Raw genomic sequence first — 142,771 nt, 5'->3', positions numbered from 1 at the left:
CTAAACAACTGCCATGTTTGGCAGACCCGCGAAACGAGATCCCAAGTCTTGTTGGAGCAGAAGGGCAAGTCTGAGGAGGACAAGGAGCCTATTGATTGAAAACAGAGGCAACAGGCAGCGTGCAACTCCCGTAGCGTTTAAAATTTAAAAAATTAAAAAATTAGTTTGCATTTTGCAGACTCCAGTTGGGACAGGTGAATGAATAAAGAGTCACCCACAGCACACAACAAGTCCTAAGTGATGGTGCCACTGTTGTTCTTTTTCACATCCAGATTTTGCAGCCACAGTGGATGCAATAGTGTCTTTAGCTCACAGTATTGTTTTTCGACCCCATCTGTACATTTAAAGCAGTATTTTGTCGCTATTCCCCACCTCAGCTATAAATTTCCTGACATTCTATTGATTCATCTCACAGCCAGCCTGATGTAAGCAGAATGGAGGAAAGCCAGAGAACCCAACAGGCTTCTTTCCAAGATTGTATACTGCAGAAACACCAGGAGAGGCTGAAAAAGAATATGGTGAGTGTGGGACAGGTGATATAATGGACATCTGTGACTCACAAATATTTCCCAAGGAGAAAGTCCCCCAAAGTGGGAAGCTATCCTGCACTTCCCTCTCCCTCCTCCTGCCAACCTCCGGCATCTATACTATTCTGGATTGCATTAGGAAGGAGTGGAAAGGTTAAATGTCATTCATTCTACACACAGCTGACTAGAGCTCAAGCATTTATTTATAGGAACTTGGATCCCAGGGGGGCAAAGGAAATGGAGAGAAGCACCTCATGCAAACACTGTATATCATGTTTACTGGGCAACAGCAGGAACAGCACTAAAAAGGCCTTCATGTGAATCTGATAAGTGAGAAGCATCTCGTTCTGAGCATTTGGTAGATTGAGTATGAAATTGAGACGGGACACCTCTTTCCTGCTAGCTGGTTTGAGGCATTATTATTTTTTCTATGTACAGTAACCAATGCTAACAGCAAAAAACTTTATCGGCCAATCCAAGCCATGTGGCCAGGAGAGATTTTTGGAGACTTGGAGGTGGTGCTACAGAGTTTGCCCACTGCGTGTGTGCTGATTTTTGTATCTGTGCTCCTGTCGAATCAATCTTGCAGATTCTTATTTTTGAAAACCACACAGATACTCTGGAAGCTCTAAGAAACCCTCACTGTTGCTCTACATTTTGGTAGGACTGTTATGCACACCTATTGGTCAGTGCTCATGATGAAGTAGGTCCGTCTCCAACTTTCCACAAAGTTCCTAGGGAATTTTTAGAACAAATTTTAAACATTTCTCTTGCATTAGTTTTTGCTTTAAAGGTCAAAGGATGAGCGCATATCCACATTATGTCATATGAGTTGCCTCATATCCATTTAATTTCCATGTGAACTAAGACTTCAGGTTTAATGTCACCAGCAATTTGCGGGACTGCTCCTATATTGAGATCAGGCAGACACCTACAGTTCTGGCATTTCGTCACCCGCTGAAAATGTTTTCATTAAGCCAAGCGTTTAGAAAATCAGGCATTGTATACATTGCTGGGTTAAAAAGCAGAAAAAGCAGTTATTTTTCTCAAGACACATCAAAGCTGTTGTGGGGGGAGGCATAAAAACACAGTATTTCATAACAAATGACAGAATAGATACATGCTAGGTATGAGTTGTGGCTAATGTTGTGGGAACACATTGAGTGCATATTAAACAGGAGTGTGGACGCGGCCGTAATTTGATTCCGCACTGGCCAGTTGTTCTGTATTTTATTATTGTATAATTTTATGACGCTTTACTGATTTTATTGTACACTGCCATGGTTTTTTAAAGAAAAGGTTTATATTATAAATAAATAAAATATATGAACCCCTTGTTTCAAAAGGGGTGGGGGAAAGAGTTCACTTTTGAACAGGGATGGGAAACTTGTGGCCATCTAAACGCTGGGTTACAATTCCTATCATCGCTGACTGTTGGTCTCCAACAACAGCTGGAGGACCACAAACTACTTGGATGGGGGATCATATGGCCCTTCGTCCACAGACAGACCACAAGAACCTTGCAGTCTGGTTTCCCTCAGTATCACTACTACATTTCCTTGTATGGGAATAGTAGGAACTCCTGGACTTAGGAAAACACAAACAGGTTTTTGCAGTTGAATTTTCTCTATGTATATTTGTATAGCTACAAAGCCACTGATTCTGGAACAGGGCTTGTGCAATGGGGATAAGGAAGGGTAGTCTGAGAACGTGGATAATATGTATGTTTGTTCAGTCCCACTAAATTCAACAGAGCTTTTCCCCAGGCAGCTACAAAGCTTTTAAATGGCGCCTGTAATCTGAGCAATGGCCAGCAACAGAATCTCTTCTCTTCAACTCATCCATATCTTTATATGCTTTTTTGCTGAATAAGTACTCCACTTTTCAACCCAAATGCAAAAGTGTCCATCAACGGAGCACCAAAATGCCTGTAGGACCTTCTCAATGATTGACTACCTGCTTAAACTCTACATGCCATCTTTCCACATGCAGTTTTTTTGCACAACAAACACTGGCCTCCTTGTGCTTGGGCACAGCAGCTTTAAGCTTTCCAGAAATTAATGGCATCTACAGGGAAAGCAAACATAACATAAATATCTTCAGTGTCCCATTCCCCTCTCTAGGCTATCAATAACAACACAGCAGCCTGCACTACCTGCAATGCAAGGTTGCCCAGGCAACAGGTGAATCCTGACTGCACAGAGCAAGGGGCATTGCTTTTCTGTCTCTCTCTCCACCACCACCACCCCCCGAGCCTCTATTTCATATTTGTTAAGTTGTGTGGCATGTCTTTACAGTGTTGTTTGTTGAAGAGGCTCCCTTTTACATCCCCAAAGCACCAAAGAATCTGCTGACCCCACAAAGGTGCCAGAACCTAATGATGAACTAGCTAGAGTCTAGCCTCTGAATACGGTTATTTTGGTACAATCCAGTTTAAATTTAGCACAGAACTTTTTTTCACCCCAGGGGCCACATTCCATTCCAGGCAACCTTCTGGGGGCCACATGCCAGGGGTTGGCAGGGCCAGGGCCCAAAGTGGGCAGGGCGGCTGTTATGTACTGAGTTGAATAGGATCCAAAATGCAGCCGTCTGATTGGTCCTAGAACAATAGGATTCAGAATGCAGCAGTCTGGTTGGTCCTAGAACAATAGGATTCAGAATGCAGCAGTCTGGTTGGTCCTAGAACAATAGGATCCAGAATGCAGCAGTCTGATTGGTCCGCAGGAGCCACCCAATCCAACTCCAGGTGGAAGTGAATCCTCAACCTGATTGGCCTACAAGAGAATCCCAGAATTAGCCAATCACATGGGGCCCATTGTGTAAATAATGTATATAAAGCAGACATTTCAGGGGAACTTCCATTCCTCACTACTCTGAGCTGAATAAAGAGTATGAAATCCACACTTGACTCCGAGTATATTCCAGCGGCGAATGTAAATGTTTCTGTACCATAGGGACACCCCTTTCTATGCTTTATCCAGAGAAGCAAGAGGCAACCTCAACATGCAAGGATATGTTCCAACCAGGCAAAATCAGGAAGGAAGGGGGCAATACAAGGCCAGTTAGGGTGTGGCAAGGCAGCTGGTATTATCTGGATGAAGTCTTGAGGGCCAGATAGAGAGACTTGGGGGGCCACATTCAGCCTGCCCACCCCTCTCGGCCCCAGGTTCCCCATCCCTGGGATGGGTCTTTGTTCTGATCCAGGAGGGCTCCCTTCTGTTCTTGCGCTCTAGGGCTGAAAGGCATGTTATCAATCTATAATAAATGCAATCAACTACTTTTAACTACCATTTAATTCAGGGAGACTTAAATGAGCTTAATTGTATTTATTTCATCAGATTAGTAACTGAAAGGGGCTTTTAATTCAACACTTGCACGCATCAATTAATCAGGCAACACACTGTACATTTTTGTGTGTGAAAATACTTACGAAAAACTGGCTTTGGAGAGGCCCTCCAACCTCAAACAAGAGGTGATGCCTCTTCTTGGAAGATGTCTGCCACAATACATACATGCAACATCTCAAAACAACAGAAGTTTTTTCCCTCTTCCAAGTATTGTCATATGCAAATATATGTAGGTTTGTTCCATTAACTAATCAGCCACAGCTCAACTCAAGATGACCATAACGCAAAGGAACGGAAAGGGACCGTGTCATGTGCATGCGTACATGCACACATAAGTGCCAAGACAGAAGTAGAATAAATGTTTAAAACATAAATAACATTGAATCCAGCTTCACATCCCATTAAAGAAATACGGTGGTACCTTGGCTTATGAAATCAATCCCTTCCAGAAGTCTGTTCTTAAACCAAAGCGTTCTTAAACCAAGGCCTGCTTTCCCATAGCAGGGGGGGGGCTCAGTTTCCAAATGGAACACACTCAACATGTTCTTTTTCCAAGGCAAAGTTCACAAACCAAAACACCTACTTCCGGGTTTGCAGCGTTCTTAATCCAAGTTGTTCATAAACTAAGCTGTTCTTAAACCAAGGTTACCACTGTACCGGTAGGGGCAGTTTTTAGTCCTTACAGGAAGTTGAACTGCGTCAAACAGATTAATGGACATTCTCACATATTGAATGTGTTCGTGGTGGGTTTGTTTTTTTAATGCAGGGACACAATCCACCGAGGGCTTCTCCTACTTCAGACACTGGGGCTGCTTCAGGAGATCTGCACAATAATATTCCCATCTGTTATGTGGGCCTGTGGGGGGATAAACCCAGCTCCCCAAAAGTTTGTCCTCAGAGGCAGGATTCAGGTGGAAACAATGTCTTTACCGAGCAGAGACCTGGATTCCAGCCTATAACACAGCTCAGAACCATAGCTGTCAGCATTTCCCCTTTTTAAGGGAAATTCCCTTATTCTGAATAGGATTCCTCACAAGAAAAGTTGACAGCTATGCTCAGAACTGACATTCCCTCCCATATATCTCTGATACAATAGGAACATGCTTTGATGAACTTTCTGAAGGCAGCAGTGGGACAGACTCCTTCGGAAAGTGGTGGACTCTTCTACAAAGGTAGAATCACCAGCTGTCAGGGATTCTTCATCTGAGATTCCTGCATTGAAGTGGTTGGATGAGACGACCTTTCCAACTATACATTTCTATGGTTCTGTAATCTCTTTTTCCATTCCAAAGATCAGGGCTTGAGTTTTCCCTGCACTGCACATTGCTGAAGACGCCTTCTCTGGCTGTTGAATGCTTCTGGTACTCTGGAATATAGCCTGTCCTCTTGCTGAGGCAGTGTTTGCTCTTTTAGTTAAAGATCTACTAGAAAAACAATATGTGAATATGCTATCATACTTCAAAATGTGTCTCATCCACAGCAGGGTAAAGCTGTGTGCAGCATGATGCCTTAGTGCTCATGCACAATCACACATGGGTTTATTGCATGTGCTAGGGGTGATACACAATGACTGTGCTGACCGGGAGGCTGATGGGAGTTGTAGGCAGAAACCTAAGGTAACATTTGGGGAAGCTTCCATGAACTTCTTCTTGCAAACCATCTTCCAAATATGTGCAGCAGTCTCGTGCGCATAGCATCTCTGTGTAATAACCAAGAAGGGAACAGAAGAAGCAGAGGGCAGAAAAATCTGAAGATCTCCAGGGCAAACTCTCATTAAATCTCAAGGACTGCCTCTCCCCATATAAACCCAGCTGGACCCTGCGATGATCATATGAGGCCCTTCTTTGTGTGTCTCCTCAAGAGGCCCAGAAGGTGGCAACATGAGAACTGGCCTTTTCTGCAGTGGTTCCCCACTTGTGGAGAGTTCTCCCCAGAGAAGTTCATCTGCCACCTTCTTTATATATCTCTAGGTGCCAGGCAAAAATGTTCCTCTTCAACCAGGCCTTGGGCTGATTAATATTCTATAGCCTTTTAATTGAGTTTGTGGGAGGAGGAGGTTATTGTTTTGTTGTTTTTGTTTTACCGTATCTTTCGCTCTATAGGACTCACCCAACAATAGGACGCACCTTGTTTTAGAGGGGAAGAACAAGAAAAAAAATTCTCCCCCTCTCTGCTCAGCACCCCTTCAGCGAAGCGGCAGGAGAAACGGAGCCCCTTCCATTTCTCCTCCCGCTTCGCTGAAGGGGCGCTGCACAGCTCTCCCTCTCTGCTGAAGCCGGAAAAGTCTTGCTCTCCCGGCTTCAGCGAAAGGAACCCAAAGCCTTCGGAGCGCAGCGCGAGTTCCTGCTGCACTCCAAAGGCTTCAGGCGGCTATCCCTGAAGCCTGGAGAATGAGAGGGGTCGGTGCGCACCAACCCCTCTTGCTCTCCAGGCTTCAGCGAAAGCAACGCAAAGCCTCCGGAGTGCGGAGGGAGCGCTCCCTCTGCACTTTGGAGGCTTGGCCTTGCTATCGCTGAAGCCAAGGAGCCTGCATTCGCTCCATAGGACGCACACACATTTCCCCTTCATTTTTGGAGGGGGAAAAGTGCGTCCTATAGAGTGTATTTATTTCTGCTTTTATCTCATGTTTGTATCTTGTGAACCGCCCTGAGATCTTCTGATGAAGGGTGGTATATAAATCTTAATTATTATCACCATCCTCTTCTGCATCCCTTTCCTGCAGGGGTAGTCAATGTGTTGCCCTCCCGCATGTTACTGGAATATAACTCCCATCAGCCTCAGCCAGCATGACCAATGGTCAGGGGTTCAGTGATGCTTCCCCAATTGCTACCACGTTATTGCTCCCTGGATGGGCTTTAATGCAACATAGTGCGGAGAATCATTTGTGATGTGAAAAGTTGTGAGATTTCAGCAGGGTGTTGAAGGATATGCACTGACTAGAAATGAAGCACTGTGACCTGCTCAAAACCTTTGCATACGCCAACGGTGTATAACTGCCCCAGTAGCACCATAAGTGCAAATAATAATGGAAGTGCAATAAAAAGGATATCTGAGGGGCCCTTAGGTGCTACATAGAATCATAGTGTTGGAAGGAACCCTGAGGATCACGTACTCCAGGGGTCCCCAAACTAAGGCCCGTGGGCCAGATAAGGCCCAAGGGACTCGTTTATCTGGCCTGCGGCGACCCCCACCACCTGCTGCCAACACCCGCTCTTACCAGCGCTGTGCTGCGCGGCTGCCCACTTCCGGGTCATAGAAGCACCAGAAATAATTTGTGTGCATGCGCAAGCGTTGTGTACGTGCGCATCCACGTGCGCACCTTGTGTAAGGTGCACATCCGGGTTGGAGGAGGCCCGTGCACACGCGCACAAGCTATTTCCAGTGCTCCTCCAACCCAGAAGTGTGCCGGAAATCGCATGTGCACATGCATATGGGCACGCGCTCCCCCGCCCTCCACGCGATCGGCGCTGGAAACACCGGCCCAAGGTGCAGTAAGTTTGCTGACCCCTGATCTACTCCAATGCCTGCAATACAGAATATGCAGCTGTCCCATACAGGGATTGAACCTGCAACCTTGGTATTAGCACACCATACTCTAACCAGCTGAGCTACATTGGGTTTCGCTGGCATCAGACTCAAATTGACTATCATTCTGGAAGTTGGAACCTCATATATGCTTAAGGGGTTGTTTGCCTCTGGCTTTTTCCACCCTTCCTAAACAAGGCTTCTATAACATAGCAAGCTGGTTTTGAAATTCCTCCGACTCCGGGTGGGGGAGGAGGAAAGCAGGGAGGCCTGCTACATGCAATTTAAGAGCTGCTTGCATTTCTCTGTGTCTGAGGCTTTATCTCTAACAAGGGTTGAAACTCCAGTACATTTAACACAAGGACACAGAGAAATCACTTGGCTTCGAGTATATAAGCTTGCAACACAAGTGTACATTACAATGTAAAGACAGGGTTATGTTAGAAGTTCAAACAGTCTTGAGGGCCCTGTTGGGTAAAACAGAACTTGTATCTCAGGCTCCATCGACCTCCAGTTATCAAAAGTTGTGCAAATCTGATTATGTAATCTTGCAGAAGGCTGATTCTAGCAAATACTGGCTATGTAATAGCTGGTGTCGGGCTAACTAAGGGCTACGTGCAGAAAACCTGGTGTTTGCTGTGACTACTGATCAGCAGAGAAATCCCACCAAAGCTCCTCAGGATTGAAAAAGTGGCAAAACTGTGAAATGAGAGGGTTCAGATAATGTCCACAATCCTTGTCTGCAGCCAATTTTAGGTGCTGTTGAACTCTTTTCAAAGAATCTCCCTGGGAAATAATGGCCTAAATGGCCATTATTCCTCCTGAATGTTAAAAATGTGGGAGACAGATGCGCCTCATCAAGAAGGGCATTCCACAAATGGGGAGCCACCACTGAGAAGGCCTGCCATCCATGGGTCGAAGACAGCCACGCAACAGCCACTCTGCAGCGGCCTTCCCCCAACTTGCTGTCCACCAGGTATTGGGGGGGGGGGTCCAACTCTCATCAGCCCCAGCCAATATGACCACTTTTCAGGGATTTGGAGTCCAGCAACATTGGGCAGCGTCAGGGTGGGCTTTTCTAGAGCATAACAGCAGGAGTCCATATTTCAGCGCCCAGAGCTGAGCCTTAAACACAGAGTAAAGGTAAAGGGACCCCTGACCATTAGATCCAGTCATGACCGACTCTGGGGTTGCAGCGCTCATCTCGCTTTATTGGCTGAGGGAGCCGGCGTACAGCTTCCGGGTCATGTGGCCAGCATGACAAAGCCGCTTCTGGCGAACCAGAGCAGCGCACAGAAACGCCATTTACCTTCCCGCAGGAGCAGTACCTATTTATCTACTTGCACTTTGACACAGAGTACAGAATAGCAAAGTCTGTGGCTGCGGACACACCATACATTTAAAGCACATGGCTTCCCCCAAAGAACCCTGAGAGTTGTAGTTTGTTCAGGATGCTAAGAATTGTAATAAACTACGGTTCCCAGGATTCCTCTGGGGGAAGGCAAATGTCTTAAATATATGGTTTGTATGCAGCCTCTGATGGTGAAGTTCCTTTACGAAATCTCAACCCTATCCCTCTCATTCAAATAATAATATAAATGCAAATAGTTCCCAGTGGAAGTATCTGTTAAAAACGTGCTGTTCAGATGCAGATGATACAAGCTAAACCTTAAAAGTCTGCATAGGTGTAAGTTGCACAGATACAAATAAGATACAGCAAGCAGGCTCCGGAGATCACCCTCTTGAGTGCTCCAAAGTTCAGGCATCCTTAAATTTCAGATATAAAGTTACCAAGTGCTTCTTGCCCAAAATCCTGACTCACATGCCCTTTGAAATATTTCTCACATGTGACACCTGATCCTGAAAGAAAACTGGAGAGTTTAGCGAGTTACCGCAAGCTTTTAGACACACAACTGTAGGAAATTTCAGGAGAAGAACCCGAGGGCTGTGCACATATTATTTATTTGTTTGTTTCAAAATAATGTCAGTATGTATGTATTTATTTTATGAATCGCTTCCCATGAAACATCCCAAAATGGTTTTTTAAAAATCAACAAACATAAACCCCGTAGAACACCAGACTCTTAATCCCAGGGTTGTGGGTCTGAGCTCTGCTTTGGGCAAAAGATGCCCACATTGCAGGAGTTTGAGCTAGGTGACCCTCATCGTCCCTTCCAACTCTACAATTCCATGATACTATTAAAAACAACTTCAAGCTGCACAGATCAGTAAAGGCACCAGTCAGCCAGAGCTGCCCATCCATTCTGCTACAGTTTGGCTTATGTGGGCATATACCTTAGGTGGATTTCTGACCACAGTCAAGTCTTCCGTGGACTCAACTTCATTTATTGTGATGAGAATGTGGACCAATTCCTACAGCGCACCTAGCGGTGGATCCAGACAGTTGCTATTTTGGGGTGGGATTCAGTCAGATACTGACACACTCAGGCTGTGCCATTAAACTTGAGGCTCCAAACCCACCTTAGATTTAAAGCACACACAACGCCACCTTCCAGTAATCCTGAGAATGGTAGTTTCAGTCTCGGAGAGCTACAATTCACAGCACCCAGTCCCCAGGATTATTTTGGGGGTTAGAAATGTGGTTTGTATGTGCTGGATGGAAGGGTCTGTGTTCAAAAAAACAACAAACTATCAATCACTTTGCAACAGATGCTGCCCATTGACATCTCCTTTTCACCAGCTGGTTCTACTTGGGAGGGCAGGTTTGGTCAGGGAGCCGCCAACTGCCAACCCCTTGTGCTAGGACTGCTCCACAGCACTGGCAACTCTCCCCTTGGCTCTTCCACAACAAACCACACAGATTTTGCTTTTAATGGGCTTTTTGCAATAAGGAACGTTATGGGGAAATACGCTGGAAAGTATGGAATAACATCAGCTTAATGCAGGGATTAAAGGGGCAGAAATTCCAAAAAACAAGTCACATTTTTTAATGTATGTAAGAACAGCAACTAGGATTCTTTATGTGCAGAAATGGAAGGAAGAAGAAGTTCCCACTAAAGAAGAATGAATAAGCAAGATAATGGACTTTGCAGAATTGGCAAAATTAACAGCAAAATAAAGAGACTCCAATGATGAGTCTTTTGTGGAAGAATGGACACCTTTCTTGGAATACATAAAGAAGTACTAGAGTAAGATGAATTTGCAAGCGGCATTTGAACAGTGAGCAACAGAAGGAACTAGATTATAGCATTGTGGTTATGGTTTAATAGATAGCTTTTTTACAACAACTCAATGGAAAACTGGGTGGGAAGTCAACAAAAATAAGAGAAACAATGTAATTGTGTATAGGATTGTATATGTTAAAAATGTTTAAAATAAAATACAATGGGGAAAACATCTGCTTAATTCAACGTCATATAACCTCCCTGCAGAATGAATGCTCAGTAAACAGATGTCTTGAAATGGTCAACCCAAACGGGTTGTTAAGGGTGGCAGAAGGGAGAGAGGGAGGGAGAGGCCTTTCCCTCCTATTTTCTTTAAAGCTTAGTTTTGTTTTCCCTCTGCAAACTGACTTCATACTTGAGAAAACAAAAAACAAAACTAAAAATCAATGATGTATTCCTGCCTATGCTGAAAGGCTGACACCATTTGTACTGAATGTTATTAAAGTTCAGCATTCCACTGAGACTCAACCTGTTCACTGCTTCAGAAATAAAACAGCAATATATTTTTTCTGCCTGGGCTGGATTAGAAGGAGCATTCCTCTCCCCCATCCTCAGACTCAGAACCTTACTCTTCTGAATCCAATAGGGTTTGAATTAAAGTGTTTGCCCCACACAGTTTCATATTCTTAGGTATTTGACTGTTACACTGAAATACAATTGCAGAAGAGATATGCCATAGAAGCACTGTTGTATTGTGAGTGCCTGGTGTTCAACATCAACTTTTCCATAGTTTAGGTTTTCTTTAAAAAGAAAAAGGTTATGCTAATTTGGGAAACATAATCTAACACCGCAATCCTACGCATATCTACTCAAGGGAATAAGTTTCACTGAGCTCAACCTACAGAATAGGACTGCAATGTAAATCCGCTGTGTATAGATGCAACAACTATTTTTATTTTTAAAAAATCAGTCAGATTTTCTCACCATCAAAAGACAGTTTCACTATAAAGAGTCCAACTGATAACAAAGTTAAAAATAAGTTAGGAAGGTAATCAAGCATACACCCAGCCAAATTTAACCTACATAATTATGGATGTGGAGGACTTAAAACACAAGAAGTCTATCCATATGCCATATTTTTTAACATATAGCACCATATTTTAAGTACAGGCATATGCATTTGTGGACTGTAAATGATTTGAAGCCACAATCCCCAAGTTTCTTATTCTGGAATCGATATCAAGGCACTTCTAGTAACAAGACAGAAATTTGCATCTACATGATGGGAAAGCTTGCGTATTATGCATCTGTTAGAGAGTGACTCAAAGCTTTTGTCAGGGGAATAAAGATCAAGGGTGTAGTTCTAATAATACCCAAGTCCCACGTTGTGTACATTTGTGCACACATACATACAAATTTGTGTATAGGCTATGAATCAGCTCATCTAGATCTGCCCAGAAGAATCTTGGTGCATCTCTTATGCAGGTACCAATGCAGCGATGGCAAATGACATGGTTCTAGATTGGCACCGGGTAAACCACTAGGTTATAACTCATCTGTTCCAAAAGGTTAAGCTTTCCATCACAACAGCCATTTTCTCTTCTGTGCTTACTTCCTCTGACCGTGCATATCCACAAAACCCCAAAGTTTGGAATTCCTTTATATGACAGATAGATGGATGGATGGATTTAGGTTTACATCAGCCTAGAATGAAACTGCCTCATGAGCCCAGAGTGAGACCACCATCTCAGATGGGGGATGATTCGGGACAAGAAGTGGTGGTGAGAGACTTGTTCACACATTATGGCAAACACAGGTACAAAGTACACATGTATAGTCTTAGTGTGAAAGAGTTTACACTTGCTGATTTGTACAGCTCAGCTACTCTGTACACAGGTACGCAGGTTGTACATTCCTTACATGTGAAGAACTGTATGGGTGTGCAGCTCCACTCTTTCTGTACACAAGCACACAGCTTGTACATTCATTCAGTGTAGCATGTGAGCACTCCAGTCCTCAAGTATTGAAGAACAACAGAGCTGTGTGTGCCACATGTCAGGTATGCTGGCTGGCAAGGGAGTTTCCCCCTCCCTCCAGTAGCTTCCGATAAGAAGTAACAAGCCTTTGGCAGGTTTATAGTCTGCTTTATTTACAACAACATACTGACAGCAACATCAGGCCGCCCTCCTCACGGATGGCAGTTCCTCATTCTGAGTCCCCTATCCTTCTGCAGCAAGAAGTGTGCCACCAGACACCTGTCCCTCCCCTGAGTTTCTGTTGTTTTTGGACACTTTCAGTCCTCCGAGATCAATGGGAGGGAGGGGCTTCCCCACCACTCTTAACTGAAGAATCTTCTAAAGGCTCCCTCCCTCCTGGTTGCCTAGCTACTATCTCAAAACTGTCCAGCTCTTCCCCCAAATGAGCAGCTTCTGAATCTGCTGGTATCTCTGCTTCTGGGAACATGTAAGGCAGGGGGGTGAATCCTCTCCCTCCTCCTCTGTCAGAAGCTGCTCTGTCTGTGCCTCCATTCCTTCATCTTCAGAGTAAGACAGTCCCTGGCATCTGTTTCAGATCAGCCCCTAACACCACACATACTCCTTCTCCCCGCTAGGCTATCCGGCTGCCCTCCAGTGTGGTAAAGGATGATGCCTCACAGCCAATGTTGAAATAGGATTCACTGTGATATTTGGATAGGGAGGCGCCATTTTATTCTTCACTTCAGGTAATAAAATGCCTTTGGCTATTCCTGGTTGTCCCCCACCCACCCACAATTGACTGTGGGGCAGCCTCACAACCTGGCTAAAAACAAATGGATGGAGTCCTCACCCAGTTCTTTCCTGCAACTGTGATTTATGTATGAACCAGCATTAAACAGGCAGAATCTTGTGCTGTGGGAGAAAAATGCACATACTCTATAAATTACTTTCAGTAAGAGCAGACATTGTTATAGCATGATGCTGAGTTCAGAGAATGTGTTCCGCAGAATAGGATCACTATGGCAACAATTTCTCAGCTTAGAACTGAAAAGCAGCTGGGATTGTGATCAAAGGGGCATGTTTTCTAGCGAGATTGGCTACAGACTGTAATTGACCTAGTGCTTCACATCTTGACATAGCAATGATATCGAAAAGAAGAAAATCTTGAACATGCTGTCAGGGATGATGGTGGCAAATGCAGCATCTGAGGAATATATGAGAAAAAGCTGGGGGTGGTTTCTTTTCTGTAAAATAGCAATAATAAGGAGCAGACTTTTAAGCACTTTTACATACACTGAAGTTATTGAGCATGTGCTTAAAATCTGAAGCAAAAGGGTTAGGGTCAGTTTATATGCCAGACAAATCAAGTGGCAAAGCTTCTCCAGCACTGTATCACTACAGCATTCAGGTGTAGGGCTGTATGTGACTCCTAACCTATAAGGGCAGGGGACACCTTCTCTGCCCATAGAAAAATATTGTGTTCTGAAAGAAGCTGAGCTCTTTAAACGACATGCAATATTGCTTTATGCAGAGATCCTGCCACCCCCAAAACGAGGGAGTATTCACACATGACATAGCTCCCCAAAAGGCCTGGCCACTTGGTTATGACAATTTAACAATGTGCATCACTTGGCTCATAATAAGGAACCCTAATGTAGTGACAGCTAAGGTGCCCTACAGACTTTTGATTGTTTCTACACAAGGGACGTGGGTGGCACTGTGATCTAAACCACTGAACCTCTTGGGCTTGCCGATCAGAAGGTCGGTGGTTCGAATCTCCACAACAGGTGAGCTCCTGTTGCTCGGTCCCAGCTCCTGCCAACCTAGCAGTTCGAAAGCGCGTCAAATGCAAGTAAATAAAATAGGTACCGCTCTGGCAGGAAGGTAAACGGCGTTTCCATGCACTGCTCTGGTTCACCAGAAGCGGCTTAGTCATGCTGACCGCATGACCTGGAAGCTGTGTGCAGACAAATGCCAGGTCCCTCGGCCAATAAAGCGAGATGAGTGTGCAACCCTTACACCATGTTACTGAAGTATTTGTAGTGGATTTGTACTGGAGTGTCCACACATAGCATTTTGCTTCCTTAGTTGTAACTGCATTATTGTAATCTGGAGGTTCGCTCTTGCACCCCCCCAAAAAAAAAAAATTAACACCCCTGGAACACTAGTGGTAGAAAAAGTATCAGGATTTCAGCAGGATATGACAGGGCATGCACTGATTGGAAACAAAGTGGTATATCTGCACTGAAACTTTTGCAGTTTTGAAAGTGGATCGCATAACTGTGCCAATTATGAGCGTAAATCGTCAGGAATACACAGTAAAACATATATCTGGAAGGGCTTTAAATGTCATTCCCCCAAAAGAGAAGAGCCCAGATATTGTTTTTACTTCCTATAGGATTAATTCCAGGGGAGCTGGTACAGTTGCATTTGTCTTCCATCCCATGCCACGCACTCCCCACGTGAAGCTTTGTGATCTCCCCCCAAGCCAAGCTGTTCCACAGTATATTTGGAGTGAGTGGCAGAGTCCTGTGCCAAACCCACTGAACTTAATGCAGCCAGCAGCTTGCCTTGGGGGGACGACTGCTTTTTTTCTTCCTATGGCAGAATGTTGGGCAAAGGTGGTTGCCAGACAAACATTAATCCATCAGGCTAATGAGCCACAAACAAATCACTTAGGCTCTCTTGGAGCTGTTCCAGGCAGCAATCAAACTGGCAGAGAAGTTTTAATTAATGAACCGCTGAACTGACCACTTAACAGAGCTTTACTTTTAAAGGCAGAAAATCACATAAGATGCCAAGCCCTGTTCTTTTACATTTCCCCCTCAACTTTTTAAACAAAATTAAAAACAATAGCCACCTCTTCCTTTCGGCTACATGGTGGGTTTGATGGGCAGTCTCCCGGAGAGGCAGATGCTTGAGATCTCCCCAACGCAGAGTTTAATTGGAGCTATCTGGACACTTGCCTGATAATAATTGCACTCTAGCATATACCTCCTTCCTCCCCCAATTATTTTCTCGGCTCTGAGCAAGCTCACCTGCTCCCAGACCCTCCTGCTCCTGCTTTCACTATTTTGAGGAGGAACAATTTGTCATGCTCTGTTCACCGGATCACATAGCCCTCTTTCACACCTGCTGAAAAAGGTATTGTTATAGGTTTGTGTGGGTCAGTGTGGATGGCATTCGTGGGTCCCTTAAGGCCTGTGGTTCTGTATTAAGAAAGCTTAGAAGAGGCCACTGAACCAGTCAGACCATTTCCTTTGTCAAGGTAATTGTCAGGAGTACACTCAAGTAGGACCCTGGCAGCGATACATGCCCGACTGGCATGTTCTTTCCCTCATGGTCGATCGTTCGGGAGCTTCATAAGCTTTCTTCTGCCCGAACATCATAGTGACTGATGCCAACCGATACCGGCACACTTAGGGATCCGCAGAGTTTGCACAGTTGTGTAACAGAACCCCAGCAACTCAGCATTTTGGCTAATCTACTTTATTTACGTATAAACACACACGGACCACTGCAGCATGGCTCCCCCTCTCTCTAGCATCAGACAGCAAAGAGAAAAAGAACAAAGGACAGTAGTCCCACTTCACGGAACACAGTAACAGAAACATCCTGTCTCCGTCACTTCCCACTCTGTGGAGTCAAAACATATACCATCATGTGACAGACAAAAATCCCATGACTGCAATCATGGATCAGGAATTCCAACAGTAATAGCCTTAGCTGGCCAGATAAGTACTGCCAGTTACATGTCCAAAGAGGTTGCTCTGTTGCCATAACAACAAATGATGACTATGTACTACCTCCGCTGTGGGAAGCAATATGCCCCTGAAGGTCAGTTGCTGGGTGTCACAAGTAAAAAAGAACATCCCTGTACTCAGGTCCTGCTTGCAGGCTTCCTACTGCCATCTGGTTGGCCACTGTGAGAACAGAACACAGGACTAGATGGGTTTGTGGCTTGATCCAGCAGGATGCTTCTTGCACTCTTATTTAGGAATTGCAGCTTTCGGCATCAGTGCGTTGCCATCCCAGTAAATGTGCTGATTATGGGTGGAAGCTTCACCTGTTAAAATTCTACCTGACCTGCAAACTGTTAAAACTATAGGAGCCTGGCCAGGAACATGGTAAACCGAAGGATATATGGAATGGAAGGAAAAGACATCCTCATTATCCTTCCTTAATTCAAGTTCAGCAGTACTTTCCCAGGAGTATTCGGGGTAGTCTATTACAGCAAACACACACAAAAATAATATTGTGGCATCCCAAGACTGTGGGTCACACTACACCTTATGCAAAGTGCATCACTTGGAAACACATGAGGCTTTTAAAAAATAAAATCATTAGGCACAGAGGGCCCTGATTTTCACCAGGACCCCAGAGCACAGGAAGAGGAGATTTAACCCTTCCTTTTCTAGCCCCGTTCCCAATAATTTCCCCTCCTCTCCTCTCCTCTGCTTTTAACCCTGGAGGAAAGACCCACATTAAGTACCCATTGATCTTCAAAGACCCAGTCTTGGCTCTCCTTGTAGAAGGAGTAGGGAAACTATGGTGTTTCAGAAGATGCTAGTCCACCACTCCCATTGTCCCTGATCATTGATCATGCTGGATGGGGTTGATAGAAGTTGGGGGTCCGACAACATCCAGAGGACTACAAATTCCCTGCCTTATAGGGACACTGCCCAAGATGCAAAGTCCTAAAACACTCATGCAAGATCCTGTTAATTTGGCTAAGATGCTGGTTTTCTTAGCCATCTCAATGAGCAGGATAACAGCCTGATGTTCAGGGGGGAAGAGATTCCCCTGGCACCAAACTAAATCCCTCCTTGCAACTCATCTGCTTCTCCTGGTGAGCTTGCTTACTCCCTGATCGCAGAAATAGGTCCAGACACATGTTGGGCACACATGTCCTCTGTCCCTGAGCAAGAGTGGTAACAGATTGTGCGTTAGGAGCAGTGCCTTTGTAGCACTGGCAACCTCCTCTATTCATTAAGTCCCAGTCACTTTTTTAGTAAAGCCTGTAGCATTTAAATACTGCATTTTTCCTTATTATTTCACTCCTGTGCATAATTCTGTCTCCTCAGGGCAGGCGGGTTCCGGATACCATTATGCACACATATTTTGCAGATTGCAATCAGAATAGAGTTGCAAGATGGAAAATGTCATGTTAGAATCAGAGTTGAAAGGAACCCTGTTTCAAGTACAAATACCTGCTGGAAATATAAAGAAAAAGAAGGCACTTTTATCATATGTAGTAGACATGTAAGGTAATAAAAGCATTTTGGGAAATTATATATAATGAATTGAAAAAAAAATGTTTAGAATAACTTATTTTTAAAAACCAGAAGCTTTTCTATTCGGAATTGGAAGTACCAATATTCCAAAGGAGCAGAAAAGACTTTTTATGTACGCAATGACAGCCGCACGGATGTTATTAGCCCAGAGGTGGAAAGAATGAAGACAAAGTCCCTACCAGAGAAGAATGGCAAACCAAGCTGTTGGAACATGCCGAAATGGCAAAACTGACTGGAAAGCTCAGGAACTAAGAAGACCAAAACTTTAATAAAGAATGGGGGGAAATTGTAACCTATTTGGGAGACCACTGTAAGCAGATAAAAACATTAGGAGGATTGCAATAATACTTGTAATGTAGCAAATACTGTGGACAAAATGGAAAGATATAAAATATGGATTACAGAATAATATGCAGTTGAAAAGGTTGACAATAGGACCCATGGAGGGGAAGGTGGGAAGTTGAGAGATTTGGAGGAATCTCTAAATAAGGATACAGCTCAACATCAAAAAAACGAAGATCATGGCCACTGGTCCCATCACCTCCTGGCAAATAGAAGGGGAAGAAATGGAGGCAGTGAGAGATTTTACTTTCTTGGACTCCATGATCACCGCACATGGTGACAGCAGCCACGAAATTAAAAGACGCCTGCTCCTTGGGAGGAAGGCGATGGCAAACCTAGACAGCGTCTTAAAAAGCAGAGACATCACCTTGCCAACAAAGGTCTGTATAGTAAAAGCTATGGTTTTCCCAGTAGTGATGTATGGAAGTGAAAGCTGGACCATGAAGAAGGCTGATCGCCGAAGAATTGATGCTTTTGAATTATTGTGCTGGAGGAGACTCTTGAGAGTCCCATGGACTGCAAGAAGATCAAACCTCTCCATTCTTAAGGAAATCAGCCCTGAGTGCTTACTGGAAGGACAGATCGTGAAGCTGAGGCTCCAGTACTTTGGCCACCTCATGAGAAGAGAAGACTCCCTGGAAAAGACCCTGATGCTGGGAAAGATGGAGGGCACAAGGAGAAGGGGATGACAGAGGACGAGATGGTTGGACAGTGTTCTCGAAGCTGCCAACATGAGTTTGACCAAACTGCGGAGGCAGTGGAAGACAGGAGTGCCTGGCGTGCTCTGGTCCATGGGGTCACGAAGAGTCGGACACAACTAAACGACTAAACAACAACAACAACATGTATTTTCTATTGTTATAATTTTATACTTGTAAAACCAAATAAGGAAGGAAGGAAGGAGCCCTATTTGCCCAACATGGGGCTTTTACCTATGACCCTGAGATTAAGAGTCTCATGCGCTTCTGACTGAGCTATCCCGTTGGCCAGAAGGAAATGTGTCTTTACCCCTGAGTTAGTGTGCCAGGCTAGGACCTGGGTTCAAATTCCCATTTGGCCACAAAGCTCACTGGGGGGGGGGGCAGTCACCATCTCTCAGCCTGAACTACCTCACTGGGTTGTGATGAGGATTAGGAGGGGATTGTGGGGGCTGGTTGTGAAAACCACGTGTGCCCCTTTGAGCGATTTGGTGGGCTTTAAAATGTAGCCATCAATAAACTAATAAACAAGTGGGCCTTCGGGAGCGGGGAGGGGGGAGGAGAGGAGAGGAAACGACCACTTGCTCCCATCACGTCACCCATTCACACGCACACGTGCGCAACCAGGTGAGCAGAAAAAAGCAAGGAGAGAAGCGGATCAAAACACTGCTGTGAGTCAAACATTGACAGAGAAGGATGGATGTGTGTGAGAGAGACAGAGAGAGAGAGGTCAGGTGACCGATGTTTTCCTCTCTCCCAAGTCTTCCTGACATTCAATCTGACCAATCCAGTGATCAGCTCGCCTCCCCCCCCCCGCCCCGCATCTCTTCTTTCACGTGGGTGAACTGAGTTAAGAGGCTGTTTGCTCCTCTTCCCCCGACGCGCAACTCACCTTCACGCAGCCGCCAATGGCGAGAGAGATTCGCCTGCAAAGTTTGCCGCTGCCCCCAAAGACCTGCGGAGGAGGTGGAGCATTGGGCGGGGGTAGCAGAGAGATATATATTTAGATATCTGTATATATAAGTCGCTCTCGTAGTACGAGAGAGAGAGAGGAAGGGTGGGTGGTGTGGAACAACGGGTGGAAGTTTGCACTTATTTATTACTTTTTGTATACCTAGGTGGGTTGTTGTCGTGTTGTTTTTTTTACACTTTTTATTTAAAAACTGTGGTTTCCAATGAAAGCTGAAGTTGCTTTTCTAGAAAATTAAAATTTCCGTGCACTTTACTTGACATTTCCAGCAGGTAAGAGGAGCTGTTTGTCTTGGGGGCTGAATTAATGGATTGTGTTTACTGTTCTGTTTATCTGCCTGTGAACTGCTCTCCCCTTTTTTAAAAAAACCACACAAATAAATTTTCTAGTTTTCTTTAAAAAAATAAGTGTTTGATTTCACTCTCTCCCCCCCCCCCCATCCCCCAGACTTTAAACTGCTAAACTGCTAATGGATTGTAAATAACACATAGATTGTTTTCTTCAAAACCTTGTGGTCTGATGCATATCAAATTTCTCCTGCTGCAGCTTTTCCAGTTTTGAGAATTGTGTGCTGCTATCTTTTTATTGTCTAACGGCCTGTCAATAAACTATATTTGCTTTTTTGCCCCTTCAGTTAACCCAGAGAGGTAAGCCCGCCTCTTGGTGGCAAGGACAACTGTTCTTCAGAATGGTGGCATCCAGCAGCTTAAACATTAAAAATTCTGCATGTATCTCTGAACTGATACAGCAACGCTTTCAGCCAGCACCCGTGACTGGTGAGTGAGTTCAGATGTTGGTGGTTAATGCCACACTTACTAACTGAATGCAATCCAGGTTCCATTAGGCTGTGATGCAAAATCTGCAATTGTGCTTTTGGGCTTGCATGTATACACACAGAGAGGTGCTTAGGCTACAAGTCTTCTGCAATAATAATAATAATAATTCATGCAGTTTGTTGGTTTATGAACGGCCCTAAAATCGAACTTGGTGTCAGCTAGTGTGAACAGCTGGAGGATATAACACTCCCCCCCCCACCCAATTTCAACTTCCAGAAAGATCAAAATCATGATGAGATTCACACCGAATTAAAATTGTTTGTGGATGCGTCATGGAAAATTATGCAAAATGTGTGTAGCATGTGTGGAATGGATCTCAGACTCTTCCTAAACCCCTGAAGCTCTTCCTAAAGCCCTGAGGTTTGGTCATTCAACTGCATGTTAAGCAGCAAATCCCCCCCCCCCCATTTAGCCTGCAAGAACTGAACAGTGTACTATTGTTAGGCCTTTGCAAAACATTGCGCAACACTCTTAGCAACTTTTCGCTATGCTATGTGTGCTGTGCCCAAATTATCACGCCACACAAAGTAGTTGGAGACAATACTGTTTTCCTGATAGGAACATGGGGAGCTTCCTTATACTGAGGTCATTGGTCCAGCTAGTTCAGTATTATCTACACTGACTGGAGATTCCCTATCTGGAGTTGCTGGGGCTCAAACCTGTGGCCTTCTGTATGCAAAACAGATGCTCTACCACTGAGCTATAGCCTTGTGACAACTTTGAAGAAAAATAGTATCCACAAAGGACTGATGGACTTGTTAATTTTGTTTCAATAGGTTGCTTTCAATGCCTTTAGTGATTTTTCTCTCTTAATGCTAGAACTTCTGGTCATCTCATGAATCTGAAACAGACAAGAAGTACTTCTCTCCCCCCCCCCCCCCAGGGCATGGTTACACAATGGAATTTGCTAGCACAAGATGGCTGTGAAATGGAATTTGATAAATTCATGGAGAATAAGGCTATCTGTGATTACTACAATGATGGTTATATCCCCTAAATAATAGTCACTGGCTGAGGAGCAATACTAGTGACTCATTGTGCTCATGTACTGCTTAGAATCCTAAAATTGTAGAGTTGAAAGGGACCCTGAGGATCATTTAGTCCAATCCTCTGCAATGCAGACAGATGGTCGTCCAACCTCTGCTTAAAAACCTCCAAGGAAGGAGAGTCCACCACCTTTCTAAGGAGTCTGTTCCACTGTCAAAGAGCTCTTACCATCAGAAGCTTCTGCCTGATGTTTAGTCGGAATCTCTTTTCTTGAAATTTGAATTCATTGGTTCAGGTCCTACCCTCCGGAGCAGGAGAAAACAAGCTTGCTCCATCTTCCATGTGACAATCTTTGAGATGTTTGAAGATGACTATCCTATCTCCTTTCAGTCTCTTCTTTTACAGGCTAAACATACCCAGCTCCTTCAACCATTCTTGGTGTCCAGACCTTGATGCCCTCCTCTATGCACGTTCCAGCTTGTCAATATCCTTCTTAAACTAGAACTAGACACAGTACTCCAGGTGTGGTCTGACCAAGACAGTATAAAGTGGTACTATTACTTTCCTTGATTGGGACACCATGCTTCTGTTGATGCAGCCTAGAACAGCATTGCCCTTTTTGCTGCTGCATCACAATGTTGACTCATGTTAAGCTTGTGGTCTACTAAGATCCCTCAATCCTTCTCACATGTACTACTGGTAAGCCTGGTGTCCTACATCTTATATTTGTACATCTGGTTCTTCCTGCATAAGTACAGAACCTTATATTTCTCCCTGTTGAAAGTTGGGGCCCAAGTCTTCAATCTGTTAAGGTCATCTTTAATGCCAGTTCTGTCTTCTGTGGCACTTTGGCACCTGCACATTTGATGAACAACCCCTCATTTCCTTCATCCAAGTCATTTATAAAGACTTTGAACAACAACAGGCCCAGGACAGAACCATAAGGTACCCCACTTGCCTCTTTTTCCAGAATGATGAGGAACCATTAGTGAGCACTTTGGTCAGCCTACCAGCTTCAAATCCACCTTACTCATCCCACATTTTACCAGCTTCTTTGCAAGAATTTGCAAAAGACTTTGTCAAAAGCCTTACTGAATTCAAGATACACTATGACCACAGCATTCCCCTGATCCACCCAGCTTGTTTGTAGACTTCCCAAAGCATCTGGTTGTCCACTGTAGGAGACATGATGCTGTACTACATTGGACTGATCCAGGAGAGTTCACCATATAAACTGTTCTGAACACTAACCACAACCAATAGGCGACATTTGCAAACCAGCAACATGGCTGTGTTCACCAACTATGGTGAAAAATCATACCTTTTTTTTTTTTTTTTACACCAGCTGGGTATCAACTTTGATTTTTTTAGGGCTGATCCTTGGAATGTGTTCTACCAAAAGAAAACTACACAAAATTTTGCAGAGAACCTTTAACCCAAGGACTGGAGAAGTTATTGCTTACCAAAATAATAATGCCATGAAATTCATTTTCTAAGCACTATCTTTATCAGTATGCATCCTAATATGAAAGTCAAAATGAATAAGGACTAAATAAATGGTTGTGATTTTAGCAGAGCTATCAAACTAATTCAATAGTTTCCAGATGATTAGTATCTGTGTTATATTTGACATCTGCAGGCTAAGCGCTTATTGGAAGTAAAAGAGCTACCACTCAGCCCTTTCTTGCAACACTACCTGAAATATTTCTAAAAGTTCCATCCCCTTTTAAAACTATCCTGCCACAATCAAAATAGCCCCAAGAAAAACAAGCATGTTTACTGATGAAAACTAAACCTCCTCCTCACCAGCTTAGTGACCGGATAGAGCAACTGAAGCTTGCATCCCTAAATTTGCACATAAATATTAGCAATGTATTGACATATACCTTTTAGCAAAACTGAAGCATTCCTATAGGTGAGAAATAACTTTTCATCCAACTGGACTCAGCAAAATATTAATTCAAATTGATTGCAGCCTTACAGTTTTGCTTGCTATTCTCTTTGCCACATAAAAAGATGTGGTGAAAACTGTGCCTAACTTTCATCCAATGTTTAATTTAGACAGGTAAACAAGTTGCTTTGTGTGTGTGTGTGTGTGTGTGTGTGTGTGTGTGTGTGTGTGAAGCAATTTGGCTCAGCTTCTGACAGCCTGCCCAAATGTAATCTATTAAGAAAAGCATGATTGGGTCACTTGCTTAGGAGTCTTGTATGTCATCTCTGTGTGTTTTTCTACTAACATCTTCTTCTGTTCCTTTTTAGTAAATAATCAAATGTTTGTTAGTGGCGAAAGGGCCATATCCTGATTGCAGTGCACTTCATGACTCTTCTGTTGTAACCACTTTGTCAAGGGAAAGGCAATTTGATAAACTGTTTATTTCTGCATGAAGTCAAAGTGGGGTTGCTTGTTGGCAGCAGATACAGTAGACCTAGCTGCTATTTTACATTAGCTTGGGGGGACAACAAACACACTATATATAATATGTGAAATCTTGGCTTGCTGTAATTATTTGATACTGCAGGTGGTGGCTGGCTGGCTTCTTGCCTGGTAACTGAGAATCTCTTTCCTCTTCTCCTATCCTTTACAGATTTTGACTACTGGGATTATGTAGTGCCCGAACCCAACTTTAATGAGATGGTGTTTGAGGAACAGAAATGTCAGAGTCTAGTTAGAATGCTGGAGAGCTGCCTGTGCAAATCAAAACAGACTAAACTGCGTTGCTCTAAGGTTCTAGTCCCTGAGAAGCTCACCAGGAGGATAGCCCAAGACGTCTTGCGTCTCTCTTCCACTGAGCCTTGTGGCTTAAGGGGGTGTGTCATTCACGTCAACTTAGAAACAGGGAATGTGTGTAAAAAGCTGGATAAGATTGTCTATGACCCCACTGTCGTTCCTACTTTTGAACTGACGCTGGTGTTCAAACAGGACTGCTGTTCGTGGCCGAGTTTCAGGGATTTCTTCCCCAGAGCTTGCTTCACTTCCGGCATCAAACGTACTCTTATCCTGAGCCCTGGGTTTCGTCTGATTAAGAAAAAATTGTATTCCTTGATTGAAACAGTTGTTGAAGAATGCTAAAAGCACACACACACAAACACCTGTTTTTAACAGTTTAAATAACTGAGCCTGAAACCCTTAGAAATATGATTTTTATTTTTTTTAAGAAGATTGCGACTTTTGCACAGATGCCCTCTATTTAGGCTAGCTAAACCTCAGTAAAGCTACTGGGTAGAATGAGAAGGAACACAGCTATTGATACTTGAAACATTCCTTGATCAGCACCAGAAAGTCCCAATAGCCAACATGATTGCTGCTTATTGCTAGCTGCTATACTAAATGTTCCCTGTTAACAATTTGGCATTCTTGACTCCCACCTTCCTTTTTTTTTTAAAGAAAAAAACTAAGTTCTCGAAATTCAGCTTCTTTAAGAAGAACTAGGGGAAGTTATCCTTTATAGCCTTCAAAGAACAAAAACAGCCGGCAGTGTCCTTTTGACATAAATACAGGAGTTGGGAACCTTTGGGTCTCCAGGTGTTACTGAACTACAAAGGTCACCATCCCTGCACATTGGCCATGCTGGCTGGGGCTGATGGGAGTTGTAGTTCAGCAACTACTGTGTTAATAGGAACCATGCTTCCAAATGTTGTTTGTAGCACCAAACACAGAGGTAGAAAGTATTGGAAGGAGGTGGAACTAAAGTCTTTGTGGGGAACCTGTTCTTCAGCTGTTCCTGGGCTACAACGCCCATCATCCCTGGTCGTTGGCCATGCTGGTTGAGGCTGATGGAAGCTGGAATCCAACGACAACTGATGTGCTACAGATTCCCCATCCTGGAATGAAAAGTTAAAGCTTGGGTGGCAAAGTAGCTTCAGTTTCATCCTGCTAGTATTTTGTGGGGGACTAACAAAATTAGCATAGTTCTGTTCTTATGGGATCCTCCAAATGGAAGTGTTTGTGTTAAAATAGTTTCCCTAAAGTGCCAGTAACAACTGCACTATATTTCAGTTGAAATGTGTATTTTGAATTCTGGCTTTTGGCACTAAATGCTGCATTTATTTTTTCTCAGTCTCGTAGAAGTGCTGGTGGTGTCCATCAATACTCCTGACCTACCTCACATCTATTTCTGAAAAAAGAGGGTGGTTATTGCTCTAGTACACAGTTGCCTTCCATTTTTGGTGTGAAAGAACACCTCGTACAACCACTTCTTGGGCTTCCCTTCAGTGGTGGTGATGCCTAAAACGATTGCTGGTTTTCAGGTGACTGCTTGATCATCTGAAAACCACAGCCGGTTGACTTTATTATGGTCCCGCAAACGATTCATAGTTGACGGGTTCAGAAGGCTGCTTTACCACAGACTGGGAGGAACACTTTGGTTCTCCTTCAGCAGGATATTTTTAAAAAGGAGTACCCAATCTGATGTTCACTGTTGTTTCCCTCTTAGAGTTTCTTGGCTTAGCTAAGGGGAAATCTACATGGCCATGGGGGCAAGAGAGGCCAGCTGAAGATTTATTTTTTATTTTTGCTGACTTGCCACCCATGCGTACTCCAGACATGAGCCATCTATGATCCAAAGAGCAACATATATGTGTGTTTCCTAGTCTCCATAATCCTTTTGTCAAGGATGTTCCCCTACTTCAGCAGCATTAGGAAAATGTTCCTTATTAATTTTAAGGCTATGAAAGGCTTCTTTCCCTTGAAAGTGTTAGGATGGAGGTCTTCCATCTTGGTCATGCCAAACCTTCAGCTTTTGTCTCTTGCCGGGGCTCCAGCTATTAAGTTGCCCATTACTGTCCTTTCAGAAATCACATTGAGGGTGGAGGGGGTGAGGTTTGCCACTCTTTTAGCCCCCATTGAATGAAATTGGCTGCTTGTGTCAAGCAAAGGTATTGCACTGAATGTCTTTCTTTAATGCCTCTTGGCTTTAAACTCCTATAGCTCACAGCGCTGAGATTTAAGCACTGTTCATGCAGATGGGCCATGTTAACATACCAGGATTCGTGGCTTTCTTTGGAAAAAGCATTTCATGAGGGACCAGATCCTACCATACATAAATATTGAGAAACAGGGATATTGAGAAAAGACAGTTGTAGTGGGAATAGTAGGCAGCATTGTCTAATGCCCCAGGAATTTTTGTTTCTGCGTCTGTACTACTTTAACATTTTGCTAATACGCAATGGAAAAGGGGTGATCTTGGAAGCTTCTACAGGTGACACTCCTGATTTCCTTCAAATGCTATTATTGGGGGGGAGGGCAAACTTCTATGTACATGGCATATATTTCAGAAAGACTAATAGACTTGGGCGGGGAGTATTGCAGAGAAAGGGGTGTCTCTGTTGCCTGATAAGTTAGGTAAAGGTAAAGGTACCCCTGCCCGTATGGGCCAGTCTTGCCAGACTCTAGGGTTGTGCGCTCATCTCACTCTAGAGGCCGGGAGCCAGCGCTGTCCGCAGACACTTCCGGGTCAGCGTGACATCGCTGCTCTGGCGAGCCAGTGCAGCACACGGAACGCCGTTTACCTTCCTGCTGGTAAGCGGTCCCTATTTATCTACTTGCACCCGGGGGTGCTTTCGAACTGCTAGGTTGGCAGGCGCTGGGACTGAACGACGGGAGCGCACCCCACCGCGGGGATTCAAACTGCCGACCATGCGATCGGCAAGTCCTAGGCGCTGAGGTTTTACCCACAGCGCCACCCGCGTCCCAATTGCCTGATAAGTTGCAGAACACTAAATTTTAAATAGCTGACATTGGAATAAAAATTGGCCCATTTCTCTATACCAGCTACTGAACTTCTGTCTTGTTGCTATTAGGACAATTGTAAACTCACGATGCACTTAAAACCGCTGTTAACCTTCTGGTGTTAAATGACCGCCATTTGTATGGGTGGATATTGCACTGATGCAGATGCCAGAATTGTTTTGAAGTTGCAAAATGTTTTTGGTTCTTGCATTGCCTTGTTGTTATGGTCTTAGCATTGATCTTAAAGTGTTGGTTCCTATGGAAGGAGATGTAAGTCTGTCTTATAAATAAAGGTATATTTTTAATTCTCAGATCTCGGGTTTTCATTTTTCTTTAGTCTCGAGAATAATTAAGGTGTCTGGCCTGTCACTTCAGGAAAAGGCCACCAAAATGTAGAAGGGGATGTAGCGTTGCAGAAAAGTTTTTTTCATAACACTAGAAATTGTGGACATTCAATGAAGCTGAACTTAGGACAGATGAATTATGGAATTTGCTCCTGCAGAGACAGTGATGGCCACCAACATGGGTGGCTTTAAAAGAGGATTAGACAAATTTATGGAGAAGAGGACTATCAGTGGCTACTGTCATGAAATTCTACTCAATATTGATCTTGAGTAGATTCCAATGTATAGTTAGCAGAGTAAAAACTTTAAGATGTTCCAGGATTCCCCCAAAATAGATCAGAGGCAATTGTATTTCTTCCAGCAGAGTTTTACTGCTACTGAAGGCAAATGAGCATAATGGTCACAAATCATATACATTCAGGATTGGCACTGTCCATAAGAAATCCAGTTGCAGCGTACTTAACTTAAACTTACAATAACTTGTAGTAAGTCTAAACCTTAACATTATAGCATACTATGTACAGAACACCACACCAGAAGGAAAAGAGATAAAGTGAAACCCAGGCTCCTTCTGGCCGTACTTTTATAGTCAGCATGGTTTTGACAGAAGAGATAAGAGAACCAGTTTAAACCAGCTGTACAGTGGTACCTCTGGTTGCGAACGGGATCCATTCCAGAGTCCTGCTCACAACATGAGCAGAATGCAAGCGGCATCTGTGCGTGCGCTGCGTCTGCGCGTGCGCGTGATGTCATTTTGCGTGTCTGCGCATCAGCGAGCGGTGAAACCCAGAAGTAACTCTTTCCGGTAGTTCCGGGTTGCGGCTGAACGCAACCTGACAAAATGTATCATGAAGCAAACACAACACGAGGTATGACTGTACTCAGCTTCTCTAGAAGTATAACCCAAACATCATTAACCACCTGCTTTCAGAACCCTCTAGAATTAAGTAGAATAGGAAAGATCTCTACACATCAGGTCAATACTTTCTGCACCAAGAAATGCAAACTGACAGCTACAAGGCATGGTGGCTATTCTCTGTCTCCACATATGGAGGCAGCAATGCTTCCGAATTCCAGTTCCTGGGAAATCATGGGAGGAGAGACTTCTCTTGTGCTCATGTTCTGCTCCTTGGTTTCCCATAGACATCTGGTTGGTCACTGTGAGAACAGGATGCTGGACTAGATGGGCCATTGGCTGGCTGTTCTTACATATGCTTCACCTTTTTGAAAAGCAGCATGGAGGTAGAAAGAGGAGAGTAGAAATTCCGCATCTCAGAAAGGCCCCATTCAATTCTTCAACTAGAGGGAGATCTGAATTCTTTAGATTGGCGGAAATATACCTAACTAGCCTGTGTTTGACGAGGTGTATTTCTAGGTACAGAGTGAGCTTCCATTCATTAAAACATACAATGCAAATTTTGTGAGTGGCCATATGTTCTTTTGCACATAATGGAAACTTCAAAACCACAGGTTATGCCAAAGTTAAGCTTCTTAATCATACATTGATACTTAATTCCCCTCCCCAAAATATTGTTAGACTCTGGAAAAATCATGCAACTGTTTCTACATCCACCGTGGTCTTGGGGCTTGAGGATGGGAGCCTTATATGACAAACTGCTTTGGAAACTGAGGGGATTTCTCGGAAACTCTGTGATGTGGCTTTGGAATCTGCAGAATAGCTGCTAATATAGTTCCTGTCTGAGTAGCAGCAGAGAAAGTTTGGTAAAATTGTATATACATATGCCAACCACAGTTTTCTCAGAAGCTAATGTGCTTTCCAACCTGTACTCTGCAAACAATACTTACACTTGAAACCGACTTGGGTCCCATTGGGACTGGTGGTGTGGAAAGCAATGAGCTTAATGGCTGGTGAAGACAGGTACAGCCAACTAATTTTAGATTTGTTCCTATTAACAAGAGCAGCGCTGAACCTAAAGAGAAGGAAGCACATAGCCAGACAGAGCAACCCTCTGGACTGGTTGTAAGTAAGGACTAACAGAGAGTAAGAGCTGTTTGACAGTGTAATTGTCTCCTTTGGGAGGTTGTGGACTCTGCTTCATTAGAGGTTTTTAAGCTGAGGATAGATGGCCATCTGTGCTGGATGCTTTAGCTGAGATTCCTGAATTGCAGGGGGTTGGACTCTACAGTTCTCTGATGCTATGATTCTATGAAGAAAGCACAGGTGGTTTTGGAGGAATCAAGACCGAGGTTGGTGGAGCAGTGCTCCATTTGCTGTAATGGCCCAGTCTTCACTTCTCAAGATCCTCCACCTTTTAATGGAATTACACTGTTCTGAAAGCAACTCTGGGAAGAACTGCATACTTGTAGGAGTGATATTGCAAGGTGAGGGTCATCAGTACACTGGAAACATTAACATGGAGCGAGGGTGGTTGGGGCCTGAGTAACAAGTATCTTGTGAGCTTTTACGTTGCATGGAAGTTCCTTGACAGGCAAGGCTTGTTCTTAAGTTTGCTCTTAAGCACTTTGGGCTAAACAAGCTTCCTAGGCCTGGAATAAGGAGTACACATCTCAGGGTACACAGAGATCTGAACGAAGAGCTTCCTGTTTGCTGAGACATGCTTGAACATTCTGTCTGTGTAGAACACCCTCGCATCTAGTCCTTTCCAAAATAAGCACTTGGATTCTTAAGACTCTTAATACATCCCCCTCATGCTTATTTTGGTTTTCAAAAGATGTTTACTTGCAGAAGCGACTTTCCCACCAACGAGGCAGCCCTTCTCCAACTGAAATCAACCGACCCAACTCCCCATTGATGGTGTCATTTATTTTGTTTTCCTAGAGCACCATCTTCCCCAGAAGAAGAATTCAGTGAAACTTAAAAGGCTGCACACTTGCAAGAAGATGCGGATGTGAAAAGCACAACTCGAGGATTAATTGGGGAACAGAAGGGTTGTTGCTTCAACCATTTCTGACAGGCTCTTGTGCAGTCAAAGTTTCAGAGGTTGCATTCATCTTTATAGTTAGGCAGCAATGAATCAAATTCTATCCCACACTTTTCTGTGCATGGAAGAAGCTTGAACCTTATTTATGTTGATTTACTTTATTCCCTTTTCCTATACAGTTGTCTTTTCCCCATCCTTAAAGTTATTCTGTGGTTTGTCACACTGGATTCCAGCAACATGAGACAGAAAGCCATTCCCTCTGGACTATGAGCACTGTAGTTTACTCCTCACAGAGAGAACAATTCCCAGCAACTCTTAAACCACAGTGCCTGGAATTCTCTGCTCTGAAGGAAATGATATGCTCCAAAGGTATAGTGTGTACACAGCTTTAGTAATGAAAGTCAAAAGCAGATATAAGTGCCTGTAAAAGGGCTGAAACAAAACCTTTTAACAGGGCTGAATAAAATTAGATCTGTATGTAGTTTTTCTCCCTTGCAAAGCATCCTTCAGAGGGCAATTTTGAGGGAGTAGGGTGTTAGAATTCCTGCTCCGTGACTGCAGTCATAGGATTGTTGTCTATCCCCAGGAGGGAGGGAACATGCCAGTCGGGCATGTGTCTCTGCCAGGGTCCTACTCAAGTGTAGGACAAGCTCCTGACAAAGGGTGCTTCATCTTTTCCTTACCAACCTGCTTTTTTGTTTTTACCCCTGAAATCCCCCCCCCCACAAGCTCATTTTCTCCACATAGTATTCTGAAGTATGCTGGTGGAAAGAAGTTCAGGGGAGGTCAGGATACCAAGGGAAAGGGTTCAGCACTCCCTCCACTTCAAGTAACCCATGCTCAGGTTGCTTCTCAAAGGAAAAGCAGTTGCAGAGTTGACATGACATCTGGCTCCATCAGTGCAATTTTAGCTTGTTCCTGAACGCTTTTAGCTTGTTTGCTTTGGGTATTCAGAATGCTGTGCTCTTGTTGTTGTTCTTGTTGTTCACAAGACGTTAAGCACTTTTGAGGCATCTTCCCTTGATGGTGGGTGACATCAAGGTTGGACATCAAAGTAATGGCTGATGATGACACAGACTAGACCACATACTGTGGAGTGCAAGAGACTCCAGGGGTGTCGGCACTTACCCATGATTTGGCTTCCTTACAGTGAAGGTCAATGGAGACTGTGGTGTCTTTAGGATATAAGGTTTTATTTACACATACATACAACCAGTGCTTTTTAAAAAAAATGTTTAGGGGTACTCTCATTTTCCTACTCATATTGAAATACTGCCCCTCAATGAGGCCAAACTTAGATTCACAAAATGTTTAGGGGTATGCGTCCCCCTGCATCCCCCCAGAAAAAAAGCACTGCATACAACCTGAGTGTAAAATGGAGGGACTCACAGGATTAGCACACCAACAGCTCTTACCCTCCTCATTCGGTTTCCTGGAAGCCCCAAGCTACACCTCTTGGTTTCAGCACAGAGCAAGACATGCCTCTGTGTCCCCAGCTTCTTGCATCAGTCAAAACACACAAATTCTCTCTCCCTCTCTCTTGGCCTATTGTTTCCCATCTTAGGATGTCTTGGCACCCAGGAGATGATGTGGAGAAAGGCCCACTTATTTGTCTCCATGACACTCTCTTTGGGCATCTACATGGCACTACTTAACGGGCCAGCCAAGGCCAGTACCTTAACAAGGGAACTGGCTGGGCTGGTTTCTTCTCATAGTTTCTAACCTCACATGCACAGAATCATAGATTTGGAAGGGACCTATGGGTATCATCCAGACTGACACACACACACACACACACACACACACACACACACCCCACATACACACACACACACCCTGTAATAGTAGATACTACATATGCCTCATTCAAGGAAGAAGGTAAACAAAACAAAACAAAAGCAAAACCTCCAAGCTGTGAAGCAATGAGTTAAAAAGGAATGTTGGAAAGTAGAAGTGCCAAACCAGTACCACTGTTATATTTGCTTTTCCTAATCTTATTATTTGATAGGAATTGCAGCAGTGTAGGATAATCACAGCGTTTTTTTGCCTTTATGTATCAAACCATTACGAGCTCCACATGACATCTATTAGGTTCTTTTTCACCCTAAGCAAACAGAATATTTGATGTCGGCTAACTACAGATTCTTCCCCCCCCCCCCCCCCGCTAATCTGAATCAATGTGATGAGATTAACATCATTTTTTTTAAAAAAAAGAGTGCAAAAGTAATAAAGTTGCATAATCAAGTATCTGCAGGGGGGGATAACATTTCAGTTTGTTGGAACCATTTATAACTTTAAATGTCCTATTTGCATAGCTTGTAGCAACAAAAATGATGCTTAGTCCTGATTCAACATTAGTTTTGTTTTCACTTAACAAAACAAATATATCTCTTTGAATGATTAAATCCAAAAATATCTTGAACACTGGGCTTAGCTGTTTTTCTCTCTGCCTTTGCATACTGGAATTAAGCAGCACCTTCCCAGTTTGGAAAGAATCCTTTATAGCTCTTACAGGAATGATTTGGTGTTTGCTTGCTTGTTTGTTTGCTTTTCTAAACCACTTAATATTGAACCAATGTCCTATTAAATGTCCCATTTTAAAACTTTTACCCCATTGTTCAGTTCAGATGAAAAGTCACAGTAGCTGACAAAAGAAGCAGAAATACAACATGCAATATTAAAATTGCAAATTGTTGCTGCAACAACACGGGGCATTCATTAGCAGCGGCAAAGGAAGTGTTGCATTTACCTGCAAAATTCAGCCACTTCACTATTCACACCTAACTTCAGATAATTTATGAACACACTGCTGAATCTTAAATACTAGATGCAAGGACAAGAATGTGGAATGATATCATCCAGAAAGCAAGCAAAATGTCTGCATTGTAAATTAACAAGAATTGACAGCGACAGGCTTTAAACCTACCCTTTAATCTTCTCATAACCTCTTCTTGTAAACTAAAGAAAATGCTGCCTTAAAAAAAAACACAACTTCCAGAAATGCTGGCAGGATCCCACCCCACGTCTCCCTTGAAACCAAGGCAGAAAGTAGTAAACAACCCATTCATCATTGGGTGCTATGAAGTGCTGAGAGGTGTGAGATTCACAACAGGGACATGATAAATTGCCCCGAGCCCCTCATGCTTCTCCACTGCAAAAATATATTTTAAAAATTTGCAAGCTGATAGTCACATTTAGTCCCTCAGCATGGCAGATTAGCAGCAAAGGGCAGGATTACAAAGATACATGGGTGGTGCTGCGGTCCAAACCACTGAGCCTCTTGGACTTGCCGATCAGAAGGTTGGTGGTTTGAATCCCTGCGGCGGCATGAGCTCCCAGGGATCCCAGCTCCTGCCAACCTAGCAGTTTGAAAGCATGCCAGTGCAAGTAGATAAATAGGTACAGCTGTGGTTGAAAGGTAAACAGTGTTTCTGTGCGCTCTGGTTTCCATCACGGTGTTCCATTGCGCCAGAAGCAGTTTAGTCATAGTCATGGCATAGGATTTGGTTCCCCAGAAGTACTCATGCCCCACATGCCCAGGAAAAGAGTATTTGCCTTTGGACATGCTGAACCAGAAGTTTGTTAAGTGCTCAGTGTTGTGCTTAAGAATAATTCTGTTGTATTATTCGTGTGGCATTTCTCGGTAGATCATTAAAAAAATTCCCAGAGTCATCAGAGTGCAGGGCACTGACAGGTTTTGGACACTTAGTCAATGTTTTTGTTCATTAGCTCCACTGGCAACTTCAGAATACCTCTGACACAGGCAGTCATTGTTCTGCATTAACTCTGCAGAGAAGGTGAGGGGAGTATTTATTTCGTTTGCTTGCAGGGTTGGTATGCCAATCTTGCTCTCACTGTAGTCAGCAAAAAAGAAAAGAAAAAAATCATGCTGGTATATTATTTATTTTGGGCATAATCCAGCCAAGGGTAAGCAGTTTTGAAACCCATGTATATTTATTTATTCATGGCAACTGTTTTAAACTAATGTTCTCTGGGAGACTTACACCAAAACCATTTAAATGCAAATTTATTGATCTCAATAAAAGAGGAATCAGCATGTGGTTCATCTCGTGAGGGCCATGGAAGGTGTGCACCCACCAACAATTCTTTTTGCTTAACTGTTGTCATGGACTGGCTGGCTGCAGAGAAGTGGTGGAAGGCACTAGTCAGGGAACCCCCTAGGGAACCCCCAGGGGAGGAAGGCTCAGAGCCAGGGGATTGGTGCTGGGACGGTGATGAGTGCTCAGAGAGAGAAGGAGCAGAGGAGGTGTCAGCAGCAAGAGAGGCAACAGGGTTTAGTGAGCAGGAAGAGTCCGTGGCAGAGTGCAGTTCAGATTTGGAGGCTGAAGCAGAGGGTGGAGAGAAGTGAGGTGAAGAATCCCCCTGCTGCTGTGACCAGCTCCCTTCGCTCCTCCCCCCCCCCCCCCGGTCTTCAGGAACACACAGAGAAATGAAAAGAACAAAACAGAAATTAGTTGTGCACAGGCACAGTTTGAGACTGCATGGAAAAAACCCTGGAGGGAAGGAGCCTTAGAGAGGGGTGGGAAGGACCTTCAGTCCTCGCAACTGCTTTATTGGGGCAAGACCTCCTTGGAAGACTTGCTGAGACCACTAGGCCGGAGTTCTATGGTTTGTTTCATTGAATAGGGATTTAACTTCACTGGCCTCAGGTGATTTGTTGTTTTTGTTGCTGACCTTTGCCTGACTCAAGCCCTGGCAGCTGTGCTGGCCAGCCAGTAGCCTCACTACAACTGCACAGCTGTCATGCAGCTTAGAAGTATCAGCAGCTTTGGAGCGGCATCTCAAGGCTCCACCAAAGCCTTTTTATGTGTGTGACATGGATTTGTGTGTGTGCGCGCGCGCTTGTGGCAGTCATTCCAGGCAACATCCTATGAATACCAAGTGTTCCACTTGAGCTGGCCCTCACTGAACAAGATCACCTGTTTTCATCTGACAAATGTTTTAATGCATCTCGGCAGCTTTGTTTGCAACCTTAAGGCCAAACTCAATTCCCTTTCAATGATTCGGAGGGCACTGTTTCCGATTGCTTTAATTTGTCTTCCCATTTCTTTACTTATTCTTTAGCCTGAGGAGCAGCCAAAGGCATCCAGGAAATACAAAATCAGCTCACGGTTCTTTGGCGTATCCGACACCTATCATTGCTGAATGCAACTGCCTCAGCAATCCTTTACGCCAGGCTTTGCCAAGCTGGTGCCCTACAGGGGTTTTGAACTACAGCTAGGAGCTGGTGGGAATTGTAGTCCAAAACAGCGGGTGTGCACCAGGTTGATGAAGGCTGTCCCATAGAATTGCTGAGCTGGTTGCATTCAGCAGGGGTCAGCAGTGTACAACTGGCAAAGTGGGTGACATATTCTCTGTCAGCACAGAACAGCAAGGGAGGAGAAAACATGATAATTCAGAAAACTGTTCAAACTGCCCACCACGGAATAACAACACCCACATTGCAGCCCGTGTAGCCAATAAACTCACAGCAATGAGGATACGTTTCCAGAGCCCAACTCTGCATTGCTACACACAACCAGCATGCAACACCCAGCACCCTGCATCACCCCAGTCTATCAGTCCCTGTGGCATAGGCAGCAATGGCCCTGCTTCTGCCAGTCTTTGGGCATCACTCCAGGTAAAGGTTTGATTCCCCTGTTGCTGCTCATGAGCACAATTTTGGAGGGAAAGTAGGAAAGCCTGTGCAACACAACACAGCACCTAAAGAGTCCCTCCCTGGGCAGGAGGTATGCCCAGTCCTTCAGAGACAAAGGGTCCAGAAGACCCACTTAGAGAGGAAAGGGCCCTTTTGCAATGCAGCCCAGGTCACGCAACTAGAGAAGTCGCAGAAAGTACTGGTAGCAGCCGCATCTAGTGGTTCACTGCACGGAGTGGAAAAGCAGGAGGTGTGTGTTTGGTTCCAGCAGGGGCTCAAAACTCATACCTTCTGCTCTGACACACAACTTTTTGCACACCTGGCCCCAAAATCGTCATGTCAGGTACAAAAGAAAGGGAGTTCCCAGGAATCCCTGTCAGGAACTGGCAGGGCTCTGAAGAATGTGCGGCAGGGGACCAGGGAGGGACCCAGAAGAGATCCAAACGGACCTTGGTCCTTAGGAGTTGGATCCCATGCTCAGTATTATTGACACTGACTGGCTGCAGCTCTCCAGAGTTTCAAGCACATTTCTCTTCCAGCTCTACCTGGAGACACTGGGGATCAAACCCGTGACCTTCTGTATTCAAGGCAGGTGCTCTACCACTGAGCTATGGCCCTACCCCCAAAGGTCTGCTTAAGTGCAACCCTCCATTGAAGACCTGTCTAATCCAATTTCGCTTTAACAAAATAAAGAACCATAAGGAGGGAGAGCAGGGACCTTGAAGTTGCCCAGCAACAATAAGCCAACAATCTGGGTAGCAGATGGAGCAGACACGTAGATAACCTGGTCGCAGTCCTCTGCACCAGGATGAGATTTCTATTTACAGGATGAGATTTCTATTTAAATTATATCCCCTTATTTTGAATTTTGCATTGCTACAAATAAATTAGCACCTGCAAGCGTGCCCCCTGACCTTGGCCCTTCTTTTTTGGTGGCCGCTGTGGGTTAAACCACAGAGCCTAGCTCCCGTTGCTCGGTCCCTGTTCCTGCCAACCTAGCAGTTCAAAAGCACGTCAAAAGTGCAAGTAGATAAATAGGTACCGCTCTGGCAGGAAGGTAAACGGCGTTTCCGTGCGCTGCTCTGGTTCGCCAGAAGCGGCTTAGTCATGCTGGCCACATGACCCGGAAGCTGTACGCCGGCTCCCTCGGCCAATAAAGCGAGATGAGCGCCGCAACCCCAGAGTCAGCCACGACTGGACCTAATGGTCAAGGGTCCCTTTACCTTTAAGCAGCCACCTTACCAACAAACCAGCATCCCAGCCAACAGGCATCACTGTCCCACTGCTCCTCCCTCACCATCGTCCAACATTTATCCCTCACTCTCCTTCCACTTCTGCCGATTTGCCACCCCACTAGTGCATCCTGGGAGGTTGGTCTTCTCACAGTCCAGGAAACCTGAGTGAGCGGGTTAAGGAGCCCCCTGGCCCTGAGCCCATCACACTGCCTGCCACCTTCTGAATGTCACCCTGAGCTCGTATTAGGGGGTTGGAAATGGATCTCTGACCTGCCGCCCCCTAGCGACCAAGAAGCAACACATGGGACAATGCCAAAGTCTTCGCAGAACAGCATCTGGGCTGGAGGAGGTCCCGAAAGGGAAAACCATATTGTGTGATGCTTCCAACTACTCACCCAAGCACCAGCTAGTGACTTGACCCATGCAGTAGGGTAGCCGTAGGTGCCGTGTCCCTTGTGGCACTGGCTCCATGCTAGGAACATCTTCACCTGTTGCATAAACTGTATGCCACATATGTTTTGAGGCTACAGGAGCTTGTCTGCAGCAAATGCATTGTCATTCACATACAGGCTTTCAGGCTGCTATCTCTCCCGACCCCCACCAGGAGATGTGAGACTCTTAATCTCAGGGTCGCGGGTTTGAGCCCCATGTTGGGCTAAAGTTTCCTGCATTGCATTGGACTAGATGATCCCTGTGGTACCTTCCAGCTCTATGATTCTATGACTTTCTGCATGAAAAATAGATGCTTTACCACTCAGCTAAGGCCCTGTGTTAACTAGCCCAGTGCATAAATAGATCACCAAAATGTCTTGGGCCGGCCCTGGTTTTAAAGCTCTATTATACCACTTTAACAGTCATAGAGAATCCTGAGGACTGTAGCTCCGTGAGGTGAGACTTCAACTACAAGCTTAACAAACGAAGAAGAGGAGTTTGGATTTGATATCCCGCTTTATCACTACCCTAGGGAGTCTCAAAGCGGCTAACATTCTCCTTTCCCTTCCTCCCCCACAACAAACACTCTGTGAGGTGAGTGGGGCTGAGAGACTTCAAAGAAGTGTTACTAGCCCAAGGTGACCCAGCATTGCATGTGGAGGAGCGGAGACGCGAACCCGGTTCCCCAGATTACGAGTCTACCGCTCTTAACCACTACACTACACTGGCTTTCCAATGCTCAGGATTCTCTGCAACTGTTAAAGTGGTATAATAGTGCTATAACTGCATAGTGTAGATGTGACCACAGTTCGGAAGGGTGATAAAGCTGGTTGTTGTGTTTTGGAGGGAATGTGCCATGCAGCAGTGTTCTTGCAGTGCTCACTTGCAGAGAAATAACTTCAGGACCGAATTTGGCTGGGACTGCAATGGGGGGTGAGGATAGTTTTTTAAAAAACAAAAACACATCCCCACACACCATTATATCTGTCCTGAGTAAACTCCACCCCTCCCACCTCCAAGGAGGTGTTTTAAATAATGAGGTGTGTGAAATGCATATACGTACATATGACCTCAACCCTTCAAGGATAGTTCCTGATGTTGAATGCGCCATTAAAACATTCTCTCCTCCTCAGCTATTTTAGAATTCCAAGCAGTTTCATAAGAGACATGAACCAGTAATTCCCTTTTGGCAATTATAGGGGCGGAACTACCCAAACCGTATAGAAATTTATTCATGTATGCAACTACAGCGGCAAGAATGTTATTGGCCCCAAAATGGAAAGAAGATGAAGTCCCGATGAAAGAAGAATGGATACAAAAACTTGTGGAATATGCAGAAATGGCGAAACTTACCAGAAAAATAAAAAATCAAGATAACAAACATTTTATAAAAGAATGGAAATGGTTTATTGAATATTAACAAACTGTAAACAGATAAGAACACTAGCAGGATTATTGTAATAACCTGCAGTTTTATAAGAGTATATATTTAAAGTAGATGAGTAAATGAATAAGTTAAGTTAATTTGGAATATGAAGGATATATAAAAGAATAAATTTAAGGAACTGCAGAATGAGGGGGAAGGAAGTCAAGTTTCAAAATGTTGAAATGACTGTAAAACTATTGAAATGTATATAACTGAAAAATATAAATAAATTGATAAAAAGAGATATGAACCAGTAGGCTGAATTATATCTTAGCTCAACTTTCTTCAGGGTTTGTGCATTGGTTAGAACAGACCTGCCGTGCAAGATCTGTGGCCCACCTTGCTAAATTCAGCCCACTTGACTTGTACATGTAGCCCAACAAAGCCTTGCCCTCATATCGAGGCTGTAATATAGGAGGCTTTTCAAGTGTTTTTGGTAGGCTTCAACTCATGGTTGGTGAGTTGTTTGGCAAAGCAGGTCATGCATTAGTTTGGGCAGAGGAAAAGGACACAGGTCTGAATGTGAAGCGGCTTGGTGTGGTTAATGTTCATTGGATTGGTTAAGTTGTCTCCAGCCTAATCTAGTTGGGCTAGATACAGTGGTACCTCGGGTTACAGATGCTTCAGGTTGCAGTCACTTCAGGTTACAGGCTCTGCTAACCCAGAAATAATGCCTCAGGTTAAGAACTTTGCTTCAGGATGAGAACAGAAATCGTGCGGTGGCAGCAGGAGGCCCCATTAGCTAAAGTGGTGCCTCAGGTTAAGAACAGTTTCAGGTTAAGAACGGACCTCCGGAACAAATTAAGTTCTTAACCCGAGGTACGACTGTACCAAGGGGCTGAAACACCTCTCTGGGCTGCAGATGGTGACAAATGGAAAAGGCAATTACAGGGTACATCCCTTAATGAATTTCATCCTCATGATCATGTTCACTTAATTGCAGCACCTCCAGCCTGAAAGCTATTTTGCAAAAACGAAATAGAAGCTAATTAAAACATATTACCTGCTTTCCTCAGGAAAATGACTGCCTCAGCCTAACCAAGCTTTGGGGCACCGCTCTGCAGAAGTCCTCTTTGCCACCAGCAAGTGAGTAGCAGTTACAACTTCGTTACTCCTGTGAAAAGTGTGTGTGTGTGTGTGTGTGTGTGTGTGTGTGTGTGTGTGTGTGTGTATCTGCACACCACTTTGACGGAATGGGGGTGGGATATAAATGTAATATATAAATGGCAATAAATAAAGAGTATTGTGCTATCTGGGAGGCTTACTGTATTTCACCAGGCACAAGGTATTGTCCTTTTGAGTCTGGAGGAAATGTGAGAACTACAGTAGAAAGACTACTTTAATTTCTGCATTGCAAGGTGTTGGACTAGATGACCCAGGGACTCCTTCCAACTTACAATTCTATGAATCTATTATTTTTTTCCCCAAAAATTTTATTGGTTTTCACAATATTATAAACAGACAAACAAGCACACAAGACAAACAAACATAAACCATAGCCTTATTGAAAATCACACTTATTAACTTTGTTAAGTGACTTCCTCGCTTTCTCTTGGTTGAATTTCATTGCATGTCCTTTTAACGGTTTTCCAAATCCCAATTCTTATGAAATTTAACTTAAACATTAACATCCTTAAATCTTCACCTTATGGAATTAAACATATTAATTCATCACTTAACATAAATAAAATCCTAAGCCAATTACGGTAAGTATCTGCAAGCTATTTTCAATTAATTTAACTTAACAAATTGAACTAGATAATCATTAAATTTATTCCACTCTTCTTGATACTCCTCCTCCTTCTGGTCGCGGACTCTTCCGGTTACGTTGGCTATCCCCGAAAAATCCATCATCTTCATCTGCCATTCATCTGCCATATGAATCTATGATTTAAGGCTTCTGGAGCCTCTGGAATGCCGTAAAGAAGAGGGTGGAAAGAGGATGGGGTGGGAGCCATGATGAGGAAAGGTCCTTATTGAGGGACATCTATTTCTGGAGGGACAGTGGGGAGGGATTTGGAGGTTAGAGAAAATTCGTGAGTTGCAAGATGTGCAGGAAGGCAATGGGGTGGGGTGGCGGCGGTTAACTTCAAATCTTCACATTCTAACCTCGTCTACCAACCTCAAGCCTATTTGATATTCACATTTGGCCGTGGTTTTCACTTAAATTAATGGCATCGGTTGCTGATTGGTATTAGGAATTCAGCCAAAGAATTGGCCTCTGTACTGCTTCATTCTCCCGGGCCAATCCAGTACAATACACTTTTAATTGTTCCACTCAGTAACCCTGAGAGGACAGGAAAAGCAATCACAGAGGGCTGGAAGAGTCAACAGTCTGCTCCTTCCAGAGTTATCGAGCTCATTTTATCTGCCCTAGGCAGAAAATACCCAGGAGACTAATCTCATTAAAGCAGGATTTCTCCAACCTTGGACTTGATATAGTTGTATTTTTCCAAGCCAAGATACTGTCATGATGAGGAGACATGGGGCCACAATCCTACACATACCTCAGAGTAAGCCCCATTGAACTCAATGGGAATTGCTTCTGAGTTGGCTGTAAGTGGAGACGGTGCCACTTTGGTCTCCCCAAAGGGCTCACATACAATGTTTGAACTTCTTTTCTTCTTTTCTTTCACATAAGACTATTAAGTTAAGAACTACTACCGTTAGCTGGAAGACCGGGTCTCCAAAACCACCCCTCGCTTTCACAAGAAACAAATGACACTGGTAGAAAGAGGGTTAATTTTCTGTCCACATTTAGTTCAGACTAGTGCAGGGGTTCTCAGACTTACTTACCTGCAGGGCCCACTTGAGACGACTGAAAAGTTCTGAGGTCCATCAGTCACAACATGGTTGTGCAGGGACAGAGCTAGTCCCAAAATGGTGGCAGATGGAAGCAGAGTGTGGCATAGTAAGATGGCAATCACTAGCAACATTTTCTACTGGTATCTAAACCATCTAAGGAAATGACTAAATTCTTTCCCAAAACATTTTCCCTGTAGCAAGGAGTTTCATAGTTCTTCCTTTCCATCACCTAAGTGCAGGCAAAGGCTCTGGAATTATAGTGACTCAGTGCTCTCATTTTAGGCAGAATGAGTTGACCCAGAGCCTCTAGAACTCTCTTATATTTTCCCCTTCCCATTCCTACATGCCTCTCAAAGTTTTTTTTATCCCATCTCCTATAATTTCTTCCTCCAGTCTCCCTTCACACTCAGCCCTTAACCCTCCAGCACTCCAGTTTCTTTCACACCTCCTCTTTGGTCCTTTTACATTTACTTCTTCCTCCTGCAACGCTTTTCTGCTCTTATGCCCTTCCTTTCTATTCCCAGTTTGCTTGTTTGTTGTAAAAAAAAAAATATTGCCCAATACCTATTAGCTTTTATCTCACTTTCTGATTTCCTTCACCACCTCCTCCAGCCCTTCTGCTCAGAGAAGGGAGTTCTTCCTCTCCTCAACCCAACCCATGCTGTATTTCTCTGTCTCCCAACCACCTTTACTCAGCAAGGAGTCCCTTGATTCCAGGGTATTAATCATCTTGAAATGTATTGATCATTTTGATGAACAATTTTTGATATTTTGAATGACTATGTTCTTATTAAACTGATTAATTCATTGTTGTTTGCTTTATTTGCATGTTCTTGTGCTTGATAGTATAGCGGTTGTAATGTTTGTTGTCTTTTGATGCTTTTATGATTATTGTGAGCCGATTTGAGCTCAGTGTTGGTTATTGGAAAAGCAGAATAAAAATGTCATATCAAATATTAAATGAAAATAAGGGTGGGGCAGGCAACTGAGGAGGCCCTGGGCAGGTTGGGGCGCCAGCGACCACCTAAAACGGGGCCCAAGGCCCACATTTGAGAAGCACTGCGTTATATATATTGTCTGTACTGCTGTGACCTACACGAAGAACTGTGTCCCTGTGAAAAGTTCAGGCAGTGCTTTGGGGACTCCTAGTGTTCACTACATGGAATGTCACATCCTTAAACCAAAACTCACCACCTTAAAATCAAAAGCAGCAAAAGAGGAATCCTATTATTAGGAGGACGAAGCAAAGGGTTGAAAAATAGTGGTCAAACTTTTGAGTAAGCTCACTGTTGCTGGGGGGGGCAGTTCCCCCCTGAATGGACTAAGATGGCTGGATGATTTATATTGTGGTTTTATGTTGTGAACCACCCTGAGACCTGCGAGTATAGGGCGGTATACAAATTCAATGGGCGATGATAAGATCAACAACAACAGCTCTATAAACCTTAAGGGGAAGGGCCACAGTTCAGTAGCAGAGTGTCTATTTTTCCAAGTATCGCTTTATCATATCAATGGATCCAAACTACAAGAAAGAAGATTCCACTTAAACATTAGGAAGAACTTCCTGACAGTAAGAGCTGTTCGACAGGGGAATTTGCTGCCAAGGAGTGTGGTGGAGTCTCCTTCTTTGGAGGTCTTTAAGCAGAGGCTTGACAACCATATGTCAGGAGTGCTCTGATGGTGTTTCCTGCTTGGCAGGGGGTTGGACTCGATGGCCCTGGTGGTCTATTCCAACTCTATGATTCTATGATTCTATATCCTCCAATACCTCGCAGCCCCAAACAGGATGTCCATGGCACATACCCATCAACTGTCCAAGACATCCTCTTTTGGGGGTCCATGCTGCTGCACAAGACCACAGCTCCCCAAAATGTGTGATATGGCGGACAGACACACATCTCACATGAGAGCATGGTGCCCAAAAATGCACTGGAGCGCAGCCTGGAACATAACAAAAACTACCACCAAGATATCAACATTTTCAAAAGTAGGGGGTCTTGGCTTTTGAAAAAACATGGGGTGCACAGTACTTAGCTAATAGGGAACCACTGTTCTAGAAGAACACTAGAAAGGACGTGAAAGGATATGACAAGTGAAAGGAAACAACAAAAAGCTCCCAGAGCCAGACTTTCATCACTTAAACTCTTATAGTTTTGATTAAAAACCGCTGTAAAATGGCAACTCTTCAAAACTGGACTCTGTCATGTGCCTTGTGATCCTGTTCCTATTCCTAGGTGCTCTTGTAAACCCCAGATTTGACTGTAGCAACAACCTTCCAGATCATGCTTGTAAAATTCCCCATGTTGCGTCATAAATATTTTTTTACCGAGCAGTCGTGACAAATATATGAGAGAGCACAGACTGAAATTTCTCATGAAACAAGACTTTATTACCCACAAAAATCATATATATCTAGGCCTAGGAACTGTGCCTTCTGCTCAATGTAATTATTCCCCTGGTAGCTTGAAAATGAGGGTATCATGAATGTGGAGGCAGCTTCTGTTCAATGTAATTAGTTCCCCCAGCTACTTGCATTGTGAAAAGTGCAGCTGTTAAGCCATAGTGAATGCTAAATGAAGGTAATTTCCATTATAGATTGCATGGTAAAGATGCGCCATGTTCGCTTCTGTCACAGCCGACTATTACAATGCATAAATAAATTCTACTGCTCCAGTGATGGCCTTAAATCCTAAACCACGCTGTCTGGTACACCGTGTTGTCATGAATGGGGTATTTCTTCCTGCACCGTACAGTAAATCATGCCAATTAACTCCACATATAAGGAAGCAGCAGAAACACAAGCAGAACCAAAACACACAAATATACTTGGGAACCATGTTGTTCAATAGCCCTGGTCTCTCAGGGTAGATGTCTGTTTCGGATGTTATCCAGGAGATTTTGGGCCTCTTGGAGTCCATGACCAGCAGCTACATTCAGAAGCTTTTCTACATCCCTGGAAGATATGCAATTATCAGATAAACAGGCAGACAGAGAGGAGAAATGAGAACAGTGTGGGAATGGGCAGTTTTGTGCTTGTGTTGCTTCTTCATTATCTATACATTTGTAGTGATGCCCATTGGTGTGTCCGATGCATTGCCAAAAAAATAAAGACTGGTGCAGATTTGCATAACATTTGCACATGCTATTGCATACAATGCAAATTAAGAAATAACTAACAGAATATAAGCAAAAATAATAATACACCTCACCAGTGAGGAGCAAGACTGTGACCAAGTAACAGCAGGTGCATGCCTGCTTAGTCTGCTGTGGGGAGCTACTTGTTGATGGGCAACTTGAAGCCCCCTCCTGGGACTCAGCTTGACTGGCAAAGAAAAAGCATTGTATATGCAATATAACACTGAGACACCAGATGGCGCTGTGGAGTCCTGTCTTTCCCTACCGGGTTTCCCTGTTAGGGTTGCCATATTTTGAAGAGCGAAAAATAGGACACCTTTGCCGACTTCTGCTTTTAATTATGGATCTCTGTGACGACTCTCATCATGAAAAAGAGGACGTGTCCTGGAAAAAGAGGACATGGGGCAACCCTACCTTAAATTTACAACGTGTTTAATTGAAACACTTCTTTGATGTGTCTAGATCCAGCCCTGCTCTCCCTTCTTGGGGTTCTTTATCTTTAATTCACACTTGGACTGAACAGCACTTCAAAGAGAGACGAGGAACCTTGTTGAGCTCAAGGGCTGCATTCCCATCTGGCTAGTTTTCTGGGGGACATATGCTGACAGTGGACAGGGCTTGAGGCAAAAATGGTTGAATTTGTGCTATAGGCTATGCATACTCACACCCTCATTTTGTCTTGTATCCAGACAGAGAAGAAGCACAATCAAAATTTAAGGAAAGTTTCTAGTCAGAGAAAGACAAGGAGGGTTGGTCATGAACATGTTCATGGAGAAGGGAGAACTTTGCTTGACTATAGCCCTAGGAGCAGAAAGAAATGAAACATACCCTTCTTCAAGGATAGTTGTCATGTTCTTCAGTTTCCCCACAGCCAGGTTGAAAGAGGAGTGTGGGTGGCCTTGCTCTGCTGCTTGTCTGAAAGAGAGAAGACAAAGGAAGGAGGCTCCAAATTAGGGTCAACATGGTGACCAGGTCAGACAGACTTGCAGAATGTGGCACCTTCCAACATTTCGCTGAGGAAACGGGGGCATGCTTGAAACACCTTTACTGCCACACCAGAGACACCAACTTGTGAGGGAGATTGGGGGAGAATTCTGGGAACTGTAGTTTACCCCTCTCAGAACTACAATCCCCACACTCTTAACCAATTATAGGTCCCAGAATTCTTGGGGGTGGGGTGGGGGCTTTAAACATATGTGTGTTATGCATCCATACCTAGCTAGGCCCAAAGATCCCACACCAGAGGTGAATTAAGTGCAGGCAGTATAAGTCCAAAGAAATCTTACGGTGACCATGTGTCCTATTTTACAGAGACTAGACCTCCATTTTGAAGGCCTCATAGAGAACAGCCCTTTATTTAACGTCATCCTCAATTTGAGGACTGTTGAGAAGTCTGGTTTACAGTTAAGGAACCATAAAAGAGGACAGTAAAAGCCTTGAAGTTGCCCATCCACAGTCAGGAGTGCCTGGTCAACAGACTGAGCAGGCACACAGGTCACCTAGTGTATTCTGTACTGTAATGAGATGTATTGTGTTTTTATTTAAATCATGGCAATTATTTCTTAATTTGCGTCTATACTTATAAATTACCATGTACAAACTGACATCCTCCTTTGTCCTCTTCTTTTTGGCTATCCAAATCTGTTTCGGCAATGCATAACTGGCCACCCTAAAAAAAAACCCTGTCCCATCTGGACTTCCTGCTGGCGTGGGACCTTCAAACCGCTCTCCAGATGGCTATAAGCTCAATTACTACAGCTAGAATAAATTATTCTCATCGATTACTTCTTCATATCAAGGTGCTTAATGGAGAAACATTTAGGAAGCATGTTGAAGAGATAGGTCGAGCATGCCCGGCTGCAGGATTTAGCAGAGGAAGGGCGATCAAGGGCAAAGGCATTTAGCTACTATCCGTGGCTACTAGACACGTTGGCTATGTTCTACCTCCCATATGCCTTTGAATCCCAGATTCTGGGAGCCGCAGGTGAGGAAAGTGCTGTTGAACTCAGGTTCAGCTTGCAGGCTTTCCAAGGCCATCTGGTTGGCCACTGTTAGAACAGAGTGTGAGGCAAAAGGGGCCTTTGGTCTGATCCAGCTGAGCTCTTCTTTTGTTCTTAAATTCAGCAGGTGTTAGTGATACCATCAAGGCAGGGTTTGGGGGCAGATGTCCAGGGCCCCATGTAGCGGATTGAGCAGGAGGACCCCCAAATGCAGCAGGACTGGCTTGACACATCAAAATGTATGTGAGGGAAACACTCTTAAGACTATTTCATGGAATCATGGGACCAAAAGGGTGATCTAGTTCAACCCACTGCAATGCAGGAAACCTTTGCTCAAGGTGGGGCTGAGATGACCCTGAGATTAAGGATCTCATGCTCTACCAACTGAGCCATCCTATGGATAGCTATCCCAAACCCAGAGGCTAAAATTACGGTACCTAATTGCAATACTGGCAGGTGCAGTCATTTAATTCTTACTTCTTATTCACAAGATGCACTTGTTGTTGGAATTAAGCCCTCAGATCCCTCACTATGCCTTTTCATAAACAGGGGAGTTTTAGAAACCAAAATACCAGGAAATGGTTACTTTGCTGTTCCTCCCATTGGCCCTGGAACTCTGGACAGCTATGGATTTATTTACAGTGGTACCTCAGGTTACATACGCGTCAGGTTACATACGCTTCAAGTTACAGACTCCATTAACCCAGAAATTGTGCTCCAGTGGTATGGCGGCAGCAGGAGGCCCCATTAGCTAAAGTGGTGCTACAGGATAAGAACAGTTTCAGGTTAAGAACGGACCTCCGGAACGAATTAAGCACTTAACCCGAGGTACCACTGGATTTTTAATAAATAGCCACAGCAGGCACTGCAAACTTCCAACAGTTTGACTTCACCCCCAAAGGTTCACTCCTCCATTGTCTCCTGAGACAGACGGATGCCAACAACAACAAGAGAACGAATCATTACCCGCTTCTCACCTGAACCACTGCATGGCTTTCTCTTCATTCTTTTCCACACCAGCGCCTAGCAATGAGGCAAAGTCACAATCAATATGGTTGCTAACTTTTTTTTTTACTGGTCCTTGCTCCTGCATTGTTAAGGGCAGCTTGGTTTACAGACCTTAGCAGGCAGTGGTGATACTGAACATCTCCATGCTTTGAAAAACTTGGCTTGGCTCATTTCCGCAAGTTGCTGTTAAAGCAACACGCCAGACCATCTTTTGATGATCAGTTGACAACCTCACAATACAGGCCTGTTAGGTGAAAAGCCTACCCCTATTATCCAAAATATTAGGGACAGCTATCACAGTAGCTGAAAATACAGAGGGGGAACCAGGATGCACTTGTGATCCTGCTGTGCAACAGCTGCTGCAAGCCCACACATTCAGCCTAATATCTGAAAGGGTCCATGTACACACAGAGATCTTCCATCTAATCAAGAAGCCCAGATTATTTATCTAATGTTTTGCAATGTTCTTGTTCTCTATTTGGTGCAAAAAAGAAGTTCAAGTTCAATCACGGGTAGCCTAGATCTACACTGATGTCCTTTTCACAAATTCAAAGGTTGATAATTGGGCACAGAAGTCATCTGATGGCGACCAAAGTTAAATATTACCTTTTAGGTATCTCTGTCCCACAATGTGCTGGGCACTGGGGTACCCTAGATGAGCGTACATGTGAGCCACATGGAAATGGAAGTTCTCATAACACAGCATGATGTAAAGCAGAAGAAAGATGGAACCAATGATAGCCACCAGCTGTAAAGAAAGAAGAAAGGACTGAGAGGTTTGCTAGTAGTATTTTTAGACCAAAGACCACTAATCCCCAGGCTGGTTACCGTAGAAATGTTTCTCCTCCTCCCTCTGTCTCACAGTCATTCTCCTTTCACTCTTTCTTCTATCCTGGGTACACACACCGTATATTTTAACCCCCCAGCCCCCGCCCCCAAAAAATCCTGAAAACCGTAGCTTGTAATAGGTGCTAGAAATTATAGGTTTGTGAGGTTAGGGTTAGGGTCCTATGATGGACGGGCTCCCAGCATTACACTCTAAGAGGGTTCTGCGTCTTCTGTTGCTGCAAGCCTCAGAAACAAACAGAAATCGAACATGCTCCAAAATGTGGCTCTGGCCCTCTCACCAGCTTTCCGACTTTAACAAACTGAAACGATTTTCCTCCAGCTCACATCAAGCAAAAGCTGCTAACCTGAAGCTCCACTGCTGGCCTTTATTTTTCTAGCTAACCCTGAGCTCAACCCCTACCCCTCCACATCCAGCAGAGAGTGTTTGCCTTCTTGATGGCTTTCCTGATGGGTCACCACCCTGTCTTTGTTTGCTTAATGACTTGGCCATTATCAGGCTGGACATGGGAAGCTAAGTGTGGCTATTAAGTGTGTGCTTTCCAGTTTAAACCTCCAGGCATTGATTACATTCTAACACTTACTAAATCTAGAAATTATGAGTGCCTGACACTCACAAACTCTGACACCCGAAACTACTAACAAAACAGTCCACAAACGGGATAACAGGCGCTCTCAATGAGCAGTTATTACCCACCTAATTCCACCTGGAAGGGCACTCAGAAAAGGACCTTTGAAACAGATGGTTAAATTTTGGACAGCTCCACGCAGGAGAAGGCAGTCCTTTAATAACTCCCTTAGTCCCCAGCCATTTAGGGCTTTGAAGGTTAAGACCAGCATTTTGAATTGAGCCTGGAAACAAAATGGTATGATTCACTGTACTGTACATGAATTTGGATCTCCATGGTATTCTAAAGACCTTCTGCGGGAGAGCTCAGTTGGGAGAGCATGAGACTCTTAATCTCAGGGTTGTGCAAAACGATTCTTGTATTGCAGTGGGTTGGACTAGATGACCCTTCATGGTCCCTTCCAACCATACAATTCTATGATTCTGCAATGGCTGGCTGCTTCTTTGGATGCCAATGGGATTGTGATCTTCATCCAGAGCCACTACTTGTTGCATCCAATAAGAGATCATTTAGAACAATGGAATTCATTTTAAGAAAGCAATTTAGGAGATACTGCCACGGCTAGAACACTAGTTATTGTGGACTTTTGAGTTCTTAATAAATGGTTTTAGTTCTTAATAAATGGTTTTCTAATATGCCTGGATGGATGGACGTCTCTTTAGTTGGGTTATTGCAATTCCCCACTTCTATGTGATAAATGAGGAGCACAGACTTCTTTTGTCTAGGTCACTGATTGGCCAGCTTATCAGCATATTTGCAGGCCGTGGCTGACAATTTATGCAAAGCAAACAGTATCAAACCTAAGAAATCTCTGCCTTTCACAATGGACTCAAATTGCTGTTAGACAGCTCCTTCTTAGATAAAGCCCATCTAAGTCCTTTAAGCATGACAAATGTGCTTTTATCATAGGGCACACAGATGTTTTCAATGACAAGCTGTTACAAAGGGTAATGGATCACCCTGTCCGAAGCAAAAGGTGGGTACCACTTTGAATGAGGCTTTAGAAAATAGGACCCTTGCAGCCTTGATATGCAATGATTGTTTCTCCTCTACCTGTTGATTTCCTGACTAAAAGTGCTTGATGCCTTTAAATGTGTTCATTCTGGATGTAGCTCAATGAGAGCTATTTTTCTTTTTGTTATCTTTGTTGTCAGGAGGCAGGTTCTATTTGTAGCATTTGAAAATTAAATAGGAAGCAGGAAACAGGAAAACAGAGATATGTATCAGCAGTGAGAAAGTTGAGGGGGGATATGGGAATCTGCCTTAAACCAACTCAAGACCATTGGCCCATCTAATCCAGCATTAGGGACGCGGGTGGCCTGTGGGTTAAACCACAGAGCCTAGGACTTGCCGATCAGAAGGTTGGCGGTTTGAATCCCCGCGACGGGGTGAGCTCCCGTTGCTCAGACCCTGCTCCTGCCAACCTAGCAGTTCGAAAGCACATCAGAGTGCAAGTAGATAAATAGGTACCGCTCTGGCAGGAAGGTAAACGGTGTTTCCGTGCGCTGCTCTGGTTCGCCAGAAGCGGCTTAGTCATGCTGGCCACATGACCCGGAAGCTGTACACTGGCTCCCTCAGCCAATAAAGCGAGATGAGCGCCGCAACCCCAGAGTCGGCCACGACTGGACCTAATTATCAGGGGTCCCTTTACCTTTACTAATCCAGCATTTGTCTACTGATATGGGTTATTGGTGAAATATTATGTGGAATTAGCCTTGCACTGGTCTCATGGGCGTAGCATTTCCTGAAGCCTGGAGCAAGAGGGCAGAAAACCATTCCGTTGGAGAAGGAGGACCATAGCTCAGTTGTGGAGCACAGGCTTTGCGGGGTTCAATTCCCGGCATGTGCAGGTAAGGGCTGGGAAAACCTCCTGTCCGAGATTCTGGAAAGCCTCTGCCATTTAGTGTAGCCAACATGGTGCCCCTCCAAATATGGACTACAACTCCCATCATCCCTGACCATTGGCCCTACTGGTTGGGGTTGACAGCAGTTGTAGACCAAAACATCTGGGTGGCATCAAATTGTCTAGGCAGTTTAGATGGACAGTCAATATAAGGCAGCTTCCTATGTTTCTATGAACAAGAAAGGCTTGGACTCTGGAGTTTCTCAGCTGCACAGTGGGTGGCGTCAACACCATCATCTTTAGCACTGTTGTTGGTTGCATTATTACTACTGCTACATAATAATGGCTCCCAGTACGTTTCCGAGCACAATTTAAAGTGTTGGTGCTGACCTTTAAAGCCCTAAACGGCTTCGGTCATGTATACCTGAAGGAGCATCTCCACCCCCACCGTTCAGCCCGGACACTGAGATCCAGAGCCGAGGGCCTTCTGGCGGTTCCCTCATTGTGGGAAGTGAGGTTACAGGGGACCAGACAGAGGGCCTTCTCGGTAGTGGCGCCCGCCCTGTGGAACGCCCTCCCTTAAGATGTGAAGGAAATAAGCAGCTATATTATCTTTAAAAGACAACTGAAGGCAGCCCTGTTTAGGGAAGTTTTTAATATTTAATGCTGTATTGTTTTTAACACTCGATTGGGAGCCGCCCAGAGTGGCTGGGGAAACTCAGCCCATTGGGAGGGATATAAATAAAATTATTATTATTATTATTATTATTACTACTACTACGTTCATTGTGCTGGGCACTTACAGCGGAACAAGAAGAACACAGATCCCTGCCCTTTGTTGCTTTACTGTCTAAAATTCATAGTGTAATAGCAGCGAACTGGCAGGGATACAGCGTGTCTGTTACTCTCATCCAAAGTACTAACACTAAACTAATTCACCGTGTGAATCCTTATGCAGCAAAAAAATGGCAACATTCCTACATAAGGGAGAGGAGGAATCAGGATTAGGGGAACCCTGAGATTTGCAGAAGTTCAAAAAAAATTTACAAATATAAACCCTTTAAAAGGAGAGGGAAGAAAAACCAAAAGCAGTCCAACGAAGACTGAGTGTGGCCATTTGGCATGGAATATTGACTGCTGGGGTGGGCAGGGGGAGAGAAAAGGGTTGGGGGAGGTGAAATGGAAAGGAGTGCTCTGGAACAGGGCACAGCTTGCTGGCGGGGGGGGTTCCTGAACAGGAGCAGTCCATGCTGCAACAATTTGTTGCAGCTCCCACTTATGCATACTTTGGTACTGCCCCTGCCACCCACGACAAATACTGTAATAATCATGGCTATCCTTTCTGCCTTTGAGCAGAGATGACCCAGAAAGTGAACCATAGCCCCAAGTCCCTATCCTTGGTCACTCACCTCCCATCTGCTCCACTCGGAAAGAGAGGTTTTCTTAATCCTCTGGGGAAGAAGAGCCTCCCTGATCTCCTCAGGACCTGCCTGGCTCCTTCTTGTCGCTTTCCTCTGCATTGTAGCCACTTTCATGCCCCTGCTTCCTCTCGCATGCTTCTTGCTAGCCAGTTTTTTACTCCAGCGAAGAACAGACTGCTTCATTCCCCTCCTCCGGATCCCATTCACAGTTTGCGCTCAAGCCCAGATCTTCCCGTCAGCAGGCAGGTGCTCAGTGTGGCTTCTACCTCTGATTTATGGGCAGCAAGAAAAAGAAAAATATGCACTGCTCGTGGAAGCAAAAAAGAGGGGGGGGGGGACAGTTTTCCTTTTGTATGGGTCCATTGCTTTTTCTTCCCCAGCAAGGCTTCCGTGCTTTGGCTGCACGGTAGACAGAAATTCAACAGATGCAGCTTTCAACAACATATAGTGATGTGGGGGATAAGCCAGCAATCCCACCTAAACAGAAAGAGGGGAATGGTGACTTTTCCTTCAGGGAGCTTCTCAACAGCTCATATTTTAAGAACAAAAAAGTTCATGTTAAGCTTCTCGGCTTCTCTCTGATTTGAGTGGCCATTATGCAACCCATCAGCTATGAACATTTTTTAAAAAAGCATTTTTGACCCCTATGTTTTCAGCTCATTTCTCAACATATAAAGGTAGAGGGACCCCTGACCATTAGGTCCAGTCACAGACGACTCTGGGAATGCAGCACTCATCTCGCTTTATTGGCCGAGGGAGCCGGCGTACAGCTTCCGGGTCATGTGGCCAGCATGACTAAGCCACTTCTGGCAAACCAGAGCAGCGCACGGAAATGCCGTTTACCTTCCCGCCAGTGCAGTACCTATTTATCTACTTGCACTTTGACATACTTTCGAACTGCTAGGTTGGCAGGAGCAGGGACCGAGCAACGGGAGCTCACCCCGTCGCGGGGATTTGAACTGCCGACCTTCTGAGCTCTGTGGTTTAACCCACAGCGCCACCCGCATCCTCTCAACATATAGGTTTCATATATAATTCTGAGTTTCTTGTTAGCAATGGAGATCTCGCTGCTAAGAAAACTGGAGCAAAAAATTATGTTCCTAATAATTTTATTACATGTGAAAAGAAACTGTTTTTGCTGGGATAGCTCAGTCGGTAGAGCATGAGACTCTTAATGTTAGGGTTGTGGGCTTGAGCTCCACATTGGGCAAAAGATCCCTGCATTGCAGGGGGTTGGACTAGATGATCCTCGTGCTCCCTTCCAAATCTACAATTCTATGGTTCTATGATCCTTCAGAGGAAAAGAGAGGAACATAGAAAGCTGCTTTAAGTAGAGTTGGACCAATTGCCCATTGAATGTCAATAAACCAAACAGAATCAGTTGGCTCCATCTGCCATCAGCTCTGGTGTGTTTTTTAATCTTGTGTTTTTGTGTTGTGAACCTCCCTGACATCTATAGATGAAGAGTAGTATACAAATTTAATTAATAATAGTAATAATATACAAATGTACTTGTTTGCAGTTCTTATCTACCAATTTGTGCACTCATTCTACTGTTTATCAGCATCAGCATCATTCAATATGCTGCAGCTCAATTGCTGACAGAAGTAATAACAGTCAGCAAATTACGCCTACTCTAACGCATCACTCTGCACTGGGCTGGCCCACTGGAAATTGATGGGTGGGTTGTAGCCTATATTTTGTCCTCTGATGATAGAGTGGCCATGTTAGAAGCAGTGATAAAGAGCCATCCTTATACCATGCTGCCATCGTGTGGCGATATTAGCTTTTTAATGCTACAATTTCCAGAGGGTTTTTAAAGAAAATGGAATCCATTTTAGCTAGCATTTCCAGAGACAATCAGCTAACAGCACACTTGGGAAATTCTACACCCTGGTCCAGATAAGGAGCTCCATGTGTGGCAGAGTGGACATGCATCTCAAGTACTAAATGACAGTTATCTGTTTTGAAGGGCTGTCAGAGGACAGTCCTCTATTTCAAGGCATCCTGTCTGGTCCAAAGATAAAGAGCCATAAGAAATAAGAACAGAGTTTTTTCAATTGCCCATTATATAACCTCCAAGTGTCCCTTTTTTCCTGGGACAGTCCCAGAATTACAAAAGCCACCCGTTTCAGATTTGATCCTGGAATGTCACCAGTGCCACCAGCACTTGTCCTGAGTAACTGTGGTGGTGACAGTGGCGAATGCAAGAGAGCATCTTGTTGCTTCTCCATGGCTACTGCTGCCAGTCTCCTCCCTTGGGCAGCTCATAGCAACAGCTGTGGCCCAGCCCTATGTGACACGCCAGCTCTGAGGTGCAGGCAGAGGGCAGGGCCACCCTGGGCAGAAAGAAAGGGGAAGCGGAGCAGAGTGCAATGTGTCTTGATTTTTTTTAAAAAAATGCTTTGTGCCTCTACATCTAATCTTGCCCTTTCTAAATGTAGTTATTGGTGTGTGCTATTCCTTTGGTAAAGCCACCAAATCTGTTGGTTGCTGCAGCTCAGACTGTATGGCTCTTACAAGCCACTGTTGAGTTCCTAGACCAACAACTCAGGAACTTTCACTGCTGTAACCAAGTCAAATTTTACTGTCTGTGCAACTTTTTCTAAATGCTAAATGGGTAAACACATGAACCTGATCTTTGGAGTTTGTAAGGAAACCATTTTTAACTTACCAAATGTGTAGGCTTTTTCTATGCTAGAGGAAGAGGGGGATTCTGGAAGAAACTTTAAAGGGCACATTTTAAAGGTCTAACAGTCTATATTTCCACACTTCACATTGCTGCATATTTTGTCATTTTAAGCCTCTGCTGAGATTCTCTCACTAAAGAGTACTTGCCTCAAACTTTGATCTTGGTGTCCAGGAATTTATTTTTCCTTGAACCAACAGTAATGAGATCAGGCAACCCTGCCTATCAGTCAAAGTGGCCTACTGGTGGGCGTGGTGGTTGAGGAGCCAGCCTGCTAGGCTGTAAATGTTCCCCGTGCTGTTATACAACTCTATATGGATTGCCAGCATTATTTAAGTTATGTTCACAATTCCAGTTGAATGGAAAGCTTGGTGTGCTGCAAGCCTGAGGGGAAAAAGGATTTCTGTGCAGACTTCTATTTTATTCCAAATGCCTCTCTGTGACTTCCCATATGCCCACCATGACTCAAACAGAAATATGAAACCAACCTCCTTTGTCTCTTAACAGCTGTTGCCAGTAGGGTGGGCCCACACCTTATACCTACTACTTCCATTGTTCTCATGTTAATTGATAAAATTCCCTGTTCATCAGGGAATTTTCCTTGGGGGAAATCACATGCCTAGTAGAGGAAAATGGTGGGTGACTATGAGCAGCTAATTACCGGTAGGTTGGACCCAATTTAGTGCAGACCCAATTTAAAGAGCTGTTTCTGGCTGGATGTAAGAAAAGCCAATTTAATTTATCTAGATTTAAGATTAATTTGGTCACCCTCTTTTGACTCCAGCTTTCTCTAAACAACTTGGCTCTCCTTTCAGAAATATGCAGTTTGGCACTGTAAGGTAACTAGATGTAAAGGAAGACAGGGGTCCCAAAGCTTGTTCAGGAAAAGGCAGGACATTGCTGGAATTCATTCTAACCTCAGTGTTCATAAATTACCTTTGTGTTCTAGTAAAAAACCAAAAAAAAGTACATACAGTAGCTGAGACAAGATGAAGGTTGTGTGTGTTAAAGTGGACTATGTGAAAAAATTGTAGGGCTAGTGTGCAGTTACTAGAAAGCTGCAATACTAAGACCCATTCAGTATGGTAGAATTTGGCTTTGGAGTAAGTGAATGGCCTTGGATTAAGTGAAATGTGTAAACTCAAGATATAGAAAGCTACCCATGTGCAGTGTCCTACTTAAGAAGCTAGGAAAAGCAAAGCTAGACTAGACAAAACATCTAAGTCTGGCATCCTGTTCACAGAGTAGTGAACCAAACATTATGTGACTGTTTTGATTATATGTAAGCCACTCTGGGAACTGTTTTGGTTGAAGAGCAGGATACAAATGCTCTAAATAAATAAATAAATAAAAATAAGCCCGCAAGCAGAGCTGAGCATTACAGTCCTCTCTCCCTACTTGTGTTTCTCAGCAATAGGTATTTAGAGACATACTGCCACCAACACTGAAGGTAATATATATATGGCTAGCATCCACTCATTTTTCCTCCTTCTCCAGAGAAACTGGTGTGTGATTCACAAAGGGTATAGAAAATATGTTTGTTGTCCAACTCTGTGTTTACTCAAAAGTAGGTGCCACTGTATTCAAGGGGCTTGCACATAAATGAACATAGGAAATCATCAGAGCTGGAAGCATGTCACAATCTTCATTTGTAACTGTGACCTTGAAAGTTGGGTATTAAGAAAGCTTATAGCTCTGAGCTAACAACTTTGTAGGAGGAAGAGAGAAGACAAGGCAGATTCATGAGAAGCTGTCCTTTTCTGTATAAACTGAAAGTTGCTCTAAGTACCGTACTCTTGGGGTGGATATTTGGCATGGGCTGTTCATGCAGATGCCAACAGAAATATGCCCACAGTTTCTAATTACTGGACTGTGTCACAGAATTGGATTGCACAAGGGCCACCACCCCCATTTTGTGACTCCTTATGTTTTAAGTGCTGCAGGTTTGACCCACAATATTGGAAAGACACTGGAAGAAAACCATGAATGGCTCACTGATTACTGTGCTCACTTCACAAATGCACTCAAGTTTTTCTATCCACTTCATCCGTGCAATTCATAATTTTATAAACTGAAATACTTTACACGAGCACCTCCCACTCAGTACTCTTAGTCTTAATTCCCCTCGTTTACTGACGCACACCCACCAAACCCGAAAGTCAGTTCCCCCGTTGTTATCTTTTCATTCAGCAGCCTAACAGCCCACTGATAGAAGCTGTTCTTTACCCTGTTGGTGCGACTAATCAAGCTTCTGTATCTTCTGCCTGAGGGCAGGAGATCAAGAAAGTGCTGGCCAGGGTATGAATCATCCCTGAGAATTTTCCTCTCTCCTGAGGCAATATTCTTCTGCTATTTCATCCAGTGGATTCACGGGACAGCTCCTATCTTGTGCTGTATTCATGCACTTCCTATCAGTTGATGTCAAACCAGCGTACCACATCGTGATGCAGTATGAAAAGAAATCCCACCTGATTTGACCTAAACGTCATGACAAATTAGATGCAAATTCATTTTAGTACACTGGAAAAAAAATCAGTTCAGCCTTTATTGGAGAACCCACACGATGGTGTACGCAGGTGAGGAACTCAAGGCCCTCCATGTCTTCCTGGCTTACTGTCCATGGCTAAGGTGATAGAGCATCTGATTTGCATGCTGAAGATCCCATATTCAATTTCTGGCATCCACAGGTGGGCCAGGAATACCACCGCTAGCCAATGACTACTGGGGATAGCTAACACGGTATCCTCCAGATATTGTGGATCATCATTCTTGACCATTAGCCATGCTGGCTGGAGCTGATGGGAGCTGCAATCCAGCATCATCGGGAAGGCTCCAGCATGGTTATCTTAGGTGTGGACAGCACTGAGGAACAGGGAAGCTTCCAACGTTTCATCATGATCCTTGAAAGAAAGGTCAGGTTTGCAGTTCTGGTGGCAACCTAAAATGCAGATTTCAACAAACTGTTTGAGCATACAAGTTGCAAAAGGGGCTGATCCCACTATGGAACATCTACTCCCTTAATTTTCTCCATCTAAAAACTGTGGCATTGTATTGCACAGAAAATTTCCCAGGGAAAGAGAATCTCAGTGTGTGCATGTGTTTCTGCTGGGCATACTTTGTTGTTGTTGGGGGTTCTGTTGGGCCTACTTTGTGGTTATTGTTGTTGTTGTTGTTAATTATTATAAAAAGTATGTACCAACCTTCATTAAAAGCTCTAACTTTTTAAAAAAATGCTAATTATGGTTTCTAACCAACCTGTCCATGAAATCCAGCTTTTGTGCCACTTGCCTGAAAAACTCAAATTGCATTTTCCCCATTTGTTTATTAAATTTCTATACCGTCCTTCGGCTGAGGATCCCTGGGCGCTTTTAAAAACACAAAGGGTGTCATTAGGCTGAAGGGTGGCTTTAAAATCACCAAAAGGAAACCTCCTTCGACTGGTTCCCACCCTGTTCCCGTGGGGTGGAGCTAAAAGAAAGAACCCAAGCCCTGGGCAAAGGCGAGACCACTCGCCCCGCGGGGCCTCGGCCACCTCCTCCCGCCTCAGACGACCAACAGCGTTTCAACAGGCGAGCCGCTCTCAATGCGGGCGGAGTTCGAATGGGCGGCTCGACACGAGGTGCTCCGAACAAGCGGCCTGGTTCCCGCCCCGCTTTCCCATTGGCCCTCCCGGAGCGCAGAGGCGCCCGCCCCTTCGCCGCGATTGGCCGGCGTCGCGATCCGGATTCCCGGATGCGAGGACGTTGGAGTCGGGTATAAAGGGATCGTGGAAGGCGGGAGTGGACGCAGTTTTGAATTGGAAGCCGCCGCTGAAGAATCGGGAGGGGGAAAGGCGTCCATTGAGCTCCCTTCAACGTCTGTGAAGCGCTTTCCAGGAGGAGAATTAGTACCCGTTCGAGATGGTGAGTAGAGCCGCAGACGAAGGAGAAAGGGTGGCTGAGGAGAGGGAGGCGGGCTTGTTCGCAGCAGGCACGAGCGCGCGCCTGGGGGGGGGGGGAGCTGTTGCCGCCGCAAGGCGAACGTTGGGGACTCGAAACCCGCTTAGGTGAACGTACGTCTCTCGCGCTACCAACGGTTCTCTTTAGCATACCCGCCTGTTGAGGGAGAGCTGTGAGGGGAAATATAGATAAGGAGGAAAAGGGGCGCGGTCACAGACATAGCGGACGGGTATGAGGTCCCTGCTGAGGCGCATGCGCCGCGCAGCCGGCTCGTGGCGGCGACTGGCGCATGCGCGTCGAATCTGCGACTGAAGTAGGCACGACTGTGGGGGGAACGGGCTGCGAGTGAAATGCGACCATATGTGCGCATGCGCGGACTGCTACTAGTTGGCTGTGAGATTTCTCCGCCTCCCCATTTTTCCTTCAACAGCCGGGAAAGTAAAGCACGTGGTTCTAGGGGTGGTAGATACGACCGGTATTGATTCTTCCACACTTAATTTTGTGCACTAGGCTGGCGGCAAAGCTGGGAAAGACTCTGGCAAGACTAAGACCAAAACAGTGTCACGTTCGCAAAGGGCTGGCTTACAGGTATGTATGTGTAGGTTTAAAGTGGATGACCCCCTGTATGGGGGTTATGTCTTGACACATTCTGCAATGGAGGGAGCGTCCGTGCTTCACTTCCCTACTGCACACTTAATGGATAGGCTGGCTTCTAGATATTCCCATGAAAATATGGAGATCTGTGTGTTAGCGTCATCTGTTAAAGACTAATTTTGAGGCTTTTAAGATTGGGTCTCCTGCCAACCTAGCAGTTCAAAAGTACGTCAAAGTGCAAGTAGATAAATAGGTACCGCTCCGGCGGGAAGATAAACAGCGTTTCCGTGCGCTGCTCTGGTTCGCCAGAAGCGGCTTAGTCATGCTGGCCACATGACCCCGAAGCTGTACGGCGGCTCCCTCGGCCAATAAAGCGAGATGAGTGCCACAACCCCAAAATCGGCCACGACTGGACCTAACGGTCAGGGGTCCCTTTACCTTTTTAAGATTGGGTATGAAACTACTGGTATTTATTTGGGCCTTGACTACTTTTCTGTGTGTGCAGTTTCCGGTGGGTCGTATTCATCGGCATCTAAAATCAAGGACTACCAGTCATGGACGTGTGGGAGCTACAGCTGCTGTGTATAGTGCTGCTATCTTGGAGTACCTCACAGCTGAGGTAAGAATCTGGAAAGGAGAGAAACCACTCTGCATTGCACATGCACAATAAAATATAGCTTGACTCTTTGTCTTGTTATCCCAATAAAATGCCCCATATTGAAAAGTGCAAGGTAGTAAAATCCTGTAAGTTACTAATCCTGACCACTAAGAACCCACTGAGGCTGTATGCTTTTGGAAAACATGCTGGTATTATTTAATGTATTTTAAATCTGCTTTTTCAACAAAGATTGGAGCAGTCCACAATGTATGAAAAATCCCAAACTATTAAGCTTAAGGAAACATGATTTGTTTGTCTGAAATTTGCTCATCAGGAATTGTTGTGTAAGGGCTCTAGTCCATGCATTGCATGTAGAAGGGTTCAGTTGCCAGCCAGGATTAGGAAGGCTTCTTAAACACAGAGCCATTGGTGTTGAGTCTACACCAGCCTAGTGTTCTCCACATACTTTGGACTACAAATATCAACCCCATCCAGCATAGGTGACTGATAGGAGTTGCACTCCAAAACATCTGGAGTACACCAGGTTGGCAAAGAGTGGTGTAGGCAACACTAACCTAGGTGGACAAGTAGTTTCCTTTGTATAAGGAAGCTTCCTGTTTTTCTTTATAATTTCCTCTGTTAAGGAACATGACTGGTTGTGTTCCTTATAGTTTGAAAGTGACAAGAAGTCAACAAAAATCGCTTCCACATAACAGGTTGGTGGGATGCCCTAGGTATGCAGGTGTTTAAGCTTCTAAATTTGAAAGAACATGACTTTTTTTACTAAAACCAAAAACCACTTGTTTAGACCAGGGGAAGACACCACGGTGCCCTCCAAAGGTAACTGAAGCCCAACAGTTACCATAAGGGCACTTTGACACTCCCCAATACTCTTAACCCTGTGTGATTAGTACTATACTGGACATGTCTGAAACAAGAGGCTTGTTCTCTAGGAGCCGTTAAATGTTATTTGGAAAGTGGGAGGGGTGTTTGTAAAGAGATGGGCTAAATTGGAGGAAGCCATTGCTGACCTGCACCCAGAACTGCTGTTAGACTGAGAATATAATGTGCTGTTTTCTCAGGTCCCACTTTTAAGGTATACTTAACAGTAACAACTGTTTCAGGTTCTTGAATTAGCAGGAAATGCATCCAAAGACTTGAAGGTGAAACGAATCACTCCCCGTCACTTACAGCTTGCAATAAGAGGTGATGAAGAACTGGATTCCCTAATCAAAGCAACAATTGCTGGTGGGGGTAAGTGACAATTTAAGTGACTTAGTCTGCCATTGTCACAGTTAGTAATGTGGCTTCGTTTTAGCACTTAATAATCTAATCATGTTGGTGGTCTCATAATTTGAATCAGTCTTTTTATTTCCTTCCCACAGGTGTAATTCCACATATCCATAAATCTCTGATTGGAAAGAAAGGACAGCAGAAAACAGTGTAAAGAAGGAACATGGGATTCCTTATTAACTTGGGACTCAAATGCTCAGTTGTCCAGTGTTGGTGGATTTCCAGTGGACTGCATCTGTGAAACACTTTTTGCCTTTCTGTAACCTTGAAGCTGGAGCCCATCAAGCTTTCTAACAAACCAAAATTCTATATTTGAAGTCTTAACCTTATTTAAGTGTTACATGGCTTCAGAGAAGCTGTTGTCGTGGTTCTTGACTGTTTTAGATATGTTGGATTTTAATGAAATTCTTGACATTGTTGCTCATTTTTTATGCTTGAAGTTGCTTTACTCAGTTAAAATTTAACTACAAAGGATTGGCACAAGCATTATATGAAATAATTAAAAACAACTAGAGGTATTAAAACGCTGTTGCTGCTGTCAATCTCTTGTAGTTAAATAAGAATAACCATTCTGACAAGCAGAAACAACAGACCTTTATTCCATTCTGGTCAATGAGTTCAATAAATGTTACATTATTACATTTTTATCATTTTACTTGTGTCTTTAAGAAGTGGAATTGCAATTAATTTGAACTGACTAGTTCCTAACACAGACCAGTGTCTGCGTGTAACCAGAGGAAAGCTAAGGTAAACGTAGGTGCAAAAATTGGACAGCATTGGTTCAGCAATAGTAATTGCTAATCATGTAGGTACTTGGTAATTTGCATTTATTGGCAGTTGGCCAATTAACACAGGGAAGTGTTCGTGTACAGCATATGCTGTAAGGGGGAAACAATGGATGATTCCATTTTGTCTCAAAGTAGGAATGGATAATTGGTCTCTCTAAAAGGGGTGATGATGTAGGCAGAACAGCCTGCCACACTTCAAGCAGATTCTTGTTTCATATACTATCTCCAAAGAACAAACTACTGTACTAGAAGTATTTTACATTTACATTTTTTTATTCCAGAGATGGGGCTCTTTAAAGTGATAAAAAACTGACCTTTTCTAAATACACGCCTAATTAGAAACCAGCAGTTTCTGTGCAGTGCTTCCTCCTTACTCTTCTGTGTTTCCCAAAGTTGGGTCTCCAGTAGTTTTTGGACTAGTTCCCATCATCCCTGACCACTGGTCCTGCTAGCTATGGATTATGGAAGTTGTCCAAAAACAGCTGGATACACAACTTTGGGAAACCCTAAATTGTTACCTCCTCCTGGTGTGCAGTAAATGTTGGAAGGGAGCTTCCTATCCAAGCATCATTGCATTCAGTCCCCCAACACCCCCACTGGACCGTTTTGGATTTATTGGCCTTCTTAGGGTCTTTCTAAGAGGCTTGTTTTGTACTTCTGTGAAGCTTGGCCTCCTGGAGTGGATTGTGCAAGTTTAGCTACATGAGTTTTGGGGCCTACTAAAGCACAGAAAATAAAACATTTCAGAGTGCACTTGAGTGAAAGTTGGCTTAAGCAGCCTGTATGAAGTTGAAAAGCAGGTGCAGGATGGGTTGATGAATATTACCGATTTCTTAACACTCCACCATGAGGCAGCAGTGTGGGTTATGACAATTTAAAAACAGCAATAAATCCATGTAGCCAGCATGGTGTGAGTTGGGAGTCCAACATCTGGAGGGCCACAGTTTCCCAATCCCTGTTGCACATTCCTAAAAAACTAGATGTGGTCCTCTTAACATCTTGCATTTCCGGGAAAGTGAGATCTAATTCACCTTGTCCTAAAACCACAGCTTGGGTCTAATACCGTAAGGTACTAAAGAAAATACTCTTCACCCAGAAAAAGCTTCTTGAAGTGTATTGAAAGGTGAGGAGCAGGCAGATAAGTTGCCCCCTGAGCCCATCTGCCCGTCAGGGTTGGGCTGCGCCCCCGACTGGTCGCTCGGAGAAGCTGCGTTCGCGTCGTGGCATTTGGGAGGCGAGCGCTCTTTTCGGCCGCGCCTGCGCAAAGCGACCCTCGCGGCCGGTCACGGAGCCTGTCCCCGGAAGCGAGAGCGGCGGCGGCGGCGGTGCTGGGCCCGGCCGGCTCCGGTGCGTCGAGCAAGCGGCCTTAAGCCGACGTCGCTGACGGGAGAAGCGGAAGGCGATGCAGCGGAGGGCGCCCGCCGCCGCCGGCAGCGGCCCCCGAGGCGCGGAGTGAGGCGGCCCGCGGAAAGGCCCCGGCGAGCGCCCCTCTCGCCAACCCCGCCACCCCCGGCCGCCTCAGCGCCCCGGCGGCGCTCGCCCGCCCGCCCGGCTGGCCCCGTCAGGCGCCTTTTCCCTGCGCTGCGGCGGGCGGAGGCGGAGGAAGGACAGGCCCATGGAAGGGAACCGCGACGAGGCGGAGAAATGCATCGAGATCGCCCGCGAGGCCCTGGAGGCCGGCAACCGGGAGCGGGCGCTGCGCTTCCTCAACAAGGCCCAGAAGCTCTACCCGACCGAGACCGCCAAAGGTGAGCGCGGGGCGCCCGAACGAGAGGACCCCCCCCCCCGGCGGGGCTCTTGGCCGAGGCTGCGCGCCTCCCTCTGAAAGGTGGCCCTTGTATCTCGAGAGCGCCCTTGGGATCCTAGCATGGCCTCCCTTCACGGTCAGGTGTCCGGAGTCTAGAAGGAGGAAAAATAAGGAGGTGTCGGGTAAACTCCGTCGCCTCATCTCTGGGGTCTGGTCTCGGGAAGCCGGCAAGAGAGAGGGCGGCGTTTGCTGCTCTTGCTCTTGCTCTTTATAGCAGGCAGGGGAACCAGCCTTTCTCATCTTTGGGCCCCCAAATGATCCTGTTCCTGAAGCTGCTGCTGAAAACAGAACGGGCCAGGAGTCTCATCAGATCGTAATGAAAGACGCTTTTTTTGCACTTTCCATCTAGAATATATAAACATTTTTGGGAAACATCAGTGATGGGTGAAGCTCTTTGGTTAGATTTGAAGTCAACTTGGTAATTTTGAGGTTTATTGGTTAACTTTTTTGGGGGGTGGGGGACCTCCTGAGAGTCCCATGCTGGATTGAAGTATCAATATTATAGAATCATAGAATTGTAGAGTTGGGAGGGACTACAAGGGTAATCCAGTCCAGCCCCCGGCCATGTAGGAATTTTTTGCCCATCGTCAGGCTGAAACTCCTGACCCTGAGATTAAGAGTCTCACGCCCATCACCCTGACCCACTGGTCCTGCTAGCTAGAGATCATAGGAACATAGAATCTTAGAGTTGGAAGGGACCCCAAGGGTCATCGAGTCCAATCTCCTGCAATGCAAAACCTCAGCTAAAGCATCCATGACAGATTGCCATCCAACCTCTGTTTAAAGACCTCCAAGGAAGGAGAGTTTACCACCTCTTGTGGGAGTCTGTTCCACTGCTGAACAGCTCTTACTGTCAGAAATACTTTTTGAATGTTTAGTCAGATGTTTAGTGGTGCCCAGAATTGGACACAGTATTCCAAGTGTGGTCTGACTAAGGCAGAATAGAGTGGTACTATTACTTCCTTTGATCTGGACACTATACCTCTGTTGATGCAGCCTAGAATAGCATTAGATTTTTTTGCTGCTGCATCACACTGTTGACTCAGGTTAAGCTTGTGGTCCACCAAGACCCCTAGATCCTTTTCACATATACTGCTAGTAAGCCAGGTGTCCCCCATCTTATATTTGTGCCTATAGTTCTCCCTGCCTAAGTGCAGAACCTTACATTTGTCCCTATTGAAATTCATTTTGTTAGCTTGTGCCCAGTTCTTCAGTCAGTCATTTTGAATTCTGATTCTGTCTTCTGTGGCATTAGCTACCCCTCCCAGTTAATTGTCATCTGCAAATTTGATGAGCATCCCCTCAGTTCCTTCATCCAATTCATTTATAAAGACATTGAACAACAACTGGCCCAGAACAGAACCCTGCAGCACCCCACATGTCACTTTTTTCTAGGATGACAAGGAACCATTAATGAGTACTCTTTGGGTTTGGTCAGTCAATCAGCTACAAATCCACCTAACAATTACCTCATTCAACTCACATTTTATCAGCTTCCTCGTGAGACTATCATGGGGGACTTTGTCAAAAGCCTTACTGAAATAAGATACAGTATGTCCGTAGCATTTCCCTGATTCACCAAGTTTGTAGTTCCATAAAAAAAAGAAATCAGATTGGTCTGGCATGACTTATTTTTGAGAAACCCATGCTGGGTCTTAGTAATCACAGCATCCTTTTCTAAATGTTTACAGTCTGACTGTTGAATTATCTGTTCTAGGACCTTTCCTGGTATCAATGTCAAGCTCACCAGTTGGTAGTTACCTGGGTCTTCCTTTCCCCCCTTTTTGAAGATGGGGACAACATTTGCCCACCTCCAATCTGTAGGAACCTCACCTGTTCTCCAAGAATTCTCAAAGAAAATAGACAAAGGCTTTGAAATTACATCCACAAGCTCCTTTAGTAGCCTTGTATGCAGCTCATCAGGCCCTGGAGATTTGAATTCATTTGAAGTAGCTAGGTGTTCCCTTACTACCTCTTTTCCTATCTTGGGCTGCAGCTCCCTCCTTACATCATTTATTCTGTTATCACCAGGTTGGGCTCACTTTCCTTTTGGGTGAAGACAGAGGCAAAGTAGATGTTGAGTAGTTCCGCCTTTTCTCTGTCACCCAATTGCATTTCTCTGTATTCCCCATGCTGAGGATCATCCATCTTGGACGTAGTCCCCATGCTGTATTCCCCATGAGCTTTAGCCAGCCTGACTTTCCCCCTGCAACTGTTGGCTACTCATGTATACTCCTCCTTTGTGATTTCCCCTTTCTTCCATTTCTTATACATGCCCTTCTTAACTCTCCTCTCATCTGTAAGCTCCTTATGCAGCCACACCAGTTTCCTTAGATGCCTCCCACTTTTCTTTCTTGTTGGTATTGTCTGCATTTGGGCCTTCAATATTTCTCCTTTTAGAAACTCCCATCCTTCTTGGACTCCCTTCTCATTGAGTATTTCTGACCATGGGATCACACCCAGTAGCTGCTTCAGCTTTTTGAAATCGGCCTTCTTAAAGTCCAGAGTACGTGTCCAGCTACACTTAGTTTTCCCATACCTCTGTATCCTGAAACCCAGGAGAACTTGATCACTTCCTCCCAAGTTTCCGAGCACTTCCACTTCATCAATCAGTTCCTCCCTATTGGTGAGGACCAGGTCCAAGATAGATGATTCTCTTGTTGGTTCTTCCACCTTCTGAGAAATGAAATTGTAAGAGATGCAATGGAGGAATTTGTCAGACCGTACACTCATGGCAGAGTTTGACTCCCAACCATTATTGGGGAAGTTGATGGGAGTAAAGGTAAAGGATTAGCAACAACACCTGGGGACCCAAGGTTGAGTAAGGCTGCTTCAGACTATACTTCCCCAACCTGATGGTCTCCGGATGTTGTGGACCCCAACTCCCATTAGCTGCAGGTAGCATATCCAGTGGTTGGGTATGGTGGCAGCTGGAGAACTTCTGGATAGCTGTGGGGCTTGGTCATCCCCGCAGTGCCACCCAAAGCAAGTGTGTATTGTATGAGCTGCTGCCTCTATACATTTATGCACCCTCCCTTCATGGTACACAGTGGAATTGGGAGCGGGTGGCACTGTGGTCTAAACTACTGAGCCTTTTTGGCTTGCTAATCAGAAGGTTGGCAGTTTGAATCCTCATGACAGGCTGAGCTTCTGTTGCTCTGTCCCAGGTTCTCCCAACCTAGCAGTTCGAAAGCACACCAGTACAAGTAGATAAATAGATACCGCTGCAGTGGGAAGGTAAACAGCATTCTCATGCGCTCTGGCTTCCGTCACTGTGTCCTGTTGTGCCAGAAACGTTGTGCTGGCTACATGACCCAGAAAGCTGTTTGTGGACAAACACCGGCTCCCTTGGCCTGAAAAGCAAGATGAGTGGTGACTGGTCCATTAGGGCAAATAGGACACCAGCTCCTCCAACCTCAGTCAGCCATGGCCAGCCCCAACTTACCTGTCTTCCTACTTAGTCATTCTAGGGGGTGGCCCTGGCTGTCAGCTTCTACTTGCTTAGTCTCAGTGCTGCCATTGTAGAACTCAGCAGGAAGGAGGATGGGAATAAAACTCGATTTAGTTGGCTCTGCCTCTTACTGGCTTTGGCTCCACCTGCTGTTTGGCTCTCCACTTTCCACCTCACCCAGTGGTTAGCAGTTGCCACCTGTGTCCCCATATCCTGAAACCAATCCTGATGACGATATTATGCAGTATTTATAAATAAGTTTCAACATGTTTCATGCCCATTATTTCATTGATGGATTACAACAGCAACTCTGCAAGGTAGCCCAGAGAGTCAGTTGCCTAGTTACCTAGTGAGTTCACCTAAAGTTACCTAGTGAGGCAACCTTTGAACTGGGTACTCCCTTGCTATAGAAATCCTGTTGTCATGTTTCGTAACTTCTATAGGATAATTAGCAGAGATGATTCTAGCCACAATTAGTAGGGAGTAGCTGTAATTAAATTTCACAGGTCTTACTTCAGTATCGACTTAGTTAGCGCTGCACTGTATTAAAAGTGCCTTAGTATATTTGCAACTCTCCCCCCCCCCCCCACACCTTTCTTGTTATACAACTGGAGCCAGTACCGTTGCCTCAGTTCGTTCGTTCTTTTTGCTATTGTAAAAAGCAAAAAAGTATGTAGTCTTGTTGGAAAAACACTTGGTAATACGTGAGTTGTACCTGTTGAAATTTTAGAAACTTGATCTTTGGGGTATATCTACACAACAAACAAACCAGTTGTGTAGTGCAATCCTATGCAGGACTATTCAAGTGCCACTGAGTTCATTGGCATTTAGCCTTAGGTAAGTGTGCATAGCATTGTAGCTGGGTGGTCTGGTTTAGCTGGTTTTGACTTCTGTAAGGGGATCCCAGGGAATCTGTTTCTATGAGGGCACTGAGAAATGTTAATAAATTTCTAGTTTCTTAACTCTAGCTTGCTGGCAGGGGTTCAGTTTTAAGTGTGGCAGTAAGCAAGTTCAGGTTTCCATGAACTTACATGTATATCCTGGGCTTTTGTAGAAACTTTAAAAAGGGTGACCTAGATTTTTCCCAAGATATATTTGCTTATTTTACATGATTTTAGTTTCATCAACCATGCATATCACTGAAACACAGGTCGCTCAAAATTCTACCCAGCCTCCATCTTTCTTGCCCACATGCTTTAAGCATATCTTTGCAGGTTTAGAAGCAGTGGTGTGAGTTTTTTTTCTAGGCAAGCGTAACTTGTAATGGAAAAAGTTTCTGATACCCTAGAGAGTGATCAAATTTAGCATGTCTATTGTACTTTTATTTAGTGAATACAGCAAAAATGTGAAGCTTCCAGACTTGCCTAATACTGTATTTGCAATTGGTATCCATTCATTGTTACTAGTAAATGTATAAAATGATATTTTTTCCATAGAAAAATGAAGTACTGGATTTTTTTCTTATGGAAGATTTCCCACGTGAACATCACTGGCTTGCTTCTTTTAAAGTAAAACCGTAGATTCTCAGGCAGCTGAATTTATTGGATGTCAGATTCCTACATATGATTGTGGAAATGTGCTCAGCCCTTAAACTTTTATGCTAAGCCTGCCTCCAATTTTCCATTTCCTTGTTTCACTACTTAGCTATTCCCCATGTCCAAATTATTTCCTGTACGCTGTAGACTGCACAATTGTCCCAAGTTCCCTTTTATTCAAGCCAGTTTCCAACTGCTAAAAGCATAGGAGGACTTGAAATCTGGTTAAACTGTGGAATCAAGGCTGGATATTTGAAATACAAAAGTGAAGAGATGGTAATGTTTTGAAATTATCATTCCCTCCACAGTTTAGAGCTTTTTCTGGGATCATACAAATATATGTTGTTCCTGAGATACCTGCTAAACATTACTCACTTAGCCTAATCTAGGCTGATCTGTGACGAAACCCAGTCTATGAAAGTACAAACAGCTTTGCTAATATATGTTGGCTCTGATAAACCTCATTTCAAATACCTGGTTATATTTCAGGTCACAATATGTGTACCCTGGTAATCTGGTGTGAAGGTAACATGTTCAAAAATATATGTGGCTTTCAGAGCAATATGTATCGTCATTGCCCTGGACCAGTACATATATTACTTGAAGATTCTTCTGCAAATAAGAAAAGTAATATTATTATTATTATTTACATTTGTTAGTTACATTTTGCAAAAAAAGAAAAGAAAAAAGTTTCAAAACAACTTAACAAGAGAAATATAACAGTTAAAAACAATTTAACTTAGAAAATTTAAAGCAGTATATAATACAAAGTACCTAAAGTGCTCATCCAATAACACACTAAAGTCATGGCAAATCCTATGCACCCCATTAAAAGATAAGCACCACTGTAGCGACCGGCTTTGTTGCCAAAAGCCTGAGTGAATGAAAAGATTTTGGGCTGGCACTTAAAAACTGACAATGATGGTGCCAGACACGTATGGGGGACCACTTCTGAAAACTTATTGTTTTCACGTGGCTCCCTCTGTATCTCACTCAAGTAAGGTGCATGGAGAAGGAGCTCTGATGAAGACCACAGGGTCTGCGCTATTGCATACAGGGAGAGGTGGTCCTGAGCTGCATAGGGTTTTATAGATCAAATGTTGTCCTTAAGGCTTTCCAAACGATACTTCCTGTGGATGTCATGTTTTGAATAGCAGTATATCCAAGTTTGTAACTGGCATGGGCCTAATATTAAAGATGAAGGTAATGAACTGTATATTTTAAAAGCACAAATAAGACTTAGCAGATAATTTCTTCAGTAAACGCCATCATAGAATGTACAGCTGAGCTCTGTTTTATTTAGAGATTCTCCAACAACTATGATCCAGCTGAAACATATTGCCAGACATTTTGTAAAACCCTTGCAGCATTCTGTGTCTCCGGTATCTCAGATAAGCCAGATCAGCTCACCTGGGTGTGCAGTGTTAGCATGTCACATACCTAGCAGCAGAGGTCTGCAGGGTTGTGAAATGTTGCGTGTCTAAGTTCTTGCACTCTTAGTGTCATGTTTAAATTGAACCCTATAATTAAAAACCTGAGGAGTGGGCAGTTCAGTTTAAATTTCTCAAAAGAGCAGATTTACCTGAATAATTTAAGTGAATGGTGTGTGTTTACGTTCCCTTCTGAAAGCATCTACAGTATTCTAGGCCAGGCACGTACAGTGGTACCGTGGGTTACAAACTCTACTAACCCAGAAGTAGTACCTTGGGTTGAGAGCTTTGCCTCAGGATGAAAATTTCACGATGGCGGCATCGGGAGACCCCACTAGCGAAAGCACGCTTCAGGTTAAGAATGGTTTCGGGTTAAGAACGGACCGAACGAAGCTCGTAACCCAAGGCATCACTGTATATGTGGCACTATATGTCCTGGGGTAAAATCCTTTAAAAAAGCTCAACAACTGGGGTAAATTTGTAAAAAAAAGCTCAACAACTTTGGGGTAAACTTGAATCCCCTGTTCTAGGCCAACCCAAAGGCCTGATGCTAGTCCCTGGGAGTTGCTCTTGTTTATACTGCTGTTTACTTCAGTAGATATAAAAGCAGTAGTGCAAATTGCAGTAAGCAGTGGAACTGGATCTTTGCAGCACATGTAACATTATCATAGCCCTGCTTCAAATCCAAATTTGTAGTCTTCACCAGCCATAAGAGCTGCAACCTTGGCAAATAATCAAATCAAGCCTAGGCACACCTAGTTTTTGCAAATTCAGTTTAAAGTAAGTACTAAAGAATTACTCCTAAGTAAGTTTCACAGGAATTCACTTTAATTAAGGAATTTGTCTTAATTAAGGAAATCTGCTTGAATATCTGGATGAGGGATGTCATATGGCAGAGATGGTGAGCCAGTGTCGCAAAGGCACGTGCAGCAGCCCACCAGCTCTCTTTCAGATGGAGGTATCTTTTCTGCCTCTGGCGTAATGCAGTTTTTAGTAGGCCTTAGTGTTTGGGAAACAGGGGAGTGCTTAGAGTAGACCTTCTAGGAGTGGCTCCATGCCAGAGGGAGAAGAGGCATCATTGTAAGTAAGTCGGGGCTTCCTTGCAATCACAACACTAGCCTGTGGAGGAGAGGTTCCTCTTGTAGCCCAGCACTATGATGCTCTTCAGAGACTGATATCTCTGAAGAACAGAGACAGTGCTTTTATTCCCCGTTGGAGTGCTAGGCTGATCAGCAGAAAGGAGGGGTGTGCTGCTTGAATGTTTCTGCCTGCCTCTCTGAGTGTACCTATGTGTGTGGTGAGTGTGCGCATGTGAGTGTACAGTGGCATGCAGTCCTTGAGGGGGACAGTGATGATACTACAGTATAAAAATTTATCACACACCCTTCACTCGAAGTTCCCAGAGCAGGTTACTGCAATTAAAACACAATATTAAAAATAGTTCTAACCAACCTTCAATGTGGTTTTTGGGCTGCAAAATGTTAGCCACCCTCTTCTTACAGGACGTTGGCCCTCAAAATGTCAGGTAAACTTGTATCACTTTATTTATATTTATTTTAATTCATTTAAGTCTGTTCTTGGAAGGAAGAATGACTTTCGATGTCACTTTAAGCCAGTGGTGTTTTAGTTAGTTTGACTTCTTTGTTACAGAGGTAGTTTGCATGCTTAAGACTGATGGGACTTCAGCAAATATTTTGCTTGCAATCTTTGATTCCCTGGAGGGACCTGTTAAGGGACTGTATAGCACCTGTAGGCCTATTTGTTCCTGATTTATTTGTGCCTTCTTTGGGAGCAGAAGAATCTGTTCTTCCATCTAAACAGCTGGTATTTTTGTTTTGTGCTTTGAGAAGCCCAGGCTGTTTTTTTGTGTTTCCTTTAGGCATGATATGTCCATATGTACTGAAGAGTTTTTGGAGACGGAGACTTCTGAGGGATAAATTCAGTCTATTTACCCCAGTTGTTTCAAAGTCCTGTTAGTTTCAAAAATGTGCATTTTGTTAATAACTTTGATTAATTAGAAGTTTCCCTTCTGCATTTTTACAATGCTGTAATAGTAATGATCAACAACAACATGGTAGAAAATAGTTTTCTTCTAAGGCTGTTGAAAGCATTTTTTTTCCTTGCAGTTCTGATTTAACCCGTTTCAAGACCATGGCTGTATTTTACAGATCCCAAGCGTATTTGCTTAGAAGTGACCTGCACTGAATTCAGTGGGAAATGCTCCCTGATAAGTGTGCTCAGGATTTTCCAATCTTAAAACTTATTTTTAGTAATTCAAGGAAGTCTTTTTAATCTAATATTAATATCATATACGTTTAAAATTACATTACTTGGGAAGTTTAGGACGTGAGTCAGTTGATTGCTCAAATATAGTACTGTCAAAGATTTCATCAAGCCGGAATGGAGGCCCTTGTGAAGGTGGCAGCTTATATTTCTTATTTTTGTAATTTAGTTGCATCATAGTATTGCCTGATGGTATCATCTAACCGATTCTATTTTGCTTCTTACAGCAAAAAGATCTTGATTAAACTGAAACTATAGGTTTCAGTTTTCAGGAAGAAATAACTCAAGTTTAGCCCCTTCTTGACAAGAGAACTTGGTTTTCCTTTCTGTGGATTTAATAATTTAGATGTCAGAACATAGTCTGAAATGGGCCAGAATCAACCTTTTTGGGTGCTACATTTTGCAGTATGATTCTCCACTGAAGACTTTGCAGGCAGGACTGAATCAACCAGACAGTGCTGCCTCAGCAATTACTGTGAAATGATTGCTTTTTCGCTTTGCCTTAAAAGCTGTGTGTGGAGATGCAGGATTATTTTCCTAGCAAAAGGAACTATTGAACTTACTTTCTGTGGTAATAGTAGCAGCATAGAATCTCAGACTCATAGAGTTGGAAGGGACCTTGGGGGTCATCTAGTCCAACCCCTGAAATATAGGAATGATTGAGCAGGTACTTATAGTAGCGCATAGGCACCTTTTGTATGGCACTCATGACATCAGTCCAGATGTCTTGTGTCACTTTTAACTACTCTATTTTATGTGCTTTAAAAATATATATATTCTGAGGATGTGTGATTGAACTGTCTATAGCAGTGTGTCAGCACAAAGATAATAAATGAATAATAAACCACAGTAATAAACCAATTAACTGATCAATCTCCTGTGCAATTCATCAGCTAGTTTGGCATAACCTCTTTCTGTTATATGGGGGACAAGGATATTTCTTGCTGTGGGATCTAAGGTAGGGCCTGTGTGTATGAAGCAGTGGGAAGATGGTTCTTCCTTCATTTCCATTGTGTGACCTCCAGATTGGCATAAAGGAAGCTCAGGGATTGCTAGTGCCACAGCCCTTCAATGCCTTGTTTGGGGGCACTTGCTACTGCTGGCAGGAGAACGTCTGACAATAGCTTTCGATTAGGACTCGTCTTAACTCCTTGGGACGTTGGTGGGATGGTTCAAATTGTGCTCTGAAATGCTATCCTATACACACTTACTTGAAAGTAAGTTCTGCTGAACTCAGTGGTGCTTATTCTCAGTAGACCTGCTGCATAGGAATGCATTGCAAATATTAGCCTAGGAACATTTATCTGATTCTTTCCCCCATTTCTCCTCAAAATGTAAGCCTATCGGCAGTATCTTCTATGTTTATGTAGCTTACACTCCTTTTCTTCTGTAGTGTTACTGGAAGCAATTTCAAAGAACGGGAGTGCTGCCGGGAGTGGTGCTTACTGTCGAAAACCAGCAAGTGGAAGTGATAAGAACAAACCCAATAGCATGAAGGACAGTAGTACATCTGCTGCAGGGGAAAGTGGGAAGACCTACACCAAAGATCAAGTGGAAGGAGTGCAAAGGTATTTTTATAAATAAACAGATTTCCTGTTGATAGTAATAAATTACAAGTGTATCTGACAGCATAGCGTTCCCCAACCTGGTGCCCTCCATCTATTGTTGGACAGCAATTCTAATAATACCTGACCAATTGCCATGCTGCAATTTCAGGAGAAGAAAAGGCTGAAGAGTAAACCCTATGAAAATCCGAAACAGAGTCTCTAAGGCATCTTGTAAGCCTCCTACAGGCAACTCCTGGTGCCAAGCTGGTGCAAAACATATTGCTGTGCTTTCGTTTGGATCACATCAGTGAGGCCAAAGGGGGAGTCTTGTCATCTGGGCAGCCCAGGACTTTCATACACACTGCCCAGGCTAACACAGTCATTTGACTTCACCCCCAGAGGCACACTCCAGATGGATGCCAACAACAACATTTGCCATGCTGACTGAAACTGATCAAAGTTGTAGTCCAAACAACCTGGATGGCACCATGTCGTGGAAGGCTGGTCTAGGTAAAAAAAGTACTCTTCAGATGTTGGCAGTGTGATTTCAGTTTAAGAATATTAACTTAGCTGAGAACATCACACTGCTCTTTACAAAGGTTTTAAGTCAACCTTTTAGAGCAGTACAGCTGTCACTTAAATGTTCTGATGCGAGAGCTAAACTCATGGATTCCATTTTTGAAAGGTCTCATAGTTTGAGCGCACGGCCGCTATGTTGACTGAATGCTTTGTCAATATCAGCTGGAGCCTGATGTAGCTTGTTATCATTTCAGACAGTAAATGAGATGGCTAAGAAAGTTTTGCCTGTATAAACAGCAGCTGTGTCAATATGTTGAATTGTTCCATATACTGAAGTGTTTTAATTTAATTCTACTATTAACATGGTAGGTGAATAGGTCCTTTCCTACTTCTTTTCCTTTAGTGCATGTATTAGTGACTCTTTCACTTCTAACCTGAATCCAATCAGCAATTAGATTATGAGGAACATGTGGTCCTTGACCCAATTTGCAAGTGATAAGGAGAAAGAAAAGCAGGGGCATGGAGAGCAAGCCCAAAAGCAAGAGGGTGCACCACCCACTTTGGACTTCGGTTCCCCCACCACAGGCTTCAGTCCTAGTCACTTTTAGCATGCACGCCTAATAGATTGCCCCAAGGGGATGTGGCCCTCAACCGGGGGGAAAAAGGTTCCCAACTCCTGATTGAATCTCTCATTGAAGTAAGTGAGATAACTTTTCAAGTGCAGGAGGAAAGGGTAAAAGGCCCCTTAGCCCATGCCAGGGTCCTGATGTGGAATGGCCCCCGTGCTTGCAATCTGTTGTACTTCTGGACTAGCTGGGGTCCCATATGCTATTGGCATGAATGTCAAGGAGGAGGGGCAAATCTGAAGAGTTCCTAGTGGCTGGTGGGAATCTTCTGGGAGCCAGATATAGCTGGCAGGCCAGAGATTCCCCAAACACGTTCTAAAATATGGTGCAAATGGTCTAGTCACACATTTGCTGCATCCTGAGGTTTTTATTCTTCTTCTTATTTATTGAATTTCTATTTCGCCCTTCCTCCAAGAAGCTGACAGAGATGGACAAGATTTTTCTTATCCCCAACCTCCATCTAACTTAACAACTCCTCTGCGGAGTAGGTTCAGCTAAGAGATAGTGACTGGCACATAGCCAGTGAGCTTCATGGCTGACATAGATTTTCCTGCTACTTTTCCAACATGCTACTTAACCTCTGCACCTCACTGAATATGACAGAAGCTATACCAACATTTGGATTGCATGTACATCACCTGAATGTTTTGACAATAGTGTTAAGAAGCACAGGAGCACCATTTATAGAGCAGAACAATCTCCAAGTGATTAGTTTAAGCATATTTTTGCCGGGTTAGAATCTAATAATGTGTGTTGATAGGCTGAAATATAAACAAGCATTTTAGTTTCTTCCCCATCCTATACACAAGAGAGAGTGCTTGTAGTTCTTCAATAGAGTGTTGCTCGGTGACAGTATGGTTCAACTGGGAGCAGTGCAAGATGCAATAACTCTTTACTGATTGCATAAGGGTTAAGCATGAACAGAAGGCTGCTCACTTTATTGCACCAAAGAGGTCTGGTGAAAATGTCTTCTCGTGTGGGCAAAATTTCATTTCCAAGTTTCTGAAACACAAAATATGGGCTTAGCTTTCTAGTAAAGAGCTATCATCTTCAAAACCTGCACAACTACCAATGGCAGCATAAAAGTGAAATGGAGATATTTCTTATTGTAATGCTGGTGTCTCTGGAATATTATCGCAGCATTTAATCTCATTAAGTTGGGGGGGGACCTGATGGGTTGATCATTTTCGTAACTATTATTAGTAGGAACTACTACGTTATCTTATTGGATTAGTGTTGCTCTGAATCAAAGTGGAATTTTAAAAACCATTTAGCCGATATATCAGTGTTCCTCCAAAATATTTACCAGTTGTCCTTGGTGCACTTTTAATTCCTCTTCAAAGAGGAGCTGGAACCAAGATGAGACTCCAAGGAGTGCACTTTCCTTGTTGAAGAACTACAGCCACTGTAAATCTTATTACCCTTTCAGGTTCCATGCAGATTCCTTGCTTTTTTTGTTAAAGAAATATTCAGATCTGCTTTGAGATGTTACAAATTATTTTACCTAATGGAAATTTACCAATTCTTTCTTCAGTATAATGAACTGTATCTGTCATGCATGATTGATATTCATACAAGCAAGGGTTCATGAAAATGATTTGCCTCTTGTTAATACGTAGATGTATCAAAGTACTCATCTGTTTTAACAGAAGAATTTTGTGATTTAATTTCTTTAGAAATCGCTAACCTACCTACTGCTAGGTGTTTCCATAATATTCCCTCCTATGCTTCTTAACACTTTTGTCCAAATTTTCAGTTTAAAATGTACATGCAATTCAAATATTGTGGGTATAGCTTTGACCCACATTTAATAATTGTACCTTGATAATAGTAATAATTTCACAAGTCAGCTGCTGGATTCTGTGGCAATAGGATAAAAGTGTCCTTTGGTTTGAAGAGAAGACACAAGAGCTTTGCTTGCAAACTGCCATCATTTTTTTCTAATCCATCCCCGTAAGAATAGTTGTACTGTTTGTCCCTGGAGTTTATCCTTTATAGTCTCTGGTGTTTGAAGCCACCTCTTTCTTGATGGTTACATCATTGACCTCATAATGCTTTTGCCATCATGAACTGTAAAGTTATAACAGGGCAAAGAATAAAAACTGCTGCCCACTTAAATGGGTTTCAGGTAACTAATATGGGATGCGTGTGTATTATATCTGGGATTCCTTTGTTAACATTGCTTTACAATAAAATACATTACCAACATTAGGCATAGTTCTACACATGGATTTTTCAATGTATGTGTAATATTACTGCTAAAAAAAGCAAAAAAAATATCAAAATACTGGTACTGTGGTTTCTGTACATAAGATGAAGCTGTTTGAAAATGAACTTCTCAAATTGTGCTTTAAGAGTTAATAGTTGTGTTTTAAAATTGAAGTTATTTTGTTTAATGTCCTCTTGCAGTATAAAAAAGTGTAAAAATTACTATGAAGTCCTTGGAGTGTCCAAAGATGCAGGTGACGAAGACTTGAAGAAAGCTTATCGAAAGCTTGCTCTGAAGTTTCATCCGGACAAAAACCATGCACCAGGAGCAACAGAAGCTTTTAAAAGTAATATTTTCTAATTCACTTGTAGAAAAGAAAACATTTCAGGGGCAGGTGTATCTCTTCTGCCCAACTGGTTGTGTTAATGCACAGCCTTTTAACAATGGGTTGGGTCCAAAGGTGCTCTTTTGTAGCTGCAAAAGGATGGCTTTTTACACCTTGCACTAAGCTGTACACCTTGTAGCCAGAGCGTTTTATGTGACAGTGAAACTAAATCTGTGATCATCTACTTCTGCAAGTGGAAGGATAAAAACTGCTGTAGAACTAACTTATTGCAAACCTTTCAAAAATAGCACTGGTTGTTATTTTCCTCCCATTTATGGTCCTTCGGTTGTAGCTCAGTATATTCAGATCCTCATACACAAGGTGGTAGGCATTGGGTTGTAAAAGCAAACCATCAGCTGGAATCCAGGCTACTGGGAACCTTGTTTCATGTGCCCAGGGGGTGCTGGGTTTGTCAGTCTTGAGCAGGGTCCCTGTAGGTTGTTTCAAAAGCATTCTTAAACAGTTTGTGATATGACATGAACACTTACTACAGTGGAACCTTGGTTGTCAAATGTAATCCGTTCTGGAAGACTGTTCAATTTCTAAAAGGCTCAGCAACCGAGGCGCAATTGCTGGTCAGCAAAATACTTTGGAAAAATGGAGAAATGCGCCTCGGAAGCTGATCGGCGTCTGAGGTGCATTCAAAAATGGAAACATTCCTTTCTGGGTTGTTGGCGAAAAAACCGAGGTTCCACTGTATTTAAATAAAAAAATCAACTGGGCACAGCTATGGCCAAGCACTGCTTGCACCAAAAGAACACAAGTTTATATGTTACCGAACACACTTTCTGTTGTGATACCTACTTGCATTGTTATTTATTTTATTTATAAATAAGTTGCTTCCTATGAGGCATCCCAAAGCATTTCACAGTGCTATAGTCACACTGGTATCTGTACTATACATTTGTTTCCATGTTTCAAAGGGGAGGGGGAATGGACAACAACCACTTACTCCTTACTCCTTTTAGACTGTGTGCCATGCATCAACCCCCAGACATGTTTGAGACCATGTCCAATGTTGTCTATGTGCAGTGTGGAAAAGTGGCTCACTGCAAGTCAGGCAGTCTGGGTCCCCGTCTGACCTGTGAATTAATACAAGTACAATGTATCACTTCTTTCTCTGTGTATCTAAAATGTTTCTTTTCTCCCATGCTTCTTTCCCCTGCACTCTGCATTTCAGAGATCGGAAATGCATATGCTGTGTTAAGCAATCCAGAAAAACGAAAGCAATATGACCTCACAGGCAGTGAAGAGCCATGCAGCCATCCTGGCAACGGTAGATTTAACTTCCACAGGGGATGTGAAGCAGATATTACTCCAGAGGACCTTTTTAACATGTTCTTCGGTGGGGCATTTCCAACAGGTATATTCACTGATCACCTCGCCTTAGCACACCACTTCCATCTCACTCCCTCTGTATCATCCTTCCCATTCACTTGTCAGTCCCAAATATCTCCCACTTCCCTTTCCTAAGGTAGATCAGCCACCTTGAGTTGTACATATGTATTAAATGAATGGGGTGTAAGAAGTGCTTTTGTAACTGATTAAATCTATTCTGGCATGCTCAGCCTCCTGCCAACCTAGCAGTTCTATAGCACAAAAAAAGTACAAGTAGATAAATAGGTACCGCTCCGGCGGGAAGGTAAACAGCGTTCCCATGCACTGCTCTGGTTCGCCAGAAGCAGCTTAGTCATGCCACATAACCCGGAAGCTGTACGCCAGCTCCCTCGGCCAATAAAGCAAGATGAGCTCCACAGCCCCAGAGTCGGCCACGACTGGACCTAATGGTCAGGGGTCCCTTTACCTTTTAGCATGCTCAGCAACCATTACCTCATGTACCAGCAAGGTTCTCATACAATGATATCAGAGCTCCCATGAACTATTTAATGTTTCCCAGTGCTTTGCTTAAAACCAGATTTGCTTTTCCCAAACCTGAAGAACAAGTTTGTGAAACTTAAATGCTTGCCTTGCCCACTAGCAGCCAGTGGTCCAATAAACTGTTATGCCTTTTTCTTGAAGGTGCAATATATTATTTGTACTAATTAGTATGGCATTCTGCATTGCCTATAGTGTTGCCTCAAAACGAGTACAGCTGAGTACTTACTTTTTCACCTTGTCATGTTTTTTCTGCTCCCAATACGATCTTTTAAATGTTTTCTCCCCTGTAGGCAGTGTGCATTCATTTTCTAATGGAAGGTCTGGCTACAGTCACCATAATCAACATCGTCATAGTGGGCATGAAAGAGAAGAGGAGAGGGGTGATGTATGTTTGTCTTTTGCATGAACTTATCTTTTTTGAAATATCGCCCCTAGAAGTAATATTAATGAGCAGCATGCCTTGCAGCTCTGTTGTCTAAATGAGTGCCTGTTTAGTAAACAGATGCAAGGAAACAGTAACAGTTAAAAACCTAATTCCGAATTTTCTGAACTAGCATATCTTATTTTAATGGAGGAATCCTATGCATGATGTTTACTCAGAAGTAAGACCCATTGTGGCTCACCCCCAGGTACCTCTTCATAATATTGTAGCCTACATTAGATTTTGGGCTACAGTAGTGGCACCCTTGCACTTAATTATATATGCGGCATAAAGTTTATAAAGAGGAGCTACAAGCAGCTTGCTTTTACTCCTCTATGGGAATTCCTGCAATTCCTCTAAGCCAGTGGTTCTCAAAGGGTGTAGTGAGTGGCAGGAGAGGATGGCAAGTGTGGCGAAGAGGAAGAAGTTTGAGAACTGCTACTCTAAGCCATGGCTTCACATGAGGATAGGACATGAAGTGATAGGTTTTAACAATATGAAGTTAGAGAAATATTACACATAAGGCAACTATTCATTAGTGCAACCTATCTCCTTCCAGAGCTTTCAATAAAAGACTGGACAGGAATCCACTATAGGTCTTTTGGGGTGTACACATCTTTCCTGTCTAGGAAAGTGGTGGTGATGGTGGACTAGATTCCTCCCAACAAAAACAAAACACCCTGTGATTTGTCTATCTGATTGCTGTTTCCTTCTCCAGGGCGGCTTCTCTATGTTCATCCAGCTGATGCCAATTATTGTGCTGATCCTTGTCTCTTTGCTGAGCCAGTTGATGGTGTCTAATCCTCCATACTCCTTATATCCAAGATCGTAAGTAGTACTATTAATATTTTCATGGTTTACATGGATATTTTAAAATACCTCTGCTGTTCCTGTATTTTTTCAAGCTTTATGTATTGCAGAGCTTTTCTCCTTTTGTGCACCAATTCAGAAATGATCAGGAAAATCCAAAAGCAGGAAATGCTCCTATTACCCCCTTGAAAAACTAGCTCAATATAGAAGCTCAGTTCTGCTGAACAATGGCTTATTGTGGGTCTGTGCTATGTTTACATCACTTAGGTCAGTGTTGCTAAGGGGTTCTGCGCCTTATTTTTGACCTTTACTGGGAAAAGAGGCCTTAATGCTTTCTCACATGGTTGTCCTTGACAAGGTTTAAAGTAGAGCTTACAGTGAAATTTACCCATTTGGTTGCACTTTAAACTAGCAGCATGATGCTGTAACTAAGAAGTATTTACAAGTGGTTCTGAGTTTTGATTTTTAGAATTGGAGATCTGGAGATGGCAACCACAGCTATTTTCAGGCTTTTTGTGAGTGGAATCCTAGTGCTTATTTGGATTGCTTAAAACAAATGGCTTTACTTCTGATACTTACTTCTGTTGGTAGTTTATGTACTAATGCAGGGGTCAGCACACTTTTTCAGCAGGGGGCCAGTCCTTATGGGGGGCTGGACTATATTTTGGGGGGGGGATGAACTGTGGGGGGGAATGAAATTCCTGTGCCCCACAAACAACCCAGAGGTGCATTTAAATAAAAGCACACATTCTACCCATTTAAAAACACCAGGCAGGCCCCACAAATAACCCAGAGATGCATTTTAAATAAAAGGGCACATTCTACTCATGTAAAAACACGCTGACTCCCAGACCGTCCACAGGCTGGATTTAAAAGGCGATTGGGCCGGATCCGGCCCCCGGGCCTTAGTTTGCCTACCCATGTACTAATGCAACGTGCATTATGTTTTCATGCTAATAGTAGATTCGTTGTTAGTAGCTAGACTGCATTTGCATGTGTCAGAGGCCAGGACCTCCTACTCGAGTGATAGCCTCTCCCTAGAAGGTGAGAAGTCCTCAGCATTACTAGCTTCCAGTTTCCTATGGTACTGGAAGCCACCATCTTAACCCGGCTGGCTCTGTAAATATAGGCAATTAAGAACAGAGGGAACTTCTTAATTTAACCCTTTAATATGAAAATATATTTTCTTGTATATTAATAAAACAAAATGGAGCAAAGGTAAAGATAGAGGACCTCTCCAAAAAGGACTGTAAAATGCAATTCAGTGTAAACAAGTGTAAAGTGTTACATGTGGGGGGGGGGAATCTTTCACACATCCACTCATGGGGTCTGAACTGGCAGTGACTGACTCAGGAGTGAGACTTTGCTGTTGTGAATAGCTTGGTGGAGATGTTGATCCAGTGTGCAGTAGCTGTGAAAAAGGCAAATTGCATGCTGGGATATTTAATGTGGATATCTAATTAGGATTTAATTTAATGGGATATCTAATTAGGAGCAATCTAACTCAATAGAATGCCCACATCATTGTGATAAGCTCTAGACATGTTTTAGCAAACCAACGACATGGAAGGTATAGAGTTTACAGAAAATCAGACACCAGATACAAGACATCATTTACAACATTGCTGTTTCCTTCTTTACAGACATGGCAAATTGGTGTTTTATATATGTAAAGACTTTCGTGAAAACTCTTATTTATGTTGCAATGAATCTGAAACCCTCTTTGATTTTTCTTTGCTGACAACATTGCGGACAGCTGACAATTAGTATGGGATCTCTTTACAGGGGTTCAGGACAGACCATTCAGATGCAGACACAAAACTTGGGTGTTGCTTATTATGTCAACAAGGACTTTAAAAATGAATATAAAGGTGCAAATTTGCAGAAGGTGGAAAAGAGTGTGGAAGAGGACTATGTGTCCAACATTCGAAATAACTGTTGGAAAGAGAGGCAACAAAGTAAGTGGACCTTATGATTTTTTAAAAAATAAAGGCATTATACCAAAATAACATGTAGCTCTGAATAGAATGAGATACTGGCATGGATCCTAAGGGAGTTTCCCCCCTTTTCAGAGGTTTGTGAGATCCAGTTTCATTTTCCCTAAACCACACCCACCTGCCCTCCTTGTTTGACTTATAAGGCCCTTCTTGTATAAGAATTATTAAGGTGATCTTTGTAGAGTGCTTCGAACAGTTGCAGTGGAAGTGCTATATTTGTTGTCAGCAAGAGGGGGAATGACCCCAACCTCCTCAGAAGCAGTCATAAAATTCGGGGGGGGGGGGGACTTTATTTGGACTCCGAATACTTCAACAATTATATTCTGGTGGCTAGCATCCTCTTCCTGGAGAAGATGTTCAAGCAGGTTGCTGACCAATTTCAGACACTCTTGAATTAAACTCATTTTATAGATCCATTTCATTCAGGGTTTAGCCTTGGTTTCGGCACCAAAAGTGTCTCGGTTGCCTTGTGGGATTATGTTTGCTAGTAGGGAGACACAGTGTAGCCCTGTGGGTTTTTTTGGACACTGTTCTTAATAGTATCTGTTATAGTAACCTCCTAAAGATGTTGCTTGATTGGGTGTGGACAGCATTGCTGTTCAGTAGTTCCTCTTGTACTTGGACAGAAGCGGGTGTTCAACTCCATCACTGGCTTTGGGGTCCTGAAGGGTTCTGCCTTATCCATGCTTTTTAACAACTACATGAAATGGCTTGGTGAGGTCATCTGGGGACTTGGAATGTTGTGTCAGCTGTTTGTCAGTTAACACCTAGGGGTTCCCGCCTTCCTTTATATTGAATCCAGATGAGGGTGTCTATCTTGATCAATGCTGGGCTGTGGTAATGAGGAGGATGAGGGCCAATAAGCCTTAGGTTCAGTGCAAACTATAGAGAGGTACTCCCCCTAAAGGACCGGGTTTGTAATTTGGATAGAGGTAGTCCCTCTAAAGGACTGGGTTTGTAAGTTGCATGAGTGGCTTAGAGTACCTTCTTCCAGCTTGGGTTGGTACACGGCTTCTATGATCCATTGTTATAGGGCAAGTTTATATGTTAAATAAAAAGGTGGAGAGAGAAAAGTGAAAGCCACATGGCATCCAAGAGAAGAGGGTACTCTCTGGCAGGTTGAAAATTTGTGGATCTGAATCATTTTAGTATTGGCATCATATTAAAGAAATAGATGACGTTTTATTGTTTTCTCTTTTTGTAAACCACTTTGAGGGTTTTTACACTCAAGTGGTGTATACATTTTATGAAATAAATAACATTTGTCAGCTATTGCCAATATATTTTATTTACTTTGTTTTTGTTTTTAAAGAAACAGATTTACTGTATGCAGCAAAAGTGTACAGAGACGAACGTCTTCGAAGGAAAGCAGAAGCCATCTCCATGGATAACTGCAGAGAGTTAGAACGGTTGACCAGTATCTATCGGGGAGAATGAGCTAAATCCTGAAATGTACTGCCTGTACATGCTCTCTCTCTCTCTATGTATAAAAAGAAAAATCTGTAAACTGAGAAAATACTATTCCGTCATGAAAAGGAAGAGGGATGTAAAACTGCTGTCTAGCTGTTTCCAAAAACCTTATCCTGAAGTACCAATATAATTTAATAGCCTCTTAGTCTGAAATATATGACAAGGTCATATATTTACATCATTGAATTGTCATTTAAGTTTTACTCCCAGAGCTTCTGTGATTTCTTTTTCTACAAGAAGCAGCTCCAATGTGCTGCTACGCTTGTGGAGATGTAGACATAGTGGTTCTTCTTCTGAAATACTTGCCATGTAAATATGTGTGGAAAAAGAAGACTTGTGTATATAAAAATGTTTAAAGAAATCTCAAAGGCATTTAGATGCATTAAACCCTTTAATCTCATGGATGGAACAAATAGTATGACTACATCATTCCTTATTCAGATGTCAAGTGTGTGGAATTGAAAGAAAACAGGAACAATTTTCTCTCTGCATAAAATCTACTAGGTTGAAGGAGTATTTTTTAAAAAGTAATTGGCCATGTGGATTTCTTATGAGATGATTGGATAAGACTGGCTGATACCAGAGTTTCAGCATTCATGCTGTAGTTTTAATACTGTATATCTAAGCAGTGACGAACCAGACATCTGTACCAGACTGTTTCTTGCTAAGTGGCACACTGGCACCAAAAAAGAGAAGTACACAGATACTTTTGGTACTTAATCACATTCTGTTTTGGTGTTCAGAAAAGAACAAGGTATATTTAAGCAAGTGCTGCTGTACAACCCACCTCTCCATATTTTTTAGTTTAGCATGACTTAGGGTCACGTGCAAATCCTTTAGAAATGGAAGGTGTTAAATCCACTTGCTAAATACACAAGCATGCTAAATATACATTCATAGGCTGCTTCTCTTTCACTAAAAAGCAGAGAAAATAATGGAGTAGCAATTTTTTTAACAGTTGGGGAATTTGGCAGTTGCGTTCATTTACAACTCTGTTTTCTGTATAGGTATCAACAGTTGATCAAGCCACTTCTAGGGCATTATCCAATGTCACACCAGTGGATATAATGGGATTTTCCTTTCTTCTCCTCCCCGATGTGCCCCCATAATTGACTCAGAATATTCCCACCTCTGGAGCAGATTTTGCGGATGTGCAGGGGAGAGAAAAGGAATAAGTCCCCTTGCACAAGCAGAAGTCCACCGTGCAAGGATAACACTGTTGTATGTCACCTCTAAAGTTCAGCCTTGTGCCTTTGAACCCTTTGCTGATTCTTTTACAGTTAGCTTGTCTATGAATTGCTGCTTTAAGCTGTGGTTTTGCTTGTTGACAAGAGCTAAGAAGCCACAGTGCAACAGTTTCTGTCCAGATGTGTACAGGGTAGATTTTTGTACAGAGGAGCATTGAGATCACTGATGAAAGAAAAGTGCTATAGTTCTCAGTGATCACATGCTTTAAAAAGGATATAGTCACTTTTGCTGGTGCAAATTTAATATGCGGTTTTGGAGAAACTTTAAACAGGAGTCTTGGTGCCTGAGTTCCGACTTTAGCAAACCTTTGTAAGCTATTTTGCGTCTAATACTGCATATAAAAATATTTATGTTCCATTTGTTTTGTTCTAAGGGCAGTGTAGTTTATCTTAGAAAATATTTACTTTAAAATGAATCTGCAAGAGAAAACACGATTTCTACGTGTTAATGGAAATATAGTACCTCAGCTGACACACACACACACACACCCGTGAAACTAGTCATTGTAGTCTGATGTATACAGAATTCAATTTTTAAAATAGATTAAATGTTACCTGAGTGGCTCTGAAATCCATTGGCCTTCAACAGGCTTAGGCAAACTCGGCCCTCCAGATGTTTTGAGACTACAATTCCCATTATCCCAGACTGCTGGTCCTGTTAGCTAGGGATGATGGGAGTTGTAGTCCCAAAACATCTGGAGGGCTGAGTTTGCCTATGCCTGGCCTTGATTTAGGAGACCACATTAACACAGAGTTTGATGGCTGAATACAGAGCAAAACTACACCATTTCCAAGATGATGTTCTGGATTATAATTGCTTTGCGTAACCTTTCCTAGATATTTATAACTGTTGCAGGTGGAGAAATAATTTTGGTTGGAACAGACTGACTTGAGTAGGACAAGTAGTATTAGGCACAGGGAGAGTGTTTCCAAAGTGAGCTTCAAAGAATATGTGGCAGTTGAGCACTTTAATCAGTTTCCCCTCATTATTCTCCCGGTTAAGCTATGGGGTAAACAAAAAGAAGCCATGCAACAGTACCTAAGCATCTTTATATGCAAGGTTCCATAAGTGATCATCAGTAGAGGTTCCCGATGCCTGCATTATCTGATCAATATATGTGAACCCTGTGAGATTATTTTGTTTTGAAGATCACGCAATTTGTACTGAATTGCAAAACTAATGTTGTATACAGTACTTTCTGATACTTAGAATGTACCTGCAGTATCATAACTTGAATAACGCCCCCTCTGCCCCACCCACTTTCATTTGCCAGTCTTTCTTGCATGAACAAAATGGTAGAGACAGGCATTTTCAGTATGGGTGGAGCCAAGGTGCCTTTTGGATTTCTAGCAAAGTAGATATTGTAGGTTCCATTTTCCCCCCCCCAAAATCTTGGGACATGCCTGGAACTAAAATATGCCTACTTTGGTTTAATGTATTAGATGATTCTGCAAACCTCTTTTACTTGGAACCGAGTTCTCCATTCTTCCTAGTAATTTAATTAGGATTATGTTCTTAGATACATAAGTCACATCTGTGCATGGTTTGTTTTGTCTTGCGGGGCTGGGGTTCTTGACCAGGGTTTCTTGATTGGACTTGATGTTTCTCTGAATTTTTGACAACTTCCTTGGTTTTTTTTAGTGGCGCTGCACAATATGCTGCCCATTATTTTCTGAGTGTTGAGGTTCCCCAGATCACTTTTCCTGAATTAGCAAAACTAAATGTTGTAAGAATTATTAAGCAGTTATTAAGCTTTGGGAAAAATATTACTGGTAACCAAAGGTTAAAATACATTAATGGTCTTCGGTTTGGTTTTGTAGAAACTTACCTAGGATTCTGCCATGAGAATATTGGTGAAGGAAGAAAAGCTTTCCATTGACATGCTTCTTCCCCTGCCATACTGCAGGTGCAGCAAGAATGTAGGGCAGACATAGGCAAACTCGGCCCTCCGGATGTTTTGAGACTACAGTTCCCATCATCCCTGACCACTGGTCCTGTGAGCTAGGGATGATGGGAGTTGCAGTCACAAAACATCTGGAGGGTTGAGTTTACCTATGCCTGAGGTAGGGAATGCTATAGGCACACACAGTATTTGTGACAGGCTACAACCAGATATAACAGCTTTCATTCGAGTAAACGGAAGGCTGCACTAGTACTCACCCCAGCAATAATTGGACCTACTTCCCAAGCAGTTAATACTGCCATTGTAAACCCGTGGGGATTGGAAACAAAGCTGCTCTTGTCCTTGCAGAAGGTTCATCTGCTCATACATGAGGCCCATCCTTATTGCCATTGATTATAGTCTCCTTTTTGTCACATCCCTTGCCATCCAAGTCTCTCCAAACCCTTGGGAGCAGCGTGGGAGGGGAGGAGGGAGGTTGCAGAAAATAGGATTGGTGGGAAAGTCCTCTTGTGTGTAAACTGACTTCCACTTGTGCATTTTTCAATCCAAGTGGTAATATTGAAAAAGTACTGAAATGTACTTGGAGAATGTTCATACTGATTACAGTTAAACTTCTAAATCTGCAATATTTGCTGAACAGGGTCAACCTTCTGTAGCAACCAAGACCTGGTATACTAGATGCTTTATTCTTTCAATGCAAACGTGTGTGTGCTACGCACAGCATAAAGTTCTCCATTTTTAAAAGTGGCCTGAGAGATCTGCTTTTAGTGTTAAGATGTCATTCTTTCATTTTGTTGTTGCTGTTGTTGTTGTTGTACATTGTTGTTCTCCTTAGACTTTCAAGAAACTTTTTTTTGGGGGGGTGCTCTATGACCTGTAATTGAAAAATACATTGTCAAGCAATATGTTTAATTGAAAACACAAGCAGTCTTTTCTTCTTAACATATTCTTCTCCCATAATTATGGGTTTGTGATGGCATGGGAAATAGTCTGTTTGCAATTAGAATAGTTTAACTCTGTAACTTTCATGCCTTTCATGTCTTCTCTTCTCATGAGGTGACCAAAGTATTGGAGCCTCAGCTTCAGGATCTGTCCTTCCAGTGAGCACTCAGGGCTGATTTCCTTAAGAATGGATAGGTTTGATCTTCTTGTAGTCCATGGGACTCTCAAGTGTCTCCTCCAGCACCATAATTCAAAAGCATCAATTTGGGTAGACGAGTCTAAAAAGCCCGGGACACAAACGTTCATGACCCTCTAGCAGCTATGGCAGTTTATATAGCATTAACTCTAGAAGTGTATACTGTACTCGATTCTGAACAAACTAAGCCTCCTGATCTATATTGTGCTCTAGGGTGCTTAGTTTGGTCCAAACACTTTCAGAGTTAATGCTAAATACATTTCTTCTGGCAAATGAGCCGCCTAAAGATTTGTGTCCCAGGCTTTTTATCTGAAATCAAAGGGGCACATTTGTTGCCAGATATGAAATACATTGGTATTTTGGATGGGGGGTAGGAGAGCTGAAAATAATGCCAATTTCTCACCCTGAATCTATTAGCAAATTCCACTTTAGATTTTGGTATCAGGAGTTATTTATACTGGAAACAGCAGAGGAATAATTACTAATCTCTTGTATAATTTAGCCCTTGGTACCCGCTACCTAATCTACAAACTAGTTACGTCTGAAGCCCTTGAAGATGCCAGATTTGATCCTTTAATGCTAAGTGAAGCTGCACAGAGTTAAGAGTACTGTACTTGCTTTGATTTACTGTAAGTAGTTCATGGATTGAACTGTCATTTACTTATTTCTGAGCCATCACAATTCTCCTTATAGGCTGCCTTGAAGTATAAGAGGACTCCCATGCAAGATGTTTCATTTTTATGAATGGTGTACAGCTCCTTCATATTATACATTGTAGGTTCTGTGTTTTTTCTGTAAGTAAACCAGGTATATATTTATTTATTATTTGCAAAAGTTTCTATACCACCAACATTTAATAAAAACACGGCAGTGAACATCATAAAATCAACAATAAAATTGCATCCATAAAACAAATTCAAAATACATCAAAAATCAGTAGATCAGGCTCATACACCAACATATCTGAAACCCTCCTCAAAGCCTGAGTGAGCAGCTGAGTTTTGAGCAGGAGACTAAATGTCAGTACTGTAGCTGTAAAGAATAAACCTTGTCCCTGAGCTGGAAGCCTAACATGGGTGCTTTGCCTCTGCTCTGTTCAAAAATCCTTTTTGTGCTCTGCATAGACATTTCATTTTTTAAACTGTCTGTGTAGTTGGCCAGTGAACGCATTTACAAGATACAGCAGATCTCCGATTCAGACCGTTTCTCAACTACTGAGACAAAATTGTGTCTATGCTAATGGACACCTTTGTACCTGCCTGTTCTTTAGCTCCCCTATTATTTAAAGAAAGTTATTTTGAGGGACTTGGAGGCAGCTATGATACAGTGGCTAGAGGGAAAGAAAAAGTACACACTCCTCAGAAAATTATTGAGTCAGTGGACTGGCTGGCATATCAAGGTAATTGTGAATGAGAAGCAGGCTAGTGCGTGCTCCTATTTCATTCTGCCCTGCTTGGAGTAATAAACCAGTAGCCTTGGCTTAACCATGTGTCAACCACTGCTTGTTCTTGGGGAAAAACAAGCCTTGATTGCTGGTTTGCAAGCCACTAAGCCAAGGCTCGTGTTTTGTTGCTGCTACCTCCAGGCAGAGCAGGACAAAACAAGCAAGTCAGGGATGCATGTTTGCACTCTGCTCAGTCACAGCCATCTTAACATAGGTGGAAACAGCAGGTGAAACAGTTGTTGTCTTTCTAACTTTTATAATGATAGCACTGTAGATCCCAATCTATGTCAGTTTTGCAAAGACAGCCCATTTTATAAAGCAGACATTATAAGACGACCTTGAGGATCTCTCCTAAGTGTTCTGTGCCCTCGATGCTTCTTCCTTTACTTCAAAAAAAAATATATGCTGCCTTTCCCCCTTCTCTGCTGCAAAAAATTATGGGATGGCAACAGCAGCAAATGTTGCATGGTTTTAGCAGGTAGTTAGGACTCACTGAGCCACAATCCACAGGGTGAGTTCATAAGCAAAAGCAAGCTGCCTCTTCTTGGAATAAGATTCATTTAGAGCAGATTAGAATATTTCTTCTAATTTGGAAAGAGACGGGGGGGGGGCACAATGAAGTTGAAGTACAGCTGATTATTCATACATAACTATGCCTCAACCATATTTGAGGGAGTTTTTGCAGAGGTGGCGTATGTTAGGTGGGGCAAGAAAGTTCCATTAACAGCAATCTTTTGTGCAAGTTCAGTTAGCGCTGATGCAATCCATTGACAGGTCAACCTCATTCACCTCAGTAAGGCTTGTGAGGGTTTTTAGGCAAGCACTACTGAACAAATGAAAGTTGTCCTATTGAAGTGCCTAGCATATTGGGCCCCATAGATTTAAAGAGCATGTGAATCGTCTAGTTATACTGCAACTACAAATTTAATAAATAAAAACAAACTTTTTTAAAAACTGAAAGGCAGCAGTATGTTCAAAGGTCAATTGCCAGTTTAGGTTTTTTATTAAAAAAAATCTTGGAAAAATGTATACCTTATGTTAAGGATTATTTCAAAGTTTCAGGTGGTCTTGAAAAATAATCTGGGAAAGCATCTTGGAATGTGTATTTTGTCCTTCATTTTATTTTCACTCTGCACTAAAGTCTATTGGTTTGGCAACTACTGTGTTTGCAAATTACTGTGTGGGACCATTTGTGTGCGTAGATGTGTGTATTGTCCAGCTTCATAACTCAAACTTGGGTGTAATATTTTACCATTGTATGTTTGCACAGAGTACCACAGGCAGTTGGGATTTCGGTGTCATAATGACAAAAAGCATTTTTGCCTGCATATTTCTCTTTCCCTTCCATCCCCACCCCCCCCCCCCACCTCCCATTACGGCCCAGTGCAGTCATAACAATTAATTGTGATTAGCAGCAGCCTTTGTTTGTTGCCTGAACTTTAGTTACAGTCCCACATAAAGTGAAACCCTGGTTTCAGCTTGCTAAAGTAAGCTCTACTACTAAAGAATGTATACAAGAAAAGACAAGCAAGCCGCCTGATAAGAGCTTGGAGAAGGGAGAAACAGCCTTAATCATAACAAAAAAAATTCCTTCCAGTAGCACCTTAAAGACCAACTAAGTTAGTTCTTGGTATGAGCTTCTGAAGAAGTGTGCATGCACACGAAAGCTCATACCAAGAACTAACATAGTTGGTCTTTAAGGTGCTACTGGAAGGAATTTTTTTTGTTTTGACTATGGCAGACCAACACGGCTACCTATCTGTAGCCTTAATCATGTATAGAGATTAACACCAGGGATAATGATTTAGGTATTCCAGATGCAACTTTGTTTAAATACTATGTCTGCATGGGGCCTGTGTGAGAGGACAATCACGTTTTCACAGGGTCAACATTTCAAGGGAAATCCCATGTATTGTTTTTCCCTGGAGTGCGAAGATAAACAGAAGCATTCCTCCACTAAACTGTGAAATAACATTGGAAATGTCCTAAGGACCAAACAATGTTTCCAAACCAGTTGCTGACCTTGGATGTTCTTCTGATAGTAACCACTGTTTTTCCCCCAACGTTTCATAAGTTGATGTCAAAAGCCTACAAGCTTATCTTGGAAGTAAGCTCTATTGGCATCAATAAGTTATTTTTAAATAAATGCGCTTAGGGCAGAACTGCCAGACATGTCTTTTGCTAGCTTTAAAAATCTGAAGGAACTTCAGTGTTGGCTCTTGAAGGGCTAAGATGAGAGCTTTGATGTTTGTGAATCATGCTTTTAAAAAAAAATGAATGCAAAGAAAATTCAACTAAATTTACGGTGGCATCTTAAAGAAGATCCTATTTTATTTAACTGTAGATTTAATGGTTAGGTTTTAAAAAAGATCGGATTTGTAATGTACCTAATGTAATATCAAACTTATATCAAAATAAAATTATTTTCAATGTGAATAAAAGACTTTTTACCTGATTATATAGCCCTATTGCATTCAGGAACTGGCATGTTAAAAGGAAGCATCTACAGCAGGCATGGGAAATATTTTTTAACCAGAGGGCCACATTGCTATCCAGGCAAACTTCTGGGGGCCACATACCAGCAGTGGGCAGGCCTAGAGGCAAAAGTGAGCAGAACTAACATAGCTTTTCACATTGTACTACAGATTAGTTTCTACATACATCCCTCAGGCAAGCAAGAGTTTTAGGACACATTACAGTCAAGCAAAAACACTCAAAGGGTGCAGAGTATGACAGGGGAGAGTTTCAAGGATCAAACAGATCCCAGCAACCCTTGCTCAGGACTCTCTTCCTATCATCTCATACCCAGTTATCCCAGTAACCTTCCAAATGTCACAGTTGGAATAAGACATATTTTCATTGCACTCTCATAGGAAAAAACTTACAGGTTTGACAGTACCAATGTAATATATATCAAGTTCTTCACAAACAGATTGAGTACCGCACAAGAGACAAAGTCAGCTTTGCAATATCTAATCTTTATTTTAGCTTTCACGCCATCTTACCTTCCTGCCGTTGTAACAGCAGCCATCGTATCCTTGGCCATGTGATTTTCCTATTCTTAAGCCAATAATAGTATACCCACCAATAATTGTATAGCATCAAACTCAATTTAGTATTCCAAAGCTAATGAATTCTTCCCACATAATATTTTCAGCACCAGCTGCATCAACAGACACCAGGCAACAATTACAAATACACAGAAGAAATTCAATAGAACATAATCCCTTAGTGTGCATTTTCCTCTACTAGATGCTTCACAGCACTTGTCAGTTTGACGCACATGGTTATTCAGGTTTGCTTCTGATGGCCAACAAATTACCGTAGTTGCACGCACTTGAGCACTTCTGTCCAAGTACTTGAAGTATGATTTCTTGCACTTTCATGAAATACTTTTTGCTTCATAAAAGGCATAGTGCTGAAGTCTGTGCATGTTGAAGGATCAAGGTTCAGCTTCCCACATATTGAAAATCAAGTGCCCCTCAGGCACCATCTTTTTGCACAAGAGTCAAAGTTTATTTGTATCTATTAGGAAGTACGTAATCTCCCCTGAGTTCAATGGGGCTGACTTCCAGGTAAGTATTTACAGGACTGCAACCTAAGCAGCTCCTTAAAGCACTGCAGTGGAAGTTATTTCTAGAGCCGGTCACTTTTCTGGATGATTGAGTTGATTTATATGCCGCTTTCCCACAAATAACTGTGCCCAAAATGGCTAACAGCGAATGTTCAAAACATCAAAATACAAATATACAAAATATGCTAGTAAATTAAAAAATGACGCCCAAAAATGTTAATAAGTCACAATGAAAGTAGAATGGATACTAAAACTTATGCAGAAATGGCAAAACTTACCAGAAAAATAAGAAATCAGTCTAAACTTTTTAGAAAAGAATGGAAATAGTTTATTGAATATTTACAAATAAACTCTATAAAAATATAAGAACATTGGCAGGATTATTGTAATAACCTGCAGTTTAGTATACATTTAAAGTAGAGGACTAAACGATTAAGTTAATTTTGAATATGCAGAAAATAAAAAAAATAAATTTAAGGAACCTCAGAAAGAGGGGGAAGGAAGTTGAGTTTAATGTCAAAATGATTGTAACATTATTGAAATGTATAAAATTGAAAATCAAAAATAAAACGTTTAAAAAGGTAAATTCGAAAATGACAAAACTCAAGCAATTTAACAATAAATTCAATTATTACCAAAATAATAGAAATCTAGGTTTAAGTACATAAAGACCAAATCAAAAACGACATTGTTAGCCGACATTGCAGTTGTCTGGTACCAGTCTTCCTGCACCCCAAGGAGCCTGGAATAAAAACACAGTTCAGGGCGGAGGGGTCCTTTCACCAGGCCAGGCGACATACCGCTGGTTGAAATGCACTTCGGAGTGAGTGGGAGCCTACACCACACACAACTGGAGCCTCGACGCTTTGCGCGCGCACCCACGCAAGACGCACCTGACGCAGCAGCAACCACGCGTGCGCAGCAGCGGACGCCTCTCCGGCTTGGAATCTGACACACCTCCAGACCGGAAGTGGCGCGTGCGTCGGCCTTCCCGCGCCCGACGCGTCCCCGGCGCCGAAGCGGATGCGGAAGCGACCCGGAGAAGTTGCTCTGCCTCACGCTTGGCAGTCACGCGACCTGGTAGACGGGAGGGGGAAGGAGCTCGCTTAAAGGCAACGACGCATCTGCTCGTTTAAAGGGAGGGCGGCCGTTAAAGGCGTTGAACCCGGAAGAAAGAGGAGGTGCGTATGGGGGAAGGGGGGGGGGACCCGACAGTTAAGAGGCCTTCGGGAGACCGGCAAGGGGGAGGGAGGGAAGGCAGGCAGGAAGGCGCCGGGTGTTGACCCTCGCTTGTCGCTGTGGGACCAACAAGTGGGTTACTGTTACTGTTATTATTATTATTACTAATTATTAGGACACGCTTAGTTCATTCCGTACGCAAAAGAAGGAGTGGCGATATATAATAATTTATTATTTTTAACCCCCGCCACTCTGGGCGGCTTGCAACAAAGATTAAAAATACATTAAAATGTCACACGTTAAAAACTTCCCTGTCTTCTCCCTTTCCTGATAATTTCGGAGCTAAAGCCGACAGCCGTCGGCCCTTGTTTCCTCAACTGGGTTTGGGCGGCGACGGCGGGACGTTTCTGGCTCCATCGGGCTCCTGCGCCAACTTGAATACAATACTGGGAGGGGGGCTGGGCAGGTAAGCCCCCCCACCCCGCGTTATCGATCACACCATTTGAATGGCAATGCCCGTCGAGGGAGCCCGACCCCTTCAAATACAGTATTTGACTGAGGGAGCTGAAGGGACCTCTGCCCTAGAAGAGTCGGCTCCTGTGCAGGGAGATAATGATGGCGCGGCGATTTGGTCATCATTAGCGCTGCTGATGACATCCTCTGCTTCTCTTTCTCTTTCTCTTTCTCTCCCTCTCCCCCCCCCCCCCACCCCAATATATAAGTGCCAAATGGTATGTATTTGGTACATTTTTGCTTTCACCTTTTTCTCTTCACGTGGGCGTCCAGGAAAGAACTTGGGAGAGTCACAGCCCCACCTTGGTAGATAGACCGTGATAAGATACTGCTGGTGTTGTATCACCATGGACACTTGAGAGAGAGAGAGATTTTGGTTTTGGTTTCTTATTGCTGGTGGTGCACATGACTCCCCCATAAGCCGCAGGAGCACACATTCTTGATTATGATTATTATTCTTTCACCTGCAGGTTCCAAGGTGGGTTATGACAATTTAGAATTAAAAACAGCTAAAGCAGATTACACAGGGACGCGGGTGGTGCTGTGGGTAAAACCTCAGTGCCTAGGACTTGCTGATCATAAGGTCGGCGGTTCGAATCCCCGCGGCGGGGTGAGCTCCCGTCGTTCGGTCCCAGCTCCTGCCCACCTAGCTGTTCGAAAGCACTCCTAAGTGCAAGTAGATAAATAGGTACCGCTTTATAGCGGGAAGGTAAACGGCGTTTCTGTGTGCGGCACTGGTGCTGGCTCACCAGTTGCAGCTTCGTCACGCTGGCCACGTGACCCGGAAGTGTCTTTGGACGGCGCCGGCTCCTGGCCTCTTGAGTGAGATGAGCATGCAACCCTAGAGTCGGTCACGACTGGCCCGTACGGGCAGGGGTACCTTTACCTTTAAAGCAGATTACAATCACAAGAATGGGGTAGGCCAAAGGGTGTGTGACGAAGCAGAGGAGGTCTAAAGGAAATGACTGAGCTTATCTCTGGCAACTGAAGGGCGGATCTATCTTAAGGTTGCAAAATCAGGAAATATAGTATATGTATTCTGCAGTGTAATGTAAAGCACTGAGTCGTTTCAAAGGAAGAGTAGCTGTTGCTCCTTTAACCCAGATATTGCTCCAACCTGATAGCCTTTTTTCTTTTTTTGCACCAGATTGGGTCAATCCAATTAAGCCCATGTATAAACTCTTCTGCACCACTGGACTTTTCATCCAGCCCAACATTATCTCCCACCAACCCCTTTGGGGTGGGGTTTAGCATTTGCCTGAAGAAGGGTTCTAGTGAACTCAAAAGATTGTTCACTTTTTACATTTTTTAGTTGCTCCAAATAAAGACTTTGGGTAGTAGTCAACTTAGTTTTACTTAGAAGAGGCCCATTGAAATCAATGGACTTAATAATGTAAATTACTTTCAGTGGGTCTGAGTAAAGCTTAGTTTAATGCCCCACATACTACTACTCTTGCTATATGAATTGGTTCCCCTAATGGATCAGCACAGTAACCCTTGGTTTTTCTTTTCTTTTTGTGTGGGAGGGGGCTTTTGAAGTCTTGTAACACACTATGTTTTGTATTATTGTCTAGCTTTTGTTTACCATTCAGAGGGAGTTCTAATTACAATATAGATTTTCCTCCTGTGTCTATAGAATCCCTGTAGTATAGTACATTAGCACTCCAGACAAGTGGGTATACCTCGCTACTCAGAATGTTTGTGGCCACAGGAGAAACTAGGTCATTTAAAATCATTGCCTTCAGCTTATCACATACTCTTTTTGGGAGAGTTGTTCTGTTGTCTAGAAAGCCATGGTCCCATGCCTGGGTGTTGGGCTTCACAGATTTGGCTAGTCACAGGTAGGAATTGCTATGGGTTGACATTTCCCAATACCAACTCTGTACTGAGTGACTTTGAGAATAAGCTTTGCAAAGCACCGTGAGTGCCAAGTGTAGCAGGGGTGGTGTAGTAGAAACTTGTTCTCTGCTATATTCACATAGAAGGACAAATTGTTTTGTCACAAAACATGCAACTTTTTTCCCCCAAAGGGTTTGGACTGTTCATTTGAACACTTCTGACAACATGGCGGATGTAAGTATAATTAGCACTATAATGCACATTTTGAAGTGGCTTGTTGAATGTGACAGAGAGCTGTGTACCAAAGTATTATGCCTAAAAGAGTGGCCATTTCCCCTGCTTTCAGGGAAAGCTTATGGTGTAATGGAGGGTTCCAGTGAGTGATTATGAGTGTGAATGGAAGAGGTAGTTAATTCTCCAGTACATGACCTCTTAATGTGTGCTGTAAGTGACTAAGGTAAACAGTTTCCTTTTCTTTCCTCTTCTAGGAATTGAAAAGGTTCCTGTACAAAAAGCTCCCAAGGTAAGGTACCTATGTAGATTTACATTCTGAACTTTTGAGTTTCACATATCAGGAAACCTGTGTTGAAATTTCAAACCCAGTGCTAAACCTGTTCTCTAAATGGGACTTGGGAATAATTATCATTTATCTCAGTGCAACGTCCTTCTAAGTCAGTAATGCTTATGGAGTCAGCCTTAGTAGGATTTAATGTGTTCTATGAATACAGTACCTTGAAAAATTGTTGCTTTCAGGTACCTAAATTGGAAAGTGTTGGGGGTGGGTGGGTGGGAGCTGTGTCCCTCCACTTATTAAGGAACTTCATACTGGGGCTGTAAGATATTGCATGGAGGTACACAGCTTAAGACAGGGAAACTTGCAACACATACAGTAACCTAATAATTAGGTAACCTAATATTAAATGGTTCCAAAGTTTTGACACTACAAGCCGAGACATAATACTTCATTAGAATTTTATCATCCTTTCTCCAAGTAGAATATATGCATCTGCTTAGCTTCAAAGTTTGGTCTGTATTTCCCATCAAATTCTTTTTTGGACCAAGAAAGGGAATAATTTTCTGAACCTTTAAATTCTTCAAAGGGGTTTGAAAATGTTGCGGGTTTTGATTGAGGCATTAATACAGTGCTGTAATTGTTAAATTGCAGGTTGTAATTGTTAAAGTGATTAATTGATTAGCTGGGTAAGGCTAAAAAAAGATGCAGGGGGCACCATCAATGTGAAATAGTTGACAGTATTTCTGGTTAGGTTGCTAAAAATTCTACCTCTTATTTTTCCAGTGTTGAGGGACTCCATGCTATTGTAGTGTCAGACAGAGATGGTGTACCTGTTATTAAAGGTAAGACCTGTGCATTTATCTGGATAGGATATGTGCATCAATTTAATGGAAATATAAAATCCTTGTTTGCTCAAAAGCAAGACGTTTCCTCCTACTTTGAAATAGACAAAAACATGAAATCATTTTCACCTTTTAAACTCTTCCCTTGTGCATCCTGATTCCTAAGGGGAAATTTTAAATATAACTAGGCACACATATCCACTCCCTGTCACCCTAGTCTTCTGTTGGCTTCTAGTGTAGACATGAGTCAGCAGAGATCGCAATGCCTATTCATCAGCTGTGATGCACTTTCCTGGATAGAATAAGTGGAAGAAAAGAATACTGTTTGAGGAAGCTGTGTGTGTAAACCACTTTCTTGGTGCTTTGGTCTTTGGTAACGGTGTGAGCTGGTTTCCTTCCGAGTTACATTAGAAGAAAAAGCTGCATTCATGGCTATGTGCACTCAGTCCTCAAAACTGCAGTCTTCATTGCCATACTATACTGCATTAACCAGTGTAAAATGGCAAATGGTTGCTTGATGTTTACATGCTTTGTATATTTGTGCCTTTACAAATATAGTTGGACTATAACTTCCATCATCCCTGACCATTAGCCAGTGGTGTGGGATAATGGGAGTTGTAGTCCAACATCTTATTGGGCCCCAAGCTTCAAAAAGGCTGGTATATTGCTTGATGATTTAATTTGTATACTGCCTTCAATTCTATTTTGGGGTGGGGAGTGAGGGAGGTACGGTCTAGGCAAGGAAAGGATGGAGATGGAGTTCAGGAAATTCTTCCTGAAGCAGATTATGGATAGTTGACCTTGGAGGGCACTTTAACTCCACTTGCTGAGCATTAGGAACCCACTGGAACACACCTTGGCTTTGTCAACAAGTTCTTCCTTTCACAGTCATGATTGTTGATTATTTTTCTTTAAAAAATGTTAACTGTGCCATCTTTTGGAATTGCACTGTGCTTCAATCTCACTACACTTGCAAGGACTAGTCCCTTGAATTTGTGCTGCTGGTTCAACTAACAAAATGCTTGTTATCTGTGCAAAATGTGTCTGTTACAATATTTGGAGACTGGCTATAGAGTGTCCTCTTGTTCTAGTTGCCAACGATAATGCTCCAGAGCATGCTCTTCGACCGGGTTTCTTGTCAACTTTTGCACTTGCAACAGACCAGGGCAGCAAGCTTGGGCTTTCAAAAAACAAAAGCATCATTTGTTACTACAACACATATCAGGTAAGATGTGTTGCCTTCCTTCCAGAATTGGCAGATGAATGGATTTTGCAAGTAATGTAATGAAGCATTGTATTGGAATGGGAGGAGTGGTGTTCTGTTTCAGGAAGCAATTTGCTCGTGCCTAGCTGTTTTGGCCAATATCATAATCTGGCAGGATGTTTCCTTCACCTTTTTAATTAGTCTAGAAAATTATTGTTAACAGCACTACTTTGCTGATGCATTGTGTGCCAGTGTCTTGTAAAAATCTATTCTCATCCTTACCCCACCAATGGCTGCCAGTAATGTTGTGTAATGTTGGGCTCCAACTGCCATCAGCCCCAGGCAACATGGCCAATGGTCAGGGCTGATAGGAGTTCAGCGACAAATGGAATCTGGTTAGAACCATAAGAGGCTAGTGAACTGCCTGCTGGAAAACATTTACTGTGTGCTGGATTTTGAAATGAAATGTCTTTCTTCTTGTAGGTGGTTCAGTTCAACAGGTTGCCTTTGGTTGTGAGTTTCATCGCTAGCAGCAATGCCAACACAGGTATGTCTTCAGGACTTTGCTGCCTTCAGCACCCATATTGCTAGATTTAAGTTGTAATATGTGGGTACACTTGTGGTTTTTCAAAAAGCTATGTACTTGCTTAAAAGAAAAGGGCCAGTTGCATGAATTGGCAGGCAGTTCCTCTCCAACCCCCAAGTTGTGGATAATATGATAGAAGCAGAGCCTTACAACAAAAGTCACAGTGACAGGACTGCTCCACTAGTCCCCCCACCTTGAAAAAGCCATGTGAGATTTTCCTAGGGCAGGGGATGGGCCAACTGGGAGCAAGGCATCCCTCTTTCTCTTTTCCTCCTTGCCCTGTGGGCTGTGTGGGAGTGGGGAGGGACAGTTTGCCCTTGCCAGAGGTCTAGATTTCCCCCACCTGCATAAAATTATGCAGGAACCCAGCTTCTCCACTCCTGTTAAGGGATGGCTCAGCAAAGGTGATTGTGTATACTGCTGCTTTGGCGCAAGGAGCAGAGTGTGGTCTCAGCACTTGAGCAAAGGGAATGAAAGCTCTTATGGGTCAGGACCAGATCCTGTGTTGCCTCTGCAAGTATCTAGTTTATAGTCAGTGGCAGTGAGAATGTCTTGCTCCTGTGCCAAAATGTTGGCATGAAGTTCAATTTCCCCAAATAATGTATAGACAGGTTATCAGTTCACGTTTACAAATGGATCCCTCTAGTATGAAATATAAACTTTGTTTTTCTATCTCTTCCCTTCCCACTTTGTATATGTGTTTGTGTAGGGCTGATCGTAAGCTTGGAAAAAGAGCTTGCTCCCTTATTTGAAGAGCTATGGCAAGTAGTGGAAGTCTCTTAACCTGGCACTTTATCTCCAGAGTGAAGCATCTCTTGAGTTCTGGACAGGAGAGATTGATTTCTTTTTTCCAACCCACTGCCGTGTAACAAGTGTCTTGGAGCAAATGCTACTTTCTCTTGTTTTAAATAATTGAAACAAGTTGCATATAGAGCAAAATGTAGAATACGATGGGGAGAAGGGGGTTCGGGCTGCAGGTGCATTTGTTAAAACTACAGGGTATTGTGGAGACCAGCTGATGACTCCCATGGAGTTAACTTCAGGCATGCAGAATATATTTCATAGGAAAAAAATACTGTTCAGAATTGGCCACCCCCAGCTCACTTGCTGTACGAGTAACGGGTGTGCCTGTCTTTGAACTACCACTATATGAACAGTGCAAAAATACGTTTTCCCTTCCCATTCTTGCAATGAAGACTTCCTAATATTTGCTCACATTGTGCATCAATGCTAGAAAAGCTTCCCCTCACAATCAGTGACTCATGGTTTGTTTGGATAGAGAAATACTAATAGCCTGGAAGCTTTTTTAAAAAAACAGGTACATGCTAGTTCTCTTCAATACTGCTACAGCTGAGCTCTTACAGAGATCGCATCAATCAGTGTTCTTTTTGCATACGTATTTGTAAAACAGACGGATGAAATTTCTTGTTTTATCCCATTTCTATTTAAGTTCATGTAATTATGTTGCTTTGCTGCTTCATCTTACCTTTATGCATGTCCCTAAACAGATTGAAATAAAAGTGTGAATAAGATGTGTAGCCTGATTATTACCAGAGAGAAGAATCTTGCAAAACAGCCTTCTGGCTAACTTGCTTAGATTTGGATAGTGTTGTTTCTGTGGTGCAGATGTGGAGAGAACTTTGGCCCTCTATATGATGTAGAATTACAACTCGCCGCTGTCCGTGCTTGCTGGGCTGGTGGGACTTATTGTTCAACAGCATCTGAAGAACCCACTCCTGCTTTGATGAGGTAAAATGAAAACCCAGGCAAGGGTGAACTTAGTTGGACACTGTGCAGAGAGAAGAACAGCACAATCGCTGTTTAATTCAGTGGTGCTTATTCTTAGCCCAAGTATGCAGTTGTAACCCCACTTAGCTGTGAGTAAGTCCTGTTGAATTCAATCGGGCTTCTGAGTAGGCAAGGGTAGGACTGCACTGCTATTATCTCTTTGCACTGTACTACCTATGTCCCAGGGAGAGAAGCGTGTGTCAAATTCCAGGAAAGGAAGGAAATGCTGCAAGTATCTGAGCATTGCACAAACATTTGAGACATCGTGACATTTCCCGCTAAAAGATGCTTAAAAAAAACAACACAACAGGTCCCTACTTGTGAAGCTGGACCCTGTTACTCTAGCATAAAGACATGATGTTCTCTTTTCTGTTTATTAGAAATTTTACAAGAGATACAAAATGCATTAAATTTTTTCAGATACAGCCTTGAAAAGCCTTCCTTCGTATGGTCCTGTTCTCTACACCTACCCTGATTCCCAGCACTCACAGTATATTTTGAAATGTTCCTGTTGCTAACACAGAAGAATATTAAATAATAAAACACACAGAGAGAGAATAAAAATGGTTGCTTTACAGGTTTTAAAAAACAACAACTAGTACAATAGGCTGGTCCCCAGTTATCTTACTTTACAGTAATTAGAAGAGCACATTGAATGCTGTTGGCACTTATGCTCATTAACACGCACATATAAAAAGGACATTTCACCAAAATATATTGGCAGTTGCATCTGCTTTTGCATGCTTCCATGGTGACTTTATGTCTTGAGCTTGGTTTCTAAAGAGCATGTGGAAGAGGCTTGGAATTATTGGCATTGTATGCTAAACACATGCCCTCCCATGCACTGCTGCTGGTGTGCTTCCATAAGATTTGGCTGGTCACCATGGAAGACAAAGCTGGACTAGATGGCAGTTTTGTCTGATGCATTTTTCATGATCCAGCAAGTGAGAGAAATAACTTCCTAATGTGGTTTTCCCTGCTAGACCAAAGAGATTTCATTGCTGGGTGCACATTCCGACACACAAGTTCCATTTGTATTAGCCAATGTCTATGGAGATGAATCTTTCCATTTGTGCTGCAGTGCACATGGGAACAAACATTCTCAAACACGGTCATGGGTCACTAACAAATCACAGAAGTCTGTGTGGGACCAGAAGTCCACTTACGTTAGAGTACATAGTGTAAATGGCTGAGAAAACAGTCCATACCAAATGTGTAAGGATGAACATCTTCATAGGTAACACAATGACCCATTGCTATGAGAAGATCCAAGACATTTAAGCTGAAAGTTCATTCATCTGGTGCAGCAGGTGTGTGGGGGAATCACACCATGGAAGTGGAACCTTAGACATCAGCGTATGAGGATCAGCTTTTAGTGAATACGTATGATGGCTTTTAAAGAGGGTTAGACAAATTCAGGGAGCATAGGCCTTCATTAGCCACAATACCTAAAAGCAGAATATCCATCTTTAAAGGTTGCATTCTTCTAGTTCTCAGATGCTGGGAACAAAGATTGGCATCTCCAACATGCCACCTTTGTAGGTTTTCTTTGGCCATCTGGATGGGCTTGATGGGTTTTTGCTTTTAACCAGTGCAGAAGTTCTTACAGTCACAATGACAGGTTTGATGGAGCATTAATTTGAACCAACCTGGGCCTTTGTGGCAGTTAAGATTTGCTGAAGAAATAGCTACGGCCTGAATGTGCCTGAGTCACGCTGGCGTGCTTGTCTCCTTATCTGTGACTACAAAAAGAAAAACCTGGTATTAATATAACAGAGACATGAGTTTATCAAACGGGATTTTTTTCTTCTTTATAATCTTCATTAAGGTGCTGCTCTTTTTTATTGTTCCCTAATCATCCAACTTGGTAGGCCTGCACTGGCAGGTATCAGAAGTTAATCAGGAAGATTAAGGGACCAAGACGAACAGAAATTTCATGATAATTGGAAGAAATATTTAATGTATATGGAATCTAAATCTCAGGTGACACTGGCGGGGTTGAAATAACTCGAACAGCGGGAAAGGCCTATGTAAGAGAGTTAAAAAGTACGCGACTATATAATTTATTCGATACTTACCAAAGGAGTGGACGGAAGTCCAAGGCTCAGTTGAGACTAACTCAGTTATGTATTTTATTTATGATTTGTGAAGTGGATATAATTTGTATAAGGTATGTGGTGGATTTTTTGTTTATGTTTTTTCTGTATATATGTGCAAATATGAATAAAAATTTATTTAAAAAAACCCACAGAAGTTAACTGGTGGCAGCGGTGCAGACAGTTGGCCTGGTTTGTTTATCACGCTAAACCAAACCATAGCTTAGTGCAAGCATGTGGGTTCCTGGAAGGAAGGTCCATGGCCTCTCTGGACATTCTGCTTCTGGGCTGAGCTCTCAAGTTTTGGCTTAGAGTGACATGCAAACCAGGCTACTGTTTCCGCTATGTGCTGCACAAGTAATAACTGAGCCTAAACATGTGCAACTGCTAGGCTTGTAATCCTTTCCTCCTGAGTCCTCTGCTGCCGTCACCCATCGCCTCCAGGGCTGAACAACTATGCCCTCCATGTCCAAGGTAGCCCCCTCACTTCTGTTGCCCTCCTTCCTCAGTATAGTTATGCCCGGTCACCTCAGTGAGCGGGGCTAGATGCCCACACCCTAGTGCACACTTATAAACAAACCGTGGCTACAATTCAGCCTGTGGAGCAGGGATTCAGTTATTTCCTTCTTTATGGTTTGTGTCCCCCTCCATCAATGAAGCTCGAGGGTGGAGGCTACCAAAGTCGTCTCAGATGCAGTGCAAAAGAGCAGCAAATGGAATGGAAAACTGGGTCTGTGTTGCACAGAAGCACCATAACTTCTGCACTGGCTTTTGGATAGGAAAATAGGAAGTTGCCTTACCCTGAATCAGAACATTGGCCCATCTAGCTAACTCAGCGTTGTCTAAACTTTATACTCTCTGAGAGTGGCTCTCCAGGGTCGCAGACTCCTCTGTGTGGAGAGGCTGGGTACGAAATGATATTGTTTAGGTAAAAGCATGTGCTCTATATTTCTGAGCTACAGACCTAGACCTCCTTAGTTTATATATTTGTTTAAAGGCTAGGGATATCACTTTCTCTTTTTACATGCATAGTAAGGCCAGTGAGGAAATAAAGGGTTCGGCGTTACACATTTTCAACATGAAATGTTTCCTTTTATCTTAAATGCACCAAGCGAAAGCTAAAACACTCATCTGAACTTGAGGGATAGGCACTTCCTTACCAGTTTCCATTGCAGTATTTTAATCCATTCATCTGCTTCTACTCCAGTCTTTGCGTAAAGGTAATAGGTTCTCAGTGGGAATACTAAACTGTAAAAAGAAAAATTGTAAAAAGACTTTGTATCACAAGCATAAGCAATACTAGCTGCAGCCAACACCCATTCCCCATTTTACCATAGAAGAACTGAAGCTAAAGTTTGGTTTTAGTTTTGGTTTGTTTTATTTTTTAAAAAACCAAAAATGATCCCATTTTTATTCCAAGTAAGAATTCAAAGCAGCGAACATTAAAAAACTGAACAGAAGGGTCAAAACACCAAAGTAAAACACAGAGCCAGTGGCAAAATAAATAAAACCAGCTGAAAAAGACATTTTCCCTCTGTCACTTCATCAGCATACAGAATTAACTTAGGGTCTTCAGCAGCACTGCTGGCTTTGGCTACATAGACACAACCAGCTTAAAATGTTTCTCTTCTCAATTTGGATCAAAGTTGGATTGCGAGAAAACATGTAAATATGCAGTATATTTCCTAAGAAACTTCAGGATAGATACAGATTCTGGATAATGTAGATTCAGTATACTGCTTCCCAGACCCACAATGGGAACAAACTGGATGCAGAGTAAACAGAGGGTGTACACCAGGCATGGCCAAACTTGGCCCTCCAGCTGTTTTGGGACTACAGTTCCCATCATCCCTGACCACTGGTCCTGTTAGCTAGGGATGATGGGAGTAGTAATCACCAAACAGCTGGAGGGCCAAGTCTGGCCATACCTGGTGTACACACACACTTGAAGGAGAACTGGAGATTTAGAAATATGTCCCTTTCTCATGTGTTAATGCTCAGCATTATCTGCACTGACTGACAGTGGCAGCTCTCCAGGGCTTCAAGCAAGAGTCTTTTCCATCCCTACCTGGAGATGCCCTCTGCTAGCAAAACAGATATTCTGCCATTGAGGGATGCCCATTCCCCCATGCTAAGCCACAGTAAGACAGAAAGCAAGAAGGAAAGAATAAAGTCAAGGAAGGGGCAGCTGTCGTGTAAAGCTGTTGAGACACCAAGGAAAGCAGGAATATCACTCCGTGGAGTTCAGAGAAAGGGCTTGTTGATGGGGCTGGTAAATAGGAAGAGTGGGCATTCACTGGGCTCCTGAGAAGACAGACTAATAAATTTATTGTCTTCATTTGTGATAGTTCACGAGTATTGAAGTAATTTTACAAACACAGTAATTTTCATCTAGGTCTCAACTTACCAAAAACAATTGACTTTGTCCTGGGAATAGTCGAACTGCACAGCTGAGCATTCTGTTAGGTCGAGCGCTCTGATTGGCTCTGTGGACTTAAAAGTAAGTTATCTTTGAAACAATCATTCTTCCCCCTCCCCCTGTAATGAGCAGAACCCCCAACTCCCCAAATAAAGATGCCGAGAAATAAGTGAGGCCCTGTCTGCACAAGCACTGTTACCTACATATGTACTGGCACCCACCTATATAATAAAGAAGCAATGCTTGCGTCATCCACCCACTCCCCATTTTGACTGAACTGACAAGCCAGAAATGACTAAGACTTCCACGGAGTAATGTGAAGCACGTGGGGACCACTGGGAACCATTAGTGGGAGGGCGTTTGCTTGGCAAAATTTCCTTTGGCCCACATGATTTGGAAGGATCTCAACACTCATGTCCATATGCAACAAACTCAAGGGATCAAAACATGGCCGCCCAAGTGCAACTTGCCAACTCACCGTCTGGTCTTTGTAATATTTCAGCTCATTCCTGTGCAATGTAAACCACCTGGTTTTCCAATTCTGAAAGAATAAAGAGGGTGATATTAGAGGAACTTAGGCATTTGAAAAAAATACAAGAATGAAAATGGCAACACAGGCATTGAAAATGAGCTCCCTTTCTTCTCTTCTGCTTCAGAACATGTATATAGTACTAACAACCATATACTTGTTGCTGTGCAGATCATATGTATTATTTTATGATTATTACCAGGGCTTCTTTTCAGCCAGAACTCACTGGAACTCAGTTCCGGCACCTCTGAGGTAGGCTCCATTGCCATTTTAAGAGAACAAGAGATGTTCCTAGTGAATTCCAGCACCTCTTTTTCTAGAAAATAACTATTTTTTAATTAATAAACTATTATTAACTTTGCATTGGCTTTCTACACAGAAGGAAAGGAGAGGCACACAAGTCACTGACATTTCTTACCTTAACTATTCTGCCTTGTTTCGTCAAATATCCTTCTTTTGTGCCTAACTGCAAGGAAAGAGGTAAAGGTTAACCAAAAGGATGGGGGTGAAGGCAGGAACAAGTACACATTAGCCTTGAGCATGGTCATTACACAAGCTGGCGAAGCAAAACACAGCAGGAGCTTTTATGACCTCATAACTGTCTGTTCATTTTATCCTTAAAACTGGGTCACTGTGTTCTCTGCCAAAAGTATGGGCCCCTGTCTACACCTGAGGTAAACACACAAAATAATTCTGTTGGTTCTGATGAAATGACACCCTCTTGTATCACAGATTAAACCAGGCACTTGTCATATTCTCTGAGGTATATGCTGTCAAAGGGTACAGAGGGTCAAATTTTAAATAAATCCTAGGGCAATTCAGCATTGTTTGACTTCCAACAATGTGTTCATTGTATATGTGCAGTAACGTGGCACTAAATGCTGAACTAGGCCTCGATGGCTAACAGCATGATGTGTCTCAGATGGTCAAAGACCATTAATGACACAGGCAAGAAAGCAGAAGTGGTTTAAAAACCCCCCCCAAAAAAACCCTTCCAGGCAATGACAGCCCTTGTTCTCTACAAAGACTATTATTATTTATTATTATTATTATTATTTCACTTTCAATTGTTCCCTCTATGAAGCTTAAGGCAGCATACATGGTCCTTCTCCATTTTTCCCCTCACAGCAACCGTGTGAGGTAGGTTACAATGATAGACTCTGACTGAACCAAGGTCACCCTGTGAGCTTCATGGCTAAGTGGGAATTTGAACACTGGTCCCACGAGTCCTAGTCTGACACTCTAACAACTACACCACACATAGCCAAGCTCAAATAAATAAATAATACTGTGCTTTTAGTAGGGTTGCCATATTTTGAAGAGCAAAAAAAGAGGACACATTTGCCAACTTCTACTTTTAACTTTGGATCGCTTTGACAACTCTACCCATGAAAAGGAGGATGTGTCCTAGAAAAAGAGGTCATATGGCAACCCTACTATGCATTATTTATAATACCTCAAGGATCCGAGAATGAAATTATCAGCAGCCTGAGACTGGGATCACTTATTGACTGAGATAAGATTTGAACCAGGAACCCCTGACGCAGTTCACACACCCTAAGGGCCAATCTAGATGCAATGACAAAGATGCTGTTTGCAAATTGCAGTCAGAGGAAAGGGAGGAAAGGTGACTAGATACAATCAGGACCCAGATTGCAGACATGGAGGAAAACTATAAATCTCCCCCAAGCTGCTACTGAACAGTGAGTAACACTTAAAAGCAGTGACTCACTGACGGCGCGTTGGGGACAAGGTCAGTTTCCGTCTTTCCGGTCTGCATTGCCGTGTGAACCCGCACAGATTCATAAATGGAGGGCTCTTCCACCATCTTCGGATATGGGTTCTTCAATATAATCAGGGTACCTAAAAGAAAGTGAAAGCTAAGTGACCTGTACAGAAAAGGAAAAATGCAGGCACTACCCTGCAGGAAGCACTCAAAAAAACAAATGGCAGATGAGCTGGCAGCAGATCAAGCAATAGTTCAAAAAAGCCACAGGATCAAGCCAATTGAGAGACCTAAATGAATCATATAGTTTAGTCCCTTACCCTTGACACAGGATATTTATTAGAGTACAGTAGACACACAACTTACATGGGGATCAGGGGGTTTGTGTGCAAAGGCAAAATTGAGCAAAGTCAGGAAGACCCACAGAACCAGCCCTGTGTGACTAACCCTACCTCATTGGGCTCTAGGAAGGGAGTGCGAGGCCTCTGCAAAGCCTTCCAGAAACCTTGATGTGAACCTCGGAAAGAGGTGGTTTCATAAGCTGGGTATCACAATGGAAAAGGACTGCCTCCAGGTTGTTGCAAGATGGGCCTCAGCAAGCTGTGGCACAACCAAAGACCTTAGCTCATGGGCAGGTGAGGTCTATGTGTGCCAGCACATCTTGGAGTGCCACACCCTGAGATTACATGTCACTTCTTTGGTACCTCTTAAAACATTGTCCCCCTCAAGCAGACCTTTGACTGGACCAGCCACTGACCTGCCAATGTGGTGCAATGTTCTGTCAGGCAGTTCAGTGGTGGAGGAAGTCTCTTAGGCACCTGGTGCGGCCTGCTGAGGGGCGGGGCGAACTGCCCGGCAGTGCGCGCAACACCCAAAATGGATGCACAGACAGTACCGCCAGGCCTCAGCCACCCTACAGCTGGGGGAATGGAAGCGGGCGGAAAGTGCGGAGCCTGCAGGCGCCCGAGACACATGGCTCGGGTGCGCTGCAGGCCTCACAGTGAGTACCGCCTGCCATTTTGTCACACACCCCCTCAGGGTGACACCCGGGACAGACCACACCCCGCCTTCCTATGCCCCTGAGGCAGTTTCTCCTCTTAGTCGCTGTTATAATGATAGGCAGCAGCCACATTACCCTGAGTGTGACCTGCTTCACCTTCCCTGAGGTAACACAAGAGCTTCGCAGAATTTTAATTGGGCAAAGGAAGGTTTGAGATTTTTAATCTATTGAGCCGTTTTTTAAATCTCCCAGGCTTTGTGGAATTTGCATCGCTTGCGTTATGATCTTGGGAATTATTTAGCTCAAGTGTCAACCTTCTGTTCCTGAGTATTGTTTCACAGACGCAAGCAAAGTGGAAGTGGTACTGTGAAGTTCAACGCCTGTTTTCCAGCTGGTGGCACTGTCCATTTTAGGCACATGAAAGGAGCTTCACAGAGCTCGCAGAATCTGATTAGGGAGCTGGTAAGCCACTGGGCAAGTCTATCATTCAACACTGGAGATCAGATTCACTGATCTCAGGCGGCATTAACTCCTTAACTGTTAATGGATCTAGCAGATGGCCGGGGAGTTGGTGGTGGGGCAAGGATGGAACAATTGTGTGCAAGGTTAATCAAAAAAGAATTAGGGTGTATAAGTGGGATAGGCATTTATTCTGTTGTATTTTTAACAGTTTACAATGGAGGGGAGGGATGAAGGATTTACATTGGGCAGGGAAGTATCATTTTTCTGTTTCTTTTTCTATATATATTTGTTTGCTGAATATACTGAAATGATTGTTCATTCTATTTATATTGTGGTGACCTATGGCTTTCAGCAATAAAGTTTTATTCAGTCATTCAAAAATAAACCAATTACTGTATAATCTAGCTTTTAAAATCAAGCTGAAATCAACAGCTCCAAGATAAAATAAGATAGTTCTAAAAGGTCTGGGAGATTAAATGCATTTTCACCTGATGCTAAAAGCATCTTAATGCAAGCACAAGACAAGTTTCATTGGGGAGGGTATTTTATAATCTGGGCACAATCAGCAAAAAGGTCCTCTGCTTAATAGTCATGCACTTCACCCCTTTAGGTAGGGGAAACTGGAGAAGGGCCTTCCATGAAGAACTTAATGTCCAGGCAAGTATAATAGGGGCTGGTGATCTCTCTCCCACCCACAACGGGTTGTATCTGAAATAGTCCCAACTGCACAAAGACTTCCACTTGTGCAATTGAATTTACCCTCCCTCTCCTTTCCCTGCATAACCCCTAAATCTGCTTGAGATTTGGGGAAAATCCCAGAACAGATTTGGGGTTGGGTGGGGGCAAGCAGAACTCCTTCTGTCAATAGGATGACTTTGATAGATACTATGCAAGTCTTTTATTTGACCATTGATATCCCATTTTCCATCCACGGAGCTCAAGGCCGTATCTACAAGATTCCCAGCTGGTCTCTCACCCAGATACTGCCCAGACGCACACCTACAAACAGCAAAGATAATGTTGCACAGATTTCTGGTCATGTTCTGAGTCTTTGGTTTTATTTCTGGAAGCAATAAACTTGGGAAGCTTTGGGAAAGGGACTTATATTTGTGCTGTTGATTATTCTTCCTCTCCAGCGAAGAAAAGGATAAATGACAGGAAGGTGAAATCACTCCTGACACATAGGACTTATGGTGGTCCAGACCATGCAAAGACAGGAAGAGACAGGGCTGAGTAGAGGACTGGAGTAGAATTAGGGCATGCTAAAGCAGGCCATGGGACGCGGGTGGCGCTGTGGGTAAAAGCCTCAGCGCCTAGGGCTTGCTGATTGAAAGGTCGGCGGTTCGAATCCCCGCAGCGGGGTGCGCTCCCGTTGCTCGGTCCCAGCGCCTGCCAACCTAGCAGTTCGAAAGCACCCCCGGGTGCAAGTAGATAAATAGGGACCGCTTTCTAGCGGGAAGGTAAATGGCGTTTCCGTTTGCGGCTCTGGCTCGCCAGAGCAGCAATGTCACGCTGGCCACGTGACCCGGAAGTGTCTCCGGACAGCGCTGGCCCTGGCCTCTTGAGTGAGATGGGCGCACAACCCCAGAGTCTGGCAAGACTGGCCCATACGGGCAGGGGTACCTTTACCTTTACCTTTAAAGCAGGCCATTGGTTTGTATATGTCCCACATCCACCAACCTCTCACCAAGCAAAGGAATCCTCAGATGGATCTTTTTTTAAACCCCAAAATCTGAACAAAACTAATGTGGGCATGTAGGGAGTTGATTCAGAAAAGGATATCCCCTTCATAAAGGCCACAGGGGCAGGATTCTGTCAAAGTATGAATTAGAGCCCAGGACTGCTCATGGTCCTTGACCAGCTCTGCTGCTTTCAGGTTAGCAAGATATTTTAGTGCTCTTGAATTTCAGTCCCCATAAATCTTATTTGCCAGCTAATCAGTTGATAATTGGAGCCTTTATTTTCCTTCTGGACCAATACCAAGCACTGCAGGGGGGAGAGGACCTCGGTCACCTCTTGTGTTAAATAACAAACCTATTTAGGAGCTGTTTAACAACAGAGCTCAAGTTTCAGGGCACTGAGTCAGTCGGGGCCAAGTCAATGGGGGTTTAACACTCATGTCAGGAAATAGATATGACACTTCAAAGAGATTAAACCCTTTCTGGCCTGGAAAGCAGTGGCTCTTTAAAACTGCACCAACACCAGACCCAGGGGCTACTCTTGGTTCTCTATTACCCCTTTCATCACTAATCTGATAAGATCTATTGAAATGTAAATATTAAGTAAGGAGGATAAATGCTTGATCCAAAAAGCAATACATACAACAATGCTTGTAAAAATAAATTAATAATAATAATAATCTGACTAACTGTTGCATCAGGAATCTACTGGCAGCACAATCCTATACATTGTGAAGTGAACCCCATAAGAAAACCCCATTGATAGGAATGGAAATAAACCCCATTGATGTCAATGAGATTTGTTCCCAGGCAAATGTGCATAGGGTTGCAGCCTTCAGAAAACAATAAGTTTTCGGATAACACAGAGTTGGGTTCAATGGGAAGAGCTGCCTTCTGGCTGAAGGAGTCCTTCCCTCAGAGGAACTTTTGGGTCCAACCCATAGAAGCCAAGAGATGCCAGGGCCTGGGGGGCAGCCTTAACAAAGCACCTGCATGCTGTCATGAGGGAGTGTCTTCATCTGCTGAATGCCCTATAGGGCATGTATTTTTCCATAGCCAGCAGTTTTAAAGTCCTTCTTGTGGACTAGACTGAGAGGGTTTAACTTCCCCACTCGCTGCAGTGCTTTGTCTACTATTTTATTGTTTCATATCACTTCATTTCATTTTTGATGCCACCACCGAATCAGTAGGATCTTGGGGTGCCAGAAAAAATGAATGCTTGACCTGGTTGGACTGCAACTCCCATCAGCCTCAGCTAGAGCAGAAATGGAAAGGGATGGTGGGCATTGCAGTCCAAAATACCTGTTGGGTATACCCTGATATACAACATATTGTGCTTCTGCACAATTGGTGGATTCTGTCATATCCTAAAAGAGGGAAGAAGAACAGAACTAATAAAACAAAGGAATATCCAGGTGTATAAAGAGATACTCAGCTCCTACTCAGAATTGAACTCTTGAAATTAATGGACATGACTAACAGAAGTCCATTCATTTACATAGATCTACTCTTAACTTAGGTCAGACACAACCCAGGTTAACAAATATAATCTAAAATATTTTTAACAGCTGGATGGATAGATAAGCAAATGTAAGTTACCTGTCTCGCTGCCAATTAAAGGCTGATTTGCAAAGTGCATGATCAGGTCTCTCAAGCTTAGAAACTCGTTAAAACCAAACTTGTATGAAGACCCAGTGTACTCCACGTGAAAATGTTTCACAGAATCCCTTGCTCTGAAACAAAAATAAGGCTGTTGAAACATGAAATATGCATTCTTCTTAGCTCAGGAAGGATAGTAAATTTTATGGAGATATCAAGACACCAGGTGAGCCATCAGAGAAGACAACCCTTTGTACGCATGAGCGGCTTGTTCCTAGTCTGTCTTTACAGCCTCCCTCCATCTGCCCATTGCATCCCACCAATCACAAGAGTTAGTTGCCCATTTTCAGCAAGTCCAGTTTCATTTTCTGTTGTCCCATTATTGCTGTTCCCATGGCATACAGAGCAACCACAGTGGAAAGTAGATGGGGGCTAGATGGGGTAGATAGAAGCGATAGGTATGTGGGAAGGCAGACAGGTAGGTAGGTAGATGGATGATATCAATATCACACCAGGCTCTCAAAGCTAGCCAGCTCAACATTGAGCATTCAATGATGGTGTCAGGCAGATCTCATTTGGGAGTATATTGAATAGTCACATGCCATTACAGTAAAGGCCCTGTCTGTCGTAACCCAGACACCAAATATACGATAGAGATGGGACACCATCATCATATTAACAACAACAACAAATAAATTTCTTATACCCTTCCCATCTGACTGGGTTGCCCCAGCCACTCTTGGCAGCTTCCAACAAAAATACAGGAAAAACAGGAGGAGGAGGAGGTGGTGGAAAGGAAGGTCACAACTGTTGATCTCAACAGTATGGGATGACGTAAGGGATAGTGATGATACTGTACCTTACTGAGAGAGAGTAAAGATCAGCCTTGCCATCGCTCTTCCTTAGGAGGTAGCTTCCATCACTGCCATTGGAAAGAAGAAGTGCCTCTGCTGCATGACGAGTAAGACTGTCATGGTACCACCTAACAAAACATCAAAGTTCAGCATCCATTAGCTACTGTATTGTTAGCTGTAGTGGTGGTGGGGGGGGAGAGACTTTTATGTTATGAAAATCTCATAAGATCAAATTTTTACGGGGTAGCTGTGTTACTCTGTTACAGCAAAGAGCAGCAACAGAGACTTGAGGAAGATTATTATTATTTATTATGCCATAGGTTTTCATGTGCCCACATCATCAGGCATGGAATGTGATCTGACATAGATAGATAGATAGATAGATAGATAGATAGATAGATAGAGGGAGGAGAACAGGATCTGACTGGACTGAATCCTGAACTTCACCAACTCACTCTCTCTCTCTCTCTCTCTCTCTCTCTCTCTCACACACACACACACACACACACACACACACTGTGGTGACTTGGCATCACCATAACATCTAAAGAACTTAAAAAGAAAGCATTGGGATCACGTTCTAAGTGCACTCCTAATTGCTTTTTCCTTTCCTTTGTATGGGCAGCTTGTGAGCTGTGTCTGCAGTGGAAGATTCTGCCCCCCTTTGTAGTCTCTGCTGGCCTTCATTCCAACCCTCCCCCCCCAAAAAAAATTTATAGGCAAGCATTGGAACAACTGGAATCTCTCACCGCTTGGAGATTGGACTGGTGTGTAGAAATGTCTACCATATAGACTCTACTGAGCAACTACACAAGAACATCTAAGGATCACTTTAAAAGAGAAACCTGCCAACCACTCCACATATCTACCTGGGTGCATCTTCCACCCACCCACCATAAAATCTATCGTCTACAGCCAACAAGCCCTACAGTACGACGACATCTGTGTGCCTGACCATCCAACAGAGACTTCCAACTTCATGATTTATACCAGGGATTTCTTAAACTACAAAACCTGCCCCAATGAAGTGGAGAAGCTAATCAACAAACCCAGACTGGTACCCAGGAATACCAATACTCCCCATGAGCCCCAAGAAAATTTATACAAAATAATACACTTTTCCTGACACAGAATTTTGAATGTCTGAACGCCCTTTTTTGCAGGCAGTGGAGGAGTAAGAGATTAGATATAAAGATACACACAGAGACTTTATGATATCCGTATCCAATATCATTCTGTTCACCCCACCACCACCCCATTGGTATGCTTTTCCATGTGCAAAGTTCGCTGTCATTCTTATGTTGTTTATTTTAACAGGTGGGTTAGGCTGAAAGAAAGGAATCTGCCAAGCATAGTGTTAAGAATTTGTTCAAGGCATTTTGCTGCCTGAAGCACATCCTACTAGTCGCCTCCCCACCCCCACCCATAGCTGTCAACTTTTTCCTTTTCTTGCGAGGAATCCTATTTGGAATAAGGGAATTTCCCTTTAAAAAAGGGAAAAGTTGACAGCTATGTCCCCACCCCAAGGCAAGCTGTGTGATACCCAAGACTGGCCAAGTAATTTTGGCACCCGAGACAGAAAACCCTACAAGCAACTCTGCACCCCACATCTCTTCCTGGCTGTAAAATGACAACAAATACCTAACAACCTACTACCTTTTCAAGACACCCTAAATCAGCTGCCTGGTGCAGTCACCTTTCTCTCTGCAACGTTTGGGCCGCTCCTGATTTTACTTATTCATATATTTTCTTATCTACCCAGTAACTCCAAGGCAGGTTACAGCAATGGAAGAAACAGTTATAAAAAGAGATAAAACTGTTATAATGATAAAAACCAGTATGGTGTGGTGATTAGAGTGTTGGCCTAAGACCGGGGAGGTCAGAGTCCAACTCCCCATTCGGCAGTGAAGCTTGCTGGGTGACCTTGGGTCAGTGACAGCCATTCAGCCCTCCTTCCCGCCCTCCCTCCCAGAGTTGTTGTGAAGATAAAATGGAGAGGAGCAGAACCACGTATGCAACCTTGAACTCCTTGAAGGAATGGTAGGATACAGCTACAAAAATAAATAAATAAATAAATAAATAAATAAATAAATAAATAAATAAAAATAAATAAATAAATAGCAGGGCTTTTTTCCAGCCAGAACTCACTGGACCTCAGGTGAGTTCTGGCACCTCTCTCTCAGGTGGGCGCCATTGTCATTATAAGAGAAAAAGGGATGCATTCATAGTGAGTTTCAGCACCTCTTTTTCTACAAAAATAGCACTGTTGTTGTTGTTTAGTCGTTTAGTTGTGTCCGACTCTTCGTGACCCCATGGACCAGAGCACGCCAGGCACTCCTGTCTTTCACCGCCTCCCGCAGTTTGGTCAAACTCATGCTGGTAGCTTCGAGAACACTATCCAACCATCTCGTCCTCTGTCGTCCCCTTCTCCTTGTGCCCTCAATCTTTCCCAACATCAGGGTCTTTTCCAGGGAGTCTTCTCTTCTCATGAGGTGGCCAAAGTATTGGAGCCTCAGCTTCACAATCTGTCCTTCCAGTGAGCACTCAGGGATGATTTCCTTAAGAATGGATAGGTTTGATCTTCTTGCAGTCCATGGGACTCTCAAGAGTCTCCTCCAGCACCATAATTCAAAAGCATCAATTCTTCGGCGATCAGCCTTCTTTATGGTCCAGCTCTCACTAGCACTAGTAATAAGTAAATTTGTTCCAAGGTGGGATGAACGAAACAAAAATGCTTTACCTGTCAAAGGTCGGGTTAAAGTGCCTTCTGTGCGTCCATGTGTAAACCAGTGGTTTCAACTGCACAAGACATTCTCGAACCGTCTTGGCGAGTTTCTAAATCTGCATTTCCTGAAGTCTTATTTTCCAGGAAGCCATCTTATTGTTACACTTCCCCTTTTGGACAGATGAAGCATGCCAGAAATGCTGCTGTGCTGAGCTACATATATGCTTCACACACCCCTCTGCACGCAGCCAACCTCAATAATCTACTACATATTGGTCGGAGTGAAACAATATAAACTGAAAGCTTTTGCAGATGATCTAGTTTTAACATTACAGGAGCCAGTATCTAGTACAAAAAGAGTTTTAGAACTGATTCATGAATTTGGTCGGGTGGCGGGATTTAAGCTGAACAAGCAAAAGACCAAGGTTTTGGCCAAAAACTTGACATCTACAGAAACAGAGGGGTTTCAGAAAGAAACAGAACTAAGTGTTGTTAAAAAATTGAAATACCTGGGGGTCCATTTGTCCTCTAAAAATCTGAATTTATTCAAAGACAATTATGAAAAAAGTTGGGTAGAAATCAAAAAAGATTTGGAAATTTGGTCAAGACTGAAACTTTCCTTGTTGGGTCGAATTGCAGCTATAAAAATGAATGTATTGCCGAAAATGTTATTTTTGTTCCAGGCCCTACAGATTGTGGACAGAGTGGAATGTTTTGGAAAGTGGCAGAAGGATATTTCCAAATTTGTCTGGCAGGGCAAAAAGCCCCGAATAAAGTTTAAAATACTAACTGACTCGAAAGAAAGAGGGGGGTTTGCCCTGCCAGACTTGAGGTTGTATTACGAATCTGCAGCCTTCTGCTGGTTGAAGGACTGGTTTTTGTTGGAGAACACTGATGTCCTAGATCTGGAAGGGTTTGACAATGCCTTTGGTTGGCATGCATATTTGTGGTACGACAAGGTTAAAGCTCACAAATTGTTTAAAAACCATATTGTCAGAAAAGCATTATTCATGGTCTGGATGAAATACAAGGACTTGCTAGAGGGCAAGACCCCGAGGTGGCTATCACCGATGGAGGCCAAGGCTCGAAAAAGACCTAACATGGAGGCCTACTGGCCGAAATATTGGGAAATAATTGAAAAAATTGGAGACAATTGGAGGCTGCAGAGCCAGGAGAAACTAAAAAATAAGGTGCGAGACTGGTTACATTATGCTCAAATTCAAGAGGTGTTTAAAATAGATAAAAAAGTTGGTTTCCAGGTGGAAAAATCGAAATTAGAGACGGAACTGTTAGAACCAAAGACTAAGATACTTTCTAGAATGTACAACTTGCTGCTTAAATGGAATACACAGGATGAGACAGTAAAATCTGCCATGATAAAGTGGGCGCAGGACATTGGGCATAACATTATGTTTGAGGACTGGGAAAGGTTATGGAACACCGGAATGAAATTCACGGCATGTAATGCCTTGAAGGAAAACATTATGAAAATGATATACCGGTGGTACATGACCCCAGTCAAGCTTGCTAAGATATACCATTTGTCTGACAATAAATGCTGGAAATGTAAGGAGGCTGAAGGGACATTCTTTCACCTCTGGTGGACCTGCCCAAAAGTGAAGGCCTTCTGGGAAATGATACACAATGAGCTAAAAAAGGTATTTAGGTATACCTTTCCCAAGAAACCAGAGGCCTTCCTCCTGGGCATGGTGGACCAGAAAGTGTTAAAGAAGGATAGAACTTTGTTTATGTATGCTACTACAGCAGCAAGAATTCTCATCGCAAAGCACTGGAAGACACCAGATTTACCCACGCTGGAAGAATGGCAGACGCAGTTGATGGACTACATGGAACTGGCTGAAATGACTGGCAGAATCCGAGATTTGGGCGAGGAAACAATGGAAGAGGACTGGAAAAAATTTAAGGATTATTTGCAAAAACACTATAAGTTGTATGAATGTTAAAAAATACGCACGATTATGAATTTTTTTTTTTGCTTTAGCAACTTGATTAGGTAAACTGAAAATTAAGACAAGGAAAAAAGAGGTGGTAATATGAAATAACTTTATTATGTTAATTTTAAATGTACAAAGTCGGGATATAATATTGTGAATTTAGAAACATAATAACTGAAAGATACAGTAAGTTAAGAAACAAGGTAACAAATTGCTGAAACTTTTATTACAAAGAATGCAGAATCGGGAGGATGTGGGGAAGTCCATTTGGAATATTGAAAAAACTACTGAAAATTGGATTGTAATGACCTTTTTATTATTTTGGTTTTGTATTTGTTTCTTGTAATTTCTTACCCAAATTTTGTGTCTACGACCTTAAGAAAAGAAACTCAATAAAAATTTTTTATAAATAAATAAATAAATAATAATCTACTACATATTACACGCAGTAGGTATTTAGTGACCCAAGCTAGGCAGTAAAATGCAAGATGTTTTAGATATAAAACCAGTGTAATTGAGCTGTAGAAACAGAAGGAAGGACCAAAGATGCAGTAGCATTCATAAATATCAATCTTTTGCACAGGGCATTAGCAATCTGAGGGTCACATATTATTATTATTAATTGTTGTTATTACTATTATTATTATTATTAAAGGAAGAACTTTACAAATATTGGTATTTTATATAGATACATAATATGTGGCCATTGTCCTGTGAAATCTCAGAAGTCGAAGAGGGCCAAGTAGAGTTCCTTACCATTATATATGGTAATGCCCATGACTTTATCTCAATTCACACCACAGCCCAGCCTTTTTCAACCTGGTGCCCCTGAAACCAGCCCCACCCAGCTCCCATTTTTGCCTCATTAACCCAATTCAATATCCCATAATGTAACGGACTAGGGAGCAAAACCCTCCACACTAATAATCCTGGCCATTTAAAAAAGCCAAAATGAGGCTACATGCATTTGCGAAATATGCTGTTATTTTTATTAGTCACTTTTGTACTCTGCTTCTTCAAGACTCTGGAAGATGAGGATTCAAATCCCAAATCAGCCATGAAGCTTGCTGGGTGGACTTGGGCCAGTCACTCAGCTCAAACGACCTCACAGGGTGCTTGTGAGGATTAAATGGAGTGGGCTGGGTTGGGGAAACCATGTATGCCAACCTGAGCTCCTTGGAGGAAAGCTGGAATATAAAGGTAATAATAAACACAAAGACTGAGGCAGCTCACAACATAAAAAAAAAAAAATCACAAGCTATTTTGCTATCAATAAGGTAACACAATTTAGTGTTGTGTTGTCAGAAGAAATGTGCTCATCAAGGGTTGTGGTGTCATGGTAAGGAGACATAATCTACATGTGGAAGGGTCTAGGCTGACTCCAGCTAAGACTGGGAAGGCATGTCTGAAACCCAGAGGAGTCGCTGCCTGTCAGTCTACACCAACCTTCACCAACCAGATGTTTTGGACTACAAGTCCATTCAGTTCTAGCCAGCACAGATGTTGGTGGAGACGGGCTGATGGAGGTTGTCCAAAACATATAGTGGCAGGGCTGGCTGCTGGCCTTGCCAAAGAAAAAGGATTCCAGGTTCCTGGGTCGTGGAAGTGAAAGAAGCAAAGGCATATGGATTTGTCCTATCTTAATTGGAATTTGGGCTACTGGCTTAAGCTACTGGGATAAGCTCAATACACAGAACCCTAAATAAGACAACTGAATGGTAGTTATTGGTTTGATGTGAACGATTATTGGACTAGGGGAAGGGGGAGGTTTTGTTTATTTTTATATGTTCATTAGTGGGCCTGACTATTGCTTTGTTTATTATTAGAGTACAGTGGTACCTTGGTTTGCATATGTCTTGGTTTGCATACGTTTTGGATTACAAACACGGTAAACCTGGAAGTGCGTGTCCCGGTTTGCAACCTTTTTTTGGATTACCACCTTCTTTTTTTGGATTACGAACCAAAATTTTTTGGAGGCCCCATTGGCGAAAGCACGCCTTGGGTTATAACCTGCTTTGGTTTACAAACGGACCTCCGGAATGGATTATGGTTGTAAACCAAGGGTATCACTGTATGCTTTATTCAATGGATGTTATATGAAATCTTAATGTATTATATGATTCCGCCACACCCACCCTTTTCCTGTTATGGTAATATGTATTGTATATATATTTTCTCTGTAAGTCACATGGAGACCTTTGGGGGTCTAATAAATCTAATAAACAAAATGAAAATGCTAAGATTAGAAGCTACTCCGAGAAGCACCTACACAGACCCCGTAGAAAGAAAATACAGTGGAACCTCGGTTTTCGAACGGAATCAGTTCCTGAAAACCATTCTACTTCCGAAACGTGTGAAAACCGAAAATTGAAAGCAGATGCCTCAGTACAATAGGAAAACTAAAAATGGGAGCCGTGTGGCACATTCGGCTTCTGAAAATCGTTCAAAAACCGAAACAGTTTTTCGGTGTTTGAAAGCCAAAACGTTAGACTACAGAGGCGCAGGGGTATATAAAGTGGGGGGCGGAGGGGGTGTGCCACCCCAGGTGCCACCGGGGGGGGTGACAAGACGGCCCCTGCCTCTCCCCAGCTGTAGAGCGGCCAAGGGCGCATGCAGTCAGTATGGGTGCCGCTCGCGCGCTGTCCATATGGGCGACCATATAGGCTGTCATACATGTGCACTCCGTACAGGATGCCATACATGTACATGCCCATGTGGCAACCCTTAAGGTTGCCGTGCAAGCGGCAGCCTGTACAGACAGCGCGCACGAGTGGCATCCCATATGGAGTGTGCAGGCTGCCGCGCATGCGCAATCCGTACGGGATGCTGCGTGTGTGCAGTCAGTACAGATGTCGCATGTGTGCCACCAGGCAGTTTGCCCCGCCCCCGGTGCCGGAGAGGGTTCCTCCGCCACTGCAGAGACGTTCGAAAACCGAGGTTCCACTGTAATAATACAGTGGTACCTCACAAGACGAATGCCTCACAAGACAAAAAACTCGCTAGACGAAAGGGTTTTTTGTTTTTTGAGCTGCTTCACAAGACGATTTTCCCTATGGGCGTGCTTCGCAAGACGGAAATGTCTTGCAAGTTTGTTTCCTTTTTCTTAACACCGTTAATACAGTTGCAACTTGACTTCGAGGAGCAACTCATAGAACGCGGTGTGGTAGCCTTTTTTGAGGTTTTTAAGGTTTTTTGAGGTTTTTGAAGCTTTTCCAAAACTTTCCCGACACCGTGCTTCGCAAACAAAAAAATCGCAAGACGACAAAACTCGCAGAACGAATTAATTTCGTCTTGCGAGGCACCACTGTATTCCAAAGGCTATTCATCAGGAAATAAGGATTTGTTTTAAGTTTTTCATGTGTGCTAAAACTCAGTCTAAGGTTTTTAAAACAACAGTAACGTTTAACCACATCAGTTAACAAACATGGATACATATGCTATAATGTTATTGCATTAGTTAAATAATTTGTTTAAATTGTTATTAAGGAAATGATTGTTTTTCTCCTTCCAATAAAGTACAGCAGAAAAGTTGTCCAAATATAAACAGTGAACTTATTAAACCTCACAATAATTTCATAGTTATCTGTCTATGTATTTCTAATAGTATAACCAAATCAGTAATTTTTGATATAACTGTAAAAACTACACTGAATATTTATTCCAAAAATGAAACCTTCCTCTGGTTGTAAATATTAAAATTATACCAGCAAGAATGAGTCTTTCGGTAAAAAAAATTAATGATTTAAATCAAGTCTTACTGACTAGTGATTTAAATCATGATTTAAATCGATTTGATTTAAATCAAATCCACCCTGTAGGAAATGCAAAGGGACAACACATTCTGGCAAAAACAAGTGCCCAAAACATATAATGTTGCAGTCATAAGCATATTTATGTGGGAGTAAGCATCAGTGAGAGGGACGCGGGTGGCGCTGTGGGATAAACCACAGAGCCTAGGACTTGCCGATCAGAAGGTTGGCGGTTCGAATCCCCACGAAGAGGTGAGCTCCCGTTGCTTGGTCCCTGCTCCTGCCAACCTAACAGTTCGAAAGCATGTCCAAGTGCAAGTAGATAAATAGGTACCGCTCCAGCAGGAAGGTTAACGGCGTTTCTGTGTGCTGCTCTGGTTCGCCAGAAGCGGCTTAGTCATGCTGGCCACATGACCCCCGGAAGCTGTACGCCAGCTCCCTCAGCCAATAAAGTGAGATGAGCGCCGCAACTCCAGAGTCATCCGCAACTCGACCTAATGGTCAGGGGTCCCTTTACCTTTAAGCATCAGTGAACACAGTGGAGCTTTGCCCTGAATAAACGTGCATTGTCAGGAACATTGCCTGCAGAGTGGTGGCAGTGACCACCTGAGGCTATACATGTGGGACATAACACCCGAGTATGTGCATTGGATCACAACCTTATACAATTTGGCACATGCATTTAAATCTATCCAGCTCCTTTGGAGAGGGCATGCAACTGGGGAGCTGCCGAGGCCAAAATTATCAACTGCTTTCACACAGTAGCTATGTACAAATTAGACAAACAGGTATACATAACCCAAAATAAAATTCAACAAAGGGAAGACGGGAGCAGAGTTGGCCAGTTCTCTCTGGACAGCTATTCTGATAAAACAAAGGTCATCCTTCTTCCCAGGACAAATCAGGCACAAAATGCATTCACAAAATACAGTGTTTAATTGCACTTGGCAACTTTGCTAGGCCTTATTTGCAGCTTCAAAAGGAAGACCAATGAGGGGTCTGATGCAATTTATTGGGATCAGGTCACATCAACTTACACTGATCCCAGTAAGTTACATCAGGCATCTGACTGGAGAATGCAGTCAGTGTGGGTGTAACATTGAGGTTGTTAGGAAAGTGAGCCACTTTGCCCCTTTAGAAGGAAAACGCCTGGAAGAAGAGGTTCAAAATAGAAATTGTGTGTCAACAGAGCTATTCTAAAATACCAGCATAGAACATGGAAGATGGGAACATGGAAAGCTGCCTCATACAGAGTCAGATCATTGGTCCATGCAGCTCTGCACTGTCTATACGGACGGGCAGTGGCTCTCTTGAGTTTCCAACTGGAGACATCCACAATCCGCTACTGTAGACTGAAACAGATCTTCTGCACGCAACGTATGTGTTCTATGGCCATTCTGTCATGGACAAGGCCTATATATACCAGGTCAGAATTGTACTCCACCTAGCCAGGTATTGCCTGTCACTGATGACTTCAGATCTTTGGGCAGGTATTTCCTAAACCCAATCTTTTAAACTGGAGATGCCAGGGCTTTAACATGGGACATTCTGGAAGTAAAGCATGTACTCTACCCCTCTGCACAAGCTGTGATGCTGTGTGGGGGAAACTTAAAGGATTCCCCTTTCCCCAAGCATACTATGTTCCCCATGGAAAATTTTCCATTGCATAAGTTCATTGGTAACAACGAATGGATGCCAACTGCAGATACGCTATTAGGCAACCTTGGCAGCGTCCAGGTTTTTTGCTTTGTTTGCTGAATACAAGTAAAAGCACGCCAAGCTAGGTCACCCTTTAGGGCATTAGAAAATTTTCCCAGTGCAAACAGAACATTTTCCGATGCAAATTAGCCTGTTCCCCAGGTTGCATGGTGAGTCCCCCCGCCCCAGTGGAAATAAAGACTCATGACACAATTATTAAGGTTAATGGGCTAAATAAGGCCACAACTTTATTGGTTACAGGTGATGAGCGGTATTGGCTTAGGCATTGGACCTAACCGACTATATCCAGCTTCAGCCCGTCCACTAGAAGTCCGGGAAGGGTTAACCACCAGTGGGGGGAGTCCTGCTGATGCACATCAACTAGGAACTCCCCAGAGTCACCGTTCAGGGGCGTGCCTTAGGCCCTCACCTCCATAGGCTTCGGACAGGCTTTGGAATCCTTTATCGGATAAGCGGGACAGGTGATGGCGCTTCCTCCCCTCTTCCATCTACATAACAATACCAATACTAATGCCTAACCGCCAATACCAAGAAAGTTGTAACGATTTGCTACGAGGTAGGTGAAAACCAAGTGGTCGGTGCCAATTTGCCAAGTGGAAAAATTCCTACCAGGCCCCTCAACGGCGACCAACCAAGGTCCATAGCAAGGTCAAAGACGAAAAAACCTTAAAGGGCGGGAGGGTGGAAACAGGAACAGCTGGAGGTGGCAAAAGAGGGAGATCCCTGGCTGCGCCTGCGTTAAATAAGGCAGACCACGCCCCCAGAGCCAGCCAATTGGCCGGCCAGGGAGTGACGCAGCAGCCGGGGATTCCCCCAATTGCACGTGTTGGGGCCGTGATGCCTGCAACCCCACCTCCTCTGTAGGGCGGAAGTGGCTAAACCCACATCACTGAAATTGCGTGAACCCACGGTGTGTGGGTTCAAGCCTTAGATCCCTTCTGAAGAGAGAGAAGAGAAGAGAAAATTATTTATTACGGCCATAGGCCCATACAGGTAAAAACAACACATAAATAACAGCTTGTGCACGTGGAAAAAAAACAGCCGCTAAAACACCACTATAACAATAAAATACTATAAGATGGAATGGCATACTACGCCTTAATTAGCTTGTAGTGCTCCTTGGCGTCGCTTTTGGGTAAGGACAGCGACCAGGAACCTAGCCACTTTCAGGGTCGTATGGGTATCCTTATACTGCAAGATTTGGGCAAGGTGGAATTTTGGTGGGGTACCCTCTAGTTTCTGTATGATTGGTCCCAACAAATTTGCCCGTGGCACATTGAACAAGGGGCAAGTGAACATAATGTGCTGGAGCGACTCCGGTGTCTCCTTATCACATTCGCACATGGCGGGGACTTGGCCCTTTGAGAATCTATGTCTCAGGACATTGGAGGGAAAAACGTTAAACCTCGCTTTGGTGAAGGCCAGTCTATGGGCAACGGTCGAAAGGGAGGAGAGGTATGATGGAACGCAGTAAGTTAAAGTAATACCAATGTTCTGAGGCGAACAAACACCTCCACCCAGCGTATAATTTCGCTGTAAGTCGATGTCATCCAGTCTTTGGCGGATCAGTCTTTGAGCAGTGATTTGGTCTAGTTTTAGGGAATCTGAGGGAGAGATTCCATAACTCAGGAGTTTGGCATGAATTCTACTAGTCCAAAGGCTAGAGAATTCATCTCGCCATAAGCATTGGACAAGGTAATGGTTTGGTAATCTATGCCACAATGATAACCAATAATTGAAGACTTGCTTCCACAGGCAAGTTTCTAAGGATGCGATCTTCAATTCTAGTCGCATGGCTGCGTTGCTTACGCACAGAGGGAGCATTAGGAGCTGACGTAGGAATTGGTTTTGCAGAGTCTCAAGGGGAGCAAGATCTGTCATCACGGCCCAGAGCAGGGCAGCATAAGCAAGCATGGCAGCCACTTTTGCCTTGAACACCTTTAGGGCCGAGGGAACATGCAAAGCTCCATCCGAAAAGAAAAATCGGAGGAGCGCATATGACAGAGTTTTGGCCTTGTTAAGTAGGTGTTGAATTTGAGCTTTCCACCCCAAATTGTATTGGAAAATAACTCCTAGGTATTGAAATTTTAGGACTTGCTCCATTTTTGCTCCACCAAGCTTCCATTCGTATAATCTCCGGCTTCTGGAGAAAATCAGAATCTTGGATTTACCATGGTTGATGGTTAATTGGTTGAGTTGACAATACGTGGCAAAGATCTTTAGAGCTCTGGTTAGTCCAACACGTGTATAAGATAGAAGTACCGCGTCGTCCGCATATAAAAGGAGTGGGCAGCGGTAATCCGCTAGTCTAGGCGCGTGTGTACTTGGAGATGAGTTAACTAGGGGTGCTCGCATGTCGCTGATGAATAGGTTGAATAGGCAGGGAGCCAATATACATCCTTGGCGCACTCCCTTGTTTATTGGTATCGAATTTGTGAGGTCGCCCGCAGGAGTAAGTCTCACTCTGGCAAGGGTACCTTCGTGGAGCTGACTTATGAGCCATAAGAGTCTTCTATCAATGCCCTGTTTCGCAAGTTTCTCCCAAAGAATATTTCTAGGAACGCTGTCAAAGGCTGCCTTTAGATCTCATGACACAATTATTAAGGTTAATGGGCTAAATAAGGCCACAACTTTATTGGTTACAGGTGATGAGCGATATTGGCTTAGGCATTGGACCTAACCGACTATATCCAGCTTCAGCCCATCCACTAGGTGTCCGGGAAGGGTTAACCACCAGTGGGGGGAGTCCTGCTGATGCACATCAACTAGGAACTCCCCAGAGTCACTGTTCAGGGGCGTGCCTTAGGCCCTCACCTCCATAGGCTTCAGACAGGCTTCGGAATTGGCCGGCCAGGGAGTGACGCAGCCGGGGATTCCCCCAATTGTGCGTGTTGGGGCCGTGATGCCTGCAACCCCACCTCCTCTGTAGGGCGGAAGTGGCTAAATCCACATCACTGAAATTGCGTGAACCCACGGTGTGTGGGTTCAAGCCTTAGATCCCTTCTGAAGTGTAGACATCTTCCCTGCAAATGGCAGATATTGTGAAGCTTCTAGATTGTTGACTAGGCAAGAGGAGAAGGCCTCACCAAAGAGTACTTTCTGCATACCAGAGTTTAGCCCCCAAAATCAGGGACCCTGAGCTGGAAAACACACTTCCAGATCTAGATTTGCCTATAGCCTTCCCCTGATATTCTGTGGAATTTAATTGTATTTAGAGGAGACATGTGCATGATAGATTTTGCAACCATCATAGTTTGAGCAGCCAGATTTCTGTGGTTCATTCAAAAAAAGTTAGCTTAGGTGGCGCTGTGATCTAAACCACTGAGCCTCTTGGGCTTACCGATTGGAAGGTCGGCAGTTCAAATCCCCACAACAGAGTGAGCTCTGTCCCAACTCCTGCCAACCTAGCAGTTCGAAAGCATACCAGTGGATAAATAGGTACTGCTGTGGTGGGAAAGTAAACGGTGTTTCTGTGCGCTCTGGCTTCAGTCACAGTGTTCCGTTGTGCCAGAAGTGGTTTAATCATGCTGGCCACATGACCCAGAAATCTGCCTATGGATAAAAACCAGCTCCCTCAGCCTGAAAGCGAGATGAGCGCCCCAACCCCATAGTCGCCTTTGACTGGACTTAATCATCCATGGGTCCTTTACCTTTACCTAGGTGATAAATATATGGTGTTGAGTTGAACCATTTCTTATGGTTCAGTTCAGTGGTTCCCAAACTTCCCCCTGCCATGGGCTAATGGAAAATAATGGTGGCCAACTTGGTGCTTTTTTCCTGCTTGTTGCAGCAATTGCAATTTCATGAGATTCAGATTGTAATGCATCACAATACAACATAAAAGTTAGAAGCAATTAAAATGCAATTAAAAAATCGACATGACTATTCAATGCAATTGATGTGCTGTCTCCCATCTTCAACCACAAATCCACAGACATGCCACGGACCACCTGAATTAAGTTCACTGATGGTCCATGGAGCACAGTTTGGGGACCCCTGATCTAGTTGGATGGTGCAATGACAAGAGAAGTAATTGATTGAGGGTAGGGATATCACCAGACTCTATCAAGTCTCTTCATTACATATGATACCAGAGACAAACACTGATCTTAGAGAACCCTCCACATTGACAGTATTTGAGAGTCAGTCAGAGAGCAAAGCCTCATGTACAAGACTTGGCATATAACTATAGACGATACAATGGAAAGAGAAAGCAGCAGTGCCACTAATTACATGGAAGTAACATGGCACACTTTTAAAATTATTGCTTGTCTCTGAACATATTGCTAAGTCCATCTATGACTCATTCGCAGTGTTTACATGTGCTGTTGAAACTGACTTGTGAAATAACGTGTTTGTGGTTGTTCCCTAGAACTTCTCTGGGTTGCATGAGTTGCCTCTGAATATTGGCCAACATCTCTTCACACATACCTCTCAGGTCTCATCAAACACAACGTGCCTTAAGCCAATTCAGTTTCATCTCCTTTTCTAGCCTACTTTGGTCATTATCTGCCTTGCAGAGCAATGCTATATACCTCTTCTGGTTCAGAAATCCCACTCTGGCAACCATAAAATCAGAGTATTTTTAGATATATTTTACTCATGACCTTTCCTGGCAACGTATGCATGTGTATATAAACACACACACACACACACACGATTTCCAGTCAAATGTGCCCATTTTCACCCCTGCATGCTAGTCTCACATTGTGCATTACTGTTAAGGTGACCATGTATTCTACATTACAGAGGAAAATACCTCATTTGAAGGTGTCCTCTCTTTGAAGGGCTGCCTAACCAACGTGTGGTTTAAAGATATAAGACCCTAAGAAGAGAGGACAGCAGGGGTCTTGAAGTATATTTTATGATGTAAATTGCAGTCAAAAGTGTTCTATACATACATCAGTTAATGAATGATGGGGTGGCAAGGCTAGCATGTGAGCGCTTGTCTGGTATGATTCTAGTTGTTGATTTAGTGGACAATATTTTTAAAAGCCAGAATCTTAATCTGTGATGGATGGTCAATTCAACAGACAAAATTAACAAAATATAACCATAGATGGAATATTAAGCCCCAAATGGCTATCTTCTAGAATCATAGAATCATAGAGTTGGAAGAGACCACAAGGGCCATCGAGTCCAACACCCTGCCAAGCAGGAAACACCATCAGAGCACTCCTGACATATGGTTGTCAAGCCTCTGCTTAAAGACCTCCAAAGACGGAGACTCCACCACACTCCTTGGCAGCAAATTCCACTGTCAAACAGCTCTTACTGTTTCAATTTTCTACTTCACAGGAAAATTGCTGAGACCAGGAAGATGATTGTCAGCAAAGTTTCATAGAATTGTAGGGTTGGAAGGGACCACGAGGGCCATCTAGTCCAATCTCCTGCAATGCAGAAATCTTGTACCCAACTTGGAGCGCAATATGTTTAGTGTTTCCTCATTTGGTCAGTTCTGCCATTTCTACCCACTGACCAAAAAGAAACAGAAGTCGGCATAGATGGGAAGTTCAGTCCAAAAGCAGCTGTAGAGATCAACCCTCAGTTAAAGCATTATCGGGAGATACTTGCTGCTCTACAGAAAAGTCACTGAGGCCAAGATGATGTCACTGCAGTTTCTAAGAAGATTTTAAAGATTTCCTCATTTTAGAAACAACAGAATAGCCACTTTCAATTCAGCTTAGCAAACTAATGAACATTTGTGTCCAAAAGCAATTGTGCCATGCACCCGTGGATATAAAAGAAGTCTAAACAGTGAGGCCAGAAGTCCAAAAAAAATACAGCCTGGGACATTTCTATGCAAAGCTAAGCACAGTAACTGCTTACAGCAGCAATAATTGGTGATAACGCAATCCACCTAGAAAAAAGCCCTGGTCTTGATTGAGCCCTAATCTTTATCCTGAGATTCCTTACATTGAATGCATGAAATCCTCTTAACAGCTTGTGAGCTGTTTAAAGATACTTTTTTCTATGAACCATTTAAGTTAACACTCTGAAGATGGTACGCATACCACCAGAGGTGAACACTCTCACAAAGAATTCTGTGTGAAGACACCTTCAAGACTGATGGATTTATTGTTGTGTAAATGTCTGTGGATTAGAGCCCAAGTCCCTTTAGTCATTAAGGTGTCCTAAGACTTCTGTTTCTATTGCCTTTTATGAGAAATTTCTGTTTTCCAAATTACTTACAAGTGCTCCAAGACAACTACGACCGGTGGCTTTACACAAGCAAATACCTGTGATGTTTAATTACATTACCATTATTTGCTTGTGTACATGACATCTCCTTAAAAGCTTTCCCCACACAAACATGTTCAATCCTTCTTTGAAGGCTGGAATAAATATATGAGAAATAAAAGCATAAATAAAATGCTCTCTTAGCTCATACAAAAGACACAAGTGCCCAGACTCATAAATGCCTAATTATATAGTAACTCCCTCTTCATTCCTAAGATCACTTAAATACAGCCTTTATTTCGCTCTGGCTTTTACAACTCCACATTCCCATAGTATCTCCTTGTTAACTTTGTTCCTCCAAAAAAAGAGAGAGCAATTTCTTCCCCCTGTGTAATAAAGCCAGTCTGCCATTAGTTGAAGCAGGGTTGCAGTGAGATCATAGAATTGTAGAGTTGGAAGGGACCCTGAGGATCATCTAGTCCAACCCTCTACAATCCAGGAAGATGCAGCTGTCCCATATGGAGATTGAACGTGCAACCTTGGCATTATCAGCACCATGCTCTAACCAGTTCCGCTATTCAGATAAAACATAGTCTGTGGCTTATAAATTCTGGGCGCTTCCAGACTGTTGGTATTAACAGGTGGGATTCAATCACAAACCAACTAGTTCAGGTTGCACAGTCTTAGACGATCTGGAGATCTTGTGCAACAAATCTGCTTCCCCGAAAGCTCAGACCTTTTGCGAGAAGGGATGGGGAAATGCACTAGAAAGCGGGAGATAACACTTGTTTTGACACAACATCAAACCTCACAAATAAATCAGGGTGAATGCTTATTAAATAGCCTAATCTCATTAAGTCGCCTAACCTCCTTGCAAACAGATCAGGATGAATGAGGTCTCCAGGAAGCTCCCTCTGTGTCCTTTTATGTATACTGTACAGTACAACTGAAAATACAGTACAGTGAGAAACCACATTGCGTTTTTCAACATGGAAAACCAACGTCAGACTCTGCCCCCTGCCCTCAAAGAAAACCAAGAGTGTCATGAATAACTGCTGAATCTTAGGAACTTCTGACCCACAGACTTTCATTCCCTTTCTCTTTTCACAAGAAATCACATAATCACATGCTCATTTATGGGGGAGAGAGAGAGAGAGAGAGAGAGAGAGAGAGAGAGAGAGAGAGAGAGAAACCTTAATGTCTGAGACAGTTTAGCATCTCAGTGAGAACTATATTTTAGTTTTACAAGGCACAATGTCTCTCCTGTACATTTTTCCGGCTGGCTACATGGCAAATGTAACTTACTTAAGACTCTGGACATCAGCACAAGGGAAGTAGATCTGATGGTGAAGAACACACATACACACTGCACCTTTAGGGATACTGTTTGTGTGGCTTTAGCTGTTAGTGCTACACTTCTTTAGGGGTTTATTTATCCAGGCAAACACAAGAAGAGCCCAGCTGCTGAATCGGAACAAAGGTCTAGCTAGTCCAGGGGTCAGCAACCTAAGACCCATGGGCCAGAAGCGGCCCGCGGAGGTCGTTTGACCGGCCAATGAGCCACCCCCAAACTGAGCCACCTGCTCGCGTGCTGTGCTAAACTGGTGCGGCGCAGAGACTCACTTCCACAGCGCCGGAAATTGCATCTGTGCATGCACAGACGCCCAAAATCATGGGCAGGTGTGCTCATGCAGGCGCACAGTCTGGCCCACAGAGGGATCTCCGTGGGACCGATCCGGCCTAGGGAAGATAAACCTTGCTGACTCCTGAGCTAGTCCTATGACAAGACCACAATCAGGACAATTATTATCCCTCACTGTTGCCCCTCAGCAATTGGTATGAAGGGTATTTAGAGGCTGCAGAACATTGGGGGGGTGATTTACAGTCACACAGGAATGACTTAATTCAAAATGACAGTCCACGTCTCCCTACCATGGTTTGGAGATCAGGAGTGTGCCACAAATTCCTATACCCTCACACCACATCCTACCCTGCTCTTGTGCTCAGATTTCCCTTTCTCTTCCATAGTTATCTAGAACCATAGTTTAGTGTTCTGTCTCTATCAGGCAAACCATGGTTAAAGCCAATAGCCTCCTATCTATACCTTGAAAATAGAATTTCAGGTGGGTTTGAAAACAATTGCTGTAGGCAGTCCTGGTTAGCTCAAACCATAGTTATCCTAGATGCAAATGTAACATTAACAGTGGTTATGGCCAACCATGGGGATAGACTATAGCTTGATGGTAGACTACATGCTTTGTAAACAGAAGGTTCTAGATTCGATCTTAACATTTCTGGTTAAAATAAATAAATCAGGTAGTCAGCAATATGAAAAACCCTGGAGACCTGCTGACAGAGTACACAATATTTCTGAAAATGGACCAATAGCCGGAAATGGCACAAAGTTGCTCTCTGTGTTCATGGGAGATAAGTATTCACATGGGAGACTGGAGAGCAGAAACCCAAACTATGGACTGGAGATAGGTAACAGTGGTTGTTACTCAGCTGTTGAAGGGGATCCAAAAGTTTTCTCATCAAGTAGCACATCTCTTGTAGAGAAACTGCATTCTCGCAGCATCAAACGAGAATGTTTCGTCATGTTATCTGAAGCATGTGTGCTTAGCTCTGAATACTATATATAATTGGTCTGTAGGCTGAATACACAATTAAACCGGCTGACTGAATATTTTGTCACTGAGGGAAAGCAGTATGGGATTCTAGGAGTCTTATCCTGTTGGATAATGCTGCAATATTGCTGATAACCAGTGACACAGCATTATTTCATTTAAAGAACAATTGAAGGACTTCTTTTGAGGGTGAATGCACAGGAACCTGCACTGCAAAAGATGGTTCTTGAAGGAGTTTCACGTAAATAAGTATCCCTAACTGAACTTTTTCTCTCATCCCTTGCCCTTTCATAGAACTGTAGAGTTGGAAGGGACCTCGGGGACATCTAGTCCAACCCCCTGCAATGCAGGAATCTTTAGCCCAACATGGGGCTCGAACCCATGGCCCCGCAATTAAGAAGGAGGAGGAAGAGTTTGGACTTGATATCCCGCTTTATCACTCCCCTTAAGGAGTCTCAAAGCGGCTAACAATCTCCTTTCCCTTCCTCCCCCACAACAAACACTCTGTGAGGTGAGTGAAGCCGAGAGACTCATGCATTTTTAAATTCAAGGCTCAGAGCTTCAACTCCCAGCACAGAAACACACCTGCCCTGTTTACTTCCAAAAGCGGGGAGGGAAGCAAACAGGAGTGTCAGCTTGCAATACAACTGTTCCTGTCCGCCTAGCCTATTGCACGGCGTTATCATGTGAGCTAGCACTAAAGAAATAAAGCAGACAAGGGCAGCAGGAAAGGTACCTCTGGTGTCATAACATCAGCTTGATAATGTCAGCAGGCTTTCTCAGCCTTCTCAGAGCTTCCCTGGGAATGGAGGGTTCCTCTGTCTGCTTGAATTACGCACAGCTACTTGTTCTCACCCTAGATTCTGAAGCTCCTCTTCTACATCACTGTGCCCCAAGTTGCGGCGCTGATCCTGCTGGTAGCTCATCCTCCTTTCTTCCATCTCGGCTATGCCCATCCGTAGCACCTGTTGCGGCTCCTCTTCAGGGTACCACTGGCCAGAGGAAGAAAGAGGTGGGAGGCAGGAAACAAATGGGCATCCTTTTGCTTCGGCTTCTGCCTCCCTTCTGTGGACAACAGGAACTCTCTACAACGCAAGCAAGCATGCAAGCAAGAGGTTTCTGCTGCTGCTTCTGCTGCTGCTTGGAGTGAATGAGGAAGTGAAAAATGAGTCCCTCCCTGCTTACACCAAAGTGCCCTCCCTTGCCTCTCCAGTTCAGGCGGAGAATGCCGCCCGGGCTGTTCCGCCTCTCCTGCTGTCATCACTCACTACAATGCTGGGAATGTGTATATACGGAACTAGCATTGCCTGAGCAAGTATTTGTCTCCAAGATTGTGCGTGTGCACATGCATGTGTGAAAGAGAACATTTGCCGCTTTGCATAGCCATTTGTGCCTCCCTGCATGTATGATTTTGCTAATAATAATAATAATAATAATAATAATAATAATAATAATAATTTATTTATAGCCCGCCCATCTGGATGGGTTTCCCCAGTCACTCTGGGTGGTTTCCAACAAAACACTAAAATACAATAACCTATTAAACATTAAAAAGCTTCCCTAAACAGGGCTGCCTTCAGATGTCTTCTATTGAAGAGTCCTGGAAGGTAAAATGTCAGCCTGGATTTTGTTTGTTTGTTTGACATCATAATATGTGCACACAGTGAAGTAATTGCCTGATGGTGTCAACATACACCCTGTCTCACTCAGCGCTCTACTCAGACCATATTCCGATGTTCCCAGGGTTCTGCAACTTGGATGTCACCCTGGGAGCAAAGCAGCTTGAAGCTTTCTTAAGGGTTTCTTTTGCACTATTGTGGAGAACTGTCTGGAGCCAGGTTGGCCAATGAGATGCCCTCCCGTGCCCTGAACCCCTGACCTGCCTGGCAGCAAGTCACCATGCCAAAGTTCAAAGTCCGAGGACAAATCCACACAAGTCCAAAAGTCAGGAAATGCAGTTCAGGGTCAATCCAAATAGCCAAATCTGAAGTCTAGCAGTCAGGATACAGTCCAGAGTCAAACCCAAAGCACAGTCCCATAGAGGTCCAGGAGCACCCAAGCCAAAGTTCATCAACATCAGCAGTTGAGCAGACCCAGCACCTGAGCTCTGCTTCCCTTTTGTACTTTGCATGTTGACTGCAGCACCTGGGCTTGATGAGGCATGTGGCCCTCACCTGCTGCAAGCCTACTCCAGTTGAGGAATCAAACCCCTCTCCCAGAGTTAGCGAGTCCCACCTGGCCAACTAAGGAGCTGGGTTGTGGGCCCCTGCCTGCCTCAGCCTCCTAGAGTGCCCTTGCCACTGCTCTCTACACCTCAGTGCCCACCATGTTCATGGAGACAGGGGCCCCTCCAATGATGGGTCCTTCTGCTGCTCTGGTTCCTGTGCATTGCCCCCATCCCCTCACCATACTCTGTCACCATGTATTTCTTTCTCCATCCCCTGCTTGCCCCAGTGTATCCTAGTTCTGGTGACATCTCTTGCTGGGTCATCTCTCTTCATCCTTCCCATCACCCTGCCAGTTCATGACATCTGGATGTTGAGCTGCAGCTTCCATCATCCCTGATCATTGGCCATGTTTGATGGAGCTGATGGAAATTATAGTCCAATAACATCTGGAGGACACAACTTTGGCTATCTCTAGCCTAGAGCGCTAGGCTTGGATCAGGGAAAACCAAGATTTAAATCTATGCACAGCCTTAAAGACCATGTGGATAGCCTCAGACAAGCCATAATCTTCCCACCTAGTCTACCTTGCAGGGTTGTTTTGAGGATAAAAAGAGACGAGCTTAAGAGTGCCAGGATGAAACCATGGAAGAACAATGGGATGAAAATGCAGTAATTCAAGGAAATTGACTTTTTTGTGAGGCTCTTTTTTGGTGAGACCAAAATAGCCAGTAGGGATGCTTCTAGACTGAGAAAATTTGGGGTGTGCCAGGCATGCTGATTCAGCAACCAGGCACACCACATGAGGATCAAACAGCTCAAACAACAAACTAAAGTGGCACAGCAGGTAAGAACGACTCTAGTAAATGAAAGTGGCACATTCCTCCCTGCCAACTTGGAATTTGTGTTCCCTGAGGTAGCTTCATCTTTCACTTCTAAATTAGCACTTTAACTTTCTTAAAAGGAATGAGGAACAAGCCATAAAGTTTCTGTCTGCCAAGATGAGGCCTCATTAGCTTACAGTCTCCTATTAGAGAGGCTGGCCTAGATTGGCGCTGTTTAAACCAGTTGATGCCACAATGTTAGGTAAACACGCACTGTCTCTTAGACTGCTGCCCACACTTCATCTTGGCTTTCTGCTTTGGCTTTCTCTTCTGCTTTTGAGCTCAGTTTTTATCCTCTTGTGACCTATAGCTCTGGTGGGCACCACTCTTGTTACTGATTTCCTTACAGCAGAGGTTCTCAAACTGGGCCACACTTTCAGAATAAAAATTTCCAATTTGTGCTTGGATCTCTCCTGCAAAATACTGATGGTCTGGAGTAGACACACACAAACACCTGTCTTAAACAGAGTCAGACCTAACCCACCACCAAGTCACAAGCAGCCTGCAGTTTAAAACAACCCAATTCCATCACGCATTTCTAGACTTTTCAGGGTGTTTGTATGGGTTTTGTTTGTTTGTTTCTGTTTATTTTATGTGATTTAATTCTGCTTGTGATGTCAGATTGCTGCCTGCAAATGTCCTGTGATAGACAAACCAACAAACAGAGCACGAAAGTGAACTCATAAAAGATGATGTATTTTGAAGTCTGCCAGCGTTATCCTCTTTTAGGCAGCATGGTAAAGCAGGTCTGATCCACCAGTCAAATTTTGTGTATTGGATGTTCCAATCTCCAAGTGGTAAGAAATTTCAGGGGCACCAACAAATACCTCTGGTTTGGAATGAAGGTCCTTGGAATGCAGGTCTCCGGAGATGGTGGTGTCATCGTGATTTATGATTTTATTTACACATAAATGCATGCTGAACATAAGATGAAACTACTCACAGCATTAACACACTGACAGCGCTTGTTCCCCATTAGGTTTCCAGGGGATCTCCAAAGCCATAGTTTTGGATTCAGTACAGAGAGCAAGTCCAGATTAGTAGCTCTTCCTAGCCCAGTGGTGTAGCAAGGTAAGGTGGTACCCAGTGTGGAAAATTTCTTGTCACCCTCCTCCACATTGAAATTATTAAAAGAAGAGAACATAAGATACTTACAGTTGTGTTATTTTCTGGTTTATTTACTTAACATGGTGAGCATAAGCACTTAAACCCTTTTTTTCATGATGGGAATTCCTTATGAATGAATTTTTTTACTTCATTTCGCTATTTTGCAGCTTTGGCTTAACATACAAATACAAACAAATAGCATATATCATAACATTTACGTCACTTACCAAGCTCAATATCATAGAGAAGAGGATGATCACAATGAATCAATGAACTAAAAAATGTAACAAAAATAAACTTAGCACGGCACTTATAAGCTTCAGTAATAATGCACAACTAACTCAACAGAATGACATGGGGTGACTGACAGGCACGGCAGCGGATAGAATTGGTTGCGGGTTGAGTGATGATGAATCACTGGTTGTTTACGTCTGGCTCGAGTATAAATTGCAGAGACAGACTTCAGCGAATTGGCGGACAGAAACACCCCCTCCCTTTTCTTATCCATACGCTCTCCACTACACAGCGTCGAGTTCAGCCGTGTTTTGTTGCGTTTGTTGACTGAACTAAAAAGTTTCAATACGTATTATGTTGACTTGTTGAGGTTAATTAATTGTTGATGAAGTTATTAAACTTGTTTTAAATAATATTATTTTTTCCAAAAAAAGTGTCGTGAGCCCCCCCCCAAAAAAAAATTTGTTGTAAAAACACATGTTTTGCCATTTTGTCACCAGAGCCGTAGCTAGGTGATCTTGCGCCCCTGGCAGAACTGTCCAGATTGCACCCCCTAGTCAAGGCCACCCCACCCACCCCGCTCTGGAAGTCCTCCTGGCAGCACCAGCCCTTCCTTCCTTCCTTCCTTCCTTCCTTCCTTCCTTCCTTCCTTCCTTCCTTCCTTCCTTCCTTCTCTCTCCTTCCTCACAGAACTACCCCCCTTTCCTCTCTCAGCAACACCAACACGAAAACATGTGCGTGAGGAAAAGTCTCTCACCCCAAAAAAACTTTGTCAGGGGAAGAAAGAGAAGGGAAGCGGGGTAAGAGAGAAGGGGGGGGGATAAAGGTTTGCTGAGGGGTCAAGAGGCGAGGAATTTGAGTCTGGTCCTTCCACTGGTTGGGGAGAAGGATGGGGGAGGCTGTCCCCCATCTGAGAATAGAATCATAGAATCATAGAATCATAGAATCATAGAATCATAGAGTTGGAAGAGACCACAAGGGCCATCGAGTCCAACCCCCTGCCAAGCAGGAAACACCATCAGAGCACTCCTGACATATGGTTGTCAAGCCTCTGCTTAAAGACCTCCAAAGAAGGAGACTCCACCACACTCCTTGGCAGCAAATTCCACTGTCGAACAGCTCTTACTGTCAGGAAGTTCTTCCTAATGTTTAGGTGGAATCTTCTTTCTTGTAGTTTGGATCCATTGCTCCGTGTCCGCTTCTCTGGAGCAGCAGAAAACAGCCTTTCTCCCTCCTCTATGTGACATCCTTTTATATATTTGAACATGGCTATCATATCACCCCTTAACCTCCTCTTCTCCAGGCTAAACATGCCCAGCTCCCTTAGCCGTTCCTCATAAGGCATCATTTCCAGGCCTTTGACCATTTTGGTTGCCCTCCTCTGGACACGTTCCAGTTTGTCAGTGTCCTTCTTGAACTGTGGTGCCCAGAACTGGACACAGTACTCCAGGTGAGGTCTGACCAGAGCAGAATACAGTGGCACTATTACTTCCCTTGATCTAGATGCTATACTCCTATTGATGAGGCCCAGAATTGCATTAGCTTTTTTAGCTGCCGCGTCACACTGTTGGCTCATGTCAAGTTTGTGGTCAACCAAGACTCCTAGATCCTTTTCACATGTACTGCTCTCAAGCCAGGTGTCACCCATCTTGTATTTGTGCCTCTCATTTTTTTTGCCCAAGTGCAATACTTTACATTTCTCCCTGTTAAAATTCATCTTGTTTGTTTTGGCCCAGTTCTCTAATCTGTCAAGGTCGTTTTGAAGTGTGATCCTGTCCTCTGGGGTGTTAGCCACCCCTCCCAGTTTGGTGTCATCTGCAAATTTGATCAGGATGCCCTTGAGTCCATCATCCAAGTCGTTGATAAAGATGTTGAATAAGACCGGGCCCAAGACAGAACCCTGTGGCACCCCACTAGTCACTCTTCTCCAGGATGAAGAGGAACCATTGATGAGCACCCTTTGGGTTCGGTCAGTCAGCCAGTTACAAATCCACTGAGTGGTAGCATAGTCAAGACCGCATTTTACCAGCTTCTTTACAAGAATATCATGGGGCACCTTGTCAAATGCCTTGCTGAAATCAAGGTAGACTACATCCACTGCGTTCCCTTCATCTACCAGGCTTGTAATTCTGTCAAAAAACGAGATCAGGTTAGTCTGACATGATGAGAACACGATGGCTCTTCCCTCCTCCTCCTTCACAGTCCCTTCCTGCTGCTACTGTACCTCAGAGCAACTTGTTATTGGTCCTGGGGAAGTCAGAGAGGTGGTGGGGAGAGGAAACGGGACACTTTTCTTCCCTCCCCCCCCCTTTCCTTGGGCAAAGCCAGGAGACCCAACAACACCCAAACTGAGACCAGGGAAACTTTTACTCTTAGGAGAGTGAAGAAGCGACATGCACCTGGCGAATGGAACAGGCACATGCTCTCCTGCCGCCACGCTGCTCCTGCTCCTGCCTCAGCTTCTTGGCTTCCTTATCAGCTCAAGGCATCCAGACGCCGCTGGAGAGAAAGACAGAGGGAGATGGAAATGGAGGAGCCTGCCGCCACAGTGAAAAGCGAGAGCGCTCTACGAACAGGAGAGCAAACTTGGGCCGCTCATGATGGCGCCTCTGGCGGGGACCTTCCTCACCACCCCCTAGCTATGGCCACGTTTGTCACTCCCCTCAGTGATGACACCCGTGGCAGCCCACACCCACCACACCCCCTTCCTACGCCATTGTCCCAGCCTAGTCCAAGACTAGGCTGGCCCCAGGTCTATTGTTCTCCTGACATCATCCCCAGCTGGAAGAGAAGGGGAAAGCCTGCCTTGCCCCTCAGCCGACCTTCTGGAGGCTTCTTCATCTCATAGTTTCTGCGGCAACCAGTCATCTGTACTCTTTAGTCATGCAAAGAGATACTTAACAGACTTGGACCGACGTAACAAAAAGACTGGACTGATTTGACCATTCCAGCAATCTTTTTTTCCTCTACCTTGCATATATAAAACTACAGGCTTGGAGGGCACCCCAAAAATGACATCCAGACTAACCCTCGCCCAGTTCTGTAACTATATAATTTGTGATTTTTTAAATTTTCATTTCTAAAAGAAATGGAAACAAATAATATGCAGTAATAATATGAAGTAACTCAGTTTAGGAGGCATTTCCCACTACAGAGGTGAAATCTTTGAACTGGACAGAGAAATCAGAACTGACAGCATTCTGATAAGCCACAAAAAGTTCATGCCACAACAAATTTGCTAGTCGTTAATGCCCTGCAGAACTCTTTTTGCTGGAGCAGACTAATACAGGTACCCGTCTGTACATTTGCTAAGTACTTCCGATCGAGGGTGAAATTTCACTGGGCTAGCTTGAGGCCTGATCATTTAAGTACATCGTGCTTCAAATACCAACCAAAATTCAATCTGTACTGACACACGGCTTTCTAGCAGCAGGAGATTTGTTGGCCTCCATCCCAAAGGCACAGTTTATCTGAGAGGTTATTCCTTGGAAAGAGAAAAGTGAGGGTGCCAGATGCATCCATCATAACAACCAGTGCCACTAGAAAGCAACAAACATATTTACAGGGCACAAGCATGGAGTGAGAAGGTCTCTATCTACCCCAACCACCTGCTCAAAGCAGGCTCACCAATGGAGGGTGCAACATCTACTGATGACCCTTCATGATGACTGGCAGAGGTTGATCAGTAAAGAGACTTGGGTCACATCCAGACCACACCATACATTTAAGGCACGTGGCTTTCCCCCAAAGAATACCAAGCACTGTAGTTTGCTAAGGATGCTAACTAAGAGTTCTGTGGAGAGTAAACTACAACTCCCAGGATTCTCTTAGAAGGCCCTCGGAGGTGGACCTCAGTGTCCGGGCTTATCATTGGGGGAGGAGATGCTCCTCCAAATCTCCACCTTTCGGATCGGTGGAGTGAGGAAACAGGCTCACCTCAGAAAGTTGCTTGGTCCATGATATCCTTTCAGAGTCTAGAAA

At 43.5% G+C, this 142,771-nt stretch overlaps 6 protein-coding genes and 1 long non-coding RNA gene across 11 annotated transcripts; 4 read left to right on the top strand and 3 right to left on the bottom strand.

The window, feature by feature from the left end:
* Positions 1–19,685: 19,685 nt before the first annotated feature.
* DDIT4L (DNA damage inducible transcript 4 like) lies at positions 19,686–27,666 on the top strand. Of its 2 annotated transcripts, none has more exons than XM_028744427.2 (3): positions 19,686–19,800; positions 20,439–20,580; positions 24,213–27,666. In XM_028744427.2, the coding sequence occupies exons 2-3, from the start codon at positions 20,493–20,495 to the stop codon at positions 24,695–24,697; spliced, it is 573 nt and encodes a 190-aa protein (XP_028600260.1). In that variant the 5' UTR covers positions 19,686–19,800; positions 20,439–20,492; the 3' UTR covers positions 24,698–27,666. The 2 variants fall into 2 exon arrangements, with proteins under 2 accessions (XP_028600260.1, XP_028600259.1); XM_028744426.2 differs by lacking the exon at positions 19,686–19,800 and adding an exon at positions 19,842–20,076.
* A 15,821-nt stretch (positions 27,667–43,487) lies between these two features.
* Positions 43,488–53,514, bottom strand: LOC144328850 (uncharacterized). 2 transcript variants are annotated; one of them, XM_077933875.1, is made up of 6 exons: positions 53,030–53,514; positions 48,909–49,050; positions 48,272–48,317; positions 46,123–46,209; positions 45,960–46,020; positions 45,012–45,112 (listed from the first exon to the last, which is right to left on the bottom strand). In XM_077933875.1, the coding sequence occupies exons 1-5, from the start codon at positions 53,222–53,224 to the stop codon at positions 46,008–46,010; spliced, it is 483 nt and encodes a 160-aa protein (XP_077790001.1). In that variant the 5' UTR covers positions 53,225–53,514; the 3' UTR covers positions 45,012–45,112; positions 45,960–46,007. The 2 variants fall into 2 exon arrangements, with proteins under 2 accessions (XP_077790000.1, XP_077790001.1); XM_077933874.1 differs by lacking the exon at positions 45,960–46,020 and having other exon boundaries at positions 43,488–45,112.
* Positions 53,515–59,463: 5,949 nt separating this feature from the next.
* H2AZ1 (H2A.Z variant histone 1) lies at positions 59,464–62,800 on the top strand. The gene is made up of 5 exons (XM_028743385.2): positions 59,464–59,632; positions 60,179–60,256; positions 60,768–60,881; positions 61,985–62,114; positions 62,246–62,800. The coding sequence occupies exons 1-5, from the start codon at positions 59,630–59,632 to the stop codon at positions 62,305–62,307; spliced, it is 387 nt and encodes a 128-aa protein (XP_028599218.1). The 5' UTR covers positions 59,464–59,629; the 3' UTR covers positions 62,308–62,800.
* Positions 62,801–64,215: 1,415 nt separating this feature from the next.
* DNAJB14 (DnaJ heat shock protein family (Hsp40) member B14) lies at positions 64,216–85,722 on the top strand. Its single transcript, XM_028743384.2, has 8 exons — positions 64,216–64,689; positions 74,841–75,015; positions 78,549–78,694; positions 79,914–80,096; positions 80,902–80,996; positions 81,751–81,860; positions 83,628–83,800; positions 85,152–85,722. Exons 1-8 carry the CDS (start codon positions 64,557–64,559, stop codon positions 85,274–85,276), a joined length of 1,140 nt encoding a protein of 379 aa, XP_028599217.2. The 5' UTR covers positions 64,216–64,556; the 3' UTR covers positions 85,277–85,722.
* Positions 85,723–87,942: 2,220 nt separating this feature from the next.
* Positions 87,943–95,547, bottom strand: LOC144328849 (uncharacterized). Its single transcript, XR_013394144.1, has 2 exons — positions 92,809–95,547; positions 87,943–92,609 (listed from the first exon to the last, which is right to left on the bottom strand). It is a non-coding gene; the product is annotated as an uncharacterized LOC144328849 (long non-coding RNA).
* A 150-nt stretch (positions 95,548–95,697) lies between these two features.
* LAMTOR3 (late endosomal/lysosomal adaptor, MAPK and MTOR activator 3) lies at positions 95,698–102,825 on the top strand. 2 transcript variants are annotated; one of them, XM_028743386.2, is made up of 7 exons: positions 95,698–95,797; positions 98,339–98,381; positions 98,636–98,670; positions 99,445–99,503; positions 100,595–100,728; positions 101,191–101,254; positions 102,003–102,825. In XM_028743386.2, the coding sequence occupies exons 2-7, from the start codon at positions 98,373–98,375 to the stop codon at positions 102,074–102,076; spliced, it is 375 nt and encodes a 124-aa protein (XP_028599219.2). In that variant the 5' UTR covers positions 95,698–95,797; positions 98,339–98,372; the 3' UTR covers positions 102,077–102,825. The 2 variants fall into 2 exon arrangements, with proteins under 2 accessions (XP_028599219.2, XP_028599220.2); XM_028743387.2 differs by lacking the exon at positions 95,698–95,797 and adding an exon at positions 95,847–95,927.
* Positions 102,826–103,436: 611 nt separating this feature from the next.
* DAPP1 (dual adaptor of phosphotyrosine and 3-phosphoinositides 1) lies at positions 103,437–135,565 on the bottom strand. Of its 2 annotated transcripts, none has more exons than XM_028743382.2 (9): positions 135,256–135,565; positions 115,451–115,573; positions 114,592–114,725; positions 109,858–109,988; positions 108,544–108,591; positions 108,075–108,137; positions 107,585–107,670; positions 106,338–106,425; positions 103,437–104,823 (listed from the first exon to the last, which is right to left on the bottom strand). In XM_028743382.2, the coding sequence occupies exons 1-9, from the start codon at positions 135,354–135,356 to the stop codon at positions 104,770–104,772; spliced, it is 828 nt and encodes a 275-aa protein (XP_028599215.1). In that variant the 5' UTR covers positions 135,357–135,565; the 3' UTR covers positions 103,437–104,769. The 2 variants fall into 2 exon arrangements, with proteins under 2 accessions (XP_028599215.1, XP_077789999.1); XM_077933873.1 differs by having other exon boundaries at positions 135,137–135,274.
* Positions 135,566–142,771: the final 7,206 nt, after the last annotated feature.

This window comes from Podarcis muralis, chromosome 9 (genome assembly GCF_964188315.1).
Source record: "Podarcis muralis chromosome 9, rPodMur119.hap1.1, whole genome shotgun sequence".
Taxonomy (NCBI): domain Eukaryota; kingdom Metazoa; phylum Chordata; class Lepidosauria; order Squamata; family Lacertidae; genus Podarcis; species Podarcis muralis.
The sequence above is the reverse complement of the archived record's forward strand: the minus strand, read 5'-3'. Positions and strand labels throughout refer to the sequence as shown.

Bases quoted from the DNA above. Each gene is read 5' to 3' on its own strand.
- DDIT4L (XM_028744427.2), top strand. From the start codon at position 20,493: ATGGTGGCATCCAGCAGCTTAAACATTAAAAATTCTGCATGTATCTCT. The intron at 20,581-24,212 runs GTGAGTGAGTTC...TATCCTTTACAG, and splicing joins TCAGCCAGCACCCGTGACTG to ATTTTGACTACTGGGATTAT.
- LOC144328850 (XM_077933874.1), bottom strand. From the start codon at position 53,224: ATGAAGCAGTCTGTTCTTCGCTGGAGTAAAAAACTGGCTAGCAAGAAG. The intron at 48,318-48,908 runs GTAATATTTAAC...CCTCATTGCTAG, and splicing joins GGGACAGAGATACCTAAAAG to GCGCTGGTGTGGAAAAGAAT. The intron at 46,210-48,271 runs GTGAGAAGCGGG...TCTCTCTTTCAG, and splicing joins AAAGCCATGCAGTGGTTCAG to ACAAGCAGCAGAGCAAGGCC.
- H2AZ1 (XM_028743385.2), top strand. The intron at 60,882-61,984 runs GTAAGAATCTGG...CAACTGTTTCAG, and splicing joins TGGAGTACCTCACAGCTGAG to GTTCTTGAATTAGCAGGAAA. The intron at 62,115-62,245 runs GTAAGTGACAAT...TCCTTCCCACAG, and splicing joins AGCAACAATTGCTGGTGGGG to GTGTAATTCCACATATCCAT.
- DNAJB14 (XM_028743384.2), top strand. From the start codon at position 64,557: ATGGAAGGGAACCGCGACGAGGCGGAGAAATGCATCGAGATCGCCCGC. The intron at 64,690-74,840 runs GTGAGCGCGGGG...TTTCTTCTGTAG, and splicing joins CCCGACCGAGACCGCCAAAG to TGTTACTGGAAGCAATTTCA. The intron at 80,997-81,750 runs GTATGTTTGTCT...TTCCTTCTCCAG, and splicing joins GAGAAGAGGAGAGGGGTGAT to GGCGGCTTCTCTATGTTCAT.
- LAMTOR3 (XM_028743386.2), top strand. The intron at 99,504-100,594 runs GTAAGACCTGTG...CTCTTGTTCTAG, and splicing joins TGGTGTACCTGTTATTAAAG to TTGCCAACGATAATGCTCCA. The intron at 101,255-102,002 runs GTATGTCTTCAG...GTGTTTGTGTAG, and splicing joins TAGCAGCAATGCCAACACAG to GGCTGATCGTAAGCTTGGAA.
- DAPP1 (XM_028743382.2), bottom strand. From the start codon at position 135,356: ATGGGCATAGCCGAGATGGAAGAAAGGAGGATGAGCTACCAGCAGGAT. The intron at 114,726-115,450 runs GTACAGTATCAT...TTTTTGTTTCAG, and splicing joins CTTTACTCTCTCTCAGTAAG to AGCAAGGGATTCTGTGAAAC. The intron at 107,671-108,074 runs GTGAGTTGGCAA...CTTACTTTTAAG, and splicing joins AATATTACAAAGACCAGACG to TCCACAGAGCCAATCAGAGC.